General features: G+C 37.9%; 9 protein-coding genes and 5 pseudogenes across 9 annotated transcripts; 3 read left to right on the top strand and 11 right to left on the bottom strand.

Annotated features, from left to right (window-relative positions):
* Positions 1–6,189: 6,189 nt before the first annotated feature.
* Positions 6,190–10,497, bottom strand: LOC108701931 (taste receptor type 2 member 4). The gene is made up of 2 exons (XM_018236938.1): positions 10,462–10,497; positions 6,190–7,119 (listed from the first exon to the last, which is right to left on the bottom strand). The coding sequence occupies exons 1-2, from the start codon at positions 10,495–10,497 to the stop codon at positions 6,190–6,192; spliced, it is 966 nt and encodes a 321-aa protein (XP_018092427.1).
* A 2,117-nt stretch (positions 10,498–12,614) lies between these two features.
* LOC108701930 (taste receptor type 2 member 40) lies at positions 12,615–16,741 on the bottom strand. The gene is made up of 2 exons (XM_018236937.1): positions 16,726–16,741; positions 12,615–13,492 (listed from the first exon to the last, which is right to left on the bottom strand). Exons 1-2 carry the CDS (start codon positions 16,739–16,741, stop codon positions 12,615–12,617), a joined length of 894 nt encoding a protein of 297 aa, XP_018092426.1.
* A 2,983-nt stretch (positions 16,742–19,724) lies between these two features.
* LOC108701929 lies at positions 19,725–20,683 on the top strand (annotated as a pseudogene).
* A 5,542-nt stretch (positions 20,684–26,225) lies between these two features.
* Positions 26,226–31,524, bottom strand: LOC108701928 (annotated as a pseudogene).
* Positions 31,525–35,013: 3,489 nt separating this feature from the next.
* LOC108701927 lies at positions 35,014–35,900 on the bottom strand (annotated as a pseudogene).
* An 11,470-nt stretch (positions 35,901–47,370) lies between these two features.
* On the top strand, positions 47,371–48,279 carry LOC108701926 (taste receptor type 2 member 40). The gene has a single exon (XM_018236936.1). It carries the CDS (start codon positions 47,371–47,373, stop codon positions 48,277–48,279), a length of 909 nt encoding a protein of 302 aa, XP_018092425.1.
* A 6,280-nt stretch (positions 48,280–54,559) lies between these two features.
* On the top strand, positions 54,560–55,444 carry LOC108702074 (putative taste receptor type 2 member 33). The gene has a single exon (XM_018237073.1). It carries the CDS (start codon positions 54,560–54,562, stop codon positions 55,442–55,444), a length of 885 nt encoding a protein of 294 aa, XP_018092562.1.
* A 3,709-nt stretch (positions 55,445–59,153) lies between these two features.
* Positions 59,154–60,038, bottom strand: LOC108702073 (taste receptor type 2 member 30). Its single transcript, XM_018237072.1, has one exon. The coding sequence runs from the start codon at positions 60,036–60,038 to the stop codon at positions 59,154–59,156; it is 885 nt and encodes a 294-aa protein (XP_018092561.1).
* Positions 60,039–64,379: 4,341 nt separating this feature from the next.
* On the bottom strand, positions 64,380–65,261 carry LOC108701925 (putative taste receptor type 2 member 33). The gene has a single exon (XM_018236935.1). It carries the CDS (start codon positions 65,259–65,261, stop codon positions 64,380–64,382), a length of 882 nt encoding a protein of 293 aa, XP_018092424.1.
* Positions 65,262–72,292: 7,031 nt separating this feature from the next.
* LOC108702072 (taste receptor type 2 member 30) lies at positions 72,293–73,412 on the bottom strand. The gene has a single exon (XM_018237071.2). The coding sequence runs from the start codon at positions 73,410–73,412 to the stop codon at positions 72,534–72,536; it is 879 nt and encodes a 292-aa protein (XP_018092560.1). The 3' UTR covers positions 72,293–72,533.
* Positions 73,413–79,827: 6,415 nt separating this feature from the next.
* LOC108701924 lies at positions 79,828–95,148 on the bottom strand (annotated as a pseudogene).
* Positions 95,149–102,230: 7,082 nt separating this feature from the next.
* LOC108701923 lies at positions 102,231–103,108 on the bottom strand (annotated as a pseudogene).
* Positions 103,109–107,492: 4,384 nt separating this feature from the next.
* LOC108701922 (taste receptor type 2 member 41) lies at positions 107,493–108,374 on the bottom strand. Its single transcript, XM_018236934.2, has one exon. It carries the CDS (start codon positions 108,372–108,374, stop codon positions 107,493–107,495), a length of 882 nt encoding a protein of 293 aa, XP_018092423.1.
* A 13,104-nt stretch (positions 108,375–121,478) lies between these two features.
* LOC108702071 (taste receptor type 2 member 124) lies at positions 121,479–122,488 on the bottom strand. The gene has a single exon (XM_018237070.2). The coding sequence runs from the start codon at positions 122,486–122,488 to the stop codon at positions 121,592–121,594; it is 897 nt and encodes a 298-aa protein (XP_018092559.1). The 3' UTR covers positions 121,479–121,591.
* Between the last annotated feature and the right edge of the window lie 9,057 nt (positions 122,489–131,545).

The following is a 131,545-nucleotide window of genomic DNA, read 5'->3' as shown; positions in this document are numbered from 1 at the left end:
TTGCAAAGTGTTGTGTATAACAGAATAGCAAAAAGCCCTACAGTAGGATCACAAATGGAATTTTAAAGGAAGATTGCATATAAAAAGCATTATTTTATTTACATATGTGATGAGCAGAAGACATTAGACAACATTTGGTGAGGGGAGATTGAAGCATGTATTTTCTATATGAAACATAAAAATTTGTTAAATGGTGACATTTGCAAAATGCAATGGGCATTTTTCCTCTCATTTTTTTCTTGCACTTAATGCATTAGAGTCAATGGACGTTTTTCTCTTGTTCCAAAAGCATTTGAAGCAATAGGCATGATAGAGCCAGCCGCAAGTTGCTCCTACACTCCAAGACCATGTATATTTCTTAAATTCCTTAAACACCTTACACTTAGAGGGCCATTCATTAAGGGGCAAATTGAAAATTTGAATTTTATGGTCACAACTGTCAAATTCAACTAGTGAATTATCCAAACTTGATTTGAGTTTTAATTCGAATTTTGAGATTTATCATACTCTGGCCCTTTTTGACTATTTGCCACCTAAAACCTGCCAAGTTCATGTATAAGTCAATGGGAAAAGTTCAGATGTCAATTTGGACATGTTAGTAGCCTTCCTAACATTGGAGTCTTTTTCAGAGAAAAAACTCAAATCAAGTTTAGTCAAATTCAATTTGAGTTTTTGAGTCGGTAAAATGTAGATATTAATTTTTTTACATAAATAACCCCCAGTGGAATTTTGAGTATATTCAAATTTTATAGAGTTTTAAAAAACTCTCATGAATTTGAAATTCGACCTTCAGTAAATGTGCCTCAGCCTGCAGTATGTCGAATTTTAGTGGTATTAGAGTTTTTGAAACCATACTTAAACTACTGTCATTTTCTTTTAAACCATACAGTACATGCCATGAAAGTTATTAAAAGATCCATACATAAATAGTACAAACCAGAAAAACTGCTGAATGATGCTCTAAGACATATGAAAACATCCAAAACTTCTAAAAATTTGAGTTTGTCAGACAATTACTAGCAAATATATCTGAAAACCATTGACAAGAATCAATTTGTTTGAAGAAAAGAGACCAATTGTCTAAAAATCTTTAAATGAGGGTTAGTTATTTTTGTCCATAAAGCTTCTTGCCAACATAATTGATCTATCTGTGATAAAACAAATTATAATTTTAAAGCATTCGTTCACTGTTGTAAACTCATTTAAAAATCTAAGGTGTCAATCAAATATTGCCTTCTTCTCTTCTATGCCATAGGCATAGAGGTGGGGTAGGCAATTAGTTTCACTTTCCATTGCAGTAACCACATTTCTCCTTACTCATTACCATTTAATTATGCATGGGATGTACATCAAGTCCCCCATTCTGGTGCACAAACGAGATTTTAAGATGATGAAATGCTTGTCTTAATAACAGTTTTGTCTTTTGCTGAGGGACCTGCGTACTTGAAATTCGTTAGACCCACGGCCACAGTAATAAATGTCAAGAACAAAATCAAGTTCAGAATCATAAGTTAGTACATTGTCCAGAATGCTCTTGCCAGGACTGAGAAATATTGTTCTTCATCCTCTGGACATGTCTCAGAGAATCCAGTGCAAAGAGACATTACAAGAACTCACAAGAACCCAAAAAAAATGTTGAAAGACATGAATTTAAGATCCAGTACAAAAATGTATCAACTAATAAGGTGACACTTTACAGATATCCTGTATGCAAGATCAAAGTGAAAATGACATTAAAAGGACATGTAACAGCCCCCACACAAAAATAATGTAATCACTGAATAGCCTTTTTGAAATCTCTAAATACCTCTAAATACTTGTTCAAAGGTTAAAAGTAATGCTGCAGCATCCCCTTAATCACTTAGAATTCCTTCTGCTCCTCTAACCTACTCAGCCCCTCCCTGAGGAATTTCCTTTGGCTTTTGGCTACTCAGCATGTTCAATTGTTCAAGTCAGATTACTAAACACACCCTCCCGAATAGCAGCCAATGATGGCGTTGCTGGTTCCCATAGAAACTCTGCTCTAACTGTCTGCTCTATTTTTAACTCCTAACCCCCTCTTCTGAGCTCAGAGTAACCATTGAAATGCTCAATCCAAACAGGACTTGTCATCATTGTAAATTCTGCCTGTGTAAGCCTGATATCTTCAATTGCATGAACTTTACATTGCACATGTGCTGTTTGCAGATATAAATCCACTGATGATGTGTCAGAGGGAAAATGGCCTGCTGCTGCTATTTGTTTTAGGGAAATGTAATGACGCTGGCAAATGGAGTTTATGTATGCAGTACAAATAATGCCATTTACTGTTACTCCCCCATCCATTGCTGAATGGATCAGTGAAATGGGTAATATCATGCGGATGGAGGAATTGCTCAGCTATTTCCATATGAAGCAAGAGGCTTTTGTTGGTACTTGGTCTCCTTGGGTACTTTATCTGGAACAAAATCGATGAAAATAGCCACACATGGACTAGGAGCTTACTAGAACTTACTAGACTGTTATACTTTGTGTCTATTTTGCTATTTTGCTTGTTGATAGATCTATGTTGTTGGATGGGCTTGTGACCAAGTGACTTTTCCTTTTCCTTCTCTTTCATCCTTTCTTTTCTCCCCTTTTTTTTTTTTGTTGTTTATCACGTCTTTTGATTTGATTGATGGCATATTACAGAAGCTTATTTGTACTAACGGACATATGCTCTCATTGGAATTTGCTTTCGATTTGCTGAAACTGATGTATGTACTGTTTCCTCATGTGTTATCATATTGCATTTCCTTGTACTTATATGCTCTGCAATGATTTTCTTTTTGCTTTCTTGAAAATAAAGAATATATATAAAAAAAAAAATAATAATGCCATTTGGGTGGGAGAGATGTGCCCAACTAATATACATGGTTGGAAAATGTAGGCTTTACATGTCCTTTAATCAATCATGAAACCAACACTGGACCAAAGAGGAATGGAGAGCATCCACAGGAGATTCCCTTTTTAATACTTATAAGCAATCCATGTAAAAAATTAAATAGTTTCAAACAGTAGCAGATAGAGAGTCAAGCAGTCAGCCTCATTGAGAAATAAAAAAGAAAACTAAAATTAATTATTTAAAAAAAACAACAACAACCCATACAGAACAAAAAGTATTATTTCAAAGGAACGTGATTAAAAAGCACTTCAGAAAAGTTTTTCCACCCCATGGTCAGAATGGTCTGATCACACTCACCAAGGCTTATTCTACCATTCCATATGATCCTTTTGACTGTTGCCGCAAACAAACAGGACAGTGGAAGGGACCAGGCATATATATGGTCATGCATATGGTATCCATCTTTCCAGATGCTTTTCAGATTAACAATGGACCAATTAGACTGATGTTGCATAGTTATATAGTTACATAGTTAAATTGGGTTGAAAAAAGACAAAGTCCATCAAGTTCAACCCCTCCAAATGAAAACCCAGCATCCATACATACACCCATACCTATACTAACTATAGAGCTTAGTATCACAATAGCCTTTGATATTATGTCTGTCCAAAAAATCATCCAAGCCATTCTTATAGTCATTAACTGAATCAGCATCACAACATCACCCGGCAGTGCATTCCACAACCTCACTGTCCTGACTGTGATGAACCCCCTACGTTGCTTCAAATGAAAGTTCTTTTCTTCTAGTCTAAAGGGGAGGCCTCTGGTACGGTGATCCACTTTATGGGTAAAAAGGTCCTCTGCTATTTGTCTATAATGTCCTCTAATGTACTTGTAAAGTGTAACCATGTCCCCTCGCAAGCGCCTTTTTTCCAGAGAAAACAACCCCCAACCTTGACAGTCTACCCTCATAATTTAACTCTTTCCTCCCTCTAACCAGTTTAGTTGCACTTAGTCTCTGCACTCTCTCCAGCTCATTTATATCCCTCTTAAGGACTGGAGTCCAAAACTGCCCCCATACTCCAGATGAGGCCTCACCAGGGACCTATAAAGAGGCATAATTATGTTTTCATCCCTTGAGTTAATGCCCTTTTTTATACAAGACAGAACTTTATTTGCTTTAGTAGCCACAGAATGACACTGCCCAGAATTAGACAACTTGTTATCAACAAAGACCCCTAGATCCTTCTCATTTAAGGAAACTCCCAACACACTGCCATTTAGTGTATAACATGCATTTATATTATTTTTGCCAAAGTACATAACCTGCATTTATCAACATTGAACCTCATTTTCCAGTTTGCTGCCCAGTTTTCCAGTTTAGACAAAAGATATGTAGCAGAATACCAGGCCCTAAAAAAAATCTTATTGGATTTATTTATTGTTTGATTGACTTTTAGCAGTCATAGGGCCAGATTCCTGAGAAAATGTTATCTTGTGGTTTACCTTGTGAAAAGTCATGGACGAGTTTCAATTCAAGGAGAAACAAAGTTTCTCCAAATTCAGTTCCAGTTTTTCCCCATAGACTTCAATAGAGTTTTCATGTGATAAACAGTGAGATAAGTTTTTCTGAATTGAATTGCATCACAAACTGAATCTCGTCCATGACTTTTAACATGATAAACCGTTTTCTCACTTTATTTAATATGGCTCATGGTGGCTAAAAATCATTTAAACAATAAATAAACCCATTAGGCTGGTTTTGTGTCACAAATGGCTCCCTAAATCCAGAACAAGTACTAGGCTCTCTGGTCACGGCTATGGCCTCAGGAGGAGCCCTCAGCTACTCAGATGCCGCCAGGTCTTAATAAGAGCGGAGCCAAGGAAGTACAAGGTACTGTTTTATTATTATAGAGAAAGAAGAGGAAATAATATTATAAAATGTTAATTATTTGAATAAAATGGAGTCTATAGGAGAGGGCCTTCCTGAAATTTGGAGCTGTCTGGATAACAGTTTTTTAGATCCCATACCTGTACATATAGTCACACTGCCTTCTCTAGTATGGTTCTCTTCTCTCCTATTGGACTTAAGCAGAATAAGGTGAGCTATAGAGCACCATTGTTTTAGCTGTAAATGTAATCCTGTGGGTTCCTAAAAAAAAGTGTGCCAACAATTGAATGCTCTGAAACATGTGATTGAATTGTGCAGTCAATTAATGCAGTAAAATACCTACTGTATAATTATTGCACATATATATGAGTTCAGCATTCATTGGTCATATGACTGTTGCTGATTCTCTAGTTATTTATGGAGGACACTTCATGGAAAGCATTTGTTACCCCGTGGCACAAGTGCTAAAACGGGTGCAAGGGTGAGCCCCTCATTGCTCAGCAAGTACATGCGGCTAGGGGTAAGCTGCATTCTACTGTTTGTGCAGATAGTATCTACCTCCTGATTTTGGACTTTTTCTTTTTCGTTTTTTTTTCCGTATAATGTATAATTACTATATAATGTATAAAGAGAAATGTGCAGCATACTGTATATATATATTATATATGGCTTTTAAACCTCACACCAGTAAATGTTACACTTTATATTACACCTCCCCCAAAGTGACAACCTAATGTTTTTCTACTGAATGAGCTTAGATTTGTATACAAGTATGGGACCTGTTATCCAGAATTCTCGGGACCTGGGGTTTTCCGGATAACGGATTTTTCCGTAATTTGGGTCTTCATACCTTAAGTCTACTATAAATTAATTTAAACATTAAATAAACCCAATAGTCTGGTTTTGCTTCCCATAAGGATTAATTATATCTTAGTTGGGATCAAGTACAAGCTACTGTTTTATTATTACAGAGAAAAAGGAAATCATTTTGAAAACAGCCGTTCCGTAATTCGGAGCTTTCTGGATATCGGGTTTCCGGATAAGGGATCCTATACCTGTACTTTTCTGTCGCTTGTTAAACCCGTGACAACCAAGGCTGCCTCTCCCAAATTTGGAAATAAAGAAGCCATGTTAGTACAAAGACCTTTATTTACGCCTACATGAATTTCTGAATATTATTACATAGTAACATAGTAACATAGTAAGTAAGGTTGAAAAAAGACACATGTCCATCGAGTTCAACCTTTTTTTTTTTTTTTTTATTAACTACCTATCTGCCAGTTGATCCAGCTTCATGCTTCATGCTTTCTGGATTACAAATATAAACCCATTTGCAGATATCATTTTATATCAGTTTCATATTATTTTTCTAGGGACTTATAATACATTAATATTAAAAGCAAAAATCATTTTATTTTAGAAAATTGGTCACTGATCACTCACAAAAACAGATCTTTGACAAGGCCATTTTTAGTTTGGTATTTCCAAAAATCAGAACTATAGCTTTGGCTGAGGGATTTGTTATAATAACAGACCAGTATAATACATGTCTAACAATGACATCCTTGAGGTTTGTTAGACCCATGGCCAAAATAATAACCGTCAAGGAGAAAATCAAGTTCAGAATCAAAAGGAAGGACATTGTCCTGCAAGTTCTCACATGGCTCTGCAATTGAGGACTCCAGGACTGAGAAGCTTTGTTCTTCATCCTCTGGACATGTCTCAGAAGGGACATCATACTCAGTCCAATACAAAGAGAAGTTACAAGAACTGGCACACAGCAACCAATGACAACGCTGAATGACATGAATTTAATATCCAGTTTGTAGACCGAATTTTCAACTGATAAGGTGGTATTTTCCAGAAATTCTGTATCCATTGCCCAAATTAATGGAACATTAATCAAGCATGAAATCAACACAGATCCAAACAGAAACACAGAGCTTGCAGAGGAGAGTCCCCTTTGAAATCTTGCAAAAACTCTATGTGAAATATTGACAAGCTTCACGCAATAGCAAATGGAGAGGCAGGCAGTGAGCCACATAGAAATATAAGTCACTGATAGAAATAACATACAGCCAACCATATAGTATTCTTTATAAAACATTGCATTCCTGTATAGTTCATAAACCATAATTGTTTCACTGATGGTTACAAAGCACTGCAGGAATAGGTTGTTGCACCCCATGATCAGAATGGTCTGATCACACTCCCCGAGGCTCATTCCGTTCTTCCAGTCTCTGAGATACACAGCTACAATAGATGAGTTTAAGATGACTCCACATAGCCAAGTTACTATAAGAATTGTTGTTTTGATTACATTTATAAAGAATGCCGTCTTCAGGGAGTTAAATATTTTTCTCCTCTGCTTTTCAGATTCATTAAAGTGCAATGAGATTTACAAGAGCGTTTTAGAGGTGTTTACATAACGATGATTAACTCTTATCAGAATATCATGGAAATTTGGAACATTACATGAAACATGCAAATGTTTTTAGCAACTGATTATCTTTCACCTGTTGTGTCTCATTTTCCAGGAACTCAATTGGAACAGCACCACTTAATCTTGTTCAATTAAAAATGCCTTTAGTGCAATGTTTTGGGGCATTGCAATAAAGGCATTTTTTATTTAACAAGATTAAGGGGGCGATTCACTTACTTCGAGTGAAGGATTCGAAGGTAAAAAACTTCGGATTTCGAAGGTTTTTTTGGGCTACTTCGACCATCGAATGGGCTACTTCGACCTTCGACTACGACTTCGAATCGAAGTAAAAATCGTTCGACTATTCGACCATTCGATAGTCAAAGTACTGTCTCTTTAAAAAAAACTTCAACCCCCTAATTCGCCATTTGAAAGCTACCGAAGTCAATGTTAGCCTATGGGGAAGGTCCCCTTAGGCTTGGCTAACTTTTTTTGATCGAAGGATATTCCTTCGATCGTTGGATTAAAATCCTTCGAATCGTTTGATTCTAAGGATTTTATCGTTCGATCGAAGGAATTATCCTTTGATCGTTCGATCGAACTATCTGCGCTAAATCCTTCGACTTCGATATTCAAAGTCGAATGATTTTAATTCCTAGTCGAATATCGAGGGTTAATTAACCCTCGATATTCGACCCTTAGTGAATCGGCCCCTAAGTGGTGCTGTTCCAATTGAGTTCCTGCCGTATTTGCCAGTGGTAAGTGGCCGCTGGGGAACCTGCACCCCGATAAAGGAGAAAAGATTCTACGAGGTTGTGCTGACTATCTTGTTCATAAGTGTCTCATTTTCCATACAGCTAGACTTTTGTTTACTAGACCTGGTACACAGGAACCAAATACATTGTTGAAATACATGAATTTAAAATTAATTTTGTGCAAAAATGTTGTGAGGTGGTATTTTGCATGCTTTGGAATATTATTCATGCATGAAACACCACTGATCTAAACAGGAATGGAGTGCTTGCAGAGGATATTGCCCTTTTTAATCTTATAAACAATTCCTATCAATAATTGACCAATTTTACACAGTAGCAGATGGAGAGCCAGACAGTAAAGCAGGCAATAAATCCGGGGCCCTGTTGTGGCCTTCATGATCTGAATGAAGCACATGTTTGGGCGTAAGTAGGGGCACTTAAATTGCTGCCCACGATTGCAGCAGAATTTTATTAATGGGAGGCAGCTGCAGATCTCTGTGCTCCAAAAAAGATAACAAAGACCTTCACAAAATCAAATTGAGTAGAATGCAATGGTGTAAAATGGGTGAAAAGTGCAAAAGGAATGCAGAAGAGTGCATTCTGCCTAAAATACTTTAGCTTTCTTGACATATTTTGAAAACTCCCATGTGAGTGGCATAATAGAATTCCCTTCAAACAAACCCTCATCTGTCCATTGATTTGAAAGAATTTTGGCAGGTTTGAAATCTTTAATTTCTCAGTTAAAAGAAAATGGTGGATCTGATTTTTTTTTTTCCATTGGAACTTGATAAATCGATCCCTATACTCTGTATCCACTTTTAATTTGCATTAAAATCTGATTTTCTAATGTACCCTTGGAGTTTTAGTTTTGCTTATGAATTTGATTAAAATCTTTTGCATACGGTATTGTCTTTTGGCAACATGAATTTTGGAATGGAAAGAATCCTTTTGAACAAGTGCCGTATAAATAGATATAAAGATATTTGATTATTATTTGATTATTTGTCTCTTTGGCATGCTAAATGTATGGTTTAAGCGGTGATGCAAATGGAAGTAAAGTAATATATTTGCATTGGTATTATTACTATAATCAAAGAGATAAACACTAGCTACGTAAACCCTATTAAAATGTAAAAATATTACTTCTTTGTGAAAATCAAGAACTTGAAGCCTGGTTTCCTTTCATTTTATGGTGCCATGGATACTATTAATAGTTTAGATATTTTCTATTTCCATTCTATTTTGATAAACGGGTATTCAAAAAAAGGACACCAAAAATTCTATAATTTTACTCTCAGTTAACAAAACTATATGGGGCAAATTCACTAAGATTGCCAGGTGTAACTTCGCCAGCGCTCCGCAAATTCACTAAAATCCGAAGTTGCGCTCAGGGGTAGCGTAAGGTTGCGAAGTTGCACTAGCGTTGATTCGCTAAGCGAAGCAAAGTTACGCTAGCGATGGTTAATTTGCATACGGCGCCAAATTCAAATTTCAATGGAGGAATATGTAGCAGCACTACACAAGCCTGGGAAACCTTCAAAACAGCAAATAATTTTTTTTTTGCCCTACACATGTGCCCACTGTATAGTTAAGTTGCCATGAGTCAGGAAATGTAGGGGGGAAGGAGGGGAGCCCCAAAAAAAATTTCGATCTTTTTCAGCCTATCACCCATAATATAGAAAAAACGCCAGCGTTTTTTGAGACTTAGAAAAAATGTGAACTTTTTTTGAAGCAATCCCTATCTACTCTATTGCGCTTCGCCTGGTCTGAGGTGGCGAAGGAAGTCTAGCGTAAAAGGTAGCGTTCAGTACAATGCGCGCGTTAGTGAATTTGCGTAGTTACGTCCGTTGCGCAAATTTGCCAGTCGTAAGGTAAGTAACACTAGCGAATCTACGCCAGCATTCGTTAGTGAATTTGCGAAGTAACGAAAATGCCCAACGCTAGCGAATTGACGCTAGCGTTAGGAGCTTCGGCGCTTAGTGAATTTGCCCCTATATGTTTCATACTTGATTGTAGTGGTTATAAATAGTCATAACAACTAGAATGAGGCAATAACACCCATCCTCATTTTCTTTCTTATATTCTGCTCCTCATTTATTGTTGATTCAGTCCTCGGTACAAAATATATGTACAATGCTGAGCATGTATTATTGCGGTACATGAAGCACTTGTTTCTTGTCTTGTTTCTATAGCTTCTAATACTTTATTGTAGCTAATTACTTTATTATGACTTGGGGGCAAGGTATAGTGCAATATGTTATAGACTCAAAGGAACCTGTATTCTATTTATACTTGCTATTGACCAGGTTTAAACTCAGGATTTGCTCTATCTGCATAATACAGTTTAATAAAATATGTGAAGGTGCTTCTTCAAAGTGTTACCTGGGCACATTTAAGTGCACATCTACAAAAAGCTATTGATGAAAATGTGATCTGATATTAAAATAATTATAAAACAGATGGCATTTTTGAGGTCATAAAAAGATGGCATTCTTGAAGTCATAAATAGATGGCATATCTGAGGTCATACAAAGTTGGCATTCTTGAGGTCATAAAGAGATGGCATTCTTGAAGTCATAAAAAGATGGCATATTTAAGGTCATAAAGAGATGGCATTTTTGAAGTCATAAAGAGATGGCATTCTTGAGGTCATATTTAGGCAATTAAATTGATTCTACACATAAGAAACAATGGGGATTCTAATTGTTTGAAGACCATCAAGGCTTCTTTCATTATCTGCATACTGAAGTTTTCTTTATTTGGAAGTTTTCAAGTCTCTACTTATTCAGTTGAGTACATTTACTCTAATGGTGAAAAACATATTTGAATTTCTGTATGTATGAACTCAAGTTCCACTTAATGGAGAAGGAAAGCTATGGAGGTATTTTATTGCCAATAGATTAGCTGCAGTAGAACAAGCTAGAATACTATATTTATTCTGTAGAATGTTTTACCATCCCTGGGTAAAAAGCTCTTGAAGCTTGCTGTTTGTTTAGGATAACAGCTGCCATGTTAGCTTGGTATGACATCACTTCCTGCCTGAGTCTCTCCCTGCTCACTCATAACTCTGGGCTCAGATTACAGCAGGAAGGGGGACGGGGAAGAGGAGCAAACTGAGCATGCTCACACCCATGGCAAGGAGGTTTAAACTGAGGGCAGGAAGTCTGATACAGAAGCCCGTGTTTACACAATAGAAGGAAAGAAATGTTGTGTTTCTTTTGACAGAGGACTCAGAGGGTTTACTGGTATATTTAGGTGGACCTTTCTGATAAGGCTTACTTAGTTTTAACCTTTCCTTTTCCTTTAATCTCCTCCCTGAAACACCACTGTAGAATGTGTATCCTTCAACACAAGGCAAAGCAACCAACTCCATGGCAAATACTGTATATAATGTAAGGGACATATGAGGTTGAATAAATCAACAAATGGAAATTTACTCCCATCTCACAATCATGCTCAGAATGTTAAACTGATCCACCCCCTATAGTTAATATCCCATAAGTGCTTGCTACAATAGGAATAATGGAATAATTGCTTTAGTTACTAGAATGATCAACAGGATGATTTCTATTCTCTGACTCCCAAGCCTTAGTCAATTGGTAATCATCTTTGCAAAATGCGTTACAAGACTTTGTCCACAATGATTAAATGTTATCACAGTTTTAAGATAAATAATTGGAAGATGCATATCTCTGGGGTGTTTTGTTGCCATATTTTGTGTCATTTACAATACACTTGCACTCAAACATAATATAAGTCTTAATGCAGGTTTTTATTTTTCACTTTATTTTCACCAGACAGTATTGTAAATTGACTTTGTTTTTTAAACCATAGAACAGGGATCCCCAACCAGTAGCTCGTGAGCAACATGTTGCTCCCCAACCCCATGGATGTTGCTCCCAGTGGATGTGCTCCCTGGCTTGGGGGCAAGTTTTGGTTGCATAAAAACCAGGTGTACTAAGACTAAGGCTGCCAATACACATAGGGGCTACCAATAGCCAATCACAGCCCTAATGTGGCAGTGCACCCCCAGGAGCTTTTGTTTGTGTTGCTCCTCAACTCTTTTTACATCTTAATGTTGCTCACGGGTGAAAAAGGTTGGGGACCACTGCCATAGAAAGACAAAATTAGAGGATACCCTGTGTTATCAGTGAGAGGTTACTGGGATCTATGCAATAGAAAAGGGAACTTTAGAAATGCCACTTGAAATGCACCTGAATTTCAGACCAGTTAGTATGCCATAAAGGTGTGTTGACAGTGTATGAGAGTTTGAGTGGCAGTCTGTGAGCAGGTCTACAGCACAACGTGTGACAATGCTTGACAGACTGAGATTATTCCAAGTATTTGGGGTGCCCTATGATTGTGGTTGAACAGAATATAAGATCCTCCTCCTAGCTGGTACCTAACACACATCTTTCCTACTTACAGTAGATACTTTAATAGCTGTTTTTTTGGGGTTTTTTTGTTTTTTTTCCACTTTGAATACATGATGGGCAGTGCAGGCTTCTACCAAGTATTTGTTAGTTTCTGTTTATAAGTAACATGCTTCAATGAGAAACAACTGGAATTTGTAAAAGTTTATTTTATATTCTTACAGCACATACTTATATAACTACTACTAATAAATATTAACTTTCATTCTGCCACACCCTATATTTCTATTACAAGTATGCCACACATAGGCTATTTGCTTATACAAGTCTTTAATAAACCAGACCGTAACTTTGAATTTCCAAAAAACAGAATGATAGCTTGGCCAGAGGGACTTGCCATGATTACAGACCAGAAGAAGGTGTCCCAAAGAGTTCCAGAACTGAATTCTGATATAACAAAAATAAAAACTGTCACAAAGCAAAACAAGTTCAAAGCCATAAGTAGGAATATTGTCATGCAGGCTCTTGCATGGGTCTTTATTTTACCAGTGCAGGACTGAGAATTATTCTGCTTCATCCTCTGGACATGTCTCAAAAGGGACATTAGGCTTAGTCCAATACAGAGAGAATTTAGAAGAGTCAGCAGGCAGAAACCAAATGCAGCATTGAAGGAAAGGTATTTAATGTCTTCCTCAAAGATGAAATAATTAACTGATATAGTGATAGATGTGTTTTGCTGGGCTTTTAAGTTAAATGTCCAAAAAACTGGAAAATTAATCATGCCTAAAATTACCGCTGTTCCTAAAAGAAGTTGGGTAATCCCAGAGGAGATTCTCTTCTTTAAGCTTATAAAGAATTGTTGTGAAATGTTGACGAGTCTCAAGCAGTAGCAGATAGCGAGCCAGGCAGTCAGCCAAAACCAGAGTGAAGACAAAAAGAAGAAGAAAATGTAAGCTACTAAAAAATAATTGTTGTCAAAATGCCCATATAGTTGAAAAGCATTGATTGTCCCACTGAAAGTTAAAAAGCACTGGAGGAGAACATTGGTGAACCCCTTGATTAGAATGATTTGATCACACTCCCCAAGGATCACTCTCTTCTTCCAGTGGCTGAGATGCACAGCTACAATCGATGAGTTTAGGATGATCCCACATGGTCCTGTTATGATCAAAGTCATTGTTTTTATTACTAGATTGACCAAAAGTGACAGTAGCATTATTTCTGATTTCTGTTTCCCAGGAGTTTGTCGAAGAGCCAGACTATTTATAAGAGTGTGTTACAACACTACAGCACAATGACTAATTGTAACCAGAATATTAAGAGAAATATCCTGCAATAGATGCAAATCTCTGTGTTGTCTTGTTTTCTTTGCCACCTGCATTTGCACTCCAGCTACATATAATACCTGTATGATTTCTGCATGTATTTTTTTGCTTCTTTATGTCTGCAAAAAAGAAATGTGCTATGGTGTAATATTGTTGGTGTAAATTAGATGGTTAATGTAATTGGATCTACTCACATTCAATGTAAGATAGTAGAGCCTGTATACATATATATGATGCGGATCTCCTCTGGGATTGTATCTAATAAAAGAAACTGCACATAGTGAAGTACAGATAAGATTTTCAAATGGCCCGCACGGGGCATGTACTTACAAGATTTAAGGCTTTACGATCGCTATGTGTAGTTAGATGCCAGGTCCTGCAGCTCAGTGTTAAATATATGAAGGCTTTCATTCCTTCTTCCCAGGGAGGGGGGTTGTCCGCCTTGTGGTGCTTCTTTCCCGCAGTTCCGGTCTCAGATTAATTCAGCTCACTACTGTTTGAACTCAGCGAAACCTTGGTGAATTATGGTTCGTGGGAGTAGTAGTGCACAATTTCTTGTTCAATAAAGAGACGCTTCATTTGGGAATTAAATAAATAAATAAACTTTTATTCCTCCATAAAAACCCAACACGTTTCGTCTATAATACTTCATCAGGGGTAATTACCCATACAACCTCTCGGTGTTATTTAAAGGGTTGTAGCAGGTTGTTGCAATTAACATTTAATTGATCAATTATACACTTATTTGATGAATACATGGTTAAACATTTTAAAACACAGTTGTGGTGAATTAAAAAACATGGTATCTTTAATTATTTAACAAAATTAGTTTTTATTCTTTTAAAAAACACTGTAAATCGATATCAATATTAAGTCCATGTGGAGTTAGTGTTTTTATTCTGTGGATCCAGTATGTTTCCTCTTTGGAAATTGATTGTATGATCTCTTCACCCCGCCATTGTGGCTGTTTTTGGGCAATTCCCATAAATGATAATAATGATGGATCAGAGTTGTGTGAATTTTTAAAATGTGCTGACACACTGTGGGTCATCAAACCTTTTTTAATGTTATTGGCATGTTCCCTAATCCGTGTCTTTAGACATCTATTGGTTCTACCTACATATTGTAGATTACACGGACGTTCTAATAGATAAATGACATTTTTAATATTGCATGTTATAGTAGTTTTTATATTGAATTCCTCTTTGGTTATATTTGATTTGAACAATGGGATCTTTTTAATTCGTCTCTTGCATGTTCTGCAAGCTTTGCATGCATGACATGGGTAAAATCCTTTATTATTCTCATTGAAAAATATTCCTGCTATTGCTGTGTTTTCTATTTTTTTTGGGAGACAACTGGGTACCAACATCTGTTTTATTGTCTTTGGTTTTTGTATATTACATATGGATGATCCAATAGAAATGTTTGTAAGTCTTTGTCTTGTTGTAATATATGCCAACGTTTCTTTATAATTTTTTCCATTCTTTTATTCGACTCATTATATGTAGTTATGAACGGTACTTTTTCTGACACATCTAGGTTTCCTTTTTCCTTCCTTATTGCTATTTAAAAGTTCTTTTCGATTTCTTGTATCACATTTCTCCTTTGCCTTTTTGATTTGTTCTTCTTGATGGCTACAGTTTCTTTTTATCCTATTAAATTGGCTGTAAGGAATATTGTTCAGCCACTTTTTGTGGTGGCAACTATCATTTAGGATGAGTCCATTGCAGTCAGTTGGTTTTTTATATAGACTTGTCTCTAGTTTGCCTTTGTTAACAAAAATGGAAAGATCTAAAAAAATGTATCCTTTCTGTACTGTATTCACTGGTTAGTTTTATATTAAAATGGAAAAAGGATACAAAGGAGAACAAATCAAAAAGGCAAAGGAGAAATGTACTTCGACTATCGAATGGTCGAATAGTCGAACGATTTTTACTTTGAATCGTTAGAATTTGACCAATTCGATGGTCGAAGTACCAAAAAAAATAGTTCGAAATTCGAATTTTTTTCAATTCGAATTATTCCCTCGAGTTTAGTAAATCTGCCCCTTAATGTACTATAGATAATTTTCATAAGTATATAAGTATGTAATTCATTCATTATTACACTAGAATGGGACTAAAAAATGGAAGAGTTTAGAACCAGATAAGAATTAATTGTAAACAAATAATTAGTTAATAAGGTATGAACAAATTTCTCTACACATTTACATTATTTAATTAGAAAAAACACGTTATTTCCCATTTTCGATTATTTAATTTCATTTAATTGTTAAATTGAATTGTTACAATTTTGTTTAAATGGGTTATTCACCTTCAAGCTTTTTTTCCAGTACAGTTGGTTTTACCAGAATGAAGACCTTTTCCAATTACCTTCTATTTTCTATGTGCCAGTTTTTCTAATATTGAAGTGTAAAGTTTTTTTTTTTACCTTCTTTTATCTTTCTAAACCTCGGGGGGGGGGGGCACCAACTCTGTGTTTCATTACAGGCAGCTGTTAGAATTGATACAATAGTTAATACTAATACTCCAGAGATGCTGCTGAGAAATGTACTAATGCAGCAAATGGTAACAGTTCAGAATCTGCACTTGACTTTGATTTTGGAATAACAGTAACAAATATATCAAGTAGCAATTATACTGAAAGGATATACCCTTTTTACAGTATATATGAGTGTGTCAGAGGCTTTAGTTGTTTCTATTTCATAAGGGTGAATCTAGTTATGTCTTGGGATAAGTAGATACAGCTGTGCTCATATTTTAAGTTACTGACTCCTCTTGTTTTTTGTGGAATTTCTACCTTAAGCTTGAACTTGTGTGTGCAATATAGAATATCCCTAGGTGCATTTAGTGGTGCCCCCATAGTTTTGGGAACTCTATGCACTCTGTCTATGGTGATTTCATTAGTTGGCTCTTTATTAAGGATGCTCTTTATTATCTGCAATTGTAATAATCTTGGGGACACCTCTCAACGTGATAGTCTTCCTCCTTACCCTATAATCTAGTCATCTAGCTCTCTTTTCAGTTCTTCAGTATATGTATTGTACAAATTTATTTTAGTATTTAGTAGTTGCTGACTCTGCAGCAGATGCACACTGCATTGCAGACATAAAACTTCTATATAACTCAAGGCCTTAAAAATCTTCTACTGCTGAGACTAGAATGGTAAAAGCCAACAAGCTGCAAATAAGCCATAGCATCCCTTATACAATTTGGCACTTATTTGGAAAAAAAAAAAAAACTCCCTGTGTGATATAAAGGAGTGAATAGATCTGTTTTTGTCATATCTACAGTTTAGATGATGTTGTTTTGCTTGCATTTGCAAAAAGATACTAAATAGCCCAGAACGCTTCTCTCAATGTTGCTCTTCTACTACACTCATGAAGCCACAATTTTTTCTGGTCAAGTTTTTTAGGGAGAAAACTCAAATTTTTTGAGGGGAAAAAAGCCTCAACTTTTTCAAGAATTATTATGCTCCAAGGCTGCTGTAACACCCTCTTGGCGACCCCCCGGTGCCAAGGTTGTACATTCTTACCAGCTTCCAATGCAGATCCTGAGTCCCCTTTGCAAGGTGAAAGGGTACTGTCTCCTGGCAGTGCCTCCACCTAATGGAATCCGGGAATACACCTGTGGGTGGCCCCATTAGGAAAACTTTCAACACACACTTTATTGTGTAACAAATATAACTTAATGCAAAATTTAAAGGCATAGTAAATCTTCATTTATATCAGCATAAATGACCCAGTACCCTGGGAAACTGTGGCAGTCCATTCTGGCACCTCCTTGCCAGGCAAAGTCCTGCACTACTCCCTTTGGCAGACAAAGAGTCTGAGTCCCTTTTCCCCGAAGGGCATCAGTGTCCCCAGGTAGTGCTACCTGCCCAAATACCTTTCCCATTGGACAAAGTATTTGCTCCCACATGGCAGGCACACAAAAAGCCTGTTTCACAACCGGAGGAGACCCACTGGAGACTTTTCTTTTTCTACCTCAGGCACAACTCATGCGGGGGATTCACACAGATGGGTAGGTTCACACAGAGATGTAACAGGCATCCACAGCGATGAAGTCCTTTTAACCAAGCACCTGCAGCTTGCTTTACCTTCAGGGTATTGCTCCCAGCACTATCCATAGAGCGAACACGATAAACCCCCTTTATTCCTTACACCACAGTTACCAGCACTCTCCATAGCGCGTGCACACAAGATGTCCATCCAAGCTCCAAACCTGCATTGTTTAGCTTTCCAGGCTTTGGAGTTCACTGCATCACCCACAGGGCTATTAAACTCCTTTTAGCCCCTTAAATCTTTGCAGCAGTTCTGTCTACCCTCTCTCCATGAAAGTGGAAGCAGGAATCCTCCTGTGAGCACATAGCTCTCCTATATATTCAAAAGTGGTGCAGCAGCAACACCTTGTGACACCATCTGCTAGACATGCTGCACAGGGACTCCGGCCCCTCCCAAGACCCTAGGAGACCCTGTACAGGCAGGGGATTTCTACCATGTGGTTCAGATTTTCAGGGACAGAGAATAATTAACCCTCTGTATCCCTAAACTGCTAAAAATCAAAATCCAAAAAATGCATCAGCTAAAACGAAGTCATGTCGAAGTCATGTAAAAGTCAATATCCCTTGTATAATTTGAACATGTTTCTTGTCATTGTGATCAACGTTGGGATTCATTTGATGATCCAAAAAAGTTCATTTTTTCGGGCGACAATTTGAAAAAGCCATACAATTCGAGCGTCAACTCAAATTGGATTCGAATTGATGCACGATTTTGTTGCAACATTTTTTCAATTTGGTAAATTTGTGAGTTGGATTTATGTCAACTTTGTTTTAATTAAAAAAAACAACTATAGATTTGGGGTTCCTGATATTGCAGGAAGCAAGCAGTCTTGGAAAAGAGTTAAATCTTGAAACATGTCTAGATTCTGTCCTTTTATCTTTATTTTGATTTTGGAGACTGAGACCTGGGGTCCACATTTTGCAGGAATTAAGACTACCATAGCACTTGTGGGAAGATTAACTCTTGCAATGTTAAGCAAACAGGTATCTCATGCAGAGAAGAGACAGGGACACACAAAAATGCAGAAAAATAAAGACTTTGCCTTTAATTGTTAAACAAAAAAAACACATAAACAGGGTGTTTGTCTTCATATGGCAATATAGCATCAAGATAATAATCAAGAAATGTATTCTTTCTGACTACCTCAGGCCCTTCCCAGACTCTCGTCCACTTAAAGGTCAGCACCCTGTTACTCACAGTTCCTAGTCAGCTTCACTACTACACTTTCATCAAAATACTCAGCCTCTCTTCAGGCACAGTCACCAGTCCCTTGGCACTTGCTTTCTCTCAAGCTCAGGCACTCTGTCTCTCTTTATCAGACACTCTCTGTGTCTCAGGCTCTACGAGTTCCTTGGTCCTCTCTCATGCTTTTGTTCCCACACTAGGAACACCCAAGATTGTGTCTCTTCCAGACATCCAGGGAAGAGCCCATGTATTGGAACTCACCCCTGTTACCTGCAGTAGTAGCTCTTCTCTCAGCTGCCACATAATTACTTGATTGGGAGTGAATATTAACCCTATTTGGAGTAGGCATCGCCCTCCAGCACATAGCATACAGTGTAAATGCAGGCTTTTCTGTACAATTTCATGCAATACAGATGGGTTTTCTAAACACACTGTCACACACTATATGGTCTCAGAGATAGGTATGTTCTGGTAGGTATGCCCACATATTATACCAATAGTCTGTATTACAGGAGAAAAGCTCCAGGGTTATTTTAGAGTATCTGTGGTCACATTATTTACATAAATGCTTTGACTACGATTGTGACTTGAATGGTGGATGTTGTATTTATGCAAATTCTGACAGTCCAATCAATATAATGATCTGAATCTCAAGCAGGTGTAAATATAAAGCATGTTGTCTGAAACAGACCATGCTTGCCAGAAGCAAGGATAAAGGAACATCACTGCTGAAGGACAACCGTATGGATCTCAGGGAGGATAGTTTATACATTAAGGAGAAGCAACAAGATACATTGGATGTGTCTCTGAGATACTTATAAGAGACTGCTGATTACTCTGGTAATATCTTCTTTGCACATGTCCATAACAAACTTGGAAACTTGGATTTGAGCCGCTGTTAAATATAAATCAAACCTTCTCATGGATCTCTCAAGCAAACAAAATCTTGTGTATTCTCTGTTTGCACCACATCTCGCAATCATTGCAGGAGCCTCCACGAATGCATATATTTCCTTTGTGATTTTGCTTGGTTATTTTAAAACACAAACATTGAGCACCAGCAATAAGATATTATTTGCCCTGCTTATTTTTCTCTTGTTTTATTTTTTAGCTCAATTATGAGTGTTGTGTGGCCCAACATTAACACAGAACCTTACATCAAGGGCTTCATCCTGGCTCTGCTCATGTATAGCATTTCATCCTCTGCCTGGATTACAACCTGCCTCTGTGTCTTTTACTTTCTGAAGATAATCAACTTCAGCTCTGGACTCCTTGCTTGCTTCAAGTTGAAGATTGTCATCATTGTTCCATGGTACATATTGTATTCAGAAATGGTGTCTTTGGGCTGCGGTTTCCTTACTTTATTGCATTCTGTTAACAGCCAAGAATCTTCATAAAATGTCTTATTGTTCTACTCTATCAACTCAACATCAGGAGCAATTGGCACCAGCACTGAATTCATGAAGTTTACCTACATTGCTGTTTGCATCCCTTTGCTGATTATGATTGTGATTACATTCTCTACTATTGGGTCAGTAGGAGAATGGAGAACACAGGGACATCTAGCAGTCTGGCTCCTCATCGAAATGCTGTGTGTATGATGGCATTGCTCCTATTTTTATATATTTTTGTGGTGTTGTTCATAGATTTTATTCAACCGTTTTCTCCACTAAGCTTTGCATATTGGATAACCTGGTGTTTTTATCTACTATAGTACAATCTGTCGTTCTTATTCTAGGTAATCCAAAATTGAAAGAAGCCATTGTAATATGTTGTTGTTCTGTTTGCCACAAAATCTGGTAACCCGATTATCATATATTATCATAATGCAGAACAATGTCATTCAAACCAATCAATATCTCTTGGCTCCTCTCACTGATGATTTCCATGATGATACATGTAAACATTATGAAACTGTAAAAAGGTATAAATTCTAATAATCTTTTTTGCTACAGTGGGATGAAGATCCTTAAAGGGTCATGGGAAAAAAATTTTTTTTCAAAATGAATCAGTTAGTAGTGCTGCTCCAGCAGAATTCTGCACTGAAATCCATTTCTCAAAAGAGCAAACAGATTTATTTATATTCAATTTTAAAATCTGACATGGGTCTAGACATTTTGTCAATTTCCCAGCTGCCCCTGGTTATGTGACTTGTGCCTGCACTTTAGGAGAGAAATGCTTTCTGGCAGGCTGCTGTTTTTCCTTCTCAATGTAACTGAATGTGTCTCAGTGGGACATGGGATTTTACTATTGAGTGCTGTTCTTAGATCTACCAGGCAGCTGTTATCTTGTGTTAGGGAGCTGCTATCTGGTTACCTTCCCATTGTTCTTTTGTTTGGCTGCTGGGGGGAAAAGGGAGGGGTGATATCACTCCAACTTGCAGTACAGCAGTAAAGAGTGATTGAAGTTTATCAGAGCACAAGTCACAGGACTTGGGGCAGCTGGGAAATTTACAATATGTCTAGCCCCATGTCAGATTTCAAAATTGAATATAAAAAAATCTGTTTGCTCTTTTGAGAAATGGATTTCAGTGCAGAATTCTGCTGGAGCAGCACTATTAACTGATTCATTTTGAAAAAAATTTCCAATATGAGTCTTGCAACACAAATTACAACAATAAAAGGAGCTACCTACTGCTAGAAAACATCTTTTACTTTTTCTATCATATTATTTTCTATATATCAGTGGCAGCTAATTCTTGTCTTGTTGCTTTTGCTATTGATGCCAGTTTTGCACATGCAATTGTATTAATTTTGTCTAATCGGATACTATTGTGATGGGTCCAACACAAATGCGTCAAAAGCATAGCCCCTTTGCCATCATAAGAGCCTCTAGAATCTGAGGAATCACTGGAAGATTATAAATAACATCTGGGGCTTTGCTTGTTACCTCTGTCCTAGAGTTTTACCCTAGATAATACAGGTATGGGATCCATTATCCAAAAAACATCATGAAAGCTCCAAATTATGGGAAGGCCATCTTCCACTGACCCCATTTAAAGATAATAATTAATATGTTTAAAAATAATTTCCTTTTTCTCTGTACAGGTATGGGACCTGTTATCCAGAATGCTTGGAACCTGGGGTTTTACGGATAACGGATCTTTCCGTAATTTGGGTCTTCATGCCTTAAGTCTACTAGAAATTAATTTAAACATTAAATAAACCCAACAGGCTGGTTTTGCTTCCAATAAGGATTAATTATATATTAGTTGGGATCAAGTACAAACTACTGTTTTATTACAGGGAAAATGGAAATCATTTTTAAAAATTTGGATTATTTGGATAAAATGGAGTCTATGGGGCAAATTCACTAAGCTTCGTAGTTGCGCCAGCGTCCGCTTTGCCGCACTTCGCCAGGTGTATTTTCGGCAGTGCTATGCAAATTCACTAAAATCCGAAGTTGCGCTCAGGGGAAGCATAAGGTTGCGAAGTTGCGCTGGCGTTAATTTGCCAAGCAAAGCGAAGTTACGCTAGCGATGCTTAATTTGCATACGGCGCCAAATTGAAGTTACAATGGAGGTATATGTAGCATCACTACACAAGCCTGGGAAACCTTCAAAACAGCAAATAAAATTCTTATTTTGCCCTACACATGTGCCCACTGTATAGTTAAGGTGCCATGAGTTAGGAAATGTAGGGGGGAAGGAGGGGAGCCCCAAAAAAAATTCGATCTTTTTCAGCCTATCAACCATAAAAAAAGAAAAAACGCCAGCGTTTTTTGGGACTAGAAAATTTTGTAACTTTTTTTGAAGCAAGGTGACGAAGGAAGTCTGGCGTAAAAGGTAGCGTTCAGAATAATTTGCGCGTCAGTGAATTTGCATAGTTACGTCCGTTGCGCAAATTCGCCAGGCGTAATGGTTCGAAATAACACTAGCGAATTTACGCCAGCATCCGTTAGTGAATCTGTGAATTAACGAAAATGCGCTACACTGGCGAATTAACGCTAGCGTTAGGCGCTTCGTCGTTTAGTGAATTTGCCCCTATGGGAGCCATTCCGTAATTCGGAGCTTTCTGGATATCAGGGTTTACGGATAAGGGATCCTATACCTGTGGTAATAAAACATTAATTTGTACTTTAGCCCAATCATTATATAATTAATCCTTATTGAAGTATGGAAGTTTAAACCCTCTTTTCCATATTTGCAGATGATTCAAGGGCCCCTCTCTGATGGCCACATTCTGTCAGAGAATGAGCAATTGTGCAGTAGGTATCACCTCAATTTTAGTCAGTTCTCTCCTATATCTTTCATTATGTACAGTATTTAAGAATCAATTCTTCTGATATTTACTTTCTTTCTTGTGCATATAGGCTGCATGATTGATATTGCCTCTGCATTATTAATAAGGATACATTTTTTGAATTTACAGTTTGTAGTTCCTTAGGTAACGTATTGGAAAAAAGGGGAAGAATTAACTCTTCTCAATTACAATTGTCTCCTTACTCTTCAGTCACCCAAGGAGCTATGGATATATTCAAATAAAAAGAGAAAAAGAACCTTGTTTGTGACTGTATTGGTTTTTTAATAAATTCTCGGATTTATTAATTCCACCAAGGATTATCTCATTAACCAATTCTCAATACTTTAACCTGATATCCTCGAAATTAGTGATCAATTATCCCACAATAGTCACATAATAAATTAACCCATTGGGCCTTCAATTCATTTCAACACAACTCCAGTCAATTCCACTTATAAATGAATTATAAATATAAAGTGCTGCATGCTAAAGTTTCACATCTGTACCATCATTCTTGATTAATAGCTTAATGATTTAATTAATTATAAACTAAAGTTTTAGGTGCTCGTGTTCCACAACTGTGTAATAAATTAATTCACAACTGATTATTTAAATTAAAGTGCAAAGTGCTTAGATATCCATGCTGTGTAATTAATTCCTCTCTTCAAACTATTTAAAAATCACATCCCAACAATTATAATTAATTTCACAATCCAATTGATCTCCTTCAATAAATTCTTCAATATCTAAAACAACAACTGATTTGACTTAACTCCGTGCCACGGCTTGACGCCAATACTTAATTAATTTAAAATTATTCAACGCTAGCATGATTTACTTAAAGAAAAAACTTTTTTTTTTTAAAGTTTTTAAAAGACACTCACTAGTCCCGTGTGCGGATGGATGCAATAACATCAAACACATGGACATGGCCCTCATATACACATGGGCAGGAGAGAAATGTATTTTGCAATTCAAGTGTCAATATGGCAACCTACTTCACAGTCATGTGACATTACCCTTAAGAGTATGTCATTTCCTGTTGTTTAACGGCTGTCAAAGTGTGGCGTTGCAGTTGGGAGACAGGGCCCCTCTCTGAGGACTTGTGTTGTGCACAATTACACAGCATGGATTACAGCTTATGCGTTTTGTGTTCTCACAACACTTAATCATAGGCCTATGATTAAGTATTGTGAGAAAATGAATTGAGTAAGGCTGTAATCCACACGTGTACTTCAATAAAGACGTTGTTTTACTACTACTTCCTGGAGGATTGCTGTTTTGAGTGCCTACCCTACAAACAATAGGGTGATGTCCGCTCCCTTATGCTGAAGGTCTTGGGCAGAGCACCTGGGCCTCCTCGTGGTGAGTCTCTTTGAAAAGAAATATGTGCAATGATATTATATTGCATTGGGTTCTTTTTTCCCTCATTCAGGCCATCATTCATAAAATGTGGGCAGGGCATAGCTAGAGTTTATGGACAGCTGTATTTTTGCTGCCCCTTTTGCCTCATTGGCGGACACCCCTGTTCATAATATCATTATTAGAATTGGGTGATGGCCCTTTTTTAAATTCAGAAAAATACACTTCTCTGCTTAAAAGGATTCTGTCCCAAGAAAATATGTTTATTATTTTCAAAATGCATCTGCTCCTCCAGCAGAATTCTGCTCTGGAATCCATTTTTCAAAAGATAAAACAGATTTTTTTTATATTTAATTTTGTTGTCGGGCTAGACATGTTCTTAGTTTCCTAGGTGCCCTAAGCCATTTGACTTGTGCTCTGGGCTTCAATCTCTCTTTACTGCTGCACTGCATGATGGAGAAATATCACCCTACCTTTCAGGCAGCTTATCAACAGAACAATAGGAAGGTAACAAGATAGCAGCTCCCTGACACCTATGCTGAAGGATTCAGCTGCATGAACTGCAATAAGCTCCATGGTTCTGTGTTGCTGCCACTGCTCTGGGCTAATAGTTTGTGCTGGGACTTTCCTGAATTTTAGGGAGTGGGTACCAGGCAAAACTGCCTATACTGCTTCACAATTATTTTTGAGTGGCTTTAGGCATTTCTCTGCCAGCTAAAATACACTGTGGAAAAACTGCACATTTTCTGAATTAGCTTGTACAGTAAAGGAGATATAGATATATGCCCACATAGTATGAACTTGTAATTAATGATACATTGACTTCTGTGAACAATAACTCCAAATTCTAAAACATTATACAGTGAAGGGCAGAAGTAGTGGCATCCAAAATACATCAACTACAGTGAGCGACAGGGGGTAGTGGCACTACACATACAGAAAATACAATGAGAAGCAATCATAATTTTAGTGTCATATACATTGAATACTATGAGAGGCAGTGATTGTTGTCACCCCTGTCCCCTTACCTTTCCAGGGGGCTGGAGAAGATTTCAGTATTGTAGAGATCAAAACAAATTCAGAAATCTCTGCATTGCTAAACATGCTCCCATGGTTTTGCTATTATGCAACTTCTGCCGTATTAAGTACATGTGAGTGAGCAGGAGAAGAAATTGTTTTATCTGAAAGCAGTTCCATTGCATAGTGTTGGCTTTTTGAAAGTTCAGGCACAATGAGATGGCTGCCTACAAACCAAAATTACAGCTAAAAAATGCATTTGTTGGTTCAAGAGTCACATGTTAAATTGTAGAGTGAAGTATTTGCAATGTGAACAGTGTTATTTATAAATAAAAGTGCACCATAAAAACAGAATCATTTTAATGAACTGTCAAAATCAATGAATTAGAATCTTGGGTAACATTTTTAAAAAAAGATTCTAGAGCTCTAACAACTTTTTATGTGATACCATTTGTGGGAGTTGCATCATTCAGGTTAAGTCTTCTCTGTCTAAATCATTTTATAGCTGTTAGTCATGTTTTAAAATTTCCACTATACCGTAAAACAGGCAATGCAGGATCCCGCCAGTCTCCTTAATAAAATAAAATTAAAATGATTCAATAAGGAAAAAATGGGATTGGGTAAATTTAATTTTTTTTTTCTCTTTGAGCACATGTTTATCTATGTCTTCTAAATATCATCTTCACAATAAACATTGAAATGAATGGTAATTCTGTCACATCCTATTACAAGTGTGCCACACATAACCTAATTCCTCTGAAAAAAGTCTGATGTAACTTTGAATTTCCAAAGAACAGAATGAAAGCTTGGCCTGATGGACTTGCCATGATTATACACCAGGTGAAGGTATCCCAATTAATTATTTCCAAGGTTGAACTTTGATATAATAAAAATAAAAACTGTCAAGAAGAAAAACAAGTTCATAGTCATAAGGAGAAATATTGTCACGCAGGCTCTTGCATGGATCTTCATTTTACCACTCCAGGACTGAGAATTGTTCTGCTTCACCCTCTGGACATGTTTCAGAAGGGACATTAAGCTGAGTCTCATGCAGAGAGAAGTTATAAGAGTTGCCAGACAGCAACCAAATACAACAGTGAAGGACAGGTATTTAATGTCAGGTTCGAACATAAAGAATAAACTGGTAAGTTGGAAGATGAGTTTTGATTAGCATTTATGTTCAGGGTCCAAAAAAATTGAATATGAATCATGCCGAAAATTAGCACTGTTCCTAACAAGAGTTGGGTAATCCCACAGGGGACTGTCTTTTTTAAGATAATAAAGAATTGATGTGAAATTTTGCAGAGTCTCAATCAGTAGTAAATAGCGAGCCAGGCAGTGAGCCAAATCCAGAGGGAAGTCAAAAAGAAGAATAAAATGTAAGCGACAAAATAAAATCCTTTGTCAAAATGCTCGTAGAGTTGAAAAGTATTAATGATCCCATTAAAAGCTAAAAAGCACTGCAGGAGTACATTGGTGAACCCCTTTGTAAGAGACATACCTGGTGGTCTAGTGGAGGGACGGCAGGGACGCCCGTCACACGTTGTGCGGGTTCGGTTAGGCCGCAGGGGCCGGATCGCATGGGCGCACGTTAGGCCGCAGGCGCCGCATCTCTAGGGCGCACGCGGCGCGCCTCTGTGATATTTAAAGGCTCAGGCGCGCTGACGTGTGATGTCAGCGTGCAAAGGTGTGAAATTCAAATAGTATAAAAGGACCATTCAGACTGCTGACTGATGCCCGTGATAGAACTTGTTTCTTGTGGTTCCTGAGCCTTGTGCGTTTGATCTGTTCTGAATCTAGTCTGTTTGATTACCCGTGTTTGACCCAGCCTGTTCCTGACTATTCTGCATTCTGTATCCTGACCCTCGCCTGCCTACGACAACTCTTCCTGCTTAACCCCTTGATTGACAACACAGTTTGACCCTTGCCTGCCTGACGATTCTTGATATCTGCCTGCCTCGACCCAGCCTGTCTGACGATTCTCTTGCCTGCTCCATTTGTACCGTGACCTTCGGCCCAAAAGACTCTGCTAACAGCCGTGCCCCTTTGCCAGCCAGAACATCTCGCCTTGTACCCCTCGTTAAGTCCAGGTGGCACCCAAGTAAGCTGAGGGCTCCTCCCGAAGCCCAACGGTGGTCACACTACTGGTGAAGCCGAGCCGAGACCAGGGTGCTTGGCATTTGTTCTGGTATCGGGTGCCAGGCGTGACACCCTTGATTAGAATGATTTGATCACATTCCCCAAGGCTCACTCCTTTCTTCCAATCAATGAGTTTAGGATGATCCCACACGGTCCTATTATGATAAGAGTAAGGATTTTAATTACTAGAATGAATGAACATATTCGTTGCCTGTAACATTATTCCTGATTTTGGTTTCCCTGGTGTTTCTGCAAGAGAATATATATATAAGAGTCTGTTACAAGACTTTTCAGCACAATAATTAATTGTAATCAGAATATAAGGAGAAATATCCAGTAATAGATGGGACATTCAAATCACTGGGGTGGCTTATTTCCTTTGCCATTTGCATCTGCACTCCAGCTAGATATAATACCTGTATGATTGCTGTCGGTACAATTTTATTTTCAAATAGTATTGTAAGGAAGGAAGGTTTTCAGTGAGAAATGTTGTAATTTCTTTAGTTCTTGAACAAACACAAATGTTAAATGGAAAGATCTGAAGATCCTATGCTGTGGCAGGGAGCAGAGAACTAGTAAACGGTCATACTCAGTTTTAAATAGGATTTTAGAATAAAAAAGCTCAGTCTTGTTTTATTATATTGAATATGTTTAATAATTATCGATGGGTGAATAAATTCCCCAGGGACGAATTCGCAGATTTCCGCGTTTCGCCACCAGTGAATAAAATAAACTCCTGCATTAAAAAAATTTGGAAGCACTTCGGAAAAGTCGCTTGCGTCAAAACCGTTGCGCGTCAACACTATTCGGATGCCCATTGACTTTAATTCTCTGCCAAATTTTTCATCAAAGCGAAATGGGAGAAATTCACCCATCACTATTAATTAATCACTATCGAATGATTTGAACGATTTGAAGTAAAAATCGTTCGACTATTCTTCCACGCAATCTTCTTCCTGCTTTGACCGGCGCATGCGCAGTAGGAGCATTTCGCCGGTACGGATCTACTGCGCATGCGCCAAAAGTCACGAAGTGAAATCGGAAAACTTTGTGACTTTTGGCGCATGCGCAGTAGATCCGTACCGGCGAAATGCTCCTACTGCGCATGCGCCAAAACGCCGGTCAAAGCAGGAAAAAGATCGAGTGGAAGAAGATATCGTCTGTGAACTCCCTGGACCGGACCTGCGCAGAAGGGTAAGTAACAATTTAGGGGCATTTGCCCAGCGGGACAGGTAGGCCAGGGGGGAGGAGGGAGGGTGGGCAACACATGGGAGGGGGGAGGGTTTTTGCGCTGACTAGGTTTCCTTTCCCTTTAATGTGTGTGAATATGAGACCTTTGATAGCAATAATATTAATGTGTTACACAGAAAATGTTAATTTGTGGCTGAAGTATTAATGCCTTTCATGCTCTTTCAAAGTCTGTATTTGAGCATATTTTTTCTCTCAGGGTTGATCCCACACATTTCTAAAACTAAGAAAGCCTATTGTAAATAACATCATTAAAATATGGGTTTACCTGCAAACGACCTCATTTTAATAATTACAAATAACATTTGTCCCCTTTGATGCCTTAATTCATTTATGACATCAAGGAAGGAAAATGGACTTTGGTGCCCTGTGTTAATACAAGACCTGTTCTCAAGAATGCTTGGTGCCTGGGCTTTTCTGGATAAACGTTCTTTCTGTACTTCTGACTAGATCTCCATACCTTGTCTCCTAAAATTATTTAAACATCAATTAAACGAATTAATTTTAATTTAATTTTAGTGAATTATTGGCAATGCAAACAGTGTCATTTAGAAAGAAAAAGTACACCATAAAATTATGACACAATTCCTTTAATGAATTTTCACAATGAACAAAGTGAGATTTTGGGTAATAATGATATAAAAATGTCAAATCTGAATCACAAATTAGACTCTTGGTGCTGTTTCATTGCAAAGGAAAGATTATATTTTTTGCACCATCCTCATCATTTCAATACCTGATTTTAACAAATGAAATCAAATATAAAGTGAAATTCACCACATAATGTCAGAGATTTAGAATGATTAAAAACCATTAAAAAAACACAGTAAACTCATACAGATTCTTTATTCAGGTAACTCACCAAGTCCCACCGAGGATCAATATCTAACCTTTTTCATTGTTAAATGTCCTCTATGCCTCTCATCTGGAACCTAAAACAAGTCTATTCTGTCTAAATCATTGTGTAGTTCTTAGTCATGTTTTAAACTTTCAAGATATAACAGGCAATGCAGGATTCTGCCAACAAAAGTTTTTGTACAGTATATAAGCAAGGTGTATCCTTAATGCAACAAATGATTCAATAAGAAAATTGGATCTGGTTAAATTTTATTTTCTAAGAGCAAATATGTATTTAGCTGTTTATACTAAATATTAACCTTCACACTATGGGGCAAATTTACTAACCTCCGAAAATTTTACAGCGGCGGCTTCGCTCATTTGGGCAAATTCACTAAGATTCGTAGTTGCGCCAGGCGTAACTTCGCCGCACTTCGCCGCACTTCGCCAGGCGTAGTTTCGCCAGCGCTTCGCAAATTCACTAAAATCCGAAGTTGCGCTCAGGGGTAGCGTAAGGTTGGGAAGTTGTGCTAGCGTTGATTCGCTAAGTAAATCGAAGTTAAGCTAGCGAAGGCTAATTTGCATACGGCGCCAAATTCAAATTTCAATAGAGGAATACGTATCAGCACTACAAATGCCTAGAAAACCTTCAAAACATCAAATAAAAATTTTATTTTGCCCTACACATGTGCCCACTGTATAGGTAAGTTGCCATGAGTCAGGAAATGTAGGGGGGAAGGAGGGGAGCCCCAAAAATTTTTTCGATCTTTTTCAGCCTATCACCCATAATGTAGAAAACACGCCAGCGTTTTTTGGGACTTAGAAAAAATGTGGACTTTTTTTGAAGCAATCCCTATCTACTCTATTGCGCTTCGCCTGGTCTGAGGTGGCGAAGGAAGTCTAGCGTAAAAGGTAGCGTTCAGTACACTGCGCGCGTTAGTGAATTTGCATAGTTACGTCGCTAGCGAAACTTCGCCAGGCGTAAGGGTGCGAAGTAACACTAGCGAAACTACGCCAGCGTTCGTTAGTGAATTTGCGCAGTAACAAAAATGCCAAACGCTAGCGAAGTAACGCTAGCGAAGTAACTCTAGCGAAGTAACGCTAGCGAAGTAACGCTAGCGAAGTAACGCTAGCGAAGTAACGCTAGCGAAGTAACGCTAGCGTTCGGCGCTTAGTGAATTTGCCCCATAGTGCAACACTTTGCCAGACGTAGATTCGCCAGGACAACGCAAATTCACTAACATCAGAAGTTGCGCCCAGGGCACCAAAAGCTGGTGAAGTTGCGCTAGTGTTACTGCGCCAAGCAAAGTGAAGTTGCGCTAGTATTGCCTAATTTGCATATGGCAGGAAGTTAAAGTTGAATGGACATATATGTTGCTCTGTGTGTTCCTTTGCTTATTATATTCATTACTACCTTCTCTACAATTGGGTCACTTTATTTGCACAGAAAGAGAATGGAAAACACAGGGACATCTAGCAGTTTGACTCCACATCAAAGTGCTACATGTATGATTGCATGGCTTCTTTTTTATACACTGTTATGTTTATTTTCATATTTTCTGAAGCTCATTACTCCAAGCTTTGGATATTGGCTGGTCATTACCTGATATTTTTATGGCCCTGCCACTTATAGTTTACCTGTTTGGTGTTACAAATCTTTAATTGCTAGCTCAGCTGTTGCATGTGACAGGAAGTCAGTGTAACAGGAAGGTAGATTATAAAGTAGTGAAGCCAGTATTGGCAGTTAAGGGCTTAATCAGGGCTTAATCTGCAGTTTTGAGGCTTCCAACATTACCCCATCGAAGGCATTTCCTTGTTAGTAATGTTTTGTAGCTACACATCTGTAATTCTTGTCTAGGGAATGATAATTCTATCCTATCTTTGTTAGTTCATAAGGGTTTATTGCACATCCAGCTAGTGTGATGTTGTCATTTGTTCAAATGCTGATTTGTATCTTCTTCATTTATTTGTATTTACAGTTTCACACCATTTGTATAAGTAAACACTTTCAACTTAATTTTGTGGTCTCGAGAGTTGTTATGCAAAGATGTTTAGCTTGTTGGATAATTGGATAGAGCATTCAATGAGGCCAGTACAGATATATCTACAGTATTTACATCAATCAAATCTTCTGTTCTAATTCTAGGTAACCCTAAACTGAAACAGTTGCACAATATTTCTCTTGTCTTATTTGCCACAAAAAACTACAAACTATAACAATTGTATTCAACCCAAAAGAGCTCCTATATCCCTCATCAATCTTTATCAAAGATATTCATCAGTCCCCTTTTAACCATCACTGAATTATTAGATAATTAATGCAATGAGCAGTGAATATTTCCATACAAATATGAAATAAACATGGAATAACGCACCACCTGTTGTAAAATATATTACAATACAAATGTATTACAAGTCATCAAAGATTTACATGTCCATATAACTTCATGGAACAGAGAGGATACTTACAATGCTATTATCTGATACAACAGGCCATTATTTATAACATGTTGTTTATTGCTTTTGTGTATTATAGTTTTAAAGTTGCCTTGTTGCATCAACCCATCAGCCAAAATCTTATTGGTTAATTAAAGCAACGATGAAAGTTTGGGATAGTAATAAAATAACCTTGCACCTTACTAGTGCCCAATATGTGCTCCAACTTTTGATGTGTAACTTTAATTTTTTACCAAGTATGGAAAAGGGGTCTTATTCAAGGTGGGAAAAATGGGGAGATAAAAATACAAAAATCTGAGATCTGGTGAGGGGAGATAAGATGATACCTCTAAATGAGATACAAAACGATGGGGAAAACACCCCAGAGATATATAGGGATATAACCAGGTGAATCATTATATACATTCGCTCGGATATCAAAACTGGGAGAGAACCCTGACTCAGTGGGAACAATTAATAGAGGAAGATCCAGAAATAATTAAACCACTGTTGAAACAATTTAAAATTCCTATGTTTTGTTTGCAATGGGAAAAGGAATTGGGCATTCGTCTCTCAAGGGTGGACAGAGATATCCAAGTATGGGCACAAGATGTTGAGAGCCTCTAAGACAAAAGAGACAATATTCAAACTGGTAACTAGGTGGCACTATACACCAGTAATGCTAAAAAAAAGATGTACCCCCATTACTCTAATGTATGTTGGAGATGCAATGAAAGCGAGGGAACACAAGTGCACTTTACTGGAAGATTTGGTCCCCATGTCATAGATTTTTAGAGACACTGGATCAAGGGGTAAACAAACAAGGACCATAATGAGAAGATAAAAAGTCTAGGAAAAGGAGCAGACTAGAGATTAAGGCAGAGTAATTAACACAGCTAATTGATGAATGAAATAATAATGGATGTTGCGTATATTATGGAGCCAATGTTTGGCTTATGTTTCTCTACACCTCCTCCTATCCCTTTTGTTTTCTGTATCCCTTCCCAATGAGTTGAAAATGTTGGTTTTTTTTCAGAAATAAAGAATTTAAAAAAAAAAATCTTATTGGTAACTGCACTAGTGCAAATTAGCACTTATGTGATTAAACTCAACAGGAAATGTAAATGACTGAATTTGTGATTCAAAAATCCGCTGTGTTCATATGATCTAACAGTCCATAGTCCATGCCTTAGAAAGGGTAAATGCATAGTACCTAACCACCTTCAATCTCCTAGACACTGACAAAATGTCAGTACATATGTATTTATGATTATGGCCCATTATCATCTAAATACTCTTCAATTTTAATGGTCCTCATCTTAATGAATTTTCAAAATGAAAAGAACAAATCTTGGTTAACATTTCTTAAATTGGGTTGTAGTCCTTTGTATCTTTAATATAAACACGTTGAACTGATTATGAGGGACCCATTTCTAGGAGATTCATTGTTCAAAACCAATATCTTATTTGAATCCAGAATTAGATGTTGGTGTTGTTCCAGTCACAGAAACATTTATTTCAATACATGATTTTAAAACATGAATTAACAAATTAAACTAACTACACATCTAAAAGTCACTGCTAATCTGCCTCATGGTCGAAAATTAGTCATTAATAACAAGAGCAACCTTCATATATATCTTTGATTCATCATGTTCCACCATTTGCTTAATATCTGACCTTTTTCACTGTCAAAGGTTGTCTCTGCCTAAGATCTATCTTTTTAATCAGAATCATTTTTAGCTGTTAATTGTGTTTTAATTTGTAATAGATGACAGCCAGTGCTGGATTCAGCCAAGTATTTTGCAGTTTTAAGCAAAGTAGGCAAAATCTATCCTCAAAGCAATTAATAAATTAATCAATGAGAAAAAAGTGGATTATTTTATTATCTCTATTAGAACATTTAGCTATCTATTTATAATAAATACATACATGTAAAACCAGTGATAATTCTCTCACACTTGCTATTGCAACAATGCCAACATGACAAATCAGACCGTAACTTTGAACTTATTAAAAAAAAAAAACACACAAATTGATAACTTATCTCGAGGGACTTGCCATGATGATAGACCAGAAGATAGTGCCCTAATTGTTTACAATCTTGAATTTTGATGTAAAAATGTCAAGAAACAGAAAGCAAGTATAGAGCCATAAGTAGGATATTGCCATGCAGGCTCTTGCAAGGGTCTTCATTTCACTCCTCCAGGACTGAGGATTATACTTTATATGTTGACTGCTACTGGTAAATGTAGAATTCCGTGGTGAGCTGGCCTATGGCTGCCCATGAGGCACGAAACGCGTAAGGCCACCCTCTGAGATGCGTAATAAAACATTTTATTTGCATCTATTTTGGAGTGAAGTCCAGTTTCTAGAAAAAAAAAATGTGCCAGCTCACCACGGAATTCTACATGTCTGATATTACCTCCCCAAGCTGAAGGTCTGGGGCTTGAGAACCTGGACCCCCTGTTTGTATTGGTAAGTGTACCTTACCACTCACTACTTTTGCAATATTGGATATTTTCCTTATCCCCTATCCCAGTAAATTTCATTATCTGCTACTGGTAAATGTCTTCTTTACCTTTTCATCTGGAACCCAAGATATGTCTATTCTACTAGATCATATTATAGCTGTTAGTCATGTTTTAACATTTCAGTATATTACAGGCATTGCAGGATTCTATCAAGTATTTTGTAAGTTACTGTACATCACGCAATAAATTAATGATTCAATAAAAATTGGTTAATCTGATTTTCTTCCCCTAACACACATGGTTATCTATTTCTAATGAATTTTAAGTTTCATTCTGTATTTCAACAAGGAGTACGCATACCACAACATAACCAAATGCTTCACAAACAAGTCTTTAACAAATCCGTAACTTTGAATTTCCAAACATAAGAATGATGGCTTGGCCTGAAGGACTTGCCAAGATTATACACCAGAGTAAAGCATCCCAATTGCTTCCAATTCTGAATTTTGATATAATAAAGATAAAAACTACCAAGAAGAAAAACACATTCAGAGACATAAGAAGGAATATTGTCACGCAGGCTCTTGCATGGATCTTCATTTTACCACTCCAGGACTGAGAATTATTCTGCTTCACCCTCTGGACATGTTTCAAAAGGGACATTAAGCTGAGCCCCATACAGAAAGAAGTTATAAGACTTGGCAAGCAGCAACCAAATGTAACAGTGAAGATCAGGTATTTAATGTCTGGTTCAAATATATAGAAATCATTTGCTAAGGTGGAAGTTGTGTTTTGCTTAGATATTATGTTCAGTGTCCAAAAAATTGGAATATTAATCATGCTTAAAATCACCACTGTTCCCAACAGGAGTTGACTAATCCCACCAGGGACTGTCTTTTTTAAGATAATAAAGAATCGATGTGAAATGTTGCAGAGTCTCAAGCAGTAGCAAATAGCGAGCCAGGCAGTGAGCCAAATCCAGAGAGAAGTCAAAAAGAAGAATAAAGTATAACTCACAAAAGTGTATTCGTTGCCAAGATGCCCATAGAGTTGAAACGTATTAATGATCACATTGAAATCTAAAAAGCACTGGAGGAGTATGTTGGTGAATCCCTTGATTAGAATGATTTGATCACACTCCCCAAGGCTCACTCCTTTCTTCCAGTCGCTGAGATGCACAGCTACAATCGATGAGTTTAGGATGATCCCACATGGTCCTGTTATGATCAGGGTAAGTATTATAATAACTAGACTGACCAGCAACATATTCGTTGACTGATTTCAGGTTCCCTTGTGTTTCTGAGACAGCTAGAGTGTACTGTATATAAGAGCCGGTTACAAGTCTTTGCAGCACAATGATTAATTGTAATCAGAATATCATGAGAAATATCCTGCAATGGATGGAACATGCAAATAATTCAGGTATCTTGTTCCCTTTGCCACCTATTCCTGTACTCCAGCTAGATATAATACCTGTATGATTTCACCACGTAAAGATTTTTGTTTTAAAACAAATGTTGTAAGTACGGAACAAATCATGCAATTCCTTAGTTCTTGCAACAAACACAAATGTTTAGAGAAAAGAACATAAAATCCTATGCTATGTGTGGAAGTTAGCAGGAAACAGGCATGCGCAGTTTTAAAGAGGATTTTTTAATAGAAAGGTTCAGTCATTTTATTGAGTATGGTTAATAATGTGCAATAAATACTGAATAATTGTGTAACACCCAGTGATTGTATACAAAATTTCTCAAGCGGGGTATAGATACCAACCAACAATAATAGTGATAACATAGCACTATATTAGGGTTTATTAGGTTAGGGTGTCCACAAACAGACCAATTGAAATTAAATATTTGAGAATTCGGACTTAAACCCCCAGCCCATAGGCCCTAAGATATAGAATAATGATAATCACACAGAAAAATCACCATAGATAAAAAGGCAATATTTATCCAACACCATGCTATAATACCCTAATATAAACAACTTAAAAACAAGCAGCGCTGCATGTTAGGGGAGGGATCCCTCAGATTATAAATGTTGAATCCCATGCACTGATTATATGAATCAAGTGAGTGGGAAGCTGAATATGACCGTGTAAGGTGCTGAAAGCACTATTCACATATAAGGCAGAGAGGTCAATCAAATATGCACAAAGTTGAAATCTACAAATACTTCAATAGTAGTGTAAAGGCTAGCGTTTATTCTCACTCTATCAACAGGCAACTTTTTGTTGTTTTTAAAGTGGAATTGCCTTCAAAAGTAGCTCTACTTCTGTATGGTGGTTCGTCATGTGACTGCACAACCTGCCTCTGTATCTTCTACTTTGTGAACATCAACTTCAGCTCCAAGATTCTTGCTTGTTTCAGGATAAAGATTAACATCATTGTTCCATGGTCCATATTGTTTCAGAAGTGGTTCCTTGGGCTGCAGTTAATTCACTTTATAAGGAACTCAATAAGAATTTGACCGCTCAAGACTCACCCCACCATGTTATATCCCTCTAATCAGCTCTGTAAGCTCTGTGCGCTCAGCCACCAGTGTCCCGGCTGTGATACAAGTCCAAATAAGCAAATCAGGCGGCACTCTGGATGGGTTTGAGGGGGTTTATTGTAACATTAAGGTAACATCATTGCCTTTCGTGTTTTAGACATACCTATGATTAAGGGAATATTTCCCAAAAAGTGTAAGGCGATGCTGTTACCTTAATGTTGCAATAAACCCCCTCAAACCTATCTGGACTGCCGCTTGACTTGTTTATTTGGACTTATTTACTTTATTGTCTTCTGTTACTAGTTAGGGATCTTCATCAAACATCTCACTATTGTACTTACTCAACTCAACATCAGGAGCAAGTGGCACCAGCCTTGAATTCATGAAGATTACCTTTGCTGCTCTTTGTGTTCCTTTGCTAATTATATGTATTACTACCTTCTTTACTATTGGGTCACTTTTTTGCACAGTAAGAGAATGGAGAACACAGGGACATCTAGATGTTTGGTGCCTCATAGAAATGCTGCGTGTTTTATGACATGGCTTCTTTTTTATATACTGTTATGTTTGTTGTGTTGTTTTCATATTTTATGAAGCTCATTACTCCACCAAGCTTTAGATATTAGATAGGTCATAACTTGATATGTGTATATACATTAGTTCAATCTTTTGTTATAATTCTAGGTATCCCTAAGGGCAGTGACACACCAGGAGACTAAATCGCTGCTTCTCTGGTCAACTAATCTCCTGCGCTCTCCAGTAAAAAGCTTTCCCATAGGCAATAATGTGAATCGCTGGTGGTAAAATTCATGTGTTGCTCCAGTCTCACAAAATCGATACAAGAGGAAACTTCAATGTATTAATGATCCAATTGAAAGGAACTGGAGGAGTTCATTGGTGAACCCCTAGATTAGGGGGATTTAAGATTCCTTTAAGAGAAGGCTCTCAGTTTTATGGTTCTGCTACAGCTGTTGGAACCAGAAAAGCTTGCACAATTTTATGACTTGTGAGTAGGTGATACTGTAATTACCACCTGGAGGGCTATATTTGTTACCACTGCCCCTATATGCCTGCAGTTAGTAATATAATTAAAGAATTCCTAGTGCAAAACATTTACATAGAGGCTTAGAATATGACTACAACAGACCTATTAGCCATAAATTCAGTTTGCATGTAAGCAAACTCAGTTCAGAATAATGGACTGTAATTCAAGAACCTGTAAATTTAAGGCAAGTTTGTCTAAAACAGCCCATACTGTATGCTTGGATAAAAGAACATCACTAGGTCTGCTCTCTAGATCTTAGTAAGTTTATTTTATACATCAAGTAGGAAGGACATTGCTAACATTGTTTGTGCTACTGAAAGGATATACCTAATAAAGTTTGTTGAGAATTCTCTCCAACACAGATGACCGAAACAAGCCTAAACATTGTGTCTTCTCTTTCCAAATTCCAAATCTGGCAACCATCAGTGAAGTCGTCAGTAATGAATATATTACTTTTGTGATTTTGTTTGATTATTTTAAAACAAAAATAATGAGCACAAGTAACAAGATATTAGTTGCCCTGAGCTTATCAAATGCTTATTATTCTCTTATTTTATCTGTTAACTCAGCTATTATTTTTTTTTGGCCCCAAATTTATGCAGACCCATATGTCAAAGGCATAGGTACTGTAACCGCTACCTTATGTAGACATTTATGTACAGCATTAAGTGACTCAAAGTGCCCCCTAGTGCTCAATGTTCTTTGCAGTATACACCCACTCACTTGTTTTGTTCTGCTGATTTGTAGACTTTTGTAAAATGCTGTTCTTTTCTTACAAGATACTAAAGAGAACTCAGTGCTCTGCTGTCAAGGCTAAACTTGTACACTCAGTAGGTTTTTATACTTTGAGCATATTTTTGGAAGTAGAAAATTGGATTGCATGAAGGCTGTGATCTTGCTATTGCATAATGCAACGCAGTGGTCTTGGTCCAAGGGGGAACCTTCTGTAATGTAGGGATGTCCAATTGGCAATAGTATGCAAGGTAGCTTACTTGTTTATTAGTATAGAACAACACCAAAAACATTGTATCAACTTATATCAAACATACCACAAGGCATATATCATGCCAGCCACTCCCTCCTGATGCATTTTGCACCATTTGGTGCTTCATCAGCATTCTTTATAGGTCCCTGGTAAGGCCTCATCTGGAGTATGCTCCAGTCCATTAGAGGGATATAAATGAGTTGGAGAGAGCGCAAAGACTAAGTGCAACTAAACTGGTTAGAGGGATGGAAGACTTATGAGGGTAGACTGTCAAGGTTGAGGTTGTTTTCTCTGGGAAAAAAGGTGCTTGTGAGGGGACATGATTATACTTTACAAGTACATTAGAGGACATTATAGACAAATAGCAGGGGACCTTTTTACCCATAAAGATGATCAGTGCACTAGAGGCCACCCCTCAGACTAGAAGAAAAGAACTTTCATTTGAAGCAGAGTAGATGGTTCTTTACAGTGAGGATAGTGAGGTTGTGGAAAGCACTGCCGGGTGATATTGTGATGGCTGATTCTGTTAATGCCTTTAAGAATGGCTTGGATGTCACGAACGCCGCCTGGAGCAGTTCCAGGAGCTCAGGGCGCATCCGTTCCTTCCGGCGTCGCTCCCAAAATGGCGGCGAATGTCGCCATGTGGGTGCCGGCGCAAACACGCCAGCGTAATGACGCCAGTGTAAACATGCTGGTACAACGTCATCTGCATGCCACGATGGTTCAGGTGCCAAATTCAAACATAAAAGGGCGCCCAGGATGCCAGAATGGCGCCCAAGAAAAGGATGTGCTATCACAGAATCCTGGGTTACTGTTATTGCCTGATTCCTGTGCCCAACCTTGTTTCCAGCTTCAAGCCTGTTTCCTGCCTTGGTTTTGACCCTCTGCCTGAACTTTTGTTATTTGATCCTGATCTGCCTGCCACTGAACTCTTGCCTGGACTCTGACCATCCGCTTGCTTAACCCTTTGGATATAGCGACCTTGCTCCCTCAATTGATTGGATGATTTCTTGGACAGACATAGGGCCACATTTACTAAGTGTCGAAGTGAATTAAAAAAATTAAAATTTTAAAATTTAAAATTTTTAAAGTAATTTTTGGGTACTTTGACCATCAAATAGGCCAAATTCGACTTTGATTCGAAGTATAAAACTTTGACTATTCGACCATTCGAATATCGAAGTACTTCTACACTTCGCTACCTTAAACCTGCCGAATTGCTATGTTAGCCTATGTGGACCTCCTAGAACCTATAGTCAGTATTTGGCTAAGTTTTTAGAAGTCAAAGTTCTTTTTTTTGAAAATCAATTGATCGATTAAATCGTTCAAATTGTTCGATTCGGACGATTTCTACGTTCAATGGAACGATTTGAATTAGATCGAAAACGACTACATTTAATCAAAAAACCTTTGACTACCAAATTTTTACAATTCGATGGTCGAACTTCAAAGTTTTACCACTTTCGAAATTCAACCCTTAGTAAATGTGCCCCATAATATCAAAGGCTATTGGGATACTAAACTCTATAGTTAATATAGATATGGGTATATAGAATTTAATTAAAAGTAGGGAGGGGTGGGTGTATGGATGCTGGGTTTTCATTTGGAGGAGTTGAACTTGATGAAATGTTTCTTTTTTCAACTCAATTTTTCATTATGTTGCGGGATAATCTGTGCTCTGGGAATCTTATTATTTACCTCACAAGGACCAAACATAAAATAGTTTCAGTTTCTGTGTTTGCTCTGTTTAGCTCAAGAAATAACAAAATTAAAACAGTAGGCAAAAAGTATGTTTCGACCCAAGCCCTATTTATTGCCCTCATGTTGAAAATGGTGTATACTGCTTATTTAATTAATTAACCTCTCTGACAAAACATATCAGAAACTACTGTACTAATGTTTATAGCACTGAAAAGCTTATTGTGTACATTAAAGGGCTGATCTATCAAAAATCGAGTTGGGTTTTTGTTCTTTTTTTTGAGAAAAATGCTGAGAAAAAAGCAGCTTTGGAAAAAGCATGTAAGTATTTTCCGAAACCTCGAATAGTCATTAAATGAAAAGACCACAAAAAGTCACCAGAAAAAACTTGGCATGGAAAAACTGGCGAGGTTGTATAGAAGTCATTGGGAATGTTCTATAACAACTCTTTTTATTTAATTATTTTTCCAGTTTTTCAGTTTATTAAAACATTTGAGATTTTCAGCCTCACTGAAAATGAATGGGACAATGAGATTCTCGCTGGCATAGTAACATAGTAACACAGTAACATAGTAAGTAAGGTTGAAAAAAGACGCACGTCCATCAAGTTCAACCTTTTAGTTTTTTGTTTTTTTTTTAATCTGCCTAACTGCCAGTTGATCCAGAGGAAGGCAAAAAAAACCCATCTGAAGCCTCTCCAATTTGCCTCAGAAGGGGAAAAAAATCCTTCCTGACTCCAAAATGGCAATGGGACCAGTCCCTGGATCAACTTGTACTATGAGCTATCTCCCATAACCCTGTATTCCCTCACTTGCTAAACACCATTCAACCCCTTCTTATACCTATCTAATGTATCAGCCTGTACCACTGATTCAGGGAGACAATTCCACATCTTCACAGCTCCCACTGTAAAAAAAAACCCATTGCGAAAATTTAGGCGGAATCTCTTTTCTTCTAATAGGAATGGATGACCTTGTGTCAGCTGGAAAGACCTACTGGTAAATAAAGCATTCAAGAGATTATTATATGATCCCCTTATATATTTATACATAGTCATCATATCACCTCTTAAGCACCTCTTCTCCAGCGTGAACATCCCCAATTTGGCCAGTCCTTCCTCATAGCTAAGATTTTCCATACCTGTAACCAGCTTAGTTTCCCTTCTCTGTACCCTCTCTAATACAATAATGTCCTGTTTGAGTGATGGAGACCAAAACTGTACGGCATATTCTAGATGGGGCCTTACAAGTGCTCTATACAGTGGAAGAATGACCCCCCTCCTCCCTTGACTCTATGCCCCTTTTAATACAGCTCAAGACCTTATTTGCCCTTGATGCTGCTGACTGGCATTGCTTGCTACAGACAAGTTTATCATCTACAAAGACTCCAAGGTCCTTTTCCATAATGGATTTGCCTAGTACAGTCCCATTAAGGGTATAAGTGGCTTATTTTTTACATCCCAGATGCATGACTTTATATTTATCAACATTGAATCTCATTTGCCACTTAGCTGCCCAGATTGCCAGTTTGTCAAGATCGTGTTGCAAGGATGCCACATGCAATTTTTTCTCCACGAAAAAGTATGCCTGGGAATATTTTGCTGTGTTTTTTTCTTAAATAAGCAAGCATTCTGGATTTTGATAAATCTACCCCTAAAGATATTAATCTGTTCAATTCACACTTCTGTCTTTGTGGTCCTAAGAATAGCTGTAATTATAACTATGGTCTCCATATTATTATGGTATACATATTAGGATACCATTAAGTATCGGGGCAAAAAAAATCTGTTATATATACATAAGCAGTCCCTTCAATTTTACAGACAGCTAAGTTTGAGTCCTAAATAGCAGTGTCAAAGTATGGTGTAGTAGTTTCATAGTTGGTCAGGAGAGATCATTTTTTTTTAAAGAATATATGATAGAAGCTGATATTGTTCTGTCTCTTTTTTTTTGTAGATTCCACCTGGGGGGGCAGGAGGGAGAAGATTGTAGCCTAGATAAAATTAGGATTAGTGGAGAACTTTAATAGCTCACTCAAGGAGTGAGAGATAGGCGTAGGGTAGCTAGTGAACAGCCTGAGCTCCAACAAGGAGAGATACAAGGATTATTGTCCTGGGTGTACTACCCAAGAATAGGGATACAAGTGTACAAACCTAGCGGTATATGCTGTCCCAGTTAGATTCCACTTGAGAAGACAGAAAGCTGGGGTGGACTGGGGTTGACAATCCATAGTTTGGTCATTAGCCTCCAATGGGCAAATATGTTTGAAGACTTTTTCATTAGTATATGGTGTCTCTACCTGGGAGATATAGTTCTGTGGTGGACTGGTCAGTCTATTCTGTTTACTATCATTTAAAATGTCTATTTTACTGTTATACTGTGTGTTTTCTATATTTCCTTGCTCAGCTGTTTGCAAAACCATATATCAATGCAAGCTAGGATGAAACCAAGAGGAACCTCTTCACAGAAACAGACTCGTGCTAAGAAGGTCACGACGGTTGTGGTTATGCCTCTCTGCACCTGTTTCCTGAAGACGACTGCTACATTAAACCGCATAAAAATACTTTTTAATTTGTACTTTTCCATTGTGTAGTTTGTACTTTTCCATTTGAAGCTATATAGCAAAACCGCAAGTTTACGGGGGTGTCATAACCCCCACTTAGCCTATATAACCTTTGTGTGCCTTAGAATAAAGCAGAAGAAGCATTTTGTATACTGAACTGCATGTGTCAGTGTCTTTCCTTCTTATCAGTTAACTGAACTTATTCACCACAATTTGGAAGGGACAGATACTCTCAGGACAAATTTCTGTCCATAACAGTTCTACAACACTCTACCTTCAACATTATGCAAGGGTCCTACCCTGGAAATTGCATGATTTATATTGTGGTAAATTGTGGTAAAATTATAGTTTTTGGAGCAACTGTACCTTTACATTACCTATGGCCTTACATTAGTTGGCATTGCCAATGTGGGGCTCGTATATGGTGAACTGTGAAAAATTGCACTCCTGCAGATTCTGACAGGCTAGGACATGATAAGAAAAGGGTTAGGGTGTATTTGAATGACATTTGGCACACTCACTCAGTGACAAAGTTTGGCATATAAGAGGTGACATAAAGCTGCCATTTTGAGAGAGCTACTAGTGACAGAGGTAGAAGGAGCACTGAGTGGAGAGTGTACATGAATTTACCAAGATGAAAACTAATGAAGTGAAATGTTTAGAGCCTGTGACATAGGAGATGACGTATTTGGATTGGGGCATTTGGAGAGAAGAAATATGATAAAAGGGACTGCAGTTTAAAGGAACAATAACATCAAAAAATAAAAATGTTTTAATGGAATGACAATATAATCTAGTCTTGCCCTATACTGGTAAAATGGGTGTGTGTGTTTCAGCAACAGTTTATATAAACAAGCTGCTATTTAGCCACGGGGCAGCCATTCAAGCACAGGATACACAGTAGATAACAGATTGTAAGGTGCTAGGATCCTGCAGCCGCAGGAATCCTGCGTTTCGGTGTCAAGTGTGTGACGGAACTGACATAGGTGTGTGGTGCACTTCTTCACGTGTGTTGCGACACATGCATATGCCAAGGCCTGCGTTTCCTTGTTAAGTGATCATTGCCTACAAGAGCGTCTCTGAGCCTTTTACATTCCCTGAACTGTTGAAGAGCACGGCCTGATTTCTTGATTCCTCTGTCTGCTGAACCCTTTGTTGACTTCTGCCTGACTCCGATTCTGATCCTGTGCTGCCTGCCCCTGACCCTCTGCCCATTTTGACTTGGATTCCTGACTGATGATTCAGTGCTTTATCTTTCTGGACCATTTCTACTGGGCACTTCTGTCACTCATCCATGTGGTCAGTTCTGTTGCAATTCCAGGTGCTTTTTTCCCTGTGGGAGGTGCAGGAGAGGCTATTTCCTAAAGAAAGTCCTCCCTCTCCATCAAAGCCAATAAGGTGAGAGAACAAAAAGTTCTAAATAAAATAAAATAACAAAGTGTGATATGCATTACTCCCCTATGCAATGTACAAAGGTTATGGCAAAAGGTGGATCTCTGGAAAACCCTTTGCCATTTTATCCAAGCTCCCTCAACAAACACTACAACAAATGTTGTAAAACCGCAATCCATAAAGCAAAGACTGAAAATGAGGAGCACATTGTTGCAGATACTAAGATGCAGATTGACATTGTGGACGCATTATATAATGGTAATAATGTGGTTATAATGGATACAGAAAAGGCAAATGTGCCAGTTTTCTTCAGGATATACAATTGACAAATCAGATTTTCAAGACCTACCCTATATGGGCACTGATAGCTCAGATCAGTGATTGATGCAGTTTGTGGTATATAACGGTTTACTCAAAATGTAACATTTTACTCAAAATGGGAACAGTGCACCAGGGTCACATGGAATATACCCACAGGAACTGACAAACCAATATTAGCAAGGCCTCTATTTCTAAACTGTCTCATATTTGGTTTCAAATAGTATTTTATCTATATATGAGAGGAAAGCTGCTGTAATTCTTGTATTCTTGTATTTAAAAAAAAAAATATTATGATCTCAGTCTGGCAATTACAGGCCAGTAGGCTTGACATCTGACACAAAAAGGGCAACTAAACTGTTAAACGGTTTGGAAAGTCTCAGTTATGATAAAATATTGGCAAATTGAGGTTGTTTGGTATGGGGAAGAAGCACTTGAGGGGTATATGATAGCTAGGTACAAATATATAAGGGGATTGTATAATAATCTCTCAAGTTCTTTATTTACCAGTAGGTCTTTCCAGCACACACAAGGTCATCCCAATATTCAGAAAGGGTTTTTACAGTAAGAGCTCTGAAGTTGTGGAAGTCATACTGGCTGATAGATTAGATAGCTTCAAGAAGGGGGTTGGATGGCTTCTTAGAAAGTAAGGAATTACAGAGATATTGGAAATAGCTCTTAGTACAAATTGATTCAGGGACTGGTCCAATTGCCATCTTGGACTCGGGAAGGGAATTTTTCCTCCTCTGAGGCAAACTAGAAAGGCTTCAGAAGGGTTTTTTGGCCTTTCCCTGGATCAACTAACAGTTAAGCAGGCTTTATATAGACATACATTTTCAATTTGATGGATGTGCGTCTATTTTCAACCTACAGTAACTTACTATGTTACTATGTAATAGAGCAGGAGAGGTTAACCCCCATATGTTAAAAATTCATATGTCGCAATGTAATGTCCTTCTTTAATTAAGGTAAATTGGCTCACAGCTCTGTACTAAACACTATTGCAATTAAAATGAATTATTTTTCTAGTTTTCAAGATATCAGCAGGTTTACATTACTAAAATAATGGATTTGAAACAACTCCAGCCACTGGTCATTTCAGCCTACTCACTACAGTCAGCTGAATGTTAATACTGTGAAAAACCTACATATTGTGAGGTTGCTCTGCTTGGAACTGACCATGGTAGTAAGGTGCTATTCTGTATTGAAAAAAATGCCAAAAATGTGCAGTTAGGTGATACGTTTTATTGGCTAACTGAGCAAATAAAAAATGCAAGGTCTCGAGTTGACAATGTTACAATCTCTTCTTCAGGTTTAAAGATGTTACATTATATGACAATGTACTAGAGAACATTTATACAAACCAAGACAGAATATAGTGGAGTGTGCAAAAGTGGGACAAGAAAAAAGTGAAGAGACAAGAAAAGAACTTATAATAAACTGTAATAATTAACTACAAATGGGAATATTTCTGCCTAGATATTGATAGACCTATGCTACAAATATTACAGAATAAGGCAGTAGGGGAAGGAAAAGATGGGGATGGAGAGTGAGTAGAAAGAAGCAATAGGTGGGGAAGGAAAGTGAAGAGATGGAAAATGTAAACAAATGATTATCAGAAAGGCGAATGGGTCACTAGTTAAACCAGAAATAGATAGAAATAGATATATTTAGTAACGACAAGATCAGACCAGAGACGACTCTTCTCTTCACATGAACTTAATTTTCTATGCAAAGCAACATCACACACTTCTTTTCTCAAAGAATTGATTTTCAGATGACTTGCTGAAAATTATTGCAACATTAAAAACTGCTAATATCCGGAAAATGACAACAATAGGAATTTATATAAATCGCAAAAGTGCTAAGATGACCCTCTGATCAATTTTGCCTTCATTTCGATTTTCTTTAACCCTTCAATTGCTTGACAGTAATGAATGAGTTGGATTGTCATATATGCTTTTGAATTCTTTACAAAGTATTTACATAACTTTTATACTAAGATCGTGTCAACCCTTTTCATTGTAAGTGCTCGTCGTTTGTTTAGGCTTTGCATGTATACAAATGATGAGACTTGGTACGGATACATAAGGTAGGAAGGGCATTTGTAATTGAATAAAAAATTCTATATAAGTTGGATGTATAAGAAGAGCTGGATAGAGCACCAGAAACATTCTCTTGCAGAGGATCTACAACAGCTTGCCTTTAGACCCTGGGATACAACTGATTAAAACCAACCTATGGATCTCCACAGTTTTAACATAGGCTTAGCACTTTGGTTTATTTTACTGATTCTGGAGGCAGTTACTGGAACATTCATAAATGCATTTATCATAACAATACTTCTGCATGGATATTTTAGAAAACAGAAAATGAGTGACAATGATAAAATATTAATCACTCTCAGCATCAAAAATATTTATTCTCCCCTGGTCTGTTCTGCTGCATTGATTTTATTTTTTGTGTGGCCTCAGATTAACAATGAGATTTATGCCATGTTTGGCATCTTTATGCTGACCATTTTTAGCACAATTTCAATGTTCTGGCTTACAGCCTGCCTTTGTGTCTTCTACTTTATAAAAATTGTCAATTTCAGCTGTGGGATCCTTCTTTGGGCTAAGATGAAGATCAGAATCGTTGTTCCATGGTTGATATTCTTCTCAGAACTGGTCTCCTTGTGCTGGACTTTCTTTACCATGTTGCCATTAGTCAACGATAAACAATCTTCACAAAACAGTTCATCTTTCTTTTCAGGCAACACTACGTCGGAAGCAAATGCCGCCATTTTTGATCTGATATGCATTGCTGTTTCTCTACCTCTGCTGATCATTATAATCACTACTTTCTCTACTGCTGGGTCACTTTATTTGCACAGGCGAAGAATGGAAAAGAACATAGGTGCTTCTAGCAGTCTGAAAGCACATGAAAGTGCTGTGTGGATGATGACACATCTCCTGCTTCTATACACACTCGTATTGGTGGTACAGAGTCTTCATTTTAGTGGTGTCTTTGTCCCACTAAGCTTTGGATATTGTCTGAATTACATCATCTTATTTTGCTTCCCATTAGTACAATCTGTCCTTCTAATTAAAAGTAACCCTAAACTAAAGGACAAGCTGAAGCAAATAAGCCTTGTTTGCAGCAACTGATACCTAGATGTTACAAAGAAAAAAAGGTTCAAGCAACCAAAGAAAATCTTCAGAACAACAAAATTCTAAAAAGGAAACTGTGTCATTGCCTTAATGTTATTGTCCATAGGTGTGACGTGAAAGCCACATGACAAAACCATTAACAGGTCAAATATTTTGACAAAGACCACACAGGAGAGGTTTTCTCTGAAGAAATGTGTGGAATTCAATAAAGTAGTCTAGAAAGGATGGTTTGATTTTAGGATTAAATAGTGGGTGTCTGGTGTGGGATGTATAGGAACACACTGTTGTACAACAGCATGAAATGAATTGGACACAAAAAGGAAGAACTGATATGGGGAGCAAAGCCAGTGTTTATCTCCACCCTTTTAAAATTGTACAGCCAGTATAGGGAGCTAAACAAATGTTGATGGAGTGAGGCTGGGTATAGTTTGTAATTAAATGTAAATGAGATCATTATTGATTGTAGCAGTGATCAATGGCAAATAGAAAAGTACATGAGCGGCAGATTGATACAGAAGTTGGTGGAAGAAACCATAAACCAAAAATCAAATATTCAAATTAAATTTACAAGCAAACTGAAACAGTTCATATTGTCCCACTATGGCTTTTATAGAGGGTTTTCTAACTACTGTATTTACAGCAATTACCATGGATGAGAATATTTCTGAGACCAAAGCATACTGTTTATGTTCACTTTTATTTCCAAGTTCTCCTAAGTAATACAGATTTGGGATTTTTTATCCAAAACCTATTATCAGAATACTCCAAGAACTATCTATGTTTTTTTCCCACAGTTGGTTTTTTCCCTCTGATTTGCTATTCCCTAAAATCAAACAATACCTTGCAATTAACTAGCTCAGAACTAGCTCTCTCCCTGAACCAGTTGTACTGGCTGATACATTAGATAGCTTTAAGAAACATTAGATTAGGTATAATAAGGGTTTGTATGGTGTTTAGCAAGTGAAGGAATACATGGTTATGGAAGATAGCTCATAGTACAAGTTGATCCAGGGACTAGTCATCATGGAGTCAGGAAGGAATTTTTTCCCCCTCTGAGGCAAATTGGAGAGGCTTCAGATGGGGTGTTTTGCCTTCCTCTGGATCAACTGGAAGATAGGCAGGTTAAAAAAAATAAAAAAAAGGTTGAACTTGATGGACGTGTGTCTTTTTTCAACCTAACTTACTATGTTACAATGTTACTAAGTCTATGGTTAGAGATGATGTTCACCTTTACATAAAATTTTTGTATTTTAAAAATTGGCCTTTTATAAGCACTTGTCTATCATTAAGGTTGAATGTGTTTTTGAATTGTTTTCCATCCTATCTTGCCTATCTGGTTGTAAGGATCACTGGCCTTGGCAGTCAAGAAACAAATGGACTGTGTAGGTTCAGTTTTCTAGTTAGTGTTCTAGTAATTGATTAATTAAAACTAGTTAATTAGTACAAGTTGCAAATTGTAGAGGCTTCAAATGTTTTTTTTTTTGTCTTCCTCTGGATTAACTATCAGTTAGACAGGTTTTATATAGACTTTAAAGGTTGAACTTGATGGATGTGTGTCTTTTTTTCAACCTAACTTACTATGTTACATTTTGATCTTTGTCTATTCATCTTCCATTCTGATGCCCAGACTGCTAACTGCTAGTTGGAGTAGTTAAACCCTAACAACAAGCAGACATTTGTGGGGCACTGTATCTAACACTTTGGCAAAATCTAAATAGATCACATCTACTCCCCCCCCACTGTCCAGCCTCTTACTTCCCTCATCATAAAAAGCAATCAAATTTGTCTGACATGACCTATCCTTCATAAAGCCATGCTGATTACTTCTCATGATGCCATTCACTAGGACAAATTTTTCAATGTGATCCCTTAACAAGCCTTCAAATAACTTGCCCACCACATATGTGAAACTTACTGGCCTATAATTGCCAGGCTGAGATCCCAATCCCTTTTTAAATATTGGAATCACATCAGCTTTCCTTAATCCATAGGCACCACGCCAGACGAAAGTGAGTCTGAGAAAATCAGAAATAGGGGCTGATCTAAAACTGAACTCTCTTAGAACCCAGGGGTGTATGCCATCTGGCCCTGGCACCTTGTTTAAATAAAATTTTATTAAAGCTTTATGAACCATATCCTGAGTCAGACACTGATTAGATTGAGCTGAGAAACAGTGCAGCTATGTGAGGAGTCTTAGAACTCTGACTTCTCTATTGTATACACTGAAGAAAAAACTGATTTAGCACATTTGTCTTTTCTGTATCTGCTAAAACCATACTGGTTTAAAAAGGGCTCTTGCTGCCCGAAACAGTGTCGTGTGGACGCACAATAAATCACTGATGAGCAGGTATTCTGCTGTTTGCCTTTGATCTCCATATCCTATGATTGGTTCCAGTATTTAAACCAGCAACAACCTGAATCTTTTTGCTATTAATATACTTAAAAAGCTTTTTGAGGTTAGTCTAAGCCTCTGCAGCAATGTGCTCCTCAAAATTTATTATAGTGTTTATATAAGTTAAATGCCGCTTCTGTCCTATTTATTTTGTATAAGTTTCTGACTGGTGACATTACTGGTGTTACAATTTCTCCTAGTATTTAAGAGAAAGTTGTGAAAATGTTAAACTGACCTCTGTCTTTTGACAAAAATGATTTTTATGTTCTGACACAGGAACATATCAAGAAAATAAAAGTAATATTGAGATATCAAGACACCTTTTTAACTCAACAGTTTGTGTTTGTAGCTTTAGTAATCCCCTAAAGACCATCGTAATATTGCCTAATTCAGCTGTTCTACAACAGATGCATGTCGATTTAGAAATCAAAAATAGCCCCAACATAGAATCTCGTAAAACTTCATTGGGGATTATTATAATAAATGGTTGATGTTTATGTGTCTTTTTTTAAATTCAGAAACTAAATTGACTAATTAATAAAAAAAAAATAAGTTAAACACACTTTACATTTGCATTTTTACACCGTACACCATCATTCCAAGATACAATGGACTTGCTTTCATTGTATCTTTGTACATATGAAGGATTTATAATTTAAACAGGTAGAGGAAATATCTTCTGTTGGAAGACAGTTCCCTGTTATAAAGGGGTAAGAACAGTGTCACCCCCGTCAACAGTTTGATCAAGAATAGGAGACAGAGGCAGTTATGTTTTCGATACTTGTGGGTGTGGAAGTGGGTTCTACAAATTCAATCAGTTCTCTCCCTGCCCTACCTCCTGTTCAACTATCTATTTAGTACTTTGGTTGATAATTTAAGCTAGGATCCTTAAATGTAGAGTTTATAAAAGTTCATGCCCATATTTGAGTTTATGAGTTCTATCCCTTCCCTACCTCAACTCTTTCTTTAGTTTTTGGGTGGATTATTTAAGAAAGGATCCTTTATATACATATTAAATGTATTAAAGTCATTGCCCTAATGTGAGTTTAGCATTGTTACCTTGAAAACCTGGCTAAAACCTGGAAGATGTATAAGTGCCAGGTTAAGAAACTTGCTTAGTGGGCTGGGAACAAGATGTGCTTATAATATTAATTCTCTAATCCTTTAAGATACTGTAACTGTTACACATATCTCTCTTAAGCTGTGAGTATTTATAAAAATGTGTTATTGTTAAAAAACTCTCTCTCTCTTTTTCTCTTTCTCTCTCTCTATATATATATATATCTCTGTATACATATCTATCTATCTATATATATGTATATATAGACAAATACAAGAGTCCTCTGCACTCAACCTATTATCAATATATTTAAGACAGAGACATTTTGTGCATACTGCTACTAAAAAATGCCTTACCCTTTAAACAAAACAGGGATTGTTTGTCCATATATTGCAATATATTTAAGCTGGCCAACTACGTCAATGTCATCCCATATCTGGCCAGTCCTATGCTCAATTTTATCTGATTCATTAAGAATTTCCCTTGTTTGTTAATAATACAAAGTTGCAATAATATGCAATAATAATGAAGTATGTGTAACCCTTTCGACACCCCTTTGTCGGTGTTACACTCCACGTGTGGCACTTACCTGATGGCACGGGACAAACCTGAGCCACTCTGCAGTGGTATTGGGAGAGACTGGGTACCTGGTACTTACTAGCACAGTGCCTCCACCTAGTGGGATCCAGGAATGCACCTACGGGTGGCCCCACTAGGAATACAGTAATAACACAAACAGTATTGGTTAAACTGAATAACGGTTTATCTAAAATAAATTGCCAATTAGTACATGCAGCACTCCTAACCGGTGGCAATAGGGCCTCACTAACCAACTTGCTAGTGCAATCTGTCTAGCTAACTAACAAGGCAAAGTCCTTTCATGTCCTTTAATGTAAACAGTCTGTTTATCTTCAGCACTCTTTAGGGTACTTTAAACAGGATACTCACATAAATCCTCTTTAGATCTCTCTTCAGGTGAATCCAGCACATTCAGTCATACAGTGCAACTACCAGGCCCTTTGGATGCTCAGATAGGAATCTCCTGCTGGTTGTTCCTCCAATCTGTATTCCTTTCACACTCTCTGTCTTTCCAGGCACAGTATCTGGCCTTAGATATGGGTGAAACATGCGTCACGCACTCTATTAATTTTAAAATTGGTTGGGCAGGGCGCCGGAACGGACAAAAATAAGGGGCTGACACCGTTTACTGGGAGGGCATGGTGTGGTGGGTGAAGGGGTTGGTATGTAAGTGGTTTTTACATGCATTTCCCACTAATTTCGCATAGCAGTATGCAACTTGCAACTACAACTCTCTGCATAGCAGTACGCAACCTGCAACTACAACTCTCTGCAACTGCCACCTTCTCATAATTTAAGGCAGCTTTTGCCAATTGTCACTTTAGGCAATTCTTGCCAATTGTAACTTAAGGCAGCTTTGCCAATTTGGGGGGGGCTACCCTGTGGGAGACGGTGTTGGTTTACAAGGTACTGCTTCAGGTGGAAGCTTCAACGCTCATATCAAAGCAGATATCCGCCAATTGGGAGGGTTGTGCTGTGGTTGAAGGGGTTGGCTGACCAAGGGCTGCACAGCGGGGGTTGTTCCAATAGAGACGCAAACTCTGGGATTTACCAAGCCTGCCTCTCCAACGATTAGCAGCACTTCTACCCATACTAATGTAGTACACATCTGGGGTGCTAACTAAGTGAGCGACTTGCACAACCCCACCAATTTAGGCCCAGTGACCCTTTGGGTTATGTGCTTCTAAGGGGGCGATTTGTGTTGTATAACATTGTATGTAGTCTACTACCCCAATTACCCCCATATTTATTACTTAATAGTGTTTAAACAGAGTCTTTTGGGGTGACCTCCACTAGTATACATTTACCACTTATCCGTACCACCAGCCCACCACCCCAAGTTAATCCGTCTCCCCGGTCCTAACCATGTTTTAATGATCACTGGACTTTTTTATCTTATTTATCAGTAATAAAAGTTAAGTTTTAATGGTGTATAAATACGAGCTTGTGGACAAGCTTTGATGGGAGGGTGCAAATACATGGGTCAGTTCTTTCTCTTTCTTGTTCTCACAGTATGTGGCTTCCCTGTGCCAGCCCGATCCAAATGAATGTTTTTGGTGCAGCCTCTCAGCTCTCTGGGCCCACCAGCAGCTCTCTGGCCTCTTTCTCTGTCCACCATGCGGCTCTCTATGCCAGGCTCTCTTCTTTTGCCAGTCTCTGTGACTTCCTCTTCCTGCCAGCCACTCACTAACTGCTGTGTCACTTCCTACTGCACTGAATAGCTGGTTGCTAGGTAACAGCTTAAAGCACACAGACACAGGATCTGGGTTTCTGCCCTTACAGGGATAAGAGCAAAGAGTTTGCACAAATTCCCTACATATGTATTGTTGCATTTGTTTTGTTTTTTTTAGATGGGGGTCCATGACCCCCATTTAAAAGCTGGAAAGAGTCTTAAGAAAAGGGAAAGAATTACAAAACTATAAAAAATAAATAATGAGGACCAATTGAAAAGTTACTTAGAAATGACATAACATCTAAAAGTTAAATGAAAGGTGAACCACTCCTTTAAACAATGAAGGCTACTTTGATAGGCAAAGCAGACAAGTATCAGATATTATAAGAAGTCCAGTAATATATACGTGTTCTCTAAAATAGAACTATGCCATGTAAACCAGATGCTAGAATGATTTGCATTTTCCATTGGGTTGGTTCTAGCTATATCTTATGTGTCTGATAAGCTTCTGATCATACCTGTTACACTCAGTTAGAAGAAATAGCTCTCTATTGTAAAATAGAATCACTGGAAAATGCTGTCAGAATTTGACTTGATTTTTGCCATCATTCTTGTCATATCATGGATATGTGGGACCGTCCTAAACTCATCCATTGTAGCTGTGTATCTCAGTGACTGGAAGAAAGGATTGAACCTTGGTGCCTGTGATCAAATCATTCTCACCATGGGCTGCACCAATCTACTCATGCAGTGGTTATTAACATTGCATCTGATGTTCGTGTCTTATCAAATATACAGTCTACTTGCCAACAAATTAATTTTTGGTCTTATCTCCTTTATGTTAGAGTTTTCCATCTCTCTCTCATTTTGGCTCACTGCCTGGCTTACAGGCTACTACTGTGTGCGACTGGTCAACTTCACCAATAGATTCTTCATTCAATTAAAAAGAGGAATTTCCAGTGTGGTTGTATACTGCCTACTGGGAACAGTGTTTATTTCCTTTGTTATTAATTTGCCTGTTATTTGGACAACGCACATAATAACTGAACAAAATCTAACAACAACTATCATGTTTGATAATAATGCTGCAGTTATTTCATTATATGCCACTTTTACTTGCTTCCTTCCAACTATAATAACTTCCTTTGGTATTGGCCTCAGTTTGATGTCCCTTCTAACACATGTCCATAAGATGAAGCAGAATTCTTCTCAGTTCTGGAATCCTCAACTGAAAAGCCATGTAAAAGCTTGCAGGACAATGCTACTTCTTTTGACTTTGAACTTGATATTCTTTCTTACTATTTATATAGCCTTTGAGCTAAGAGAAAAGACTGGAACTATTGGGCAACATGTAATCTGGTATATTATGTTGTCAAATCCCTCTCTTAAAGCCATAATTCTTCTGTTTGGAAACTCCAGGTTAGCAAATGCCTGGTCAAAGGTCTTGTTTTCTCAGTAATTGGGTCATATGAATGGCATTTGCCCTACTATAGAATAATTATTATGGTCAATTTACTAGAAAATACCTTTTTTTCCAACTGTATCTGAATTATCACTAACTACAACTGCTAAAGTGTCAGTGGGAATAAAATATAGGTATTAGAAAATGGAATAAACATAGTTCATAAATCAGGTTATTTAAGGAGATAATTGATTAACTAATAATCCACGATTATTCATTAATGATATATTTCTACTGCTTATGATTAAGAGCGGCTGCACCTGAAACGCATCAAGCAACGTTCTGTAACATGTCTTTTTTAACTACAGACTAATAAAGATTTGGAATTTAAAATATTTCGGAGTGTGGAACCATCTCTTCTTGCCTTCGATATATTTCTACTGCTGGCTTCTATAGGCTGCTAGTGTAATTGGCTAATTTTTCAATGTCACATAAGAAGTAAACTGAATATGTGGTCCATGAGGAGGAACAGAAAATTCTCTGTAGGGTTCTTACAGATGATGAAGTACAGTATGTTGTATCTATATGTACGAAACCTCATCACTTTGTTAGCTTAAAATAATGTACCAGTTGTTGTGCATGAATTATTTTGTGTGGATTCTTCTTTGTGTAAGTCTTACTTTTTCCCTATTTTGTGTGTATTCCTAGGATGACAGAATGTAAAATGATGATAAAATTGTTGATTTAATCAGAATTAAACATTTTCTTTGTCATATTCACTAATTTACTAATTATTACTATGAATTTGGTATGAATGACTTGATTTTTTTCATATTGACAATTAACCAGCTTTTCATTTATGCCTATTTGAGTTTTGCTTTGTGTCATTCGTTATATATAAGGTATACTCTATAGTACACTCAACACAACTAATGTGAATCAATATAATAATAATAATAATAATAAAAATAGTAATTGCTACTTATAAGCAACGCTTACCCTGGTTGTCTACTGGCCGGCGAGGACACCTGCTGCCGTGATTGTTCTCCCCTTCATTGCCGGTTGTCCTATGGCATGTGCGGCATACATTTCAAGGTTTTACGTGACGGCGTGATGATGTCATCGTTCCTTGGCACAAAATTCAAAGTTATTTAAAGGGACTTTGAATGAAAACTCATTGCCCATTGTTCGGTCTACCTTGTTTAATTCCTGGGTGTTTATTCCTTGTGAATTCTACTTGTGTATTCTGGTTTTGACCCTTGCCTGCCTGACTATTCTGAACTTTGCAATCCTGATCCTAGCCTGTCTGACTATCCTGTGAACTCTGCCTGTACTGACCCGGCCTGTCTGACCACGCTATTCAGTTTGATCCTTCTGAGTAGTGTTGCCTTCCGTCCTAAATCCTTTGTAAACAATTGTGCCCTTTTGCTCTTCCAGAACTCTTGCTTGGCTCCTCTCTTATCAAAACCAGTACCAGTAACATCAACACATTTTTTCGTTACTATTCAACGAAAAAAAACCCACCAAGACAAATTAAACTTCAAAATAGCAAAGCCTTTATTAAGAAATAACTTACAGAAACTCCACTTCCCCTCCTCTTCAATAAAGGCGACAGGGCGACCATCCATCCTGCGGCATTTGATTTCTCCTCCCTGGCTGTTCTACTGACAGCATGCGGCTTCTACTCCTCCTTGTTGGATTCGGTGCCCAGCAGATTCTCGATGAAGAAAGAAGACACCCTGGCAGTAGTGGTACATTGGGCTTCCGTGGAATCATCGGGATGTAGGAGATAAAGGCACAGAACAGGCCTCGGCAGGCGCCAAGTGATGACAATTTGGGATGAGCTGTTCTGGGTGGGCCCGGGAGATGAGACAGAGAAGTCTAGGTACGCCTATGGAAGATCTGCTTGGCGCATCTGCTCGGGCTCCGTGCAGCGTGCGCAACTGCTCCTGATTATCATATGTAGTATGAATAGAATCACAAAACACATACACCTGTTATCCAGAATGCTTGGGACCTGGTATTTTCCGATAAGAGGCTATCCATAATTTGGAAAGTGGCACCAAGTTTTGTGACACAATTAAAAAAAAGAATCAATATTCTATACCTAGATTGATGACAGGTAGCCAAGATGCAAGCAAAATTTTCTAAGATCAGCATGGAATTATAAGTAGCAAGAATGTCCAAATGTCCTCATTTATAATGTCAAATGATATCAGTTACACAAGGTTTCCAGTGTTATCCTCCACCACACCTCTTTGACGTATTTGGCCAACTTAAATATATTGCAATATATGGACAAACAATCCCTGTTTTGTTTAAAGGGGAGGACATTTTTAGTAGCTTAACAGACACAACATGTCCATAATATTGATATGAGTTTGTGCAATTCAGCATTCAGCAGTGTCATGATCGGCACCCTAAACCAGGACAAGTGCTAGGCTTCCTGGTTACGGCTCAATCTTCCGCCTGTAGCAGCCGCCTTTGGCCTCAGGAGGAGCCCTCCACTACTCAGATGCCACCAGGTCTTAATAAGAGAGAAGCCAAGCAAGAGTTCTGGATGAGCAAAAGGGAACGATTGTTTAACAAAGATTTAGGACAGAAGGCAACACAACTCAGAAGGATCAAATGGAATAGCGTGGTCAGACAGGCTGGGTCAGTTCAAAGGATAGTCAGGCAGGCAAGGGTCAGGATTGCAGAGTTCAGAATAGTCAGGCAGGCAGGCAAGGGTCACAACCAGAATACACAAGTAGAATTATACACCAAGGAACTAAACAAGTTAGACCTAACAACGGATAATGAGTTTTCATTCAAAGCCTCTTTAAATGCCTTTGAATTTTGCACCAAGGCGCAATAACATCATCATGTGTCACGTAAAACCCAGAAGTGAGCGCCATAGGAAAACCGGCAACGAAGGGGACAACAACTACACGGCCACTAGACCACCAGGGTAAGCGTTCCTTACAATCAGCAATTACTATTATTATTATTATTATATTGATTCACATTAGTTGTGTTGAGTGAACTATAGAGTATACCTTATATATAATTATGAAACGAAGCAAAACTCAAATAGGCATAAATGAAAAGCTGCTTTATTGTCGATTTGAACAAATTCAAAAGTCATTCATACCTAATTCATAGTAATAATTAGTAAATTAGTAAATATGACAAAGATCATTTTTAAAATGTTCTGATTAAATCAACAATTTTATCATCTTTTTACATTCTGTCATCTTAGGAACACACACAAAATAGGGAAAAGGACAAAGTAAGACTGACACAAAGAAGAATCCACACAAAATAATTCATGCAAAACAACTGGTAAATTATCTTAAGCTTATCTTAAGTCATGAGGTTTCGTACATATAGATACAACATACTGTACTTCATCATCTGTGAGAACCCAACAGAGAATTTTCTGTTCACCTCATGGACCACATATTCAATTTACTTCTTACGTGACATTAACATAATAACCAATTACATTAGTAGCCTATAGAAGCCAGCAGTAGAAATATATTATTAATGAATAATCGTGGATTATTAGTTAATCAATTATCTCCTTAAATAACCTTATTTATGAATTATTTTCTTATCATTATTCTAATATCAAGATTTTATTCCCACTGACACTTTAGACTGGCAGTTGTAGTTAGTGATAATTCAGCTACAGTTGGAAAAAAAAAGGATATTTTCTAGTAAATTGCTCAGCAGACCATAATAATTATTCTATAGTAGGGCAAATGCCATTCCTATGACCCCATTACTGAGAAAACAAGACCTTTGACCAGGCATTTGCTAACTGGGAGTTTCCAAAAAGAAGAATTATGGCTTTAAGAGAGGGATTTGACAACATAATATACCAGATTACATGTTGCCCAATATTTCCAGTCTTTTCTCTTAGCTCAAAGGCTATATAAATAGCAAGAAAGTATATCAAGTTCACAGTCAAAAGAAGTAGCATTGTCCTGCAAGCTTTTACATGGCATTTCAGCTGAGGATTCCAGAACTGAGAAGAATTCTGCTTCATCTTATGGACATGTGTTAGAAGGGACAACAGACTGAGGCCAATACCAAAGGAAGTTATTATAGTTGGAAGGAAGCAAATAAAAGTGGCATATAATGAAATAACTGCAGCATTATTATCAAACATGATAGTTGTTGTTAGATTCTGTTCAGTTATTATGTACGTTGTCCAAATAACAGGCAAATTAATAACAAAGGAAATAAACACTGTTCCCAGTAGGCAGTATACAACCACACTGGAAATTCCTCTTTTTAATTGAATGAAGAATCTATTGGAGAAGTTGACCAGTCGCACACAGTAGTAGCCTGTAAGCCAGGCAGTGAGCCAAAATGAGAGACAGACGGAAAACTGTAATACAAAGGAGACAACACCATAAATTAATTTGTTGGCAAGTAGACTGTATATTTGATAAGACACGAACATCAGATGTAATGTTAATAACCACTGCATGAGTAGATTGGTGCAGCCCATGGTGAGAATGATTTGATCACAGGCACCAAGGTTCAATCCTTTCTTCCAGGTGCTGAGATACACAGCTACAATGGATGAGTTTAGGACGGTCCCACATATCCATGATATGACAAGAATGATGGCAAAAATCAAGTCAAATTCTGACAGCATTTTCCAGTGATTCTATTTTACAAAAGAGAGCTATTTCTTCCAACTGAGTGTAACAGGTATGATCAGAAGCTTATCAGACACATAAGATATAGCTAGAACCAACCCAATGGAAAATGCAAATAATTCTAGCACCTGGTTTACTTGGCATAGTTCTATTTTAGAGAACACGTATCTATAACTGGACTTCTTATAATATCTGATACTTGTCTGCTTTGCCTATCAAAGTAGCCTTCATTGTTTAAAGGGGTGGTTCACCTTTCATTTAACTTTTAGTATGTTATGAAATTGCCATTTCTAAGTAACTTTTCAATTGGTCTTCATTATTTATTTTTTATAGTTTTATAGTTTTTTTTATAGTTTTGTAATTATTTCAATTTTCTCCTGACTCTTTCCAGCTTTAAAATGGGGGATAAACTCAAATATGGGCAATAACTTTTATAAACTCTACATGTATATAAAGGATCCTAGTTTAAATTATCAACCCTAAAACTAAATACATAGTTGAACTCGAGGTAGGGCAGGGAAAGAACTGATTGAATGTGTAGAACCCACTTCTCTGAGTTAAGGTACATTAGCACATAACTGCCTCCGTCTCCTATTCTTGGTTAAACTGTTGGGGGGGGGGTAACATTGTTCTTACCCCTTTAAAACAGGGAATGATCTTCCAACAGAAGATATTTCTGTTGGAAGTTATAGATCCTTCATATATACAAAGATGCAGTACAATGAAAGCAAGTCCATTGTATCTTGGAATGATGATTTAGGGTGTAAAAATGCTATGTAAATGGTATTTAACTTTTTTTTAAATTAAGTAGTCAATTTAGTTTCTGAGTTTTAAAAAAAAAGGACACATGGACATCAACCATTTATTATAATAATCCCCAATTAAGTTTTAGGAGATTCTATGTTGGGGCTATTTCTGATTTCTAAATCGACATGCATCTGTTGTAGAACAGCTGAATTAGGCAATATGACAATGGTCTCTAGGGGATTACTAAAGCTACAAACACAATATGTTGAGTAAAAAAGTTGTCTTGATATCTCAATATTACTTCATATTTTGATTATTTTCTTGATATGTTCCCGTGTCAGAACATAAAAATCATTTTTGACAAAAGACAGAGGTCAGTTTGACATTTTCATAACTTTCTCTTATAATACTAAGAGAAATTGTAACACCAGTAATGCCACCAGTCAGAAACGTATACAAATTGGAGAAATCCAAAATGTACAGGGTTTACACAAAAGTTCTTCTGCACAAGGGCTTAAAGGCAAGAGAAAAAACAGTACAATACCATCTGAGACCCATAAAGTAAGTAGCGTAGGCCTGTAAAATAATTCCCAACACTATATATTTCTCCCTTGGGGCAGGCAGTTCCTACTAAAAAGTTCCTTCCATACAGTCCCAATGCACCAGGGATAGAGTCTCTTTAAAAATCAATTCACAGAATAAGGTACAGTCTACAATCCTCATTTCTTTTTAGTATTTCAATTTCACAGAGAGGTCCTTTAGGAAATCTGCACAATAACAGTACCTTTGAAAACCCTTGCATGTTCCCAGAAGTTCAAAGCTCTCTTTGTGGCGGGGAATCCAATAAATTATTGGAAAAAGTCTTCCTGCTGCAGCTATGGGAGGGTCCATGACAGTGCCAATGAGGGGTGTCCTGTCCCAGCCACTGTGCAGCCCAATGTCTCATCAGAAAATGGTCCTAGCTAGAAGATTCACATGTAGTTTACTCAGCCCCTGCAGGAATAACAATAAATTCCCTCTCCTCACACCTACATTGTTTAATATCAAGGAGGAACTGCCCCCTGGGGTACACTGGTTTGTCCACTATATAATTCCAATATGGGTGGGGGCTGCAAAAAGTTCTGAGCCCTTGATTATTAAATCTTATCATGTTGAGAATGTTTTGGAAAAAGATGCAAGAACATTTTAGGGGTCAAACAACATGCCCTTCTAATTATTATTATTATTCATCACAGACATTATTTTTCATTTTGAGTTTAGAAGATGCAGCAAAAGAACAAAAAAGGGAATCTTGTATATTGACACTTGAAAATGGAAATAAATATACTGTACCTAGATTGATAACTGGCAGTATCATTTCAACAGGAATTGTCAGAATGAAGCTGTGAGTAACAATAGTGCCCTAAGTTTATAAATGAGGGCACTGAACGGTAGATTCATGACATGATGTGAAAGGTCCAAGAGGAAGAAGTCATTCACTGAGACTGAGCAATGTCACTGCTTTCAAATGTATTCTGCTTTCTCTCAAAGAAGGTGCAGTGACTTAAGCCTAGACATTGGGATGATGTGTAAAAGGGATAGTATAAATTCATCTAACAAGGGCTAGACAGGTTGTCATTTTCCCAGGTGACCCCAGTCATGTGACTTGTGCTCTGATAAACTTCAGTCTTTATTTACTGCTGTACTGCAAGTAGAAGTGATATCACCCCCCCCCCTTTCCCCCCAGCAGCCCATCAGCACAACAACATGAAGGAAACCAGATAACAGCAACCAGACCCCAGCATTGCCAAGTAAAAAGTCCAAGACCTGGCTTTTTCTGAAAGCACATGACGAAGCAAAATGACCTGAGATGGCTGCCTACACACCAATGTGACAAATTTAAAAAAATACATTTATTGGTTCAAGTAAGACATTTTTATGCATTTTTTCAATTATTTTTTAAATAAATTTTGTCATTATTAGAAGTTTTATTAACCTTCCATTCGAGTTGGGAATTCGAACTTTTTAGAGTTAAACAAAAATTCACATTTATTTGAAATTCGATGATTAATCTGTCCCTAAATGAATAGGGTGACATTGTAGCCATAAAATTTGGTGCATGCACAGGATGCTTTATGAAGGTATTACTTTTATTAGAACGACACTTCACAAAGGGGGGCATAAACAAATATTGATATTATATATATATATTGATGTTATAATCTGATGGTTTTATGGTGCTATTGAAACAGAGAATGAATATTCTATACCTGGACCTATACCTAGAACTGGAATAAGAAGTACAAGAGTCATTTTTAACGATCAGATAGGTAGCGACAATGTCCTGCAATTTGTTACGTGTTTTGAAATGAAGAAAATCAAGTGTTGATGTAGGTACAGGAGGAAGCAGAAATTCAGTGAGAAAAAGTCATGTTACTTATTTTAGACCTAAAGAGCCTTTGAGCTAGTAATAATATGCACACAAGAAGGATGAGGGCTTGAAATCTGGACAGATATTGTATCACATTAGCTGGATTATGGAAGGTCTTTCAAGTTATTGTTATGGCAATTTTCTTTTGGTAACGGTCAGGATTCTTATGTAGGTTCTACTGCACAGGGTTCTGTTACTATCTACACTGTTTGGCAAAGCTTGTTTGGGTTCCAACCAACATCAAAGGTTGTAAGAGTATTTAAAAATATCTATATGTGATGTATTATACCACATCAGTTAGATGCTGCATTTTGAGTATGGCCACAACGTAATTACTGAGCCTGAGGTTGTAGGTGTATTCACAATGGAATTTGTCTTGACATAATAAATTGCTCTATAAAAGACAATAATCTTACAGCAGTGCTAATTATTTAGCATGAGCTATTTGCTAACCTGGAAGATATTGAGCATCCATTTGCCCTGACACATGTGGCAAGGTTCAAATTTGGGCACTGTATTTCCCCCACAATACACAGTTTTTTCCCCAGAATTCATGGACCATTGTGTGGGCAATGCGTGAGTTGAACTGGACGCAATATCGCTGTGTACGATTCTTTCAGGTTGCATAGAACTCTTGCTTGCTACATCCAGTGCACCTACAGGAAGTAAAGTATTGACTGACCAGAGAACACCTTCTTCAATAAACCCAATATTAGATTCTCCATCATGTATAATGTTCAATGTGTCATCTGTTACATATCTCTGTCATAACTTCATTACCCCGTAGTATTATAGCAAATAGCTTCATTATAACAAATGGAACAAAGCAACATTGAAAAGATGGTTTATTTTCCATATCACAAAATAATTCATTCATAACAACTGGTTAAGTAACAAGGAATCAAAGACACATTTTAGAAACTTCTTTAAACTACCAGTTTTAATAATATCACCAATTTTTATCAGTTATACATCTAATAACATTTCACCTTTTTTGAAGATCTGTGTTAAAGCCCATGCAATAATCACATCATAGAAGCAAAGTTCTCATAGGTTCATATAGCTATTATACACTAAAGGATAACTGTAAAATATGCTTACACCAGTGTCGTAGAACCAATAACCTTAACATAATTATTATTATTGTACAAAAGTAAAAAAATTCACTCCTATGTCCCTTTTACTGAAAAGACAAGAACTTTGACCAGGCAGTTGCTAACCTGGAGTTCCCAAACAGGAGAATTATGGCTTGACTCGAGGGATTTGATATCATAATAAACCAAATTACATAGTTCCCAATAGTTCCTGTGTTATATTGTAGGGAGGAAACAAAAATAGCCAGAAATAATATCAAGTTTGCGGCGAAAAGAAGTAGCATTGTCCTGCAAGCTTTTACATGGTTCTTCAGCTGAGGATTCCAGAACTCAGAAGTATTCTGCTTCATCTTATGAATATGTTTCAGAAGAGACATCAGAGTGAGTACAATACAGAAGGACGTCATACTAGTTGGAAGGTAGCAAGAAAATGTGAAGTTAAATAAAAAAGGTATTTTATCATTAAAGATACTATTAATTTTTGTTATATTTTGGTCTCTTATTATGTGCATTGTCCAAATAACGGGCATGTGAACGAGGAACAAACCAACCACCGTTCCCAGAAGGCAGTAGACAACCACAGTGGAAATTCCTCGTTTTAATCGAATGAAGAATCTATTGGAGAAGTTGACCAGTCGCAAATAGTAGTAGCTGCTGAGCCAGGCAGTGAGCCACAATGAGAGAGACAATGCCATGTTAAATCCAAAGAAGAAAGAACTTAGGAGTATGTCTTTGGTAAACAGACCGTACAACTGATAAGTCAGGACCATCAGCTCAAATGTTAAAAAGCTCTGCATGAGTAGATTGTTGCAGCCCATGGTGAGAATGATTTGATCGCAGGCACCAAGCTTCAATCCCTTCTTCCAGTCACTGACATACACAGCTACAATGGATGAATTTAGGACGGTTCCACAAGTCCATGTTATAAAAAGTGCAAAGGCGAGAATCTGGTGGAATTTTGACAGCATTTTCTAGTTACTCAATATTTCCAACCAAGTTCTGCTGATATGATCAGGCGCAGATCAGAGAATTAAGATATAAATGGAACTGATGCAAATAATTTTACCATCTGATTTCCTTGACTTGCCGGGCCTATGTTATACAACAAGGAGATATGACGGGACTCTATAATATCTGATACTTGTCTGCTTTACCTATCAAATTAGGTTTCAACGCTTAGATCAGAAAACCTGGACTTAGTAAAAATAAAATAAAAATGTATATTTTGTATTGAGTTTAGCTTATTGTCAAATAACTTACAGTGTCTTTTTCTATCTAAGCTGTCATTAATACATGTAAAATGTAAATTAACAAAGGCAGGAATCTAAGGGGCAGATTTATCAAAGGTTGAGGTCAATTTTTGAATGAAAAAAAATCGAATTTCCAGCTATTTTTTGTGTACTTTGACTAGGGAATAGTCCAAATTCGATTCAAATTGGAAAAAAATTAGAATATCGAAATTTATCATGTATTGTCTCTTTAAAAATTCGACTTCGAACATTCGCCATCTAAAACCTGCCGAATTTATGTTTTAGCCTATGAGGGACCTCCTATAACCTATTTGGAGTCAAATGGTGAACTTTTAAAAATCAAAGTTTTTTGGGGGAATCCCATCGATCAAATGCCCTATTCCTTTGATTCGTGCGAGTCGAATTCGGCCGAATACGGACCTATTCGATCTAAAATGGACCTATTTGACCAAAAAAACTTTGACTCAATTTTGGTTGGTCTTTTTGAATTCAAATTTTGATGTTTTTTCAAAGCGAAATTTGACCCTTGATAAATATGCCCCTTATTGTACCTCCAGGTTTTATCAAGGTCTTATTATTTCTGGTTACCAATGCTGAGCCCAATCTTAGCAGTATCTAGGTCATTACTGGCCCAGACAATAATGGCTCCTATTCTTTGCCAAATAGTTAGGGGGGCATGATAGTTGTACTTTCCTTGTCCCTTAGAATGAACCATTATCCTCCAATAGAAGTTATTGCTATTATAATCTGTTTACAGGCCTATTTATTAAAGGTTGAATTTTTTGGTTTTAGAAGTTTTTGAAACCACGACTAAACTAACTTTCTCTAAAACCATGAACGGCATGATATTTATTTAAAGATCCAAATAAAAAAGTGCAAATGTAAAATTAATATCTCTAGTTTTTCAGACAATTTCTAATGAAAAAAATTCCTAAAGTCTAAATTGATTTTAAACAATCCAATAGGATCAGTGCAGCTCCCATTGACTTTGATAGGACCTCGACAACTTTTACCTGGTGAAGATTGTTATTAGAAGTTTTCATGATTTTTACACTCAATAATTTGAGATGTGATTGTAAGTAAATGGGCCTTAGATCCTTCATATGTAGAAGAATACAACAATACAGTATATATTGTAAGTATCCATCTAATACAGAGATAGAGATATAATTAAAACAAATCCAGGGGATGAAGGCATGTGTTTGTATGCAAAGTCTTAATTAAAGCCATGTTCTAGAAAAACCAGGGATGATACTGTTGATGGTGTGGAATCACTCTGGGTAGAGATTTCAACTGGGCAAAAGGATACAAAGAGAATTATCATTGGTGTATGTTTAAACCACCTCGTATAAGTGATGAGTATGAAGCCCAGCTACTTTTACAAATAGAAGCTAAGTCAAGTGATTACTATGGGTGACTTCAATTATCCAGACATTTACTGGGGTAATTGGGTTGCCAAGACAGAAAAAACTAGTAGGTTTGTAAATATGCTGAATGACAACTTTTTATTCCAGCTCGTTCACGAGCCTATTAACATGTATTATTATTATTATTAACGTATTTTTAGCCTGCCAACCTCCTTAACCGCGCTGACCTACTAGGAATGAGTCTCTTTGGACCTTGTAATAACTAATAATACTGAAATCATTTCTATCATCTGTGTGGGTGAGGGGCATTAAGGGAATAGTGATCATAACATGGTCTCCTTTGAGATTCTGTTGCAGAGGCAATTCTAGAAGGAGTAACTAAAATACTACACTTTAGATGTGCAAACTTTAACAGTTTATGGGCGTCTCCACAACATATTAACAGTGAAAGACTTTTCACAGGGTTAAACAAAGAACAAACATGATATGTCTTTAACATGTTGCTCAATAAATTGTCAGGAGCTACCTGGGATCGAACTCTGAACTATACACTCACAAGCTCCTGCATTATTTCATTGAGCCACTGGAGACCTTTGGATTCTGATTCTACTGGTATGATTAAAGACTTTCCACCTTATACGTTTGCTCACCTCCTCCTTCTTGCTCTACCAGGTGTTGGTAATTTGTTAATTAAGAGCCTTTATAAGCCTGTTGCTAAAGATACTCCGGTGCTTGATCATTGAAGCTCCCAAGCTAGATCCTGCATACTCCTTGTTCCTGTGACTCCTTGATCATGTGATTCCTGAGATTCCTGCTTTTGTTCCTGAGATTCCTGCTTTTGTTCCTGAGATTCCTGCCTTTGTTCCTGAGATTCCTGCCTTGTTCCCTGTGCCTGTGTTCTCTGCTACAGTTCCCCTTACCTGCTCTCTGTTGGATCTCCTGGTAATTGACCTCGGCTTGTTTATTGGACTACCCTCTGCCATCAGCCTGCCTCCGACCTCGGCCTGCCATACGGACTTGTTATTGCCATCAGCCTGCCCCCGACCTCAACCTGTTTCTCGGACTTGCTTTATTGTTGCCTGCCCTTGGCCACCAACCTGGTGTAAGAACTTATATTATTTATCTTTTGTTCATCTGTTATTTTGCCATACTTTTCATTATTAAAATACTATTCTGCATAACATGTTTCCGGCATATCAAAACCTCAAATACCCGCTGTACTCGTGTTATACAGCACCAAGGCTCCTAACTACCAGCCACTCACCTGTGGCCAAGCCTGACATAAATATAGGTACAAGAAAGTTAATAAATTGTGCAAAAAAGACAAGCTAAAATTGACATGGAAAAGGGTATTGCATCAAGGAGTAAAAAAAATGCATCATTTTTTTTTTAATATGTAAATAGTAAAATCAGGAAGCAGGGTGGGGTGGGAGCCTTACTGTCAGAGGGGGATCTGATAATTGATTAAAACTGAGAAAAATCAGAGATTCTGAACTATCTTTTTGTCTGTCTACACAAATGAGGAACCATCTTAATAGTGCCTATCCTAGTAATATAACTAATGAAGCATTGATGATGAATTTAAAAAGAGACTAGAACATATAAAGATAAACAAACGTCCAGGAACAGATAGTATTCATCCCAGACTACTAAATGAGCTCAGCTCTGTGATTGCCAAATCTCTATACCTCATTTTTCAGATTTCATTGAGGTCTGACATGGTGCCAAAAGATTGGAGAATTGCTACTGTGGTGCAGCTATCCAAAAAAGAGATCCCGTTCTCAGCATCAAAACTCTGGCGAAATAGCGTTACTTCGCAAATTCAGTAAGATGCTCCTTTTACCCCACGTTACCTGTTCCGCCAGACTTGCCTTTGCCAGCTCAGACCAGGCGAAGTGCAATGGAAGTCCCAAAAAACGCTGACGTCTTTTACTTTTTCAGGGTGATAGGCTGCAAAAGGCTGTAATTTTTTGGGGGGGACCATGGCTCCCCCATACATTTCCTAACATATGGCACATAATCTATGCACTGGGCAAATGTGTAGGCCAATAAAACAACTCTATTTTATTTTATTAAGGTTCCCTGGGCTTGTGTAGTGTAATGTATTTGCTGCAACATATACGTCCATTCAACTTTAACTTCCCGCCGTATACAAATTAGCCAACGTTAGGGCAACTTCGCTTCGCTTGGTGCAATAACGCTAGCGCAACTTCACCAGAGTTCGGCGCCCTGGACGCAACTTCGGATTTTAGTGAATTAGCGTTGCACTAGCGAATAGACAGTGTTGCGATGTGAGCGAAGACTGTGCTGCCCGCAGGATAGTTAATTTCCCCCAAAGTTCTCATTGTTTTTTTATAGTATTTATACAGTATAGGTTAACTGTAAAATATGCTTATACCAGTGTCTAGTGATGTTCGAATTTATTCGCCAGGCACGAATTTGTGGTGAAATCCCGCGATTCGCTGACGGCGAATAGATTTGCAAATCCGCTGAGAAAATTCGCCAGCATCCAAAAAAATTGGACACCGGTGTCAAAAACGGACGTCAGCGTCAAAAACCGTAGTTTTGCGCATTTCGCTGGAAATTTGCAAATTATACGGCAAAGCAAAACGGCCCAAATTCGCCCATCACTACCAGTGTTATAAAACCATTGGCCTTAACATAATATTTATTCTACAAAAGGAAAAAATTTATTTACATGACCCTTAATGAGAGGACAAGAGCTTTGAACAAGCAGAAGAATTATGGCTTCTCCAGAGGTATTTGACTTCATAATAAACCAGGGTACATTTAGACAGTAGCTCCAGCAGTATCTCATAGCTTGGAGGAAAAAAATAGCCAAAAAGAATATCAAGTTCACAGCCAAAAGAAGTAGCATTGTTTTGCTATTTTTTACAGGGCTTTTCAGCTGAGGATTCCAGTGCTCAGGAGTCTTCTGATTCATTGTATGGGTATGTTTCAGAAGGGACCAGACTGAGTCCAATACAGAAGGATGTTATACTAGTTGGAAGGATGCAAGCAACAGTGACATTAAACAAAGGAATCAACATATTATCATCAAAGATACTAAGGGGCAGATTTACTAAAGAGCGAAGTGACTACTAGCAACTTTTCGACAGCGTTGCCACCCGCAGGGACATCTCCTAATTACTAACAGGCACTAATTTACTGGTGAAACAGACCATCGCTAGCTGCCATTTGCACTCTATCGCCAGACGTTACTCCACAAATTCACTAAAATGTGAATTTTACTGAACTTTACCTCTTTCGCCAGAGTTGCATTCGCCACCTCAGACCAGGCAAACTGCTATAAAGCAGCTAGATCTTCCTCAATCTTCTGTCACTTACATTATATTCTCGGAGCCGTAAATGCACCAAAGTCCAAAAACCGCTGGCGTCTTTTCCTTATTTCAGCCTGATTGCCTGCAAAAGTCCTAACAAACTTTTTTTTGGGGAACCGTTTTTTTCCAGACATTTCCTAACATCTGGAACATTCATTTTACAGTGGGCTCACGTGTAGGGCATTATATTAACTCACTTGTCTTTATTAAGGTTCCCTGGACTTGTGTAATATAAACTGGTAACTTAAACCATTTGCACCAACATTTATAATAAAGACGTCCATACAACATTAAATTACCTGCCCTATGCAAACTGACCTAAGCACAAGATCACTAGCGAAGTTTCATTAGGCATAAATGAACGCTAGCGCATCTTTACTATAAAATGCTCACACAGCCGAAGTAACGCTAGCGAAAAGTAGTGAACTAGCGAACAAAGGGCAAGTATCAAACAGTGAATTGTATCCAGACTGCCTCACTACAGGGCAACAATTAATAAATAAAAAAAATAGATTACTATCTGTAAATTTATTTTTTTATCAATGCTCACAGCATATGATGATTGTAATAGTTCCATTATCTTAATAAAGCAAAAAATCAATATTATGAGCACATTTATTAAGTATTTATTTACTGTATTTTCTAGATCCCACTTCCCTGCCAGTGTAGTATGTTACCAGTATCTAGGACAATAATTACTCATATACTTTGCCAACTGGTTGGGGGGCATAAAAGTTACACTTCCATTGGCCCTTAGAACAAGCCTTTATCTTCTAATAGAGTGTTCCCCAACCAGTAGCTCGTGAGCAACATGTTGCTCCCCAAACCCTTGGATTGTTGCACTCATTGGCCTCATTGAAAAAGGTTGGGGACCCCTGTTCTATTAGAATATACAGTATTGCTTTTCAAGTTTTAGAAAGATACAATCAAAGCAAGTCAACTGTATCTTGGAATAATGAGCCAGAATATTAATGGTATTTAACAGAGTTGCTTAGGGTGAGAATGCTGAGATTCTTGTTAGAACGATATTTTGCAAAGGGTGGACCACAATCCAATGTTTCAAAATGCCAGAGCTGCACTATACTGACATTTTTATGGTGTGATTTAAACAAAGAACGAATATTTTACCCCTAGATTGATAAGGTAGTATAATTGCAAGAGGTATTTTCAGACATTAGAATGAAGTTATGAGTAGAGCTATCCAAGGTTTAAAGGTCAAGGATTGATTTGGCCTATAAATACCATAGTGGCTACAAACAAGGCTGTATGATGTAATATCAAATCATGCTCAGGTTTCATAATTATTAACAGAAGTTGTAGTTGTATTTAAAACCAAAGATATTTTATCTTAGTAAATTACTGTATAAAAACATAATAATTCTACAGCAGTATCAGTTTATTTAATGACCAGTTACCCAGAATTTTTTTTTTGGACTAACCGTTTCCTAACCTTTAGTTTCCACAGATAAGGCTTGACTTGCAGGAAGTGAGTTGTTGACTGACCAAAGCATGTCTCATTCAATAAACCCAACATCATAATAGAATAGTTACATGGTAACAGGTTAACTTAGAGTATAACTTGATAGCAATAAATGAAACAAAGCAAAACTCAAATACGTATCATTGAAGAGATGGTTTATTTCCCTTATGCACAAAATAATTCATTCATAACAACCGGTTAAAGAACAAGAAAACTATGACAAACACTAAGGGGCACATTCACCAAGCTCGGGTGAATGAATAGAGGGAAAAAAACTCGAATTTCGAGGAGTTTTTTTGTTGTGCTCCTCGATTATCGAATTGGTGTAAATTCGCCTGAGTAGAATGATTCGAATAGATCGAGCAAAAAACCGCTGCGACTATTCGCCCATTCGATAGTCGAAGTACTGTCTCTTTTAAAAATCATTCGACTGCCTACTTCGCCAGATTAAACCTAATGAATTGCTTTAAAAGCCTATGGGAAAGTCCCATAGGCTTTTTTTCTAAGTTTTTGATCGAATAAAAAGGCATTCGATCTATATATATATATATATAAAATATTTCTTTACATTGAACAGACATCTTTTCTGTTTAGTACTAGTTCCTCTGCCATTGAAGTCAAATTATGAAAATATGGTATTTAAGTTAAAATCAAGCTTTCACATCATAGAAATCAGTTTCTCATTGGTTAGTAAAGTAATTATAGACTTAAAGAATAAATATGCTTTCACCAGTTTCACCAGCCATTAACCTTAACATAATTATTGTACAGTAGGACAGATTTCATTGATAAGCCTTTATCACTAAGAAAATAAGAACTTTGACCAGGCAGTTGCTAACCTGGCATTACCAAACAGAAGAATTATAGCTTGACTTGAGGGATCTGACATCATAATAAACCAGGCTACATATTTCTCAGTAGCTCCAGCCTTACGGTTTAAGAGGGAGTAAAGAAAAATAGCCAGAAAGAATATCAAGTTCACAGTCAAAAGAAGTAGCATTGTCCCGCAAGCTTTAACATGGCTCTTCAGCTGAGGATTCCAGAACTCAGAAGAATTCTGCTTCATCTTATGGACATGTTTCAAAAGGGACATCAAACTGAGTCCAATACTGAAGGAAGTTATAATAGTTGGAAGGAAGCAAATAAATACAGCATTAAATGAAACAAGTGCAATATTATCATAGAAGATACTATTAATCCTTGTTAGATTTTGGTTGGTTGTTTTGTGCATTGTCCAAATAATGGGCAAACGAATAACGAATGAAGTAACGATGGTACCCACTATGCAGTATGTAACTGCAGTTGAAATTTCTCTCTTTAATCGAATAAAGAATCTGCTGGAGAAGTTGACCAGTTTCACACAGTAGTAGATGCTGAGCCAGGCAGTGAGCCAAAATGAGAGAGAAATTCCAAAGTTCAACATCAAGGACACAGGAGCTACAAGAAATACCTCAACAAATAGACCGTATAATCGAAAAGCCACCAGATGCAATGTTAAAATCCACTGCAGGAGTAGATTGTTGCAACCCATGGTGAGAATGATTTGATCGCAGGCACCAAGGTTGATTCCCTTCTTCCAGTCACTGAGATACACAGCTATAATGGATGAGTTCAGGATGGTCCCACATGTCCACGATATGGCAAGAGCGATGGCAAAAATCAAGTCAATTTCTGACAGCATTTTTAAGTGATTGTATTTTACAAAAGTGCAATATTACAGTACTTCCAACTGAGTTTTGCAGGTATCTGTGATCAGATGTAGATCAGGCACAAGATATAGATGGAACAAAACCAATGGAACATTCAAATCATTCTAGCATAGGGTTTCTTGTCATGCTGTTCCTATTTTAGTAAAACTGTATATAGCTGGACTCATAATATCTGATATTTGTCTGCTTTGCCTATCAAAAATGCTGTCAATACTGGGAGGCACATTTATCAAAGGTCGAATTTCCAATTCATTTGAATTTTTTTTTTACTCTAATAAATTCAAATATACTCAAAATTCAAATGGGAGGTTATTTAAGAAAAAATTTGAACATCTAAAAACTCGACCAATATTACTGACTCAAAAACTCGAATTGAATTAGAATCAAATTAGACTAAACTTGAATGTCAGGAAGGCTATTAACATCTTCAAATGGGTCACTGGGCCTCTCCCATTGACTTCTACATGAACTCGGCAGGTTTTTGGTGGCGAATAGTCAAATTTGAATTGGTCCCAGGGTAAAGGTTTGATATATCTCGATTGTCGAATTCGAATCGAGTTTGAATTATTCCCAATTCGAATTTGTGTTTTGATCAAAAATACAATTCGAAAATTTGAATTTACTATTCGACCCTTCTGCCCCTTAATGTCAACCCAGTTATATATAAACAAGTTTCAACATGACAGAAATAGAATTATGGAAGCAAAAGAAATATATTGAGGGGCTCAATGTTATTTCTTATTTTCAAAGAAGATAGTTTTACTTCCTAAAGGTAAAGGCTAAGAGGGTTATTTAATAAAATCCGAATTTTTCTCACTATTTTAATAAAAAAAAGCCCAACCAAGCTCCAATCCAGGATTTTATCGTATTTATCATTTGAAAAACAAAAAAAAACCTTGAATTTTTTTTAAAAAACTCACATTTTTGACACCCGAAAATCCAGAATTTTTCAGATTACCATACGAAACCCAGCTCAGACCATGATATAACTAGAAAGTGGATCTCTGCCATTGACTTATACAGAACCTTGACAGGTTTGAGATGGAGTATTTTTGGATTGGGAATTTTGGCAGCCTCGGGGTATAATACATCTCAAAACAAATTGAGGGTTTTTTTTTCTCTAGTGAAAAATCTCAAATGTTTTGAGATTTTACTATTCAGACTTTATTAAAAGCCTCGGGGTATAATACATCTCAAAACAAATTGAGGGTTTTTTTTCTCTAATGAAAAAACTCAAATGTTTTAAGATTTTACTATTCAGACTTTATTAAAAGATTCAAATATAAAAAGTACAAATGGAAAAAAAAATTCTGAACAATGTGCTTTTAGCATACAATTACTAGTGAAAAAAAATCAGAAAACCTCTAAAAGTCCTAATTGATTAAAAGAGTTCAATAGGATCATTGAGGCTCCCACAGTTTTGTATCAGAGTTTTTTGTGGTTTTTACTCTGAATACATCATGAATTTTTTGAGTTTTAAAGAAATACAGAAAAACCACAAATATTTAGAGATTTGTGGAAAAAAATAGAAATTCAGTTGTTATTAAAACGAGAGAGAAATTCCAAAGTTTAATATAAAGGAGACAGCAACTACAAGAGATACCTCAGCAAATAGACCGTATAATCGAAAAGCCACCAGATGCAATGTTAAAAACCACTGCAGGAGTAGATTGTTGCAACCCATGGTGAGAATGATTTGATCGCAGGCACAAAGGTTCACTCCCTTCTTCAAGTCACTGAGATACACAGCTACAATGGATGAGTTCAGGATGGTCCCACATGTCCATGATATTGTAAGAGCAATGGCAAAAACCAAGTCAAATTCTGACAGCATTTTCAAGCGACTGTATTCTTAAAAAGTCAAATATTACTTCCAACTGAGTTTTGCAGTTATGATCAGATGCAGATCAGGCACATAAGATATAGATAGAACAAAACCAATGGAACATTCAAATCATCCTAGCATTGGGTTTCTTGTCATGCTGTTCCTATTTTAGTGAAAATGTATACAGTATATAGCTGGACTCATAATATCTGATATTTGTCTGCTTTGCCTATCAAAATTGCTTTCAATACTTAGGGGCCCATTTACTTAGCTCGAGTGACGGAATAGAGGAAAATAACTTTGAATTTTGAATGTTTTTTTGGCTACTTCGACCATCGAATGGGCTACTTCAACCTAAAAATCGTTCTACTATTTGACCATTCGATAGTCGAAGTACTGTCTCTTTAAGAAAAAACTTCGACCCCGTAGTTCGCCACCTAAAAGCTACCGAAGTCAATGTTAGCCTTTGGGGAAGGTCCCCATAGGCTTTCTAATGTTTTTTAGGTCGAACAAAAATCGTTTGATCGGTGGATTAAAAGGAGGATTTTTCGTTCGATCGTTCGATCGAATGAATAGCGCTAAATCCTTCGACTTCGATATTCGAAGTCGAAGGATTTAACTTCGACAGTCGAATATCGAGGGTTAATTAACCCTCGATATTCGACCTTAAGTAAATTTGCCCCTTAATGTCAACCCAGTTATATATAAAGTAGTTTCAACGTGACAGAAATAGAATTATGGAAGCAAAAGAAAAATATTAAGGGCTCAGTGTTATTTCTTATTTTCAAAGAAGATAGTTTTACTTACTAAAGGTAAACTCTAAGAGGGTTATTTACTAAAATCCAATTTTTTCTTACTATTTTAAGAAAAAAAGGATAACCAAGCTCCCATCCATGATTTTACCTTATTTATCATTTTATAAACTCGAAAAAATTCAAATTGAAAAAATTTCTTGAAAAATTCAAAAGACTAGAAACTGGAAAGTACACCATTAACTTATACAGGACCTTGACAGGTTTGAGATGGAGTATTTTTGGATGGAGACTTTTGGCAGCCACAGGGTATATTAAATCTCAAAACATTTTAGGGTTTTTTTCCTCTAGTGAAAAAAACTCAAATGTTTTGAGATTTTACTATTCAAACTTTATTAAAAGATCTGAATGGAAAAATGGAAAAACAAACGGAAAAAAAATGCTGAACAAGGTGCTAAAAATACAATTACTACCTTATTTATCATTTTATAAACGCGAAAAAATTCAGATCGAAAAAAATTTCTTGAAAAATTCAAAAAACTAGAAACTGGAAAGTACACCATTACCTTATACAGGACCTTGACAGGTTTTGAGATGGAGTATTTTTGAATTGAGACTTTTGGCAGCCTCAGGGTATATTAAATCTCAAAACATTTAAGGGTTTTTTTCCTCTAGTGAAAAAAACTCAAATGTTTTGAGATTTTACTATTCGAACTTTATTAAAAGATCTGAATGTAAAAACGGGAAAACAAACGGAAAAAAAATGCTGAACAATGTGCTAAAAATACAATTACTAGTGAAAAAAAAATCAGAAAACCTCTAAAAATCCGAACTGATTAAAAATGGTTCAATAGGATCATTGCAGCTCCCACTGACTTCTATGAGTCTTCAACAGCTTTTACTTGGTGCACTTTTGTATTAGAATTTTTCCTGGCTATTCCACTGAATAAATCATGAATAGTGATGGGCGAATTTGTCCCATTTCGCATCTCTGAAAAATTTCCTGAAATGGTGAAAAATTATCAAAACACGGATTTTGACCCCAGCGTCAATTTGCGGGCATCAAAATTGAAGCCATCGACAATTTGACGCCCGCCTATTTTGTCCAATTGCAGTAAAGTCAATGGGCATGCTTCTAATTGTCACTGACGTCAAAATTTTTCGCTGGCTTCATCATTTTTTGACGCAGCGAATTTTCACGCCAGTTTCATGATGTATTCGCCAGTGACAAAACTCGGAAATTAGCCGAGAATTCTCGCCTGGCAAATAGATTCGCCCATCACTAATCATGAATTTTTAGAGTTTTAAAGAAATACAGAAAAAACACAAATTTTTAGAGATTTGTGGAATTAAATAGAAATCTAATTGTTAGTAAATAGACCCCTAAATGTATTTTGTCTCTGCTCACATCCTAAGAGAGATGTGTGTAATAATTATAGCATCTCAAAGGATCAAAGAAGTAAAAATAAGCACATATCGTTCCCAGTTCATTTAGAAAGCGTCTTAATCTGGCATTTATTCTACCTTCGAATTGTTGCGTGGTCCTATTTTTTTGAAGGGATCAAAGCTGAACTCAAATGAGGACAATTGCTAATCTCTATAAATATAGAAAAGAATTAACCACTCAAAAATGAAAGCATAACTTGGTATTTAAGGTAGGGAAAGAATTTGTATATTCTCTTGATCCAACTTCACTGCTAGTTAAGTACGTTGAGTATGTTAAGTATTTCGGACATGACTGCCTCAGACTATAATGACTCCTATTCTGGGACAAATTGTTGGGGAGTCATGATAGTTACACTGTCCTTACCCCTAAGAACAAAGGATGATCTTCCAGCAACAGATATTGTCATTATCTGTTTAGTAGATCCTTTATATACAGAAAGATACAATTAAAAGAAGTTATCTTGGAAAAATGGGTTGAGAAGTAAAAATGCCATGCACATGGTAGTTGCAAAGTTTGAGAAAGGACACATGGTAATCAACCATTTGTTAAATGAGAACTAAAGCTTAACTAAAGAAGTAGACTAGAAATAATGTACATTGGGTTTTGGGCTTGTTTACCAGCCCAAGGCACCCACAGACCTTTTGCAGGGAAGATCTGAGCCTCCAAAGATGCCCCAGTAGCTCCCCATCTTCTTTTCTGCTGATTCACTGCAATGCTCTTACTGAGCTTAGGGACCCACTCACAATATACACTCACAATATACAGTAAACATAGACTAGAAATGTCACATTATAAGGCTGATTAATGATTAATACAAATAATTACTACATGGCAGCTCAGATACCAGTGCAATTAGCATAAGAATTTAATAATCAGCCCTGTAGCATCAGCTTATATTACAGGCTAACCTACTGTAATTGTTCTGCTTGATAATTAGTGACGAGCCCTAAGCTTAGCTTCTCAACAGCTGCTCAGAGCCTTCTGAACATGTAATTGTCGCAGACACTTTCCAAGATGGTGACCCCCTGTGACAAGTTTGAAGTCCTGGATCATTGCTGCTATTGACAAGCTGAAACTTTAACTTTTGCAATAAGTTCAGTATATAACATATGGCATTTTAAGCCATATTCATTTTTAAGGGTTAAGTTTTCCTTTAAAATAACCCTTAACTAGCTTATACTAGATTGTACATTAGCTTTGAGCTTTTTCTGGTTTGTAAGTATATCTAGATGCATCTGTAACATGACAGTTGAATCAGACAATATGAGCAGATTTCTAGCAGATTACAAAAGCAACAAAAACAACATTTCGGGTAAAGAAGACATTTGAGAATCTCGATATTACTCATTTTATGTACTTATGTTCCCCTGCAAGAAATCATAAAGGGGATAGTTGGAGCATTCCAAATATAAGTAAATGACAATGGAAGTACAAAAGATCTGGCCACATCAACTAAAATATATGTAAGTTTGTGTTGATGAAGTGCATAGAGGTTTTCAGTTTTCATAGAGGTTTTACACGTTTATGATCATAAAATTGCTAAGCCACTAATAAAATGTCAAGGTAAATACCATACCATGGTCATAACTATTTACAATGCATCTGGTCATATTTTAAATTGGCCGCTATTTCCCTGCATGGTTGCTTTTCTTCATAGAGGACATATCCCAAAGCACTTATTTTTAAAGACAGAAGACCACAATTAAAGGGGTTTGTGGAGGGGTGCTTCAAACTTATAGAAGTCTTGCAATTCCTACACATGGAAGTTGTGGGAGCACTCAAGGCCTAAATATGATAGTGACTACCGAAAAGGGCTGTCCAATGTTTCACAGACAACGTTTGCCAAGGTTCAGTAACGAATATATGTCTTCAATAATTGATCTGTTTCTTGCATCATTAAATTGATCCATAATTCCACAATAGTACTAATTTATTTACATTACCATTTGACTTGTGGGAAGCTTCCTCAATATTAAATACATCATCTATAAATACATCATTTATTATCTCATTTGTTACAAACAGTGTTCCAGTTAGAACAAATATTATGTCACTGATTACATAGATAATGCCAATGGGTTTAAAAAAGAGCTTACCTTAATTATAACAGAAACAAAGCAAAAGTATGACCGAGAAGATGGTTTATTTTCCATACGCACAACTTAATTCATTCTTAACAATTGGTTAGTTAACATAAGTGAACTAAAATATGTCTTCTAATTACCAGTTTTAAAGAAATCAACAGTTGTATCCTCGGTAAAATACATATACTAACACCAGTGTCATAAAACATCTACACTGAAACAAATTTCATTCATTTGACCCCATTACTGAAAAAACAAGACCTTGGACCAGGCAGTTGCTCACCTCGATTTTCCAAAGAGAAGAAATATGGCTTGACTTGAGGGCTCTGACATAAAAACAAACCAGATTACAATTTGCCCAATTGCTTGACCCTTATAATATAACAGGGGGTTAATAAACATAGCCAAAAAGAAAATATAGTAGTAGCATTGTCCTACAAGCTTTGACATGACTCTTCAGCTGAGGATTCCAGAACTGAGAAGTATTATCCTTCATCCTCTGGACATGTTTCAGAAGGGACATCAGGCTGAGGCCAATAGAGACAGAAGTTATAATAGTAGGGATGAAGCAACCAACTATACTGTTAAATAAAACAAATTCCATATTATTTATAAAATCATAAATGTCTGTGACATTTTGTTCGGTTATTACATGCCTTGTCCAAAAAATTGGCACATTAATAATGCTTGAAATAAGCACTGATCCAAGTAGGAGGTGAGCAACCACAGATGAAATTCCTCTTTTAAATCTGATGAAGAACCTATTGGAGAAGGTGACCAGTCTCATGCAGTAGTAGAGAGCGAGCCTGGTGTTGAGCCAAAGAGAGAGAGAAACTGCAAACAAGAATACAAAGGTTACAAGTAAAAGGAATTCTTTGGCAAACATAGAGTTTAATTGATAAGCCAAGATTGCCAGATGAAATGTTATAAAGCATTTCTGAAGCAGGTTGGTGCAACCCATGTTGAGTATGATCTTATTACAGGCACCAAGCTTCAATCACTTGATCCAGTCACCAACATATACAGCTACAATGGATTAATTTATTTGACTCTTATTTTATAAAATTGTGATATTACTTCCAGCCGAGCATTGCCTGTATGATTAGATGCAGATCAGAGATCAAGACATACACAGCACAAAACAAATAGAAACCGCAAATCATTTTAGAGTCTGATTTTCTTGACATAAATCACCTTATTTACATGACATGTGTTTGTAACTATACTCTTCTGCCATCTGATACTTGCCTGCTTTGCCTATCAAAATAATTTCAATGCTTATTCTTAGATTATAAACAGGAGTAAAACTAGTGATACAAGCAATAGAAAAGATTTACTTATTTTCAAAGATGATACAGTAGTTTTTTTTTTGTTCTTTGCGTTTAACCCAAATTTACATAAACAGTTCTTGCCCTATTTTGACATACATCAAATCAAACCCAGGTTTTAGGCATTGTTACCAAAAATAAAATGAAGATGACAGGTGCTTGCATATTTCAGGAAGAGACTGAAATATATAACATATCCATATACATAATGAAATTGTGTCAGACTTTGTACCTCATAGTACAGACTTCTGCCTGTAGAATTTATCCTTGTACTTGAAATAGGGGGTACTCAGGCATAGATCCAATAAGGAACACACTTGATCTGAGTTTAGTTCTGTTACCAAGGGTGTTGTCTTGTACAAACAAGTTTCACAGTTGAAACTGCCTCTGCAATGGGTATGCATGTAAAAAGAGAAGTAACATCATAGGGCACCATAGTTTCTTCTGTGCCCAGTACTAACCCTTGAACTTTGCTTGAAAAATCTTAGGAGTTTTGGATGTGGTGCTCTGTATTTCCAACCAAAGTGTTAGCTATGTATTTGGCCACATTGCAGGTCACAGAGTTGATGCTGCTGATAATTGGTCTAAGAGGGGCCCCTTCCTTATGTTGCTTAGGAAGTCCATATACAGGGGGGAGGGGCTTTCACCAAGGTAGAGGCAATGATGTGTAGCCTCATCAATAGCGTTGTGTTTTTGCAGCTGTTTGCAGATACACAGACAAGAGGTACAGACTTTCACTGTACACATCAACACAATGGACCACAACATCAAGTTTACACATGAAGATGTGCAAGACAATGCACTTGCTTTTTTGGACTACTTGGTAAGAGTCAGAGAGGGTGGAAAGCAGAAAATAGAGGTCTACAACAAACCAACCCACAAGGACCAGTACCTGCTATTTGAATTCCACCATCTATTAGATCACAAACTGGGGGTTATCAGAACACTACAACACAATCCCCACCAGCACAGAGACTCAGGTAAAAGAGTTGAAATATCTCAGAGGCACCCTTAAAACGTTTAGTTATCCAGACTGGGCCTTTGTAAAACTGGAAACAATAGCAAAACTACCGGTAAAGGTGGAAAGCAGGACAGACAAAAGAACTTGGTCCTGCCATGTATTTCTGGGGTGTCCAAAAACGTATAAGGATCTTTAATAAACACTGCATTACAATCTTCTTTAAACCCAGCAACAAACTGAGGCAACAACTGGTTCATCCAAAAGACCCAATACCAAAGCATAAGAAGAGTAACATGGTTTATGCCTTGCAGTGCAGTGAGAAGTGCTCAGCCTTATACATGGATGAAACCAAACAACTGTTACACAAACGTATGGCACAGCAAAGGAGAGCCAACTCCTCTGGGCAGAACGCAGCCGTGTACCTACATCTAAAGCAAAAAGGACGCACTTTTGAAGACTGCCAAGTTCACATCCTGGACAGGGAGGAGGATTGGTTCAAAAGAGGGGTCAAAGAAACCATATATGTGAAAACGGAAAAACCAAGTTTTAACAGAGGTGGGGGGTGCAACACTGGGGGGGGGAGTTATCAAAGTCTGAATTTATCTAAACATTTCCAGCCATAAACTCCGATCTAATCACATGGGTTTTTTCGGCGTATTTGTTATTAGATTTTACGAAAATGTGCTGTGCGGGAAAAATTCAAGTTTTTTTCTGATTTTTCACCCAAAAACTCAGATTTCTTATGCTTTTTGCATAATTCTAATATTGTTTCATTACATAAAAATGAACAAGGTCTTGGCCCAGAACTCAATGGGTCGTAAAAAGTGGTTACATTTATTAGAAGCCCTCTTAACCATGTTTTAAGTCCATAAGTGTGGTGCCATGGATGTGGAGGCATATTTATTAAAGGTTGAATTTTAGTTGTTTTAGAGGTTTTTGAAACCATGACTAAACTCACAAACTCTAAAAGCACAAATATCTTGGAATTTATTTAAAGATCCGAAAATAAAAAGTATGAACAAAGTAAAGTGCCGAACAATGCACTAAATTATACAAATACTTCAAAAACCTAAAAAAAGTGAGATTTTCAGAAAACCTGAAAAAAACTCCCAATTGATTAAAAGTGGTCCAATAGGATCAGAACAGCTCCCATTGACCTCATTAGGACCCCTTTTACCTGGCAAAGTTTTGCATTAGAGCTTTTTGAGGTCTTTTAGAGCTTTTAAGAAATAGAGGAAAACCACATATTTTTATAGATTCTTGGAAAGAATTGCAATTTTATTGTTAGTAAATGGGACCCTTAGCTTTAAACTGACCAGAGAATCATCAGATTGTTCTTCTCTGCTCACTAACTACAATTTCTAAGCATCACAAGATGTTTCTTTTACTTTATTCATTAACAGCCAGCCGTAATGACCAGAAGGGCACTCTTGTTTCAAATTTGTTATATGAGCAGTTTGAATACTGCTATTTTCTTGAAAATTAGAAAAAAATGAATCAATGCATATTGCAAAAGTGGTTAGACAAGTGCTCTGGGTAATTTTACACAAATTTGTTTTCCTTTAAGATGAATTTGCAATTCCTTAAAGATAAAGGATAAGAATCTGTTTTCCCAAATATTTGAAAGATCTATGAAGTGTGTGTGGTTAATAGTGATGGGTGAATTTGCGCCGTTTCACTTCGCTGAAAAATTTGCGTACTTTGCCTGAAATTCGCGAAATGGCGAAAAATTCGCGAAACGGCGCCGGCGCCCGTTTTTGACGCAAAAAAATTTTTTGCCGCCGGAGAATTTTTGCCGGCGAATATTCGCTGACATTTTTAATTTATTCGCTGGCGGCGAATCTCGCAAATTCGCCACGAATTCGCGCCTGGTGAATAAATTCGCCCATCACTAGTGGTTAAGCCAGTTCTGAAAAACTCTTCCTCCATCTCCAAGTCTGTGATGGGCAGCAAATCAGCCAGTGTGGTATGTAGTGTTCCGAGTGGCAATAACTAGTCCAAAGTGAAATGTTTTCTAGAAAGATTTCTAATAAAAAAAACTTAGCCAAATATTATTTCAAAATGTATTTTATGTAAATGGATGTACTTTAGGCAAAACAGACAAGTATCAGATGGTACTAAAGTCCAGCTGTATGTACAACATTTTAGAATTTGGCAGTATAATGGCAAGTATTCTGATACCAGGATGATTTGCATGTTCCCATTGTATTCTTTCCAGCTATCTTTTCATCTGATCTAGTTAATAATTTTAATTTCACCTGCCTAGCATATTGGAATTAATAGTGTACATTTCTCATTTGTGATTAGTTTTAGGTCATCCTATATATATAACATAACAGAAGAATATGTATATTTGCACTGAAATATAAGCACTTCACTGTGTAAAACAGAAACATAACTAGAGTAATATATATTTGCACCGTAATATATTTACTTTCTAATAACACAGGCTGGTAAATAGAAATATAATTAGAATAATACATTTTTATTGTATTGAGTGTGTATGTTGTTCCTTCGCATCTGGGCCTGTGACTTGGGTCCAAGGGAGATAAAACAGGTTATTGTATATTATTATATATTTCAGTGACACACTAGAAAAAATATAAATGGGATGCTGTTTTTGCACATTATTGCTGTTTTTGTATACTGTGGGGGTTATTTACTAAAATCCTAATGTATCTCATATTTTATATAAAAAAAACCGTAACCAAACTCCCATGCCTGATTTTAACTTATTTATCAATAAAAAACTAGATTGATTGAATCAAGCAAAAACACAAGCTTTTTCCCAAACTGCTCGAATTTTTAAGGTTTTTTCCCCAGATTGCTTGAATGTTTTCGCGGTTTTGCCCAAAAACCCTTAAAAATAAAATTTTCGAGCTAAACCCGGAGCAGACCAACGTAAACGTCAAATTGAGATAAGTGCCAGGTTTTGGCTTTTTGCAGCATCGGGGTATAATAAATATCCTCTTGAGTTTTTTAGTGAAAAGACTCAAAATTTTCAAGATTTCAACATTTGAATTTTAATAAATGACCCCTGTATGTTGATCTGAATACCATGTGTTACAATATGTGTTTTGCGTGTGTGTCTTCTTTTGGGCTTGAATCTCAATAATTTCTTCAAACTGTGTAAGTTTCTTATGCAGTTGAGATGACAATAAAGATCTGAACTGACAACTGAATGATATATTTGATACATTTAAGCTAAAAACATAAAAAAGCTGGGGGCGGTCCTTAGCCATGGTGGAGAGCGGACGCAGTCTCTAAGAGCTCCTCTGTGAGACCCTTACTACACCCGATAATAAGCAATTTGCAGAACGAATTAACGAAGCTTGGGTACCTTACAAGTGACATCGCAGCATGGGCAAACGTGGAACTCGAGCACAGCGAGTTACTATGTCGCCGTTTTTGCACAAAACTCCGGGCCGCGGTTCACAGACAAGAATCCAAGATGGCGCCGAGTTTGACTGCGCACCTCCGAGCTCACCGCACACCGAGGCTTCTCCTACACATTCAGTGAGTATGTCGCCCTCACTCACTCCTCCACACGATTCCCCACATCAGACCCCTCTAGATCTCAACCTCACACAGCAAGCAGGAGGCCAATCAGTGACGCCACAAATATTGGCTGATCAGCTAGCATTGCTACAAGATGCTTTAACCTCTACTATTAAGCAGACTGTTTCAACGGCTGTCAGTGCTGCGATAAAAGAGGTCCAAAAAGAGATTACAGATCTTGGGGACCGTACAGACAAGCTTGAAACGTACACAGACGATATAGCACAGCGGTTAATCTATGTGGAGGAGGATAATGAGGCCCTTAAAGGGGAAGTATATCATCTACGAGATATGTGCGAAGATTTAGAGAACAGGTCAAGGAGGCAAAACTTAAGGTTTAGAGGGATACCAGAAGAGATAACCCCTTCCGAAATACCAGGTTACCTCAAGGATTTATGTGCATATATTTGTCCGGAAATGTCTAGTGATTTATGGCGTTTTGATAGAGCACACCGCGCTCTAGGCCCCAAGCCTTCCACTCCAAAGCCTCCGCGAGACATCATTGCATGTTTTCATTATTATCAAGGTAGAGAGGCCATATTGGCCAAAACAAGGTCCACTAATACATTGGGATTTCGCACTCATAAAGTACAAATATTTACAGATCTTTCCCCAATTACTCTGGGCAAAAGGCGAGAATTGAGGCCTATAACACAGACACTCAGAGATCATGGCATTCTCTACAGATGGGGATTCCCATTTAAGCTGACTGTCATAAAAGCGGGCCAAACATATACGCTACACAACCCTCGGAACGGAGGCAAGTTTTTAAAGGCACTTGGCCTGCAGGCTAAGGATTCGGCATCACCCCGTAAAGATTCTTCACAAGGGAAGCCTTCAACGCCTCTTAATCCCCAATGGACCAAAGTTCAACGGAAAACTTCACCACCAAGGCTGGCTTTGAGTCCTTCACCCCCTCGTGATGATTAAGCAGCAGAACCGACAGGCCCTATTTATCACACTGGCTTGGCCAGACTATCCATCTGTCACAAAATAGCTGCAGATGGGTCCTTCGGAGAACAGGCTCGTTACATCACTTTGCTCTCTGACTCTTTGGTCTGATGCAAGACCCATCGGGGCACGGATCCTCACCCCCCACTAGAGGTGCCTGTATTGCCCCTTATAGGCACTAGACATAGTGTCAGTGCCTTACTTTCATTACTCCTCTATATAACTACCAACCAATTTGATCACAGTCAAGAAAGAGAGGAAAATCTATTTTTTGATTATTTGTATCACTTTTTTCAAGTTTGCCTTTATTAATCCAGTTTTTCTGCATATATTTTCGTGCATTTCACTTTGTTATATAATGACTTTTTTGTTTTATGGCTGGTATCTGCAACTCTTGCTGATTAGTATTGTATATGATAACATGGTCTATACACTACTATTATATGGTCAATCGGTTACTTCTGATGGTATCCAACTGTTTTTGTTATGTTGTAGGGGGATGAGAGATTCTGGTCGACCTAACATTTTTCCCTACTTCCTCAGAAAGCGTACTAGAGATGCACTTATTCTACTTTTAATCCAATATGGTTAAATTTATCTCTATGAATGTTAAAGGCCTTAACAGCATCCATAAAAGATATCTTTCCTTGAAGGAACTTAAAAATTCACAGGCAGACTTCGCCTTTATTCAGGAAACACATTTCCATAGAGACAATCCTGTCAAATTAAGCTCAAAGCTCTATCCAAAAATTTACTACTCCTCTGGCCCTTATAAGAAGGCAGGAGTAGCCATCCTTGTTCATAAAGACTGTACTTTTTTGGTCGACCAGACTCTTGCAGACCCTAATGGGCACTACTTAATATTGAAGGGAATGTATGCAAACATGCAATTGTTGTTAGTTAATGTATATTCACCTAATAGAAAACAAATTAGCTTCTTACGGAAGGTCATTTCCAAAACTCAACAGTTAGGCTCTACATATGTGATTATTGGAGGGGACTTCAATTTGACATACTCCCAAAACGCAGATAGATCAATACCCTCATCAGACCAGATAGCCCACCACATGTCAACATTATTCAGGCAGGTCATGCGCCAATTTCAATTATTTGATGCTTGGCGCACTAAGCACCCTTTAGAAAGGCAATATACCTACTATTCACCTGCCTATAAGCTGCATTCGCGCATTGATTATTTTTTCATCTCCTATCCATGCCTTCACCTACCATATGAATCGGAAATTCTGCCGATTACCTGGTCAGATCATGCACCGATTACCCTGGTTGTAGAAATATTTAAATTACCCCCTCGGGAGACACACTGGCGTCTTAATGAGTCGCTCTTACACGACAGGGCTGTGTTCACCCAAATTGAGGACAATCTAAAGGAATATTTCAGAATTAATGAAGGCTCGGTAGATGCCTTAACTACATTATGGGAAGCTCATAAGGCTACCGTACGAGGTCAGTTAATAGCCTTAACAGCACATAAAAAGAAACTAGCAAATATTAATTACCTTAAACTTCATAGACAACTCAGGGACTTAGAGACACAGTATAACCAAGGACAAACTGAATCCCTTCTGGTAAAGATTACTAATACCCGAAAAGAAATGGCTGCCCTGCGACAACGACAGGCTGAAAAAGCTATTATCTGGACAAGACAGCGATTTTACGAGAAGGCAGATAAACAACATACTTTACTAGCTAATAAGTTAAAGGACCAGCAAGCCCGATCCAGAATAACATCCCTTAAATCTCCTTCAGGCCAATTAACCTATAATCCTGACCAAATTGGCTCTCTGTTCTATGACTTTTACCATAAATTATACAATTTGACCCCATCCTTGAAGGACAAAAGACAGCATACTAACTTAATCAACGAGTTTCTAGCGAATCTAGATCTCCCAGGACTTGAGAATGAGGACTTAGATAGACTGAACAAAGACATAACCGTAGAAGAACTGACTCATAGTCTTAAAAACATGCCTAATGGAAAGACTCCTGGCCCCGATGGACTTCCGTATAAATATTATCAATTATTTCAACACATCTTAGCACCGTATCTGACACGGTTGTTTAATCACTACTTGCAAGGTGAACCCATCCCATCCTCCAATCTAACTTCATACCTGTCGTTAATACCTAAAGCAGGAAAAGACCCCACACAATGCACAAACTATAGGCCTATAGCCCTTTTAAATTCTGATTTAAAATTGTTTACTAAAATCTTGGCTAATCGCCTAGCTCCAATATTGCCAAAACTTATAAACAGAGATCAGGTTGGATTCATCATGGGTAGACAAGCTGGAGATAATACCAGACGTACTATTGACCTAATCGAAATACTTCAACGACGTAAAGAGCGCTCTCTGGTCCTCAGCCTAGACGCCGAAAAAGCGTTCGACAGACTAGACTGGACATATTTATTTACACTATTGAAGCACTTAAATTTTTCTGGCCCTTATTTGTTGGCTTTACAAAACTTATATAGTACGCCTTCTACTTGTCTTAAACTGCCTGGTCAGTCTTATAAAGTTATTCAGATTCGTAATGGCACCAGGCAAGGTTGCCCTCTATCCCCACTCTTATACGCCCTCAGCATAGAACCCTTAGCAGCGGCCATTCGAATACATCCTGATATAGGGGGGGTCTTGGTGGATACTACACAATATAAGATAGCTTTATTTGCAGACGACGTATTACTTACCATAACTAATCCTTTCATTTCCCTCCCAAATTTACACCAAGTCCTAGATAATTATAGCAATATCTCAGGTTATAAATTAAATATTAATAAGACGGAAGCTCTTCCTCTTAACATTTCTCCCACAGATCTAGAAGCACTGAAACATGGATTTGGCTATAGGTGGAGGGGGGACTCTTTGACTTACCTAGGGACCCAAATTACGGCAAAAAAGGAACAGCTATACAATCTTAATTTCAAACCACTTATACAACAAATGAAGGCTTCTTTCCTGAAATGGAATAAATATATTATTTCCTGGTTTGGGAGGATAGCAGTCGTAAAAATGACTATATTACCCAAATATCTCTACCTATTTGAAACTTTACCGGTTGCCATTCCTCCAACAGTTTTTAAGACCATACAAGCTTTAATACATAATTTTATTTGGTCCTACCGCAGCCACAGGGTCTCAAAATCAGTAATGATGACATCAACCAAATTAGGAGGACTAGGGGTTCCTAACCTCCAAAAGTACTACGAAGCTGCGCAGTTGAGACAACTTTTGGAGTGGTCACGATACCAACCGTCCACTAGCTGGGGCCAGATTGAAAGTCTTATAGCAAAAGAATTCCACTTAAACTCTCTTATATGGGATACCACCCCATCCATTCGGATTCCTTCAAATGCTCTGTCGACAACAAAACTCACATATTCCATTTGGCTGAAAACCAGACATACACACAGGCTGACTTCAGCTAAATCACCTATGACAACGTATTTGAACAACCCTAGATTTCCACCAGGACACGAACCGTCATTTTATAAAAGATGGTCAAAACTACAGCTCTTCACGATAAAGGACCTCCTGAATCCATCAACTTATACAATGCTATCTTTTCAAACAATTAGAGAGCAGCAACCAGCGATTGACATAAAATTGTTTGAATATTTTCAGATTCGCCACTTTCTTACACCTTATGCCTCCTATGTTAGGACAAACTCCCCTACGGCATTCGAAATTCTGGCAGCTCGGGGATTACCACAGAAAGGACTCATCTCTGGAATTTATAACCTACTGACTACACCTTCAGATCCGGACCGACACAGACATAGATATATGGAAAAGTGGGATCAAGCTTTTCCACAACCGATACAAGCTAAGGATTGGTCTATGATATGGGACAATGCAAAAAAGGTGGTCACCTGTGTGAGACAAAAAGAACATATATATAAAATATTGACTTGTTGGTATTACACACCTGAAAGACTGCATAAATTTTTTCCGCAACACACACCTCTCTGCTGGAGAAACTGTGGAGCTTTGGGAACATTGCTACACATGTTCTGGGAATGCCCAGTGATACAGCCACTATGGACTGAAGTGACGAACCTTTTAAGTCAGCTATTTCAGCGGACAATACCATTGGATCCCTTAAACTTGCTATTAGGCAAACCTATACCCAGTTTACGCAAATGTGGACAAACTTTGGTCAATCAAGTTCTAACAGCTACTCGCTTGGCAATATCGTCCAACTGGAAGATCTCGACGCCACCAACCTTGGCTGAAATAATTACCAGAGTAAATTCGAATAAAGCATTCGAAGCAGGTATAGCTCATCTGACCAACCGAATGGACCAATACACAAAAATTTGGGACATATGGGTTCTGAGAGGTTTGGTTGCCGGTACTCTACAGGGTTTCCCCCCTTTACCTGTTAGTTAAATTTGGAAGGTTACATATTCTAACATTTTTCGTGTTTCAGAAGGACCATATAGAAATGACCAATTTAGGTATAAGATACTGTTGCAGAATAACCAGCACTGTTATAATATATTATGTGTTTAAATACTTCAACAATGTTACTCAGATTATAGACAGCAATTTTGGGCATTTTACTTTTGCTGTTAGTAAAACTGTAAGCTTCCATTATCTACATGAAACAAATGATGTGAAAAAGGGTACATTTTTTGTATGATCCCTGTAAAATCAATAAAAAACAAAAATTTAAGTTACAAAAAAAAAAACATAAAAAAGCTAAAAAAAAAAATAAAAGAAAAAGCTGAGATATTTTTCGTCTATCTATACAAATAAGGACCAGTTAAGGAAGGTTTCCTTCTTAATAGTCCTAATTCTAGTAATACAACTAATGATGCATGGTTCACACATGAGGAAATTCAAAAGAGACTAGAACACGTTAAGATAAACAAAGGTCTGGGGCCACATGGTGTTCATCCCACTGTAATTAGCGAGCTTATATCTGTGATTGCCAAACCTCTTTACTTAATTTTTCAGGATTCATTGAGGTCTGGCATAGTGCAGAGAGAATGGTGAATTGCTAATATTCAAAAAGGGGTCCGATTCTCAGCCTCAAAACTATAGGCCAGTTAGTCTGACATCAGTGGTAGGAAAGCTTTTCGAATGGTTAATAAAGGATAAGATTCTGGACTTCATAGCAACTCATAATACTATGAATTTGTAACAGCATGGTTTTATGTGTAATAGATCTTGCCAGACTAACTTTATTTCTTTTTATGAGAAGGTGAGCAGGGACCTGGATTCTGGGATGGCAATGGATGTGATCTACTGATCTATGTGATCTAAATGCTAAAGTATTTGATACAGTGCTACACAGAAGGTTACTGGTTAAATTAAGGAATGTTGGCCTGGAACATAGTATTTGTACCTGAACAGAGAACTGGCTAAAAGATAGATTACAAAGAGTTGTGGTAAATAGAATAATTGGACCAGTGTAGTTAGCAGAGTTCCGCAGGGCTCTGTACTTGGTCCTTTGCTTTTCAACTTGTTTATTAATGACCTGGAGGAGGAAATTGAAATTACTGTTTATATTTTTGCTGATGATACAAAATTGTGCAGAACTATAGGTTCCATGCAGGATGCTGCCACTGTGCAGAGTGATTTGTCTAAGTTGGGAAACTGGGCAGCAAACTGGAAAATGAGGTTCAATGTTGATAAATGCAGGTTATGCACTTTGGCAAAAATATAAATGCAAGTTATACACTAAATGGCAGTGTGTTGGGAGTTTCCTTAAATGAGAAGGATCTAGGGGTTTTTTGTAGATAACAAGTTGTCTAATTCTGGGCAGTGTCATTCTGTGGCTACTAAAGCAAATAAAGTTCTGTCTTGCATAAAAAAGGGCATTAACTCAAGGGATGAAAACATAATTCTGCCTCTTTATAGGTCCCTGGTGAGGCCTCATCTGGAGTATGGGGGCAGTTTTGGACTCCAGTCCTTAAGAGGGATATAAATGAGCTGGAGAGAGTGCAGAGACTAAGTGCAACTAAACTGGTTAGAGGGAGGGAAGAGTTAAATTATGAGGGGAGACTGTCAAGGTTGGGGTTGCTTTTTCCAGGGAAAAAAAGGTGCTTGCAAGGGGACATGATTACACTTTACAAGTGCTGTACATTAGAGGACATTATAGACAAATAGCAGGGGACCTTTTTACCCATAAAGAGGATCACCGTACCAGAGGCCTCCCCTTCAGACTAGAAGAAAATAACTTTTTAACTTTATTTTAAGCAACATAAATGGTTCTTCCCAGTGAGGACAGTGAGGTTGGGGAATGCACTGCAGGGTGATATTGTGATGGTTGATTCTGTTAATGACTATAAGAGTGTCTTGGATGATTTCTTGGACAGACATAATATCAAAGGCTATTGCTATACTAAATTCTATAGTTAGTATAAATATGGGGGGTATATATAATTTATGTGAGGGTATGGAGGGGTGTGTGTATGGATGATGGGTTTCATTTGGAGGGGTTGTAAATTTTTAGGATTTTGCTGTCTGCAACATGCTGAAAGTTAATTTCAAGGTGAGGTATTCCTGTGTATCTAAGATTTAAAGAATGGGGACACAAAAAGCCATCAATAGCAGTGCTGTGTCACCCACATTTTAAAATATGATGTCCTTTCATACTTGTAATGATTGATAATATGCTGGAAATAGTAGTTCTGCAAAGTCTTGCAAAATAAAGGTCCTATAGCAGTGATGTGCCACTGAAATGTTGCTGGACAACAACTCTAGCATACTTGTAATCCTGCAGCATCAGGGATAAATTCTTAACAAAAAAATAGTTATTTATTGATTATTAATTCATTGGAGCATCTTTTTTTGCACTGTAGACAAGTAGAGGGTGTAATTTCGAGATCAAGATTACACTTGTCCCAAGCTTACATCCAGCATCTCATCAAACTCATGTGTCTTCTTTCCTTGTGGTTATTACTCTTTTCTCTAGTTCATATTATCAATCCCACATCCACTCCAACTTCAAGTGGATGACAATTCTGTAATATATGTCTCATCTGGTGGTATGGTGTTCTAAAGAAAATTTCCAACAGCAATTATCCCCAATATCATTCTCACTCTATGATGTGTGATTGGGCACTGCCATGGCAGAGAACCAATGCTTGCCAGTCACACAGTCTACAATATCTGAGGCAGTGCTTTGATACTTTGGAAGAAGCCCATGCTAGGCACATGTTAAGGTAGAAAGACATGAGCTAAATATGGGAGGGGAACAATATTTCCTTGGACAACATTTTAGAGGCATCTAGAGGTGCATGGGCAATGGGAACAAAGTAGAGAAATGTATTTGTGTGATTATGGAGAAAGGAAAGAATGGTACAAGAAGAAAGTAAGAAAGAATGAATGCAAAGGGACATTATTTATTGTTATTATTATTGACATTTAATGAGTAATGTAATTTAACTAGTAATACATTACCAATAGCATATATTAGTGACACCAAGAATAACTTTATTACTCTGCATAATGTTTTTATATAGTTACATGGTTAAATTGGGTTGAAAAAATACATCAGGTTCGACCCCTCCAAATGCAAACCCAGCATCCACGCACCCCTCCATACCCTCACATAAATTATATATACTCATATCAATACTAACTATAGAGTTTAGTATCTCAATAGCCTTTTTCCAGAGAAAACAACCCCAACCTTGACAGTCTCCCCTCATAATTTAAGTCTTCCCTCCCTCTAACCAGTTTAGTTGCACTTAGTCTCTGCACTCTCTCCAGCTCTTTTATATCCCTCTTAAGGACTGGAGTCCAAAACTGCACTCCAGGTGAGGTCTTACCAGAGACTGATGAAGTGGCAAACTTATATTTTCATTCATTGAGTTATTGCCCTTTTTTATGCAAGACAGAACTTTATTTGCTTTAGTAGCCACAGAATGACACTGCCCAGAATTAGACAACTTGTTATCTACAAAAACCCCAAGATCCTTCTCATTTAAGGAAACTCCCAACACACTGCCATTTAGTGTATAACTTGCATTTATATTATTTTTGCCAAAGTATATAACCTGCATTTATCAACATTGAACCTCATTTTCCAGTTTGCTGCCCAGTTTTCCAGTTTAGACAAATCACTCTGCAAAGTGGCAGCATCCTGCATGGAACCTATAGTTCTGCACAATTTAATATCATCATATAAAAATCCTTGTACTGTAGTGCAAGCTAATTTTACATCTCCTGCTGCTTTTCCTAAAGCATAAATAATATAACAATAACAATATTTGTTTTCAATATTCTATTACTGAGAAAAGAAGGTCTTTGTCCAGGCATTGAGTAGCCTGGAATTTCCAAAGATCAGAACAACGGCTTGACCAGAGAGGTTTAACATGACCCCTATCTAGTATCCAGAAACTTGGAAGTATAATCATATATGTAATTGCCACCGATCACAGAAGGAGCATAGTAACAATACAAGAAAGTCTTCTTCTTACGTTAATACAGAATTTAGGTGACAGATTGACCAGACTCAGGCAGTAACAGGTGGAGATACAGGCAGTGAGCCAAAATGAGAGCTAAAAACAAGACCAAAGTGCAATGCCGGAAGCTAAATAGAGTTCCTTTGCATACAGAAGGTGCAGTTCATATAAGTAGAAAGCCTCATTAAAAGAAATCAAGCACTGCAAGAGCAAGTTGTTGCGCCCCATACTAAGACTAAGATTTTATCACACTCTCCAAGTTGAATTCCCTTGTTCCTGTCACTGAGATAGACAGCCATAATGGAAGAGTTCAGGATGGTCCCACATGTCCAGGTTACAATGAGTATGACTATTCTGATCATCTTTACGGTCAATGTCTGGATGTTTCTTTTTTGGAAAGTCCAATACTGCTCACAGCTGAGCTTTGCAGGAGTAGCCTTCAAAGAACTACCTGAGGGGCACCTGCACCAAGACCCAACCCCCCCCCATGGGGTATGGCAAGAGAACTCAGTGATACTGTGCAATAATGGATGGATGGGAAGTTGTGCTTAGGGGCCTGTAGCAAAATCAGTACCTGGATCTCTAGGGCTTTAGTTTCAAATTTTCCAAGTCGGTTACTAGGCTGCATGTCTTGAAAATAAATTGCCTGTCCCACACTGCTGTGTACAGGGCCACCATCAGGGGGACAAACAAGGGTACTGTTGTGCCAGGCCCAGGCCTAAAGCGGGCCAGGTTGTGCTGCACTTTTCAAAATAGCCATGCCCCCCTTGACAGCAGCAAGGCCGTGCTGCACCTGCCAAAATCCCGAACCACCGAAGTCCCGAAGAGCTGAAGTCCTAAAGAGCTGAGGTCCCGAAGAGCCAGAGTCCCGAAGCCGTGAAAGGAGCCGAAGTTGAAGTTTTAAAGCCACAAAAAGACCCAAAGCCACAAAACAAGCTGAAGTCGAAGTCCCAAAGCCGTGAAAAGACCCAAAACCATGAAAGGAGATGATGTTGAAGACCTGAAACCACGAGTTCAGTTCTACTGAACACCAATGTATTTAGGCCCCTGCCACCAATGTTTTTTTAAAAAAAACATTCTCTGGGGCCCCAATGTTTCTTTTATTGGAGGCCCTGGTGCCAATGTTTTTTTTTAACTTATAACTGGGCCCTGGTCAGCAATTATATTTTTGACTTGTAGGGGGGCCCTAACCACCAATGTTTTCTTTAAACTTTTATGGAGGGCCCTGGCACCACAGTTTATTTAACTTATAAGGGCCCCTCACCATCAATGGCTTTTTATAACTTATGCGTTGGGGGCTTACAGTTTTTAGCATTGATGTCTGTGTGGTCTTTTAACTGTGGTGTGGGCAGGATCTGGGGTTGGGCTTGGGGGCTGGGGTGGGTGGAGCCCAGGGGACCCAGAATTTGTTGTTGTATGGGGCCTGCGATTTCTAATGCTGGCCCTGGCTGTCTATAAGAAAGCTTATTTAGGTCTGTGCATTAGCAATGCATTGTTTTGACTAAAACTCTCACTGCATTCTAATGTGCTGTCTGGGGTTCTGGGTCTTCAGACACACACCATTGGAAACTGCTAAACCCTGGTTGTCCTTATCATTTTGCATGTGTGATGAAATAATGTAGATCAGCTGAAAAGCTATACCCTTGCTGGAAAGTGAGCCTTGTCTGCTCTACCCAGTAATCCTGCCTGGTTTTCCCATTATTTGTCGCAGCTATAAGCCACCCACCCCTAGAGTTCAAACATACCTAGTCAATGACTACATCAGATGTCTTCTGCTCACCCTCCAGTAAGGTGGCAGATTTACTTCAGATTACATTCAGATTTCTATTTTTTAAGACATTCAGACTTTTAGAGGTTTTTGGATTTTTTTTCGCTAGTAATTGTCTTAAAAGCTTAAATTTTTTGAGGTTTTTTGAGGATTTTTTAGAGCACCGCTCAGCCTTTTTTCTGTTCGTACATTTTATATTTGGATCTTTTAATAACTTTCATGGCATTCATGAATTTTGAGAAAATTAGTTTAAGCATGGTTTCAAAAAGCTCTAATACCACTAAAATTTGACCTTTAATAAATGGGCCTCCCTGTGTGTGATGGTATATGTTAGCTCCTCATAACAACACTAGGGGGCAGATTTATCAAAGGTCGAAGTGAAAATTCGAATTCTGGGCTAATTATTGTGTTCTCCGACTAGGGAATAGTCCAAATTCGATTAGAATTTGAAATAAAAAAAAATCAAAATTTATCATGTATTGTCTCTTTAAAAATTGACTTCGACCATTCACCATCTAAAACCTGCCAAAATTTTGTTTTAGCCTATGGGGGACCTCCTAGAACCTATTTGGAGTAAATTGGTGGACTTTGAAAAATCAAAGTTTTTTGGGGGGGGGAAACTTTGAATCGTACGTTTGGAATGCGCTATTACTTCGATTCATACAATTCAAATTTGATTTAAATTTTTTAATTTTAATTTGGAAGTTATTCAATTTTGAAATTCGACCCTTGATAAATCTACTCCTAGCTGTTCAGTTGTGGCTCTGAAAAAATGTTCTGTTTAATTACTGCAATCTAAAGAACCTTAATCCCATTGGGGTAATTTATCAAGTGGAAGGCAATTTGCAAAGTGTAAAAATGGTTGTAATCTGCCATTGTTTTGCACTTTGCACAGCACAAAGCAGAAACAGGATGCAATGGGTCCCTGTAGTTGCAACTTATCTATGGCAAATGGTATGAACGGGACTGGCCTGCACTAATGATGGGCGAATCTGACCTATTTGGCCAAAAATTCACCAAAATGAATTAAAGTCAATGGGCTACAATTTTTTTTAACGCACAGCAATTTTTTTCAACCCATTGGAGTCTATCTACCTGCATCTGCTAACACTGCTTTCAGGCAGAAGGAGCCAGATATTTTACCCAACACAATGTGCAGAACGCATCCAGACCCAACGAAGATGTGCTCCATTAATGAGAACTAGAGATGTCGCGAACTGTTCGCCGGCGAACTTGTTCGCGCGAACATCGGGTGTTCGCGCTCGCCGGAAGTTCGCGAACGTCGCGCGACGTTCGCCATTTTGGGTTCGCCATTGTTGGCGCTTTTTTTTGCCCTCTCACCCCAGACCAGCAGGTACATGGCAGCCAATCAGGAAGCTCTCCCCTGGACCACTCCCCTTCCCTATAAAAACCGAAGCCCTGCAGCGTTTTTTCACTCTGCCTGTGTGTGCTGAAGAGATAGTGTAGGGAGAGAGCTGCTGCCTGTTAGTGATTTCAGGGACAGTTGAAAGTTTGCTGGCTAGTAATCGTTTTGATACTGCTCTGTTATTGGAGGGACAGAAGTCTGCAGGGGTTTGAGGGACATTTAAGCTTAGGTAGCTTTGCTGGCTAGTAATCTACCTTCTACTGCAGTGCTCTGTATGTAGCTGCAGTGGGCAGCTGTCCTGCTTCTGATCTCATCTGCTGACTGCTGCAATAACAGTAGTCCTTGTAAGGACTGCTTTTATTTATTTTTTTGTTGTTTTACTACTACTACTACTACTACTATAAGAGCCCAGTGCTATTAGTCTAGCAGTGTTGGGGAGTGGGACTGGTGTGCTAATCTGCTGCTCCTAGTAGTTCAGCAGCACCAACTTTAATTTTTTTTTTTTAATATTCATTTTTTTTTTATTTTACTTTTTTTTATTTTACTACCGCTGTAGTAGTGTATAAGTTGACCTTTTAGGCATTATTTGCCCTGTAGGCATTATTTGCACACTGTTTTCTTCAACCCGCCATCTAGCTGTGTGACCTTGTTCACATTCTGTCTAAATATCCATAATATTACCGTCTCCAGAAAAAACACCGGAGTGACTTTTTTCAAGCAGCCATAATATATTTTACGTAATCCGTATCCACCGCTGTAGTAGTGTATACGTTGACCTTGTAGGCATTATTTGCACACTGTTTTCTTCAACCCGCCATCTAGCTGTGTGACCTTGTTCACATTCTGTCTAAATATCCATAATATTACCGTCTCCAGAAAAAACACCGGAGTGACTTTTTTCAAGCAGCCATAATATATTTTACGTAATCCGTATCCACCGCTGTAGTAGTGTATACGTTGACCTTGTAGGCATTATTTGCACACTGTTTTCTTCAACCCGCCATCTAGCTGTGTGACCTTGTTCACATTTTGTCTAAATATTGATAATATTATCGTCTCTAGAAAAACCACTTGAGTTACTTTTTTTCAAGCAGCATTCATATATTTTACGTAATCCGTATCCACCGCTGTAGTAGTGTATACGTTGACCTTGTAGGCATTATTTGCACACTGTTTTCTTCAACCCGCCATCTAGCTGTGTGACCTTGTTCACATTCTGTCTAAATATCCATAATATTACCGTCTCCAGAAAAAACACCGGAGTGACTTTTTTCAAGCAGCCATAATATATTTTACGTAATCCGTATCCACCGCTGTAGTAGTGTATACGTTGACCTTGTAGGCATTATTTGCACACTGTTTTCTTCAACCCGCCATCTAGCTGTGTGACCTTGTTCACATTTTGTCTAAATATTGATAATATTATCGTCTCTAGAAAAACCACTTGAGTTACTTTTTTTCAAGCAGCATTCATATATTTTACGTAATCCGTATCCACCGCTGTAGTAGTGTATACGTTGACCTTGTAGGCATTATTTGCACACTGTTTTCTTCAACCCGCCATCTAGCTGTGTGACCTTGTTCACATTCTGTCTAAATATCCATAATATTACCGTCTCCAGAAAAAACACCGGAGTGACTTTTTTCAAGCAGCCATAATATATTTTACGTAATCCGTATCCACCGCTGTAGTAGTGTATACGTTGACCTTGTAGGCATTATTTGCACACTGTTTTCTTCAACCCGCCATCTAGCTGTGTGACCTTGTTCACATTCTGTCTAAATATCCATAATATTACCGTCTCCAGAAAAAACACCGGAGTGACTTTTTTCAAGCAGCATTCATATATTTTACGTAATCCGTATCCACCGCTGTAGTAGTGTATACGTTGACCTTGTAGGCATTGTTTGCCCAGTTTTTTTGGCCGCAGCCACTGAAGCACAGAGGCCAGAAAAAATATGCCATATAAATGCTGAAAATAGTCATTTTTTGCCATACGTTGACTCAACGTATATGGCAAAAAATGACTATTTTCAGCATTTATATGGCATATTTTTTCTGGCAACTGTGCTTCAGTGGCTGCGACCAAAAAAACTGGGCAAACAATGCCTACAAGGTCAACGTATGGCAAAAAATGACTATTTTCAGCATTTATATGGCATATTTTTTCTGGCAACTGTGCTTCAGTGGCTGCAACCAAAAAAACTGGGCAAACAATGTCTACAAGGTCAACGTATGGCGAAAAATTACTATTTTCAGCATTTATATGGCATATTTTTTCTGGCAACTGTGCTTCAGTGGCTGCGTCCAAAAAAACTGGGCAAACAATGCCTACAAGGTCAACGTATGGCAGTTGTTTAAAGAGAACAGTAGATTACTAGCCAGCAAAGCTACCTAAGCTAAAATGTCCCTCAAATCCCTGCAGACTTCTGTCCCTCCAATACAGAGCAGTATCAAGCAGATTACTAGCCAGCAAACTTACTATCATCTGTCCCTGAAATCACTAACAGCTCTCCCCCTACACTATCTCTTCCAAGCACCCACAGGCAGATTTTTCAGATACATTTTTGCCCTTGATCCCCCTCTGGCATGCCACTGTCCAGGTCGTTGCACCCTTTAAACAACTTTAAAATCATTTTTCTGGCCAGAAATGTCTTTTCTAGATGTTAAAGTTCGCCTTCCCATTGAAGTCTATGGGGTTCGCGAACCGTTCGCGGACCGCTCGCGTTTTTGCGCAAGTTCGCGAATATGTTCGCGAACTTTTTTTCCGACGTTCGCTACATCCCTAATGAGAACTAAGGCAACTGCTTTGGCCCTTCTTCTTTAGGTCTGTGTAAATGACGTCTAATGTTTTACACAAGCCCTTGTGCAAAAATGTTCAAGAATAAATCTATGAAGATTGTAGATATTCTGTGGAGTCACATATACAAATATTTTTCTCTTGTATCATATGTCCTAACACTGAGAGAAAGTGGTTTTCTTAAATTACATGAATAACCAGAGATTCATTTTTCACATAAAAAATTAAGAGCAATCAAAATTTAATTAGAATGGGCCATTCTATAATATTCTAAAAGTTAACTTAGAGTGATATAAATAGAGAAGGGATATATAAATAACCAGAACTGATAACATTAAACAAAATAAATGAAAAATGCATGTACTGTAGGGCAAAATGATTTTACTTCTTCGATTACATTGTTTTGGCAAACATAAATAATATAACAATAATACTAGAGCTCTATTCGAATTTGTTCTCCAAAAAAGACTCAAATGTCAGGAAGACTGCAAACAACTCCAAATTGATCCCAGGACGTCTACCATTGACTAATACTGTACAGCAATTTGGCAGGTTTTAGGTGGTAAATAGTCAAATTCAAGTTCTTAAAGGGCCAGAGTATGATAAATCTCTAAAATCTATTTGAAAAAATTTAAAAAAAAACTTGAATCCAATTTTAACAATTCCCTAGTGGAATTTTACAGTTTTTGCCATAAAAAAACTTTCAATTTGACTCTTGATAAATCTGCCCATTATTTATCCTACAAAAATACATATACAGGTAAGAGAATGTACTAAAAGGTGGAATAGAGAAAAACTATTTGCCCCAATAAGAATAAAAATTCACATCTCACAATGTAATATTCTTCCTTGCATTGCAAATTTTAATTGCACACTATTAAGAAGTGCTTGAAGGTGGCGTAATCTTTTGGAGCAAACATAACTTTTTCAGTAAGAAGTTTTCATTCACTGCGCATTGGTGCAAACTATAAAAGTAGTTCATGGAAACCTTAAAAAAACTGAGCTTAAAAAAAAAATTCTCCATCAGAAAGACTGGGCTGACATATTTTGTTTTCTAAGATCATATTTGATAATCTGCAGGTATGACTTAATATAATGTATTCATCTGTTTATTTTATGGCTACTGCCTGGTTGGGGCCCTTTATTTTGGGTTGTACGGAGGTCCAATATGCCCCAGTCAAACATTGCGAGAATCCGTTTGTGACAATATCACTCAGTTCTGCCTCAAATGACTCATCAACAGGTTTCTCAGATTACTTCAGGATGGGACACATTACACTTCAGCACTTATTATATTCATTTCCCAGATGACAAGGTCACAGGAACGATATTAGTAAAAACAACAGTAGCAGGTGCCCATTCCTCAGAGTGATATATGAAAAAAAAATATGAGAATTTATATTACTTATTTTATTATTTTTCTGCATATTGATCCTTAATGCAATGAATTAAAACTGTATGACAATTTAATTCTCCTATAACATTGATTTTAAGATAAATAATATATCATCATAAATGTTTTCTTCCATGATGCTCTGACTGATGAAGAAAGGATTTTGACCAGGCACTGAGTAACATGGAATTTCCAAAGATCAGCTTGACCTGAGGGGTATAAAAAAAATCACAGTTTGCCATATTGTTTCCAAATTAGGTGGTGGTAGCGTGGAAATTAAAATTACCACAAAGAAAAGAAAATTCAGAAGCATGAGTAGGAACATTGTCCTGCAAGCTCTTATAAGGGTCTTTAGCTCTTATAGGGTCTTTAGTTTTCTGTTTCATTCTCCGGATGTGCCTCAGCAGCGATATCAGAGAAAGTAAAATACTAAATAGAGGTAATAACGAAGGACACACAGATGCCAAATGCACCACCAAGGATCAAATAAACAACATTTACAGAAACATTTTGATAATTAATTGTTATATTCTGATCAGTTGCTGTGTCTGATGCCCAGTTCCCTGGAAATGTAATAGTAAATTAAATTGCCGCTGAGTGTGGTAACAGTGTGAGACAGTCTCTTTTTTAACTGAAGAAAGAATTTAGGTGAGACATTGACCAGTCTCAGGCAGTAGCAGATGGAGAGACCGGCAGTGAGTCAAAATGAGAGAAAAACAGAAAACCAGGCCACAGTGCTGGAAGCAAAATAGACTTTTAAGGCAAACGTTAGGTGCTGTCCATATGAGAAGAAAGCCATGGCAAATGTTATGAAGTACTGCAAGAGCAGGTTGTTGCACCCCATACTGAGACTGATCTCATCGCACTCCCCAAGTTTCACTCCCTAATTCCAGTCGCTGAGATAGACAGCTATAATGGATGAGTTTAGGATGGTCCCACATGGCCATATTACAATGAGTATTACTGCCCTAATCACGAGGAGTGCCGACAGCATTTTCTTTTTTCTTCTTGATAGTCCAGTACTGCTCACAGCTGAGCTTTGCAGAATGAAGAAGCGGAATGATTATACACAGATCTTCCAAAACGTATATAGATGGAAAGAATAAACCAGATGATGCAAATAATTCAATATCTAATTCCCTTTGCAAGGTAGTTCATTAAAGCACGTTGAATACCTGTGTTCAACAGTATCCAGTGAACGTACTCAGCTTTTAGCTTTTGTTGGTGAAAAACTAAAGATTTGTTGTTTGTCTTTTGAAGTAAATATATATTTTTCACTTGATTCTGTCTTCTCGGATGCATGAAACAACACAGGACAGTTCAGTGTTTTATAGAAACAAAAAATAAAAGCTAAACCAATTGGCTACCTGGGGTTTATTTCCTAAAGCTTCTTCTTGTCTGGCTTTTTAAAGGGGAAAACTCGAAAATTTTGTGGGGAAAAAAATAGATTTTTCGAGATTTATTATTCCCTGAGGCTGCTAAAAGTCCGAACTGGAAAATACTCCATTTCAAACCTTCCGAGGTCATGTATACAGTATATCATGGCAGATGTCACTTTTCCAATTTGAAGATATCGTCATTTGCTCTGGGTTTCATATGACAATCTGAGAGAAATCAGGGTTTTCGGCGATAATCCGAAAAGTTCTGATTTTTTGAGTGACAAATCTGAAAAATTCATATGATTTTTCCAACCCTTTTTTTTTTTTTAGAGTACTTTAATTAATGACTAAGGTAAAATCATGGATGGGAGTTTGGTTGAGCTTATTTTAATAAAATTATGAATAAAATTGAGTTTTAATAAATAACCCCCCGAGTGTACAAATGTATAAATGTGAAAAAAAAGACAGGCAAATTTACTAAAATTAAACATTTTAGTTTTTGCCACAGTTCAAAAACCCATAGAAAAAATGTGAATTTGAGTTTTATTTTCAAGTTTTTCTGATTTTTAAGATTAATTGCAAAGGAAAATGTTTCAAGTGAAAATTGATCACTAAAACATGTCCAGCATCTGTAAAAACCAATAGTTTATTTTAAATTATTTTAAATTCATTTTTTTTTTCATTCAAGTCACCTAATACCACTGACTTTTTTTTTTTTTTGCAAATATGCAAAGAAAAAAAATGATTGATCAACTTTCAATATTTTTTTCTGTGACTCCCAAATCAGATTTGAAATGTTGTATATTGCCCTCCATATTTAATTAAAAAAAAAAGCTACAAGATTAAGCAAGACATAAACTGTGACTCACAAATATGTAGTTTATTTTTTACATGTGTAAACATACTGTATATACATATATTCCATTTTTTACATATGCAATATGTAGGGCAATCAAGGCATACAATAAAGAAAGAATTAGATAGCATATACCTAAAAAAAATCTATAAAAGAGACACCGTAGTAGCTACACATTTGATAGAATATTCAAAAAGGTTTTTACATAATTTCTCAGTGATAAGAACTTAAACCGAGGGGAGGTAACACCGTTGCTAAATTACTGATTGAATAAAACATCACAAATCAGCCACGGTTGGCATAAACTTTAATTTAATATGACTCATTTCTTTTATAAGCTATTTTCCAATTTACATTACTTTGGAACATAATATTTTGGAATGTTTTTATTTCAAGTCTGTTTATTGGCTAGTCTGATTGGTGATTTAAATTAAGCCATAGTTGGTTACTTTTTGAGGAGTGTTCTCAGTAATTTAGGCTATGATTAATTGACCCAATAATCATTAAATAAATTAGGCTGTAGGCTAATTTCAACAGGAGCCTAGGTTTTGTTTGTTGTTGAAGTTACTCCTTGAATCAAAGCTGGAAATTGCTAAGTAACTGCTAGCAAATAGTTAAAAAAAGGCAGTTTTATACTCAATTATGATGCACTTGAATAAAAGATTATTCTGCACAAGAGCTGGAGTGCAAATTAACTCAGTGTGGATACTTTGAACTGTATATATAGATATATATACTACACCATGCTGCAGCCCACTTTGTGCCAACCCTTTCTTATATGCAAGCCTAATTTGATAAATCCTTGACACCTTGGCTGTTATAGAGGCCTTACAAACAATAATAGTTATAGTTAGTGATGGGCGTATAAATTCGCCAGGTGCGAATTCGCAAATGTATTCACCGGCGGCGAAAAATCTGTAACGTCAAAAAAATTTGGGCGCGCGTCAGAATAGTAAAAGATTCTCGGACGCCCATTGACTTTAATGCATTTGAACAAAATAGGTGCACGTTGCATTCATCAAATTGACAAGTGTCAAAATTAAGCATTTTGTTGTTTTTTTGCCGTTTTGCGAATTTCGCGGGAATTTTTCGGCAAAATGGGACAAATTCGCCCATCACTGGTTATAGTGATCTTCCCCATGTATTACCCTATTTCATCCTTTATTTGCATTACTTAATAAGCTAGAGCTTCCAGGCTAGCAAAATGCTTAATAAGTGAACCAACCAGGGGTATTAATGGCTGGTTTGTGATGTTTTCTTTTTTGTTTTTCATTTACCTTAAACCAGAGGTCCCCAACCTTTTTTACTTGTGAGCCACATTTAAATGTTAAAAAGAATTGGAGAGCAACATAAACATGAAAAAGTCCATGGGGTGCTAAATAAGGGCTGTGATTGGCTATTTGGTTGCCCCTAGGTGTACTGGCAGCCTAAAGGAGGGTCCGTTTGGCAGTACACCTGGTTTTTATGCAACCAAAACTTGCCTCCAAGCCAGAAATTCCAAAATAAGTGCCTGCTTTGAGGCCACTGGGAGCAACATCCAAGGGGTTGGAGAGCAACATGTTGCTCGCGAGCTACTGGTTGGGGACCACTGCCTTAAACTGTAAATAAGGTTGAAACTGTTACATTGGAAACTCTTTATTATCTCATTATCCTGTCATTTGTTAATTCTCCTTGATAATAAATATGTATAATAAATGAAAAAAATATTGGAAAAAAACCCAACCTGAAAGATGGTTATATGTGTAAGTATTTACAACAGGTCAGTCATGTGTAGAGACAGACAGTCACTCATTCTACACTCATTCTACAATATATTCCACTGAGGAAAGAGTGCAATTGATTGATCTATAAATATTACTAATATACAGCACTGGTTCATGGAAACCTTAGAAAAACTCAGATCAAAGTCAAACTAATGTCAAGTTCACCATCAGACGTCTGGGCTGACATAATTTGTTTTATATGTTCATATTTGCGGATGTGCAGGTATAAACATCACTTGTTAATTATTACTTATAAACTATGCAGTTGTTTATTTTGTGGCTACTGATTCTGGGCCTTTAATTTGGGTTCTATGGGGTCCAATAAGTCCCTGTCCAACACTACAAGAGTCACTCAGTACTGCCACAACTGACCCTGATCAATAGGTTTCTCAGATTATTTAGGGATAGGACACATTTCATAGCACTTATTATATTCATTTTCCAGATGACAAGGGCACAGGAAAGATAGTAGTTACAACCAGCAGTGACAGTAACAGTGGTCCAGTCCCCAGACTTCAAAGCCCTGCTAATTGTAAATAAAAACAATCTCTAACATAAATTAATTAGAAAACCGATTACTTTATTACTTTTCTGCATATTGCTCCTCACCACAATTAATTAAAATGTATGTACTAATTCATACATGTATTCTGGACCTGCCCATCGGTTAACAAATTTTGGGGTAAAGTGGTGGCATTTGCAGTAGAAACACTAGGCATGCCAAATATGCGGTCCCCAGAAGCATGTCTATTGGGCCTTGTGGAGAATATAGTCCAAGACAAGTACAAGCGTACCCTTCTGCGACTCCTCTATTACTATGCCAGGAAAACCGTTATATTGACCTGGAAACTATCTACCCCACCCTAAAACTATGGAAATCTATAATAAACCAAGCACTTCCCCTCTACAACTTAACATATATCAGCAGAGGCTGCCCAGATAAATTTGAGAAAGTCTGGGGTGCATGGGCAGACTTGACTGCTACAAAGATACCCCAGGTTAATACTTAGCAAAACTATCTACATACATGGGAACAGATGCCAACACATGACCCCACGGTCCAACCAGAGCTCCACCCTTACACCCCAGTTTGTGTTTAATAAAATTAAAAAAAAGTGTTTGATTTTCTAATATGTATCCACTGATTCAGAAATGCTGGTGGAGAGTCGCTCAACGTATGAGAATAATTGATGTATGCTTTGAACAATATTGTAAAGTTATCCTTTATCTCTGCATGTTTAAGATGGAACCAATAAATAAAAAACTTTTTAAAAAAATGTATGTACGGTAGGGCAAGACAATTTTACTTTTCCTATAACAGTATATTTTTTATCAAAGATAAATAATTTAACAATATATATATATTTTTTTTCTTTCATGCTATCCATGAGGAAATAAGGTTTTTGACCAGGCACTGAGTAACTTGGAATTTCCAAAGATCAGAACAACGGCTTGACCTGAGGGGTTTAACATACTGTATGAAAAAATGACAGTTTGCCTTGTTGTTTCCTCATTATATGGTGTAAACACTGAACTCAAAATTACCAGGAAGAAAAGAAAATTCAGAGCCATGAGTAGAAACATTGTCCTGCAGGCTTTTATAAGGTTCTTCAGCTGAGAACTCCCAAACTGAGTATTCTGCTTCATTCTCCGGATGTGCCTCAGCAGCGATATCACAGAAAGTAAAATACAAATAGAGGTAATAATGGAGGGCACACCGATTACAAATAAACCACCAAGGATCAAGTAAACGAAATGAAAAGAAATATTATCATAACTTGTTATATTCTTGTTAGTTGCTATGCCTGACGTCCAAGTCATTGGGATTGTAAAAAAAAATGAAATTGCCACTGACCACAGAAGGAATGGGGTAACAGTGCGAAAGAGTCTCCTTTTCAATGAAATGAAGAATTTAGGTGACACATTGACCAGTCTCAGGCAGAAGCAGATGGAGAGACCGGCAGTGAACCAAAATGTGAGAATAACAGAAAACCAGTACACAGTGCCGGAAGCATACGTGACTTTTAAGGCAAAAGACAGGTGCTGCCCATATGAGGTAAAGGCCACTCCAAATGTTAGGAAGCACTGAAAGAGCAGATTGTTGCACCCCATACTGAGACTGATCTGTTCACACTCCCCAAGTTTCACTCCCTTCTTCCAGTCACGGAGATAGACAGCTATAATGGATGAGTTCAGGATGATCCCACATGGCCATGTTACAATGAGCATCACTGTCTTAATCACCAGCAGTGCTGACAGCATTTTCTGGAAGTTTCTCCTTCTTGATAGTCCAATACTGCTCGCAGCTGAGCTTTGCAGGAGAAAGCAGTAAATTGATTAAACATGGATCGCCCCAAACTTATATAGATGGAGAGAAAAAAAATCACCTGACCATGCAAATTATTCAATATCCGATTTCTTTTGCAATGTAGTTCATAAAAGGACAATGGACACCTGTATTCAGTAGGAGTCCAATGAAAAGTCCTCTGCTTTTAGTTTCATTGAAAGAAAGCCAAGGTGGTTTTTGTTCTGTCTTCACAGATTGTTGGAACCACACTAGACAGTTCATAGTTACATAGTTAAATTGGGTTAAAAAAAGACAAAGTTAATTAGCTCCTCCAAATGAAAACCCAGCATCCATACACACACCCCTCCCTACTTTTAATTAAAATTCTATATACCCATACCTATACTAACTATAGAGTTTAGTATCACAATAGCCTTTGATATTATGTCTGTCCAAAAAATCATCCAAGTCCCTCTTATAGTCATTAACTGAATCAGCATCACAACATCACCCGGCAGTGCATTCCACAACCTCACTGTCCTGACTGTGAAGAACCCCCTACGTTGCTTCAAATGAAAGTTCTTTTCTTCTAGTCTGAAGGGGAGGCCTCTGGTACGGTGATCCACTTTATGGGTAAAAAGGTCCCCTGCTATTTGTCTATAATGTCCTCTAATGTACTTGTAAAGTGTAATCATGTCCCCTCGCAAGCGCCTTTTTTCCAGAGAAAACAACCCCAACCTTGACAGTCTCCCCTCATAATTTAAGTCTTCCATCCCTCTAACCAGTTTAGTTGCACTTAGTCTCTGCACTCTCTCCAGCTCATTTATATCCCTCTTAAGGACTTGAGTCCAAAACTGCCCCCATACTCCAGATGAGGCCTCACCAGGGACCTATAAAGAGGCAGAATTATGTTTTCATCCCTTGAGTTATTGCCCTTTTTTATACAAGACAGAACTTTATTTGCTTTAGTAGCCACAGAATGACACTGCCCAGAATTAGACAATGTGTTATCTACAAAGACCCCTAGATCCTTCTCTTTTAAGAAAAAATCACAACACACTGCCATTTAGTGTATAACTTGCATTTATATTATTTTTGCCAAAGTGCATAACCTGCATTTATCAACATTGAACCTCATTTTCCAGTTTGCTGCTCAGTTTTCCAATTTAGACAAATCACTGTGCAAAGTGGCAGCATCCTGCATGGAACCTATAGTTCTGCACAATTTAGTATCATCTGCAAAAATAGAAACAGTTCTTTTTTCAATGCCCACCTCCAGGTCATTAATAAACAAATTGAAAATCTTTTAGCCAGTTCTCTATCTTGGTACAAATACTATGTCCAACATTCTTTAATTGAACCAGTAACCTTCTAATGGATAAGTTCACGATTGTTCCACCTGGTCATGTTACAATGAGCTTCACTGTCCTAATCATCTTGAGTGCTGGAAGTTTGTTTTCTTGTAAGTCCAATACAGCTCACAGCTGAGCTTTGCAGGAGGAGGCAGCAAAATGATTAAGCGCAGATCACCTGTAACTGATTTACTGTACATGGAGTTAAAAATACGCCTGAAGATGCAAATTACTCATTATCGAATTTCCCTGCCAAGGTAGTTCTTTAAAGTGGTTGCATACTTTTGAGTTAACATTAGTGATGAGCAAATGTTTTCACCACTTATGGATTTGAGGCAAAATCCTGCATTTCGCCATCTATGACAAAGACAAAAACTCTAAGGGGTAAATTTATCAAAGAGTGAAGTTCCGCCACTAGAGTGAAATTCCGCAGCTCACAATTCATTTCTATGGGATTTTGAAAGGCATATTTATCAATGGGTGAAAGTGAAAGTTCACCCTTTGATAAATACGCCTATAAAAATCCCATAGAAATGAATGGAAAGTGGCAGAATTTCACTCTAGTGGTGGAACTTCACTATTAACTTCACTCTTTGATAAATATACCCCTAAGACAAAAATGTCGCTAAGAGAAAAAAGTCACCATAAGAAAAAGTCCATTGACTTTGACACATTTTTCTTGCTACAAATGAATTACACACATTTGCCACAGATTGACTTCAATGCTTTTTGCACATTTTTAGCTGTTTTGCACATTTTTTTGCAGTTTCTTGAGTTCTTCAGTGAAGCAAATGGGAGAACTTCGCTCATCGTTAGTTAACATTTAGCATCATGTAGAAAGTGAAATTCTGAGAAAATTTGCAGTTGGTTTTCATTTGTTATTATTTGCAGTTTTTGATAGTTTTTTATAGAGCAGCTCTCCAGTTACCAATTTCATCAGTTTAGTTGCTATGGTGCAAATTGCCCTAGTAACCATGCACTTATTTTGCACTTGATCATGTCTTTATAGGGTGGCTACAACAATATTGGTCCACTGTCCATGATCCTAGATGGCTGGAAACATATTGCTCATTACTCGCTGAGGTATACTGCCTCTGAATGGGTGTATCATTTCTCAAAGCAAATTAAAATACACTACCAGTATAGATGCCCACGTCCCCATTGGCTGCTAGATTAAGTCCATGCCCATTCTGGTGCCAGCATCTAGCAGCTACTCAAAGCAATGTTTAGTAATGACAAAAATAATTAATTCAAGGCTGAAATGATACCGTATAGTGCCGTGTATATGGCTTTCAGGTAGACTGAGAGGATGGATGTTTAGAATCATCCCACATGCCATTTTACAATAAAAATCACTGTCACAATCACTTTGACTACCAACAGCAATTTCTTGGCAGTAAAATATTGTTTGTAGCTGAGCTTTTCCGCAAAAAAACACAGTTCACCAAAGACATAGAAAGAAAGAAATAGTCAATAATTCAATGGGGTGAAGGCTGCGCTCAGTCCGAGGGTGGTAAGAAGAGGTAACGGGGGGAAGAGCTGCACCAAAGTTCAATCAGTGGATCCACTTATCCACATGTGAAATAATTCGGAAAAAAGAAAATGAGAGGTGCGCTGGGAATACCTATAGAAAAGGGAGATAAAGCCTCTATGGCGTAATATCCTCTGTGCACTGGAGCAGGTATTATGTAATTAAACCTACTCACATTCGTGAAGGGATCGTGTCACAAAAGAGACCTACTCGCGTCTGTCATCAGTCAGTTTTGCGCCTGTTGGATAAGAATGCCGCATAGTGTAGTACCGTCACTTTAGATAAGGCTATTAGCCGGTAATGCGCTTACCTGAAGTTAGTGTAAGGCTAGCGTATAAATCACTGTGAGGGCGCCTGCTGTCAGGAACCTAATCGCGTCTGTCATCAGTCGGTCTTGCGCCTGTTGGATAAGAATGCCGGATAGTGTAGTACCGCCACATTAGATAGAGCTGTAAGCCAGTAATGCGCTTACCTGAAGTTCGTGTTTCCCGCAGTCTCTAATGTCGGCGTTCTCTTACACGCGGTCTCCAATCTTGCCTGGGTATGTTTCGGGGATGCCTTCCACTTCTCCACAGGATAGTTTCGCTCAAGGGTTTTTTTTCAAAAAGAAAATTCACGGCACCGTATTTGCCTGAGAAAAAAAACCCTTGAGCGAAACTATCCTGTGGAGGAGTGGAAGGCATCCCCGAAACATACCCAGGCAAGATTGGAGACCGCGTGTAAGAGAACGCCGACATTAGAGACTGCGGGAAACACCTGATCATTGTCTGCAAGAAAGTATCGCATTCTTCCCAGCGCAGAAACATCTGACCGCCGTCTGACAAAATCCTTACATCACGGCCGAAAGTGCTGCTCAGCCAGCTCTGAAGAGGTGGACTCGAATGTAACCGTTCCTGATAGCGGGCGCCCCGACAGTGATCTATACGCCAGCTTTACACATACTTCAGGTAAGCGCATTACCGGCTTACAGCTCTATCTAACGTGGTGGTACTACACTATCCGGCATTCTTATCCAACAGGCGCAAGACCGACTGATGATAGACGCGATTATGTTCCTGACAGCAGGCGCCCTGACAGTGATTTATACGCTAGCCTTACACTAACTTCAGGTAAGCGCATTACCGGCTAATAGCCCTATCTAAAGTGACGGTACTACACTATGCGGCATTCTTATCCAACAGGCACGGAACTGACTGATGACAGACGCGAGTAGGTCTCTTTTGTGACACGATCCCTTCACGAATGTGAGTAGGTTTAATTACATAATACCTGCTCCGGTGCACAGAGGATATTACGCCATAGAGGCTTTATCTCCCTTTTCTATAGGTATTCCCAGCGCACCTCTCATTTTCTTTTTTCAGAAAGAAAGAAATACCTGAAGATGCAAATGATGCAAAATTGAGTTTCCCAGGAAAGTCGTTTTGAAAACGGCAATTGTCATCTCAACAGGGGCCAAATGAACTAGTGGTTTTGTTTGTTTGTCTTGTTGAAAATTGTCTGTTTTACACTTGATTCTGCCTTGATACATGGGGACAGATTCACTAACGGGCAATTTTTGCCAGCGTCAGCTTCGTACCCCTCGCACCATTTCGCCAGGTACAAATGCAGTACGAATACGATAACTCACTAAAATGCAAAGTTTCATCCCAGGCGTGGAACGCTGGTGACTTTTTCACTAGCGTTACTTCGGCGGTGTGAGCATTTCATAGCAAACATGTGCTAGCGTTCATTTGTGCCTCCCGAAAACTCGCTAGTGATCCTGCACTCAAGTCAGTTTGCAACTAGCAGCTACTCAACGCAATTTTTATTAATAACAAAAATAATTAATTCAAGGCTGAAATTATACCATATAGTGAAGTGTAGATGGCTTTCAGGTAGACTGATAAGATGGATGAGTTTAGTATCATCCCACATGCCATTTTACAATCTATATAATGCCCTACACATGAGCCCACTGTAAAATGAATGTTCCATATGTTATAAAATAGTGTGGAGAAAACAATTCCCCAAAAAGTCTAAGTTAGGACTTTTGCAGCCAATCCCGCTTAAAAAAAGGAAAAATCTGCAGCTTTTTTGGAACTTTAATGCATTTACAACACACAGGATATGATGTAAGTGACAGAAGATTGAGGAAGATTTAGCTTCTTTTAAGCACTTTGCTTGGTCTGAGCTGGCGAAGGCAACTCTGGCGAAAGAGGTAACGTTCAGTAAAATCTGCACTTGAATGTGTGAAGTAACGATCGTTCGCGCAGAGGAGTAAAATAGGGAACGAAGAGTGCCTTCAAGTCAGCCCTATCTCAGAGACAGATAACAACTCAGCCACACCCTCCTCCTAGGCTAAACACACCTCCCCCAGCTGATTGGTCAGTACACTCTAGCATTACTTTCAATGAAGCTGCCACATATGGAGTGTTTGTAATCCAGTGAGGATTGTCTCTTAATGATATTTCTTTTTGAAATGATTTTCCCTCCTGATACCATTACACAGAAGATGTGTAAAGCTGAGCAATCAGTTGGGGCAGGTTTGGTTAGCAGGAGAACCAATCGGTTAGGGGAGGTGTGCTTTGCATGGCTAGAGGGTGGGAAAAGGGTGTGTTTAAGTTGTTATCTGCCTGGTAGATAGAGCTGCCTGGAAGGCACTCTTCGTTCCCTATTCCTCCCTACTCCTCGTTCGCCTGGCGATAGCGTGCGAATGAACACTAATGATGGTCCCGTTCAGTAGCGAATTTGCGCCTGCACCTCTTAGTAAATTGCCGATGTCCATGCGGGTGGTAACGCTGGTGAAAAGTTGCTATCATTAGCCACTTCGCCCTTTAGTGAATCTGCCCCATGGTTTGAACTGTATTAGTTCACACAGGTGACCTGAACTATAATTATTATTTCTCATGGAATTCAAGTTTTCATTTTTTGCAACAAAGAAGGTGCTGCAGGGGTATGTTTTTCCTGTATGTCTATGCAAACCCCTGGCAAGAATTTCCGGACTGCTTTGCACCCAACCTACAAGGTTAAATAAGGTGGTTGAAGCACATACATTATTATATTTTATTATATTTATTCTATTTTGGCATTTTATAGTTCAGCCTTCCCAGAGGGTTGTAACCATGTTGGTCAGCCCTGGCAAATGGTTGGCACCATGTTGGTCTGTTTTCTCATGGCTGGAAGCATACTGGTCTGCTCTAATAGTTAACTGGAACAGTACTAGCATTGTTTGTTAGTGTTAATTGTTATTACTCATTTTTATATTCAGCCCCTCTACTATTCATATTCCAGTCTCTTATTCAAATCAGTGCATGGTTGCTAGGGGAATTTGGACTAGCAGCCAAATTACTGAAATTGCAAATTGAAGAGCTGCTGAATAAAAAGCTAAATAACTCATAAACCACAAATAATAACAAATAAAAACAATTGCAAATTGTCTCAGAATATCACTCTCTACATCAGTGGTCCTGAACCAGTAGCTCGTGAGCAACATGTTGTTCTCCAACCCCTTGGATGTTGCACCCAGTGGCCTCAAAGCAGGAGCTTATTTTTGAATTTCAGGCTTGGAGGCAAGTTTTGTTGCATAAGAACCATGTGTACTGCTAAACAGAGTCTCCTGTAGTCTGTCAGTCCATACAGAGAATATCAAACAACCAATCACAGCCCTTATTTGACATCCCCATGGACTTTTTCATACTTGTGTTGCTCTCCAAGTCTTTTTACATTTAAATGTGGCTCACAAGTAAAAAAGGTTGGAGAACCCTGTTCTACATCCTACTGAAAGTTAACTCAAAGGTGAACAACCCCTTTAAGGGGATGTATTGTCTAAATTAAAATCCCCCTTTGCCTTTGGGGAACGGATATAAGCCTTTTTCTAATTGCAATCCATTATTTTTTATCAGCCGGTTTTCATTGCGCTTCAGTTTAAAGTTGAGCAATCCGTTCCCCCACATACCTGCTCTTTCAGCTGCGAGCAAAACCGTTTTTCAAGAATCAATGTTCTAAAAGGGATCAAATCAATGTTCTAAAAGGGATCCCAAAATATTATCTTGCATATGTTGACATCAAAAGCTGTACCCTACCAAACAATCCATATTAAACTTAACTGGAAAGAGTTTTTTTTAGAGAAGCTCACTTGCTTTTGACAAAATTTGTCCTTGAATCACATAACAATTCTTTTAATGACAACTTGTTGCTTCCGTCATATCATGACCATGATGGTTTTAGAGAAAACACATTTACAAACTGTATGTGGCAGATCATTCAGTGAGTCTCTACTTACAAACCCTTCAAAAACGATCTATAAACACAAACGCTTCCAGAGAACAGATGACCCGAATGTTCCTTTTTTCTATATTTAACATGCATGTGCCTATATATTATGGGAGTTATTTACTAAACTCTGAATGCAAAAATCCTAAAAAATGTGTGATTTTTTTTTTAAATAAAATCAGACTTTTAAAAAAAAATCACAAATTTTTCAGAAAAGTCCGAATTAGAAAATTCAGAAATCTCAGACCTGTCGATGTTGTATATAAGTCAATGGGAGAAGTTCCAATGATTTTTTGATGTGCGCTGAGTTTTGTGCAATACCTGGGCAAAAAAGCATAAAAATCAGAGTTTTCAGGTGAAAAATTTGAAAAAAATCGTGAAAATATAATTTTTTTGCGGCAAAGCAAATTATTGGGAAAATGTAATAATAAATAAGCGTAAAAAACCCAAGCGAATTTGATCGGCGTTTGTAGCAGAAAATGTTGATATAAAATCGGACTTTGATAAACCCCCTATGTGTGGCAACATAAGCAAATTCTTACATACACAACTATAATGTATTACTTATTTTCAAGCAGAATGTTTTGGTGACAGTAACTACAATTGTTTCTATAATTGGACCTTCAATAATTCTGTGGGACTTTAGAAAAAATGATTTCGAGTAGACTTAAAGGAAGCCAAAAACAATCCATATATAATTGCCCAAAGCACTCTCCTAAGCAATTTTTTTCTTGTGACAGCAATTTATAAAATGCTGATCTAATGAAATTGAAACAAAAGTTCCACCTGTTGGTCATTTTTTTTTGAGTGGCGACTGTCAGCTCAAATTGAGTTTCCAGAGAAAAGGGATTGTGAAGATGTTGCTCAGCTTAGAAAATGAATGATGTTAGTGAACGGAGAAGAGTCGTCTGATAGTTCTCTGGTCAGTTCTAAGCAGAGCTAGATGACAATGTGTTCCTTTTCTCTGGAAATGTTTTTTCACTTTAGAAGTAGAAAAAAATGGCCAGTTGGTGGCACTGTTGTTCAGATTCCTTATTAGCAATAAATAAAACTGCTAATATCTTGAAAACTAGAAACAATATGAATTTCAAATGCCTTGATTTTCTCTGAGTAATTAGAGATGAATTCTTTGATGATTTGCATTTCCTTTAAGTTGCCAATGCATTTAAAGTTCCTCTTGTTTGGCAAAATAATCAAGAAAACAGATCTTTGCCTACTATGGCCATAAATGTGTGGAGGTCCTTTTGGCTACACAGACAGCGGTTTGATCAATGCACTTTCCCAATAATTTGGCATTTATGTAAGTGAGCATGCTTCCAAAACAGGGTTTTTTTAGTTACAAAATTATGATCATAAAATAGAAAAACCACCATACCACTTCAAGGTGGTCCTAGCTGTTTAAATCCGGTCTTTTCTGTATGTTTGCACCTCCCTGCATGGTTGCATTTCTTCAGATTAGTGCCTCCTGACCAAGGGCCTGGTCTCACAAGGCTTAATCCTCACCACCTCTAGTTTTTAAATGAAGGAGGCTTCAATAACAAAACCATTTGTTTCAGAGGCCTTTAAGAGAGAGAGAGATTGTCCAGACCACCACCCATTTTATAGGCATAAAACCACCATTAAGGTTATTGGTGTGGGGGTGCTACAGGCACATGGAAGTTTGGTCATTCTTCTCGCAACTCTCTTAGCTAAGATACAAATTCCCAAAAAGCTGGGGCTTGTGGGAGCATTCTAAAGCTAAGTATATTGCGGGGCTTTATTTCAGGTTCCCTGCCTAAAATGTCCCTCTCAATAGGGAAAGAGAGTCAGTGTGTTACAGTATCAGTATCCTAGGTAATAATTTCCAGTGAGTATAACAAAACTATTCCTGTAAATCTATTAATCTGTATATATAATAAATATTGCAAACACCTCCAACAAAGTTCTTAAAGGAGAACTAAAGCTTAACTCAAAAAGTAGCTAGACATGTTGTACATTATGTTTTATGCTTCTGTACCAGCCCAGGGCAACCACAGCCCTTTAGCAGTAAAGATCTGTGTCTCCAAAGATGCCCCAGTAGCTCCCCATCTTCTTTTCTGCTGATTCACTGCACATGCTCTGTGCTGCTGTCACTTACTGAGCTTAGGGACCCACTCACACTATCAGTGGCGTAACTACTACAGAGTGGGCCCGGGTGCAGGATGTGCACCCGGGCCCCCCCCCAAAATCATAAGCCATACCAACTGCCATAATAAGCCTTGCCCACCAACTAGGGATGCACCAAATCCACTATTTGGGATTCGGCCAAATATCCAAATCCTTCATGAAAGATTCGGCCGTATAACTAACCGAATCCGAATCCTAATTTGCATATGTAAATTAGCGGTAGGAAAGGAAAAAGTGAAAAAAAATCCTTCTTTTGTGATGAAAAGTCATGTGATTTTCCTACCCGCCCCTAATTTACATATGCAAATTAGGATTCGGATTCAATTCGGCCAGGCACAAGGATTTGGCCAAATCCGAATCCTGCTGAAAAAGGCAGAATCCTTGCAGAATCCCGAACCGAATCCAGGATTCGGTGCATCCCTATCACCAACACTTTCATTCAAACAGCTGCCAGTAAATAGATCTCCTTCCTGCATGTCTATCAGTACACTGCTATTAAGGTGTAGTTCCACCGTCATGTCACCAAAAACAAGCACATTGCTATAAACACGTTACTTAGACAAAGGAACACATTATACATTATGGGGCAGATTCACTAAGGGTCGAATTTCGAAGTTAAAAATACTTCGAAATTCGACCCTCGAATTGAAATCCTTCGACTTCGAATATCGAAGTCGAAGGATTTAGCGCTAATCCTGCGATCGATCGATCGATCGAAGGATTTTTCGTTCGATCGAACGATTAAATCCTTCGAATCGAACGATTCGAACGATTTGAATCCAACGATCGAAGGAAAATCCTTCGATCAAAAAAAGGTTAGCAAACCTATGGGGACCTTCCCCATAGGCTAACATTGACTTCGGTAGGTTTTATCTGCCGAAGTAGGGGGTCGAAGTTTTTTTTAAAGGGAAAGTACTTCGACTATCGAATGGTCGAATAGTCGAACGATTTTTACTTCGATTCGTTCGATTTCGTTCGAATTCGAACGAATTTAACCAATTCGATGGTCGAAGTACCCAAAAAATACTTCGAAATTCGAATTTTTTTCATTCGAATCCTTCACTCGAAGTTAGTGAATCTGCCCCTATAAGTTTATATAGAAATATAAAATGTGGAAAAGCAACATACTACAAACCTTATATTTTTGTTCCCTGCTTTGATTTGCTTTCCATTTTATTTTCTAATATATCTCTGACTTTCTCTACTATTTCTTTGTCGTTTTTTCTTTCTTCCAGCATTTCTTTATAGTTTTACATATTGTTCTAACTCTGTCTCCTGCCTCGGCTCCAAACAGACAGCAAGACAGCGCACTTATAGCAATACAGCACACATGCGAGATAAGAACTACAGGCGCTCATTCGGTCCAATCCTCCCACTTTGCGCACGCTACCGGCTACTGTTTAAAGAAGTTAACTGTTAAGAGGACTGAGACAAGAGATCGTATGGCAAGGGATTTACATTCTAGGGGGCAAGGTTAGGTTTTCTTTATTTAGCACTCATCCTCTCTCCGCTCTGCTGTTCCACGGCTTACAAAAAATAGCTCCAGTATTTTGAAAATTTGCATCCTGCCAGCCAGCATCTCCTGCGGGCCCTAAGGGTTGCGGGCCCCGGGGCAGTTGCACCCCCTGCACCGCTGGTAGTTACGCCACTGAAGATGGTGACCCCCTGTGACAAGTTTGAAGTCCTGGATCATTGCTGCTATTGACAAGCTGAAACTTTAGCCTCGTGCAATAAGTTCACTATATAAAATACGGCATTTGTAGCCATATTCATTTTTAGGGCTTAGTTCTCCTTTAAGGGAATGGCTAACAAGGTGATGTATCTCATCTGTGGACAATATTACAATGTACCAGTAGTTGTCAGAAAAGTGAAAAATGTGTGAAATTGCTATACAATATATTATATGAAGTTCAAACAACAACGCAAAACATTTGCTGATGAATGCAATGTTATGTTTCTCAGTAGATCACTCTTACTATTAAACCCCTAACTTGTTGTAAACTCCCTGTTACCTATGACTCCCCATCTCTCTCTCATGTGGGTCCTCATGGTAGGACTTCAGGAAGGATTGTCACACTTACTCATATCACAGGTGCCACTAGGTCTTAAAAACACAGGTAACTATTTGCTGAGACTTCCCAACAGACTTTTATAAAGAGGTTTCTGAGAAGGTACATTAGAATGGGACACAGCACATTCAGCACTTACAGTACAATACACTTATAGATTCATTTCCCAGGTGAGGCGGCCATGGGAAGGATAGTCATTCCAGCCACTGATAGTTCTAACTCAGCAGGTGTCCAGTCCTTACACTACAAGGACCTGTAAGTGACAGGTAAATTAAAACAAAACTGGTAACATTTGTAAGACTACAAATAACTGTATTCTATTTCTACATAATGTTCCTTGACACAAATAATCTAAGGTAAGACAATTTACTTCTTTTAGTCCCTTGTTCTGTCCAAAATAAATAACATAAAAGTAACAGTTTTTTTCCTTTGTCATGATGCTATCACTGATGGAGCAAGGTCTATGTCCAGGCGCTGAGTAACTTGGAATTTCCAAAGAGCAACACAATGACTTGACCTGAGTGGTTTAACATGATGCCTGAATATCTCACCATATCCCATACAATTCCTACACTATAAAGCGAAAGCATTCATTTGATCAGGAAGAAAATACAATTCTGAACCATGAGTAGGAGCATTGTCCTGTAAGCTCTTATAAGGTTCTTCAGTTGAGGACTTCCAAGCTGAGTATTCTACTTTATTCTCCATATGTGCTACAAATCCAAAGATTCCTTCATCCAAACATATAAGGGGCCTTTCCCCTTCACAAATAATCACTAATGCCATGAATGTAAGCTTAAATGTAAGGTGTTTTCAATTACATCTGTTGGTTCGGGTGCATAGAGGTACTGTCCCTTTATTGTTTTTTTTGTTCTGTTTTTTTCTTTCAATTTTCTGATTGGTTGTTTTGTGTATAAATGCTCATATCCTGTGATTGTCATTTGAGCCCATGACTAAGCACCCTGAGGGGTGCGAAATGTGTAGGGTGGATGGAGATGCAGCTATATTTTTAACTTTTCTACCAATAAAAGGATTTTTTAATTGAATATCTCTGGTCCTGTGGATCCATTTGAGTGCCGGTCAGCTCTGCTTCCATATTCACCGCACTCCGCCCTGAACCCTGAGCTCAAAGCCTGGAGCAGGCCCCTCTTGAAAAATGCTTTAAATACTGTTCAACAACTTTATCGCTTACTAGGCATTCTATAAAAGTTAAAAAATGTGTCTTTATTTAACATCAAGTATTAAAAAGTAGGCATACAGACCAACTGACGTTCCGCCTTACGTGTTTCGTACCCACCGGTACTTATTCATAGGCATTGCCTATGAATAAGTACCGGTGGGTACGAAACGAGTAAGGCAGAACGTCAATTGGTCTGTATGCCTACTTTTTAATACTTGATGTTAAATAAAGACAGATTTTTTAACTTTTATAGAATGCCTTGGAACCCCCGCTGTTAACCACGAGATTACTCACAACATCCTCCCTGGGCCCTTGTGATAGGACTAAGAGTAGGCTTTTCACACTTACACACGTCCCAATACTTAAGTTGCCACTAGCTTAAAAATACAGGAAACAGACTCTTATTACACATTACATTCACCTCCCGGCACTTCTACATTCAATTCCCTGGTGATGATGGCAGATTTCAAGGTTCTGCTAGTGATACAGTATATACATGAAAAGAGAACTGATGCCATGTTTAAGTTAGACCACAAATTACTTTATTTTTTTTTTCTACATAATGTTCATTAACACAATAAATGTCGGGTAAGATCATTTTACCTCTTCTAGTGCCTTTCTCTTTTAAATAGAAATAACGTAGATAACATAGATTGATTCTCTTTCACTGAGGAAGCAATGTATTTCTCCAGGCGCTGAGTAACTTCGAATTCCCAAAGATCAGGATGATGGCTTGACTTGATGGGTTTAACAAGATCCCTAACAAGAACACCATGTCCCATATAGTTCCAGTGGTATTTGGTGCTATCATTGAGGTGAAAAATATCAGGAAAGAAAGAAAATTCTGAGCCAAGAGTAGTATCATTGTCCTACAAGCTCTTATAAGGTTCTTCAGCTGAGGATTCCCAAACTGAGTATTCTGCTTCATTCTCCAGATGTGCTTCAGCAGCGATATGACAGAAAGTAAAATACAAATAGAAGTAATGAGGAAGGGCAGGCAGATACCAACTGTAACAGCAATGGTCATGTAATTAAAACCAGCATTAGACATATTATCATGATAAATTGCTGTTATATTTTGGTTACCTTCTCTGTATGATATCCAGATAGTTGTACTAATAAATAGTGTAATCATGAATAAAATTGCTACTGAGCACAGAAGGAGTTGGATAACAGTGCGAGTCAGTCTCCTTTTTAATTGAATAAAGAATTTAAGCGAGAAATGGACCAGTCTCAGACAGTAACAGATGGAAAGACCGGCAGTGAGCCAAAATGAAAAACAAAAAGAAAAAAAGGCCACATTATTGACAACATAAATGGCAATTTCTGCTATCGGAGAGTATAGTCCATATGAGATGAATGCCTCTAGAAAAGCAATGACACACTGAAAGAGCAGATTGTTGCACCCCATACTGAGACTGATCTGATCACACTCCCCAAGTTTCACTCCCTTCTTCCAGTCGCTGAGATAGACAGTTATAATGGATGAGTTCAGGATGGTCCCACATGGCCATGTTACAATGAGCATCACTGTCCTAATCACTGTGATCACTGAAAGCATTTTCTGGAAGTTTCTCGGCTTGAAAGTCCAATACTGCTCACAGCTGAGCTTTGCAAGAGGAGGCAGTAAAATGATGAAACATAAATTGCCCAAAACTGATATACACGGAAAGAAACAAACATCCTGGAGATGCAAATTTCTCAGTATCTGATTTCCCTTGCAAGGTAGTGCTGTGAATGTCAATGGATGCTTGTGTTAAATGGAGCCCAGTGGATGCAACTTTATCATTTTAAATACAAAAACTATATATATATAATTTTATTCATTTTACACTTAATTATATCTTCATAAATGTTTTAAGCCATATTGACAGACCTCAGAGGGGATTGAAACCATATTTGTGACGACAAAACTGGTTAACTATGAGGGTAGATTGTCCAGGTTGGATGTTTTGGAAAGAAATAAACAGACTGAAGATGCAAATTTCTCAGTATCTGATTTCCCTTACAAGGTAGTGCTGTAAATGTCAATGGATGCCTGTGTTCAAACGAGCCCAGTGTATACAACTTTATAATTTTAAATATAAAAACTGTTTTTTGTTGTTGTAAAGATTTTATTTATTTTACACTTAATTATATCTTTAGAAATGGTTGAAGCCATATCGGACAATATACATGTAGAAATGAGTCAAATCAACTGGACATTCATAGTTTTTTTCCTTGAAGACGTTTCACCAGTCATCCAACTGGCTTTCTCAATTCACAATAACTGAAGTATAACTGAAGTTATTCTGAATTGAAAAATCCAGTTAGATGAGTGTTGAAATGTTTTCAAGGAAAAAAACACAGCACAGCCCAGTTGTTTTGACTTATTTCTACAGATAAACCATGACCTGGATGAATGAGAATCTTCACAAACATATCAGACAGTTCTCAGAGGTTATTTTAACCATATTGGTGACAACTAAACTGGTTAACTATGAGGGTAGATTGTCATGGTTGGGATCGTTTTTTTCTGGATAAAAGACACTTGCTAGGGGACATGATTACTCTTTACTAGTTCATTAGAAGGCATTATAGAGAGATATTGGGGGATCTTTTTTTCCATAAAAAGTCACCTCTTTAGATTAGAGAAACTTTTATCTGAAGCAACGTAGGTGGTTCTTCAAAGTGAGGACAGTGAGGTTGGGGAATGTCCTCACAGGCGATGTTGTGATGGCAGATTCTATTCATGCATTTTAGAGTGACTTACATGATCACCCATTTTACATTTTTCAGGGGATCAGAAAAAATGGTGTAAATTCAGTGAAATGTATTATATATTGGCGGGAACACAAAAAAGTGTATAACATATCAAAAAACGTAAAATAAGGGTATAACTAGATGGAATAACATTCAGCTGTCCTGGAAATTGTGTCACTAATAGAATGGATATATTATACATGTGTAACAGTTGCAACAGTTACTTCTTTATATATTTATAGAAAAGCTGTTGTTAGGTTTGTGTGCAAACCAAAATATGGGTATAAGTAATTTGTGTAATATGTTTTCTTCCTTTCTCCCCCTGAAAAAATTTCTGTAGACGCCCATGGGTGCTGCCCTTATAGATTTGGTAAGAGTTTTGTATCACCCATCCAAACAAAAGTAACAATGTATAATAAGATACAGTTCAGAGACCCAAGTTTTCTAATCAAGCTCAATTTGATAAAATCTGGAAAACTTGACTGTGTTATCGAGACCTTACAAACAATAAGTAAACAATAGCTATGGGCACGCCATTTTGGGTGCAGTGCTGAAGGAGACAGGAGCACTACTGGTAGCTCCTGACAGTATTACACTCATGCATCCTTATAATATTTGTGTTTTTTAATATATTAGATCTTCCTAGCTATAAAAATGGTTAATCAGTGAACCAACCTGGGTTTTTTTTGGCTGGTTTGTGAAATGTTTTATTTTTTATTATTTTTATTTATACATTATTCATTATGTCAGAATACTATTGTGTCTACATGTTTCTTGATGTATTGTAATGATGAAATAATAATAAAAAACGTAAAAAAAATTCATATTTCATATGTCGAAATGGACAGTCACTCATTTTACAAAAAAAACATATTTTCCTAAATAATAGATAATGTAGAATATTCCACTGGAAAATGAGTGTAATTGATCTATAACTATAAGTATTACTTAGACACAGTGCTGGTTCATGGACACCATAGAAAAACTGAGATCAAAATAAAACTAATGACCAATTCACCATTAGAAGTGTAGACTGATATATTCTGTTTTATAAGATCATATTTAAGGTTCTTCAGGTGTTTATTACTTATAAGCTCTTCAGATGTTTATGCTGTGATTACATAAATATTAATATCCCAGATGATAAGGGCAGAGGAACAATAGTAGTAAAAACCAGCAGTAGCTCTAACATGGGTCGAGTCCCCAGAGTACAAAGCTCTGATATTAATATATTATTAAACAGAACTTATATTAGTTAGAAGACCAATTACTTTATTACTTTTCTGCATAATGTTCCTTAACACAATGAATTAAAATGTACATACTATAGGGCAAGGCAATTTTATTTCTCCCAGAACATTGTTTTTTGAAAATAAATAATATAATAATATAGATTTTTTTATTCTTTCATGATCCCTGAGGAATAAAGGTTTTCAACCAGGCACCGAGTAACTTGGAATTCCCAAAAATCAGAACAATGGCTTGACTTAAGGGATTTAACATTAGGCATGAAAAAAACACAATTTGCCATATAGTTTCCTCACTAATAGTGCTGAACTCAACATAATGAAGAAGAAAAAAAAATTCAGGCAGACACCAAATGCAATATCAGGGATCCAGTAACCATCCATAGCATTAGAGATATTAAAAAAAATTGTGGAAAAATAGGGAAAAAACAACATGAAGATGTTTCAATATCTGATATCTCTTGGAAGGTAGCTCTTTAAATAACAACGGACAGGCCCGGATTTGTGGAGAGGCCACCAAGGCCCGGTCCTAGGGCGGCAGGATTTTAGGGGGTGGCATGAAGCCCAACCACACCCACATTGGTTCAGAAACACTGGGGATGCACAGGAGATACAATAGTTTTTCAAATTTCCCATGTGTCAATCCCCATTACTCTGGTCCCGATGATGAAAATTTGTGCTTAGAAAAGGAGGGGACAGGGGCGACGAACTACAGGGGGCCTAGGGGTGCTTGCTATTTAAATCCGGCCCTGACAACAGGCATCTTTATTCAACAAAAGATCAATGAATCTAACTTGCCATAAAAGAACTCTAAATATACTCTAAATAATGTTAAATATACAAACTAAAGGTTGTTTGTTAAGGTATGTTGTATTTTGCACTTGTTTCTGTCTTTAGAGATGGCTGAAACCATATTGGACACTGTTCAGAGATGATTCAGGGCAATTAATTAGGGAATCGGAGACACATGAGGGTAAACAAGGTGGGTGGAAAACATACTGGAAACAGACAAAATACAGGATCACAATAACAAGATCAGGACCAGCCCAAAGAGCCTCCAGTGGCTCACTCGGTAAGTGCAATGAAAGTCCAGCAGTCCCAAGTGTTCAAATTCCAGATGGTCCTTACGTAACCCCCCCTTGAGGATCGACCACCTGGTGATCCCAAAGTCGGATAGTCCCCAGCTTTTTTGTGTAGTTACAGGGACCCGGAATGGGGGCATCAACAGGAACCACCGTCGTGGGAACTGGCACAGTGGCAGGAACTGGCTGGGCTGCGGGCACAGGAGCTCGGACTGGCTGGGAAGCCATCACCGGAGCACGGACTGGCTGGGAAGCCCTCACCGGAGCACGGACTGGCTGGGAAGCCGTCGCCGGAGCACGGACTGGCTGGGAAGCCGTCGCCGGAGCACGGACTGGCTGGGAAGCCGGAGCACGGACTGGCTGGGAAGCCGTCACCGGAGCACAGACTGGCTGGGAAGCCGTCCCCGGAGCACGGACTGGCTGGGAAGCCGTCGCCGGAGCACGGACTGGCTGGGAAGCCGTCGCCGGAGCACGGACTGGCTGGGAAGCCGTCGCCGGAGCACGGACTGGCTGGGAAGCCGTCGCCGGAGCACGGACTGGCTGGGAAGCCGTCGCCGGAGCACGGACTGGCTGGGAAGCCGTCGCCGGAGCACGGACTGGCTGGGAAGCCGTCGCCGGAGCACGGACTGGCTGGGAAGCCGTCGCCGGAGCACGGACTGGCTGGGAAGCCGTCGCCGGAGCACGGACTGGCTGGGAAGCCGTCGCCGGAGCACGGACTGGCTGGGAAGCCGTAAGCAGTGGTTGCTTCAGGATAGGCCCCTCTGGAGCTGTGGGCAGCCGTTGCTGCAGGATAGGCCCCTCTGGAGCTGTGGGCAGTGGCAAGGAAGACCCCCTCTGGAGCTGACACAGGTACTGAAGCAGACTGCAAGCATGGAGCTGACACAGGAACTGAAGCAGAGTTTTGCTGAACTGCATCTAGCTTGTCAAAAAGAAAATGCAGACTTTGAATAATATAGTCCTGCTTCCTGATTCAGAAACAAGATTCTGGAACTTGGAACAAGGAATATCCAGGAACAAGATTCAGGAACTTGGAATATCCAGGAACAGATTCAGGAACAAACAAATTACATTCAGATACAAAACCAAACACATTCAATGACTCAGCCCTGAGCAAGGCTCAGGGCGTGGTTTATAAATGGCAATTAATTAGGGAATCGGAGACACATGAGTGTAAACAAGGTGGGTGGAAAACATACTGGAAACAGACAAAATACAGGATCACAATAACAAGATCAGGACCAGCCCCAAGAGTCTCCAGTGGCTCACTCGGTAAGTGCACCGACTGTGCACTGAAAGTCCAGCAACCCCAGTTTCAAGTGTTCAAATCCCAGATGGTCCTTACATTACCCCCCCTTAAGGATCGACCACCTGGCGATCCCAAAGTCAGATAGTCCCCAGCTTTTTAGTGTAGTTACAGGGACCCGGAATGGGGGCATCAACAGGAACCACCGTCATGGGAACAGGAACCGGCTGGGCTGCGGGCACAGGAGCTCGGACTGGCTGGGAAGCCATCACTGGAGCATGGACTGGCTGGAAAGCCATTACAGGAGCATGGACTGGCTGGGAAGCCATCACGGGAGCACGGATTGGCTGGGAAGCCATCACAGGAGCATGGACTGGCTGGGAAGCCATCACAGGAGCACGGACTGGCTGGGAAGCCGTAAGCAGTGGTTGCTTCAGGATAGGCCCCTCTGGAGCTGTGGGCAGCCGTTGCTGCAGGATAGGCTCTCTGGAGCTGTGGGCAGCCGTTGCTGCAGGATAGGCCCCTCTGGAGCTGTGGGCAGCCGTTGCTGCAGGATAGGCCCCTCTGGAGCTGTGGGCAGCCGTTGCTGCAGGATAGGCCCCCTCTGGAGCAGACACAGGAACTGAAGCAGACTGCGAGCATGGAACAGACATGTGAACTGAAGCAGACTGCAAGCATGGAGCTGACACAGGTACTGAAGCAGACTGCAAGCATGGAGCTGACATAGGAACTGAAGCAGACTGCAAGCATGGAGCTGACACAGGAACTGAAGCAGACTGCAAGCATGGAGCAGACATAGGAACTGAAGCAGAGTTGTGCTGAACTGCATTTAGCTTGTCAAAAAGAAAATGCAGACATTGAATAATATAGTCCTGCTTCCTGATTCAGGAACAAGATTCAGGAACTTGGAACAAGGAATATCCAGGAAAAAGATTCAGGAACTTGGAATATCCAGGAATAGATTCAGGAACAAACAAATTACATTCAGATACAAAACCAAACACATTCAATGTGGTTTATAAAGGGCAATTAATTAGGGAATCGGAGACACAAGAGGGTAAACGAGGTGGGTGGAAAACATACTGGAAACAGACAAAATACAGGATCACAATAACAAGATCAGGACCAGCCACAAGAGCCTCCAGTGGCTCAATTGGTAAGTGCATGGACTGTTCACTGAAAGTCCAGCAACCCCAGTCCCAAGTGTTCAAATCCCAGATGGTCCTTACACTGGCTTTATACCAAGGAATTCAACTAAATTCAGGTCTTGCTAAAAGTCCTGAGGTTTGGATGAATCACAAAAAAAGGAGTAGCAGAGAAAAATCAGCAAAACACATTAAGACAATGGGAATTTCCAAATAAACTTTGGATTCAGCACATTTTCAAAATGCAAAAATACATTCTATATTTCCAAACTATAGCTCTTCAGCAGGTGAAGTATTGGAGTACTGCGAGTTTCCAATATAAAAAAAAAATGTTAGCACTGATATAAAGTGGAACTGTCTCTTTTGCCTACTGTCACCATTTTGCACTTCAGTTACATCTTGTCCTATTGTCACCATGTTACCCTAGTGTCACCATGATGCAGTTCTATAATCTCTCTCCTCCACCAGCTCTGGGCAACCCTTAAAAAGGATGTTGCTCTATTTTAATATAAAGCAGAGTCAGTGTAGTGTTGTTAACTGCTGAAAGTGAATGGGTGTACCAGAGCTCAATAGAGATGGTTACTTTCTCATTACCAGTTGTGTAATGAATGAATGGATGAATGAATGAATAGTACCATCAGATAAATAATTTTTGGCTACAATTAGATCAATATTAATTTCCTTAGAAAATGAGCATCTTGTGATGTTCTTCTGCTTAGAGAATGAAATAAATGAGCATAGAAAAGCCAGGTGATGTTTCTCCGGCCACATCAGAGTAACATCACAAGATGTTCCTTCTCTGGCAGATGATTTTCAGCAGACTGCAGCCAGTTGACTGGATTGAACAGCCATAATTTAAAAATTGTTTGCATGTAGAAAAATATTAATATAAATTGCAAAAGTGCTCAGAAGGGCATTACATTCATTTGTTTCGAGAGTCTCTCTTTCCTCTATGCTTCTGATACATCGAAAATCTTCCTTTTAGGCAAGGTTACCAAAAAGCAGCTCTTTGCCTGATTTAAACTAAAATGTGTGGGGCCAACGTAGTCTTGTCTCCCAGGGCCAATGATCTGTAGTTGAACAGGAACCTTTGGGGTGAGGACCTCAAGAATTATTTATTTGGTGACTTTTTATGGGCCCATAACTTCAGGTTTTCTGCAGGCCCAAATGTCCCAGTCTGACAATGCAAGACTGTTATTCGTGACAGTTTTACTTTTTGCTAGAAATTCCAGGAAATAAGTTCCTGTGAGTAAAACCAAATCTATTAATAAATATAAGTAAATCTAACAATGTGTGTATATAATGGATATATAGTAAACAACTCCAACAAAGTTTAATAACAGATGGCTAAGATTTGTCCCACCTAACTAACTAATTAACTAACGTGTTACCTACAACTTTCTCCCTGGGTCCTTGTGGTAGGACTGAAGATAGGGTTTTCATACTTACACACTTCCCAGTAACCCGGGTGCCAATAGTTCTAAAAACACAACTAACTGGTAGATAGCCAGGTTAAAAAAAAAAGTAAAAAGGTTGAACTTGGATGGATGTGTGTCTTTTTTCAACCTAACTTACTATGTTACTATGTTACCATGTTACTATGTTACGTGGTGGAACGTCACAATAGGTTTTTATTAGATGGGACACAGTACATTCACTCCCCAACACGTATACATTCATATTCCTGGTGACGTGGACAGAGGAAGTATAGTAGTTACATCCATAGTTTAAAGGGCGTGTAAAGGCAAAAAAAATAAAATCCCATTTTTACTTTCTTTAATGAAAAAGAAACCTATCTCCAATATACTTTAATTAAAAAATGTCTACCGTTTTTATAAGAAACCTGACTATGCAGTGAAATTCTCCCTTCATTTACTGCTGTGGATAGGAATTTTCAGATGGTCCCTAACTGCTTTGCAGGGAAACAATCATACTTATGAACAGCAGGGGGAGCCCCCGCCTTACTTCCCAGCCATGCAGAACTCAAGCAGCTTTGTTTATGACGATCCCTAAGCAGCCCAGACCACACTGAGCATGTGCACAGTCTTAGTCTTGCAAAGTTGTTTAACAAAGTTACAAGATGGTGACCCCTTGTGGCCAACTTTGAAAGCATAAATTATTTGTTTGATTAGGCTTGTGGTGCAGTAAGTTCATGTTTATATTTAGTATACAAAATACTGCATTTCTAGCCTTATTCTATTTTAGACTTTACATGCCCTTTAAGGTTCTCCTAGAGAAACATAAATGAAAAGAGAACTGATGACATATATAATTTAGACCACAAATGACTTTATTGCTTCTCTACATAATGTTCTTAAACACAATAATGTAGGGTAAGATCATTTTACTTCTTCTAGTACCTTTCCCTGTTCCACACAATTAACATAAAATTAATATATATATATCCCTGATGAAATAAGGTCCAGGCACTGAGTAACTTGGAATTCCCAAAGATCAGGACAATGGTTTGACCTGATGGGTTTAACAAGGCCCCTAAAAAGAGCACCATGTCCCATATAGTTCCCATGATATTTGGTGTTATCACTGAAGTGAAATTTATCAGGCATCAGCGTCCTGATCAACATCAACGTCTGGAAGTTTCTTTGCTTAAAGTTCAATAATATTGCTCGCAGTTGAACTTTGCCAGAGGAGGCAGCGGAGTGCAACACAGATTGCCTAAAAGTGATATACATGGAGAGAAAAAACATTCTGAAGATGAAAATTTCTCAGTATCTCATTTCCCTTGCAAGGTAGTGCAAAGAACGTATGGAAAAACACTCTATTTATCATTTTAAATACAAAAACTACAGGTTTTTTTTCTTTTTTTTATTCTACACCTAATTATATCTTTATAAATGGTTGAAATCATATCGGACAGTTCTCAGAGGTGATTGGAACCATATCGGTGATAGATGGGTCAAACCAGAAATATACAAACCAAACTGATGGAAAGGGGATGGAAGATTTAAACTATTAGGGTAGATTGTCAAAGGTGGGATTGTTTTCTCTCGAAAAAAAGACACATTTGAGGGACAATGATTACTCTTTACTAGCATATTAGAGAGCAAATATTGGGGGATCCTTTTTTCCCATAAACATGATCAATGATCTAGAAGTCACCCCTTTAGAATTTCATTTGAAGCAATGTAGGTTGTTCCT

This window comes from Xenopus laevis, chromosome 9_10L (genome assembly GCF_017654675.1).
Source record: "Xenopus laevis strain J_2021 chromosome 9_10L, Xenopus_laevis_v10.1, whole genome shotgun sequence".
Lineage (NCBI taxonomy): Eukaryota > Metazoa > Chordata > Amphibia > Anura > Pipidae > Xenopus > Xenopus laevis.
The sequence above is the reverse complement of the archived record's forward strand: the minus strand, read 5'-3'. Positions and strand labels throughout refer to the sequence as shown.

What these genes read in the sequence shown, in the direction of transcription:
- LOC108701931 (XM_018236938.1), bottom strand. Translation starts at nt 10,497, where the DNA reads ATGCCATCTCTTTATGACCTCAAGAATGCCAACTTT. An exon ending in ACCTCAAGAATGCCAACTTT is followed by an intron (nt 7,120 to 10,461) that starts GTATGACCTCAG and finishes TCTGAAAAGCAG; the next exon opens with AGGAGAAAAATATTTAACTC.
- LOC108701926 (XM_018236936.1), top strand. Translation starts at nt 47,371, where the DNA reads ATGGATCTCCACAGTTTTAACATAGGCTTAGCACTTTGGTTTATTTTA.
- LOC108702074 (XM_018237073.1), top strand. Translation starts at nt 54,560, where the DNA reads ATGCTGTCAGAATTTGACTTGATTTTTGCCATCATTCTTGTCATATCA.
- LOC108702073 (XM_018237072.1), bottom strand. Translation starts at nt 60,038, where the DNA reads ATGCTGTCAGAATTTGACTTGATTTTTGCCATCATTCTTGTCATATCA.
- LOC108701925 (XM_018236935.1), bottom strand. Translation starts at nt 65,261, where the DNA reads ATGCTGTCAAAATTCCACCAGATTCTCGCCTTTGCACTTTTTATAACA.
- LOC108702072 (XM_018237071.2), bottom strand. Translation starts at nt 73,412, where the DNA reads ATGCTGTCAGAAATTGACTTGATTTTTGCCATCGCTCTTGCCATATCG.
- LOC108701922 (XM_018236934.2), bottom strand. Translation starts at nt 108,374, where the DNA reads ATGCTGTCAGCACTGCTGGTGATTAAGACAGTGATGCTCATTGTAACA.
- LOC108702071 (XM_018237070.2), bottom strand. Translation starts at nt 122,488, where the DNA reads ATGCTTTCAGTGATCACAGTGATTAGGACAGTGATGCTCATTGTAACA.